We start from the raw sequence: 144,179 nt of genomic DNA, 5'->3' as shown, positions 1-144,179 counted from the left end.
GCAAAAGATGCGAAGTATTACAACTTGCAGTCAGTTCTCAAACCCTCTGGAATACTTTCTCTTTTCAGATGCTATGTGCATGCCACGTAGAGCCATTGTAATGCATTTGTTGATGTTTGCAAAGAGCGGAGGCCTACTATCAAAATGAATATATTGATGAATATTATTCAGGATCACAGTGGTGGAAAGGGGAAAAAGTAAAGCAATTTACGTGAAAAGCATATTTATAAGAACTGATATTTTTAACTATAGGAGAAAAATGACTGTGTTTTTAGTGCTCAAGCTAAAATTTACCTTCATATAGATCTGACTGCTTATAGATTATGCATGCTTTCCTCTTGCCATAACTTTAATGCCACATATAATCTGCAACAGTCATTATTGCAGCATCATTTACTTGTAGTGCAGAGATCCTCCCAGATCAAATATTAACTTTTTAAGTGCAATATGATTCAGCAGCAGAAAATGAAATGAAAATGTTCCCTTCTCGGTATCATCTGCTCCCCTGTCTCACTAGCTCAATCTAGTCTGTAGACTTTAAACCTTAGGAAAACAACCACGCTTGACTTTTTTTTTTTTCATTCCCAGGCCACTTCTTCAGCCCAGTGGATAGATATCATGCGGTCAAATAACCCTTGTGTAATTTGAACTTCACTACAAGATTAATAAGACTTTTTTTTTTTTTTAGAGGATAACCTGCTGGAAAGAGCTGCAGTTAGCAGGTGGGCTTGTGGGAAAGAAAAGAAAGAGCAAGGATCAAATATAGCCTTGAACATGACTGCTCAACTATGTATCAGATAACCAGCAATTCCCTTAAAATCTGTCACTACCCGGCAGTTGTTACGCAGGGGTGAGTGTGAGGCTGTTCAGTTCATGATCGTAATTAGGCCAGGTGGGCGATGCCTTTTAAGGAAAAGCGGGAAGAGGAATGCACTAGTACCCAATATTAACGCACAAGTCATTTGGACAGGGAATAATAGGTGGCTCATTTTGTCCAGAGTAATTTTCATAAGAGGCATCTGAAGGGTTGGGTGAACTGGGGCTAATCTGGCAGTACTTGTGTGGTTTTATGCAGTGTTAAAGTTTCCTTTGCAGACAGTCCTGTCTGACTCAAAATCTGGGCATGAATATATTTTCAAGGTCAGACTCTACACTCTGATCCATTATTTGCAGGTGGTGCTGGTCCCTCTCTTGGGATCAAACCCGACCCCTCCAAGTGGTGCCAGGGTCTTCTGCTGTTTCTTATGTTTGCATCTTGTATGAGGCTGAGGGGTTTAACTGATGGCACTGTCTCATCGCCGGGGTGCAGAGGACACGACGCGTAAGGCTTGTTTAATTAGAGTCAGCTGAGAATGTGACATCGAAGCATGGACAATTGCTGGTGCACCTGTGTGAGCACGTCAAGAACCATTTGGTCAGAGCCAAAACATGCTCCTTCCTCATCTCGCTAGGCTGCTGATGCACAGGACTCTTGCGGAGCCTACTTTGGGCTAAGAGAAACAGAGTAGGAACCCATGTAAGCATCAAACCTCCATTGCAGGCCATAACCTGGTCCTAAGTACAAAGATTCATAATGTATTAGACATCAATACTCAATCTACTGATCTCTCTGCTTCCTAAAAGGTAACAGCTACCATCTTTCTTCTTCCCTGCAGTAGGAAGGACAACCTGATTAAGCGGAAGAGTACTTTTTTTGTTCCACTGCAGTCCTATGGATACCACAGTATCTGAGATAATCATTGCTCAGCCCACACAACCAAGCCACTGAAAAGGGCTTTTGAAAAGACAAGATACAGATATAGTGATGCTAGCCATTATCTGTGTGTGGCACGAAAAACAAGACTTAGCACTTATTTCCAATGAGCCATGCTCCTTGGGCCATTTCAAGAGATCATCTGTGTCCGAGGTATTTCAGTCAGCCACGCCACTAGTAATTTGGAGAGAGAGAGAGGAGAAGGGGCTTTGATGAGACGAGGGAAGGATGGGTGATGGACAGGAGTGGCAGAGTGCAAGGGAAAGGAGGAGTCACCACCGGAGCCTGACTTCAGGCAGGAAGCAGACTTCCCATAAAGCTCAGGCCACGCCAGTTGAACGTTGAGTTCCAGATAGCTCATGAAACATTGACCGCGGCTTATTCATAGAAGATCTTCAGCAAGTAAGTTTGGAATCATTTCTGAAAGAAGATATCATGATACGCTCAGAGGTAATTTTGAAGAAATGACCAAACCAAAAAGTGAAGAACAGGGCATCAATTATTTGCCCAAAGATAAAACTTCAAAACCACTCAAGTGATTTAGGCAATTAAGTCTCCTTTTTAGCACAGACTTGGAGTTTTAAGTTAATGGGATCTAGGCTCCAAAGTGCTCAACTCACTTTTGAAAGGGAAACTTGGGCTCTTAAAGACCCTAGTCAAACCATTTATTCCAGATTAATTAAGAATCATAAACTGAATTATGGGACAGTGAATCATAATTACCCCTGTTCTCAATATTATGGTATTACTCAGTACTTTGTCTGTTCATAGGAACTGGCAAAGTAGGCTGTCACCTGCGAAAGCTCATGCCTCTCTAAACTATTTAGCATTTAAGGCCTTGTGTAGATGAAGCAAGAGGCATGTGTGCATGACACTTTAAGGCGGGCTAAATGCTTTTGCACCACTTTAATGGTGTTGGTGTTTGCACATCTCGGCAGCATATTGTGCATTAATTCCAGCTGCTGTAGGAAATTCAGTGGCGTAATGTGCCTTAAATGACTTGGGCACAGCAAACTAAAACTCCAAGGAAGAGTTTTACTTTGTTGCTCCTACAGCTGTGGAGTGAAGCACCAGGCTCCGTGCAGCTCCACAGCTTTGCAGGAAGCCCTGCAGGTAGCCTAGCAGCAGCCTGGGAAAACAGCTCTACCCAAGAAAAGCTGCGAGCCTCATCTTTTTTTTTTTTCCCCTGGAGCCTGCCTAAACTGTGCAGGGGCCCGGTGCTTCCTTCCGCGGCTGCAGTGTCCCCCAGGACCACCCAGGCCAGGTGCCTGCAGGTGGGTGCTGCCTGGAGGGGAGGCGCAGCTGCCACAGAGGGAAGCACCAGCCCCTACTCGCAGCCCAGGGACTGCTCTGCCTGCCGGCAGCTCACCCTCCCCTCCCCGCCACAGGAGAGGCAGGTAGGTCAGCGGGGCGTGTGCACAACATAGGGGTTTAATCAGCCCTAAATTGAAGCAGTGTTTTTTAAAACCCGCCACTTCAATTTAGGGCCCCCTTTCATCTTCACATGCCCTTAGATGCCACCCTGCTCCACCTTCTGCCTACCTTCTGCCTGACTTTAGATTAACACCTCCTCTCAGTACTACTGTTATATCCTAAAAGATTTTCCTGTTCTTCAGTACTTCTTCATGAGAATTATAATTTATATTAGCACAGCACTTCAAGGCCCAACCAGGGATTGTGACGTTCTCAGGCCTTCTCTGTGGAAGCATGCTTCAGGGCTAGGGACAGATGTTACACATAAACCAGGTTAAATAATCAGAAACTGGTTTAAACCTGTAACAGAACAGACATTCAGTGCACACAAACCAGTTTGAAAATGGCTGAAACTGGTTTGAGATAAACCTGGTTGAATGTAATAGCAGATTTAACTGATTTGGGTCAAACCAGTTCATGCAATGTCCGTCCCAGACCCCTTCCTGGTTTAAGTTTAACCAGAGTCCTCCAGCATCCCGGCATGCTCTCTGGGCTGGGTGGGACTCTCTGCTCCAGAGAACTGGGCTGGCCCCTCCCCTCTGCTCCTTAGCTGGAGCTCTGGCATAGACCTATAGGCTCAGCCTGGCTTCCTCTACCCCCCACTCCCTCCCTCCTGGCTGCTTGCTGCTTAAGCAGGGATTCCCCCCGTCCTATTTCCCACATCACAGACCATAGCCAGTATGTGGTATACTAGCTAATTGAGAGGTGTCTGTGTAAGGCAGACAGGACAGTGTCATCTTAGGGCTTTTGGGAGCTAATCAACAGGTAGCTGGTAATGTCCTTGGAAAAAACTGTTTAAGAAGAGCTTGAACTAGTGAGTGAGGCTTTGTTTTCTGATGGGGTGCTAAATGCTGATAACAAAGTTTATAAATGTTCTGTTATCGAGGGGGGGAACTGGTCCCCAATCACAGCATCCTGCCAGGGCCTGACCACGCCCCCCTAAGCTCAGCACTATGGAAGGGATGGGAGGGATGCTCTAGTGCTCCCTGGCTTCTAGACTGAGCTGCTACAGGCATGTGCCTGCATTTTTTCAGTCCAGAGAGGATGTCTGTTCAGTTACAAAAGGATTCAACTTAGCCAGGTTAAACTAACCTGCAATCAATTCAGGCTTTTTGAATGTCTGTCCCTAGCCTAGGAATTGGACCCTGGTTCAAAGAATCTGGCATCTAAACTGTCAAGTGTGTGAGAGGTAAACAGATGCACGGGGAAGTAACACAGCAGGTCACAAAACTGGCCCCAGACCACAGGTTTCTGTGCTCCCCATCTTGCATTTCATCCACCAGTTCATGCAGCATGGCAGATGCCACCTTTATCTGAGGAAATAATTACCTGAAAATGGTGGTAGCACATAACATTGCCAATAATATCATATAGATATTTACCTGTGGTATAGTAATAATTATTCCACAGAAATGAATCCAGAGGTGTCTCTACTCGTTGAACATATTTTAATTTTCTTTCACTGGATTTTATTTTCTGTCTCTCTCTTGGCAGAGATATTATCTTACCTGCATGAGATTAGAGATGCATTACAACAGCAACTATCTTAGATCTGATTTTGTTAGCATGTTTACTGATTTGAAAACTAGTCCATGATAAACAACAGAAGTCAACCCAAAGTTCAGCATAAACACAATTCATTTAAGCAGCTACTGTGTGAGGGTGATACGATCATGTTATTGGTGTGTGTACTAGTGGCTGAGGGGCAAAGTTGTTCAAGGAAGCAATCTTCCCTCTGCATCTCAGTATCATGACTTCAAATGAAAATTTTCTGAGCTTTAATGGGGAATATCTTCACTGTAGGTGTCAAATAGTTAATTAAACAACTTGGAAGCAGGACAGTAACTTAGAGTAGTTTTAACATGTTGTGTAATGTATGCAGCTGCTCATCCTTACATCTGGAGCAAATGGCAGAATTGTGGGTGCATTTACTTGTTGGACTGTGGGGCATGCAAGTCACTCGTAGTGAATTCAGTGGGTAGTCAGTATTTCGGAGGATCAGATCCTGATGCTTTTGTTTCTTCTGAGTGCTGGAAATAATGTTTTGCTCTCACACAGGTTTGCTCTGAGGGTAAATCAGTGAAGGCATATGAAGTACCCTGAGGTCAGAGGACAGAATTATTATTGCCACCTAAAAACCACATTGATGGATGCATTAGACACCCCATTGACTCTCAGCAAAATTCCTAGTTCCAAACTCCCAACTTTCTCTTTTTTCTGTAAATGGAATAAGTCCTCAAAACAGTAGGGTTGTGTGAAACTTTGACCTCTGATTTGAATCCAGATCAAATCAGAGGACACTTTAATCTCTCCGAATCAAATCGGAACCCTCTGAATCAATTCAGAGACATGTGGAAAGATTCAGAGATTTGGACATAAAGACAGCTTTAAATGTTTTGTCTACATACCTCTATTTAGCAGGGGCTCACGAGTGCTGCGATGTTGGGGTGCATGGAGCATCCTACAGGAACACAGAGGGGTCACCAGCGCACTTGGCAGCAAACCTGGAAGTGGACCAGAAGCACTTCCGATCCACTTCCAGGTCCACCACGGAGCAGGGCAGGGGGCCCCCCCTGTACTCTCCCAACTTGGTGATCAGTGCCTCCTGGGTCTAGGGATGGCACTCGAGGTCCCTCTAAGGCTGATCACTGAGCTAGAGGGGCTCGGGGGGGCGGCCCCCAGCATGCTCCCTGGCAGACCCAGGAGTGGACCAGAAGTAGTTTCTGTTCACCACTGAGCATGTGGAGGGCCCTCCCACACCCCTATGGGATGCTTCATGCACCCCAGCAACCCAGAGATCACAAGCCGCTCCTGCTACCTCGAGGTATGTAGAAAAAACGTCCAAAACTGTGTCTATGTCTGAATCACTGATTCTCCAAATCAGCCTTGAACTTCAGATTCAGATTCAGCCAAATCAAATCAGGGACAGTGATCCAAATCAATGAATCCAATCACTGTCCCTGATTCGGGCTGAATCCAAATCAAATATGGCCCGCTTCACACACCCCTACAAAATTAGCTGTGCTATTGAGAAGAAAGACCAGTGGAAATGTTGTAGTGCCTTGTAAATACCAGCCTGCAGCAGGACTGATGATTTAAGAAAGAAAATAACAATCTGCATCAGTGATATTTTAATGCCATGTAGACAAAAAATGGTGTAGTCGATTAATGTTGGAAAGATGGCAATGCTTTAGTTGGATGGGCAAAGAATTCAAATGCAGAACAGGTAACAACCAAAGGCTGTAGCATAGCAAATGCATTTTGGAAGTCCTAATTGATAACATGGTCTCATGTGTGCACAGGACTTCACAAATGAAAAGATGAAGCCTTGCCTTTGCAAAGTAAAATCCATAGTTGGGCATCATTAGAGGATGCAGCTAGACTGTTCTCAGTGGTGGCAGATGACAGTACAAGATGCAATGGTCTCAAGTTGCAGCAAGAAAAGTTTAGATTAGATATTAGGAAAAACTTTCTCACTAAGAGGATAGTAAAGCACTGGAACAGGTTACCCAAAGGGGTTATAGAATTTCCATCCCTGGAGGTTTTTAAGACCTGGGTAGACAAAGTCTTGGCTGGGATGATCTAGTTGGGGATGGTCCTGCTTTGAGCAGGGGGTTGGACTAGACGTGAGCTCCTGAGGTCCCTTCCAACCCTCATTTTCTATGTCTGTGATCAGGGGAAACGTTGGTTCAATTACATTAATGGGGAAACATTGGTTCAATGGTCATGTACCTCCAAGTTGCAGTAGCATTTGCTGTCTGTTGAGCCCTGAGACGTCTATGCACAAACACTGAGGTAGTAAAGGAAGGAGGCCAAGAGTAGGCAATAGGGCTTCTGTAGGATCATTTGTAGGTCACATACACATGCTTTTAGGCCCTTTGTTCTTGTTTTTCCAAACCTGCTAGCAAGGGAGTGGGAAAGCAGCAGTTTAAGCCTTGTGGTGGTGGTTATTGAAGTAGGAGGCAGAAGAGCTGTGAGCTTGGGGACTAGATTTCTCCAGCTGGTGGACTGTGTGTATGTGGTAGGGTGCACTCTGGCAGGACCAGGCCCCCTTCATTCATCAGCCAATTCCACCCCTGCTCCACGCATGAAGTTGAGTTCCCTGGCTTTATGGTAATGCCTCTCCAAGATAAGAAGCAAAACAAGCAAACAAAAACCCCACCAGTCATTGTCATCTTTGTGTGTGCCAATGGACTTGCCTGGCCTTGTATATTTTCTGTTGTTTTAATTAAGCTCTAAAAATCCAAAGGTGTTGTTACAGGATTCATGCCTTTGGTATTTGCTCTTGGCTTCTCAGCCAATATTCTTTCCCTATTTGTGCTCTTTGGTAAGGACGGGAAGACAAACATCTTGGCGTTACTTGTGGCACTGGCATGTGTCAATAGGGTCCTTACAATCCTCTTCCTGGGGGCCTGATTTGTACTTGGTAGTCTTGTGTGAGTCATTCTGCTGGATTCATACCCACTGTTCATCTGAGTAACGGTAGAAATATTGGTCCTTCAGGACTCAGATACCCTGAAGGGAGTCATGGCAATGGTATCACCTATTCCTCATGGTGCAATCTACTCCCTTACGAAATATGCACTTTAGGTAGGCCAGCAAGCAAGCACTACAGTGCTGTTCTTCAGTTCAAAATACAAACTCCTAAAATGTGCTGTCCCTTCTATCATTTATAATCATCATAGCTCTCCCAGCCCCAGAACTCGAGCTTGAGGTCTTATCTGAATCTATTTAACAGGGCATAAAATTAGACTTAGCTGGACTCAAGTCAACGGCTGCTTCCATTAACCCAAACTGAGATCCTGCCCTGTGGGAGAGCACACATCATAGCATGATATATCCAGTTCTTGAGATGGTGTTTCCAATGAAAGACTTTTAAATTAGGAATAAAAAAACCTGTGGATTGAAACTTACTGAGCAGTACAAAAAACAAAGGTGCTAGATTAAAAGCAAAGAACTAACTTTTTATTTATTTCAGTTTCAGTGCCTCTCTGTGCAGTTAAATATCTTTGCTTGGCCTTGCTATGAGTGGCGAGTAGTTTTTAAACATGGCCTTGCTTCTATCAGTCTTCTTCTTGGGATGTACAGGCAATGCCCAGATGGGTTAGATCAGTGGTTCTCAACCTTTTTAAACTTGAGGCACCCCTCAGAAAATGCCAGTGCTGAATTTTCACTCTTTTTTGACCACAGAAAAACAATAGAGAAATTCTTGTTGTAGAGGACTCAGAAAGACCAAAACTATGGATTTCGATTTTAAATTTTTGGCTTTATCTTGTGAATCATGTTTGCACACCCTTGAAAGGACCTCAAGACAGCCTGGGTGAGAATCACTGAGTTAGATAGTATAGGGCTACCAGCTTTGCTGAAGCGCAGCAGGTATGGCCCATTTTCTAGGCTGGAACTTCCCAAGGTATGTCTGACTGCAGAACGGGGCTCCTCACCTGCAGTGAGACTGTGGCTCCAGCAAAGCTGATGGCTAAGCTCTGATTCACTTCTTAGGGGCCGGGGTTTCACCCCAGGGATCCAACTGGTTTGTCTCGTGGATATCTGTCATATAACCACTTTGGGTTCCATAAAGACCATCAGCGAAAGTCCATTGGGGCTGAATTGAGTGAAAGGGAGGGTATACATTTTTTTCCCAATATGGTTTCTATTAGTGGGAATCTAAGAAAGACTTGGACCAGAATTTGCTGCCATTCTTGCACATGTAAAATGGAATAACACCTTTCATTTTAGAGAACTTGCCCCAGGATTGTGTGTGGGGTAACTCAAAGCAAACTCTGGCTGATTTTATGCTGCCTGAGGTTAACTAGTCAAGCATGTTTTGGTCTTTCAAAAAGAGAGACTTTTTTATTTGATTCTGTTTCTCTTTTAATGTAAAGATTTCAGTGTTATAGACGCTTTAGAGTTACTTGCTTGAATGAGTGTTAAATGAACTGATCTCTTGTGAATGAGATCATAAAAAACTATTAATATTTGTTACGCTTTTTTCTATTTATTCCTTGGTTCTTTAACTGCAGTATCATGACATTATTATGCAGAACGTGCTGCACAAAAAATGGTGCTATAGTTTTGTCCATGGGGCACATTCAGGGGGGTGAACCACCACCTGCCCCAGGGCCCCAGCTGCTGCACCTGCTTCTGCCCCACTCCCTCCCTCACTGTGGGGGCCTCAGTCTTCCCCCACCATACCCCTTCCCTCTCCCCCATGCTCCTTCTCTTTCAGAGACTTGCCTGCTGGGAGGTGTGTGTGTGGGGGGGGGGGGGGGTAAGGGGTGTGTATGGTAAGGGGTGTGTGTGGGGTGGGGGGAGGTATACACTTTGCCTCCCCAAATAAAATTTTCTCCCTTTGCCTATGCCACTGATGCCCACTAAAGTTTCAAAGGATTATTAAAGAAGAATGTGAATTCCTTTTATTTTTTTTTAACGTATGCCCTCTTCATATTCTCTGCTTTCTAGTACATTTAGCCTGTTTGGGATTTTGGGATATTTTGTTTAATTTTTAATAGTTGCTTTATTAGTGAGGGATCTATATTGTGGTGTGTATCATGTTTTGGGCCTTGTATTTGTTTTCTCTATAGCAAAAAAGAAATGCAAAATTCTAGAGCACTTGGTTCAGAGAAACCTTTTATCAGACCAGCTAAGAAATTGCAAAAAAATGGTCTTTTTCTGCAAGCTTTCAGGTACACACACCCTTCCTCAGGCTTAGGGTAAAAGATGGTAAAAAGTCCCTATAGTCAGAAAATAAACTTTGCTTTTGCACAAAGGAGGCTGAGGATGGAAGTCTGTCCCTCTGGGTCCAAGAAAGTGTCTTTTTTTGTGAGTTGTTCTTTGATGTGCAGATAAGGCAGCATTCCTTCCCCGGTGGTGTCAGGTGGCAGAAAGGCAGGGACGTGTAAAAATCTTTCTTGTTGTTCAGCAATGAAGTTTAATCCAAAAATTGGCGAAAATTCGGTATCTTCCATGTTTCAGAGATGTATTTGGTAGCCTTGTTGGTCTGAGACAAAAAAGAAGTGCAAAACTCTAGAACCCTTGGTTCAGAGAGGATGCCATTTATTAGACCAACTAAGAAATTGCAAAATCATTTCTCTTTTTCTGCTAGCTTTCAGGCACACATGCCCTTCCTCAGGCTCAGGGAAAATTAAAGATGGTAACAAGTCCCCATAGGTAGAGGAAGCTGAAGATGGAGGAGTGTGCGCGCCTGAAAACTTGCAGAAAAAGATAATTTGTTTGTGATTTCTTAGTTGGCCGAATAAAAGGTTTCATCTCGGCACCAAGAGTTCTAGAGTTTTGCATTTCTTTTCTGTCTCAGACCAACGCAGCTACCAAAAACACCCCTCCACAGCAAAACATTTTCCACCTGTCTTTTGCTGAAATATATGTGATAATGATTCTTCCCCTTAGGCATCTACCTTTCACCGACAGTGACAGGTTTTATAATATTAATTGTCTATTCTTCAGTCCCAAATTGTAAATCTTTTTGCTAGCCTGGCTCTGGTTTTTCAGAACTTCCATAATCTCTTTTAATGTAATCATGAGAAAACAAACATGTAAAAATTCAATAAATAAAAAATGGAGTTGTATAAATAAACAGTGAAAGGCTTAGAACAACCATTGTGTGAGATGGTAACATGAAGGGGTTGTATCATCCGTGAAATGGTGCCCTAAAGTAAGGCCTTAAGAACGCATGGGTACAACATTATAGTTCCTTTAATAGCATTAATAATATCCAGTTCTTAGATAGCATTTTCTATCAGTAGATTTCAAAGCTTCTCAAAAAGGAGATCAGTATGATTATTCCCATTTGACAGATGGGAAAATAAAGGTACATGGGTGCAGTGACTTGGATAATGTTACCCAGCAGGTTAGCACCAGGCGTGGGAATAGTGCTAACTGTTCTAAGCGTCAGTCCCGTGTTGTATCCAGTACATTACATTACCTCTCCTTTGGATCAACTCCACTTGCGGCTTAAGGATTAGGTCTATATAACATCCCATCTCAGGCATGTGGGAATCTAATACAAAAACAAATAACCTTTACATACTCCATGTTAAATAGTTTGCCTGTGCCTGAAACACAAGAATTCCATTTTTTGGGAGGAAATGCACCGTAAAGCATTTTCCAGTTCATCTCCAATCGCTTAGGTGTACTCGTTGCTCCCAGAAAAGAAACTTGGCTTGACAGTGACTTTGTGTGCGTAGTGGCTGGGGGCTGCGTTTGGCTGCGTGCGTTCCAAAACAGGCGGGTTCTGTTCAGACAGGTGGGCAAAACGTGATCTGACAATGGGTGATTTCTTGGTACAGGATTTGTTTGTAATTGAAAGCTATTTCTAGGAAGCAGCTCATTTTTCACGTGCCAACTGCATATTTGGAGGCATTCCTTACTCAGTGTGGAAAAAAAAAATGGTTTCATGAGGTATCTGAAGTCAACTCAGCAGGGAGTTTATTTTTCGTTATGTCCGAATTACAAACAAAGTTCCTGATGATGTTTGCTACTTGAAGTTGTTTAGAAAACACTCCAAGAGCTAATTATAGCCTGGCTAGGCTGCACACATATGGAGATTGGATTTCAGGCAAGAACTTAGGGTCTCCAGCAGAAGCTAAGCCCCCTGGTGACGAGGTTGTAATGCACTGTCAAGGGAACACTAAAGGGTTAAATTGCTCGCTCTGATAGTACAGAGAGGAAAGGCATTTGCTTTTACTTATAATGAGGAGGCAGGAGAACTTGGGGAAAATAACGTCTGTTTGGCTACTGGTGAACTAGATTCTCAACTGATCAATGCAGAAGTTCGTGGAGCTGTACCACCTGCCCCCAAGCTCCCACCCAATGAGCTGATTCACAGCATCTGAGGAGGTTATTTAGCTTAAATGTTGCCATTTCACTGGTACACATTCAGATACGTCCCTCTGCTCCATATGTGATGTGCTTCATCTTGAAATAAACCAAAAACTCATTAGGACACCTAAATGGCAAGGGGTGGGTACAAGGGCAGTGCAAAACAGCACCGTTTCACTTTGACTTCTGTTCGAACGTTTCAATGGAACAGTGTTTTGTTTCGAGTTTCATTTCATTTCGAAAGTACTACTCCGTTTCGTTTTGCCGATACAGCTTCACTGTTTTGATGCTGTTTCTTTTTTTGCCTACACCCCCAGAGGAGTCCGGCAGAGCCTCCTGGGGGTGCAGGAGGGAGGCTGCCACTGCCGCTGGGAGCTGGGCCCGGTGGAGGGAGGCAGAGCGCAGCCCCGGCACTGGGCTCCGTTGCACGGGGCTGGGAGCCACTAGGCACTGAGCTCAGTGGAGGAAGGTGGCGCACAGCCCTGGTGCTGTGCACCACCTCCCTCCACCGGGCAGCAAGTCAGTACGTGCTGAGCCTGGTGGAGGGAGGCGGAGCGCAGCTGTGGTACTGTGCACTGCCTTCCTCCACGGGGCAGCAAGCCACTAGGTGCTGAGCCCGGTGGAGGGGGGTGGCATGCAGTGCTAGCGGTGTGGGCTGTCTCCCTCCACTGCAGCTTGCTGTCTAGTGGAGGCAGGTGGTGCACACTGCCAGCTCTGCGTACCACCTCCCTCCACCGGGCTTGCTGCCTGGTGGAGGGAGGCCGTGCGCACTGCTGGCGCTGCATGCCACCTCCCTCCACTGGGCTCAGCGCATACTGGCTTGCTGCCTAGTGGAGGGAGGCAGCATGCAGCACCAGGGCTGCGCTTCTTGGGGCTGGTGGAGCTGATGGGAGCGCAGCCCAGTGTCGGGAGGTGGGCAGAGCCAGCGCTGCACTCCCCACCCAGCTGAGCCACGTGGGGCTGTGAAGCCACTGGGAGTGCAGCCCTGGCTCTCCCCTGCCTCCCACCACCTGGCTACCGCTTCAAAACTCAAAATGTTTCAAAACTTTTGAAACATTTCGACTGGCCTCATTTTGTTTTGAAACTGTTTCAAAGCCTTTCATTTCATTTCAATTTTGCTGTTTTGAGCTGGAAATGAGTCAAAACAGCATTGAAATTAAACAGCTGGCGAGATTTCACACAGCCCTAGTGGGTATCTTATGATGAGGAAGTATATATATGGATAGGTATAATAACAATGTTATAATCCTCACACAGACCGAAGCAGGTTATACTGTTTTATTGCATCACCAATAATGTCTTCACGTATGCCCATGTCTAACCACAGATTTGTCATCTCCTGCTCTGAGGCATCCTTTTACAGTGCACTTCCCAGGGAGCACTGTTGTAACCCATCTGGTGGTTACAGGGTTGAAAGGAATTGTCTTTGTCCCACTCCATAGTTGGTTTATCTACAATTAATGTATAAAAAGCAGCTTACCGGGAGCCAATAGGAGAGAATCCTGCAGGAACCCGTGAAGGGGACTGATCTGTAACTGAGGTCTTTAGGGATGGATATATCAAGTGCACTGGTTCTGTCTTGGAGTCTTTCAGTGTGGGGCTCTCCAGGAATGATCAGTTTTGGGGATCTCAAAATGGCAGAGCTGTGGCTAGGACAATGCCTTGAGGACTGCTGCATGGAAGAGATCTTGTCTGTGTGGATTTACCTTCTTCTCAGTCAGAAGGCTCCCCCAAATCTGGCCATGTGTAAGGAGGGAGAGAAGAAGTAAGGGGTGAATGGGTGAATTGTCTGGAATGTAGGGAAGGCAGGGTAAGGAAGGTGAATTTTATCCCATCTGCTATGCATCAGTAAGAGAGGTGGAAAGCTAATGCAGCTAGTGGTAGGGAACTGGCTTAGAGTGATGCTGTGTCAGCTTGCCAGTCCCTACCTGCCTGGCTCCAATGGAGATCAGCAGGGCTTTTAATGACCACGTTCAAAATGTATCCTGTGCTGCTGAAGTAGCCATCATGAGTGCACCGATGGGAAATAAAGAGACATATCTTCAAAGAGAAGTGTGTGTGAATGTGTGTACACGTGTGATGTGTGCCACAGCAGGTGATGGCAGAAGATGTTGCAGAAGACCAGAAGGTAGAAATCACTGTTTAAGTTTTCGCTGTTTAAGTTTTTGACCCTAGCGTTCATGGTGCCTGATTACCATAGTTGGGGCTTTCTAAATGGTGCACAAAGGAGATGTTCTCTGTGCATTGCTGTTGTCTCTGTCTTCTACAGAAGAAGCAGGCCATACTGTACTCAGTCCTGACCCCATAAGGGATCAGCAGGTGTCTAGGGGAAGGCACATTGCATCCTTTCCACAAGCATTAGAGCTCCCTCTGTGCTACACAGAACTCCATCTGCCTTCTTTACATTTTCAAACTGCTTTGCCTCATTGATGATAGGAGAGATTAAGCGCACAAGAATCCACTTTGCCTTAGATGAGGTTTTTCTCTATGCCCTCTAACTTAAGTATGACTGCAGCTGCCTGCTTCCTTCAGGCTCATTTACTTCCAGCTGGTTTCATCAGTTCGGTGTCTGAAGTCACTGCTGCTCTCGCAATTCCAAACTCCACTTCATGCAACTTGGGAGATATGCCCAAGTCACCCTGTTTGCAACTGGAATTGGATCCCAGTCTGAACCTTCACCAAATGTAGGGTTAACTGATCTGGCATGTTTCTAAAAGTGAAAGGAGCTGAAGTGCTCACTGGAAAAGCCTGCTTTTATTTAAAGCTTATGGTAATCACATGAACAGAACATGGTTTCAAGGCAAATATTTCACGGTATCCATAAATTGTGTGCTGTTGATGGTTTCTAGAAGGCATTGAAAAAAAACCCAACTGTGTGGCATATTTATTTTTAATGCAGACCCAATTAAGACCTTAGCCCATTAAAACATTTAAAAATAATAAGTGATGAAAATTAAGTTCCAGATCTGTTGAGATACTGATAACATTCATGCCTGCATTTTTAGTCCTTTTGAGGTGATCATTGCAAAAGACTTGATAAATGAGGCAGGGCCATACAAGTGTAACAATGTCACCCTTGAGAGAAATGAAGCTCTTTTTTATTATTAAAAAAAAATTTCTATGAGTTATATATAGATAGATGCAGATAACTATATTTACTATATTTACTTGAATACAAGATGGGAAAAGCCCCTCATCTTACATTCACATACACCTTTCTTTCCCATTTCCTATTATACCTGTTTCTTCACCAGCCTTAAATATCTTGCAAACATCATCAAATGGGGCCCCAAACAGCTCACCTAGAATCCCTCTGGTTACCTCCTTTCTCAGCCTGTCACATAGGATTAGTGTGGCCCTGCCCACCATGAGGTGAAGCTGGACCAAGTTACGCTACACCTTACCTACATATAAATTTTTGGAAGATCACAGGACTTGCAACAAGAACACCCATTTCCAGTCATGAGTGGTGGGCTAATTAGTACACAGATCCTTTGTCGGGAGTATCTGGAGTGTGGGTACAAATGTGCTGCTTATGTGTGTGTTTGTAGTTAAACTTGCAGTAGTTTCAAAAAAAGGTAAAATGCATCATTTCTAGATTAACTAAATTCATGGATACATGTACTAATTTGCCTATTCAACTCACTACAAGCATGTTTACTTCAAGGTCAGTGTTTAAGGAAGAATCGGGAATTTTATAAGGAACAAATGGCCATGAACTGTCCAGTTCCCACTGATTTTCAGTGGGAGTTGGGTGTCTAACAGCTGTCTCGGTCTTTGTAAATCTCCCCCTCGGTGAAATTACACTCTTCCACTCTCCTGCCAAAAAATAGTAGTCATGTTCTGTAGCGAAGAATATACAAATATTCTCATCCCTTTTGAGACGTTTAAAGAAACACAGGTGCAGAAGTTTGGCATCAAGCAGCATCCCTAAAGCAGTTTCTAGCACATAAATCTTGTTCCTGGTTCATCAAACTGTGTTTGAATGAGCCAGAGTGCCCCTGTGAATGCTCATGAGCTCGTGCTGCTTCTTTTCCATTTTCATAACACTCTTCTTGATTTGCAAGTGGACTTTCTGCTTTTATTTTTAATGGGAATTTCTAGTTGGTGAAAATTCATGGACTCGTAGGGCTGGAAGGGACTTCAAGGATCATCTGGTCCAACCTTCTACACAGATGGGTTCTGGGTTGACAGTACTGGAAACTGGGGACAGAGAGCAGGCAGAATATGATATGCTTCTTGGAGACCTCCCTGCTTTCAGACCTCCTCCCTGCTGCAACTCTTAACTGAACCTGTAGCCAGGGGACTTAACCAGGGGTTGTAGCTCCAATGTGGTTCAAGCTCCATGGTCAGGAGCAGCAATGCTGCTTCTCCGTGCTACATCCCTAGCCAGGTCCATGGCTGTCCTCCTGTTACTGAATCCCACTGCCGTACTTATCCAAGGTGATTGGTGTGTCCCAGTGACCAGTTTGCCTTGTCCTCCTTCCTCCTGACTCTGTGATAGGGCATCCCAGAGTATATTGCTGTCTACATGTTGCTGATGCTGAGCTCTGGCCTTGAGCACTTTTTCATCTCACAGAGAAACTCTGCTGTAGATGCCCATGTTCTTCCAGAATGCCTTGATAGGCATATAGTTAGCACAGTAGGGGCAAGTCCCAGCTACAATGGCAGACAGTGCTTTATGGACACAAAGTAAACCATAGAATTACTAACACGTTAAGATGACCATACCTTCAGCCAGTTACAAAGCCAGCATTAATAATGGTAGCAGGGATCAGGCTTTTGAGGTTCATTTAGTCTCCAGGGTTAGTGACACCCTTATTTTTTGGTTTAATAAGTCCTTCTCAGCTGTCATTCCTCAGCTCTGGACCTCCCTCTCTCTTGAGGGTCACCAGAGCCTGAGCCTGGACATCGTTGGAAACCACTGCAAGACCTTGGGGCAGGTGTTTAGCAACCGAAGCTAGGTCAAGGCACTGTTTAATGGATCTCTGCTTTATTTTGTTTTCATTTGTTATTTTGTTGTATTTCTGCTAGTTGCCCCTGTAAATTGTTCTGTTTCTCCTGTAGTAAGCTGCCTACAGCCTTTTTTGGGAAACATGGCATATAAACTTCATAAATACTTAAATTAGCTTCTTGCTGTGCAAAGAGATTCTCCCTGAAAGTGATGTTAAAAATGTGAATTTTCACTATTGCATCAAATCAATTATTTCTTTCTTGCCTTTCAAAATCAAATGAAGTGTAGTTTGTAACAGAAAACTCATTCCTTTAAAGAAACGGGATACATTAAATGTATGTTCCTGAACTAAAGTCTTCTAGCAAGCATCCCACTCACACTGAATTGCAGGGAGTGGAGGCTGGTTTTGAAACCGCAGATTTAAACTTGTCCAGTGTTTGTGGGTCTGGGTTTCATAATCTGTGTTTACCCCTTTACTGAGTTTCCCCATTAGCACATACTGTGCTATGCTCTCGTCTGTTCAATTTCTGGTCTAGTACAGATTTTTTGTGTAAGATATTGAAGCCACACCCAGCATATGCTGCTCCCAGACATTAATGGATTTGTGCTAAGTAAACACCCAAAGATACATCTGCATGTGACTATATTGGCAGAAAAAGGAGACATTATATGATTGGATATCTGATAAAGCACTGACAAATAAATCCTGGATTGCAAACTTTGGCAACTTCGCTTCATTGAAGAAAATCTGCTTCTATGCAAAGTATAAGGCTTCTCTTTAGTGTGGAATTCATCTCCAAAGCACTGGAAAACAACTGATTTGAAGAATGGACATTTGGCAATATTTCAATGCATGTAACTGTGATTACTATCCTCTAAACCTAGTTGAGCACCAAGTTTGGCTATTATTGTTCTCTGGTATGTATGCTCAGTCACTGATGTCCAGTAGGTATGCCTGGTCTGCCTTACCTTCTCTTAAGTGCTTTTGTCTCCCAATTAAAGCTAAAATTCTAATAGTTTGACTACAAGCATTTATGCAGACCTGTTTTCGTGTGCTAATGTTTAGTAAGGCAGGACAGGCTTGTGGAAAAGCTCCAGCTTGGGCCCTGACAATCTGCATTAAATTCTGTTCTCTGCCACAGACTTTGCGTGTGACCTTGGCATGTCACTTCATCTATGGATCTGCTTGCCATCATTCCAAAGGTAATAATAATAATAATAATTTTACCCTCTGTCTTGCCTGCTTACATGGATCATATAGGCAAGGCATGCTGTGAATTATGCATTTCTGTGCAGTGCCTGGAATAATGGGATCTGAGTCTTGCTGGGCTTTTAGGCGCTACTAAGATATGCTTTATGCTATTGTTAATCAAAAATATCCTTACAAAGAATCTCTCTCCTCCTTTCAGCACCTGATGCTATAACGTGGCATGGCACCCGCATGTTATATGTACACAAACACTCCTCAGCTTGCTCATGTGTAGCATGTACCACCAGAAGCATTCAAATGGTGCAAATTACAGTGAAAGCTGCACACCAAATGAGTGTGGGTTCAGAACTGTAGCTTAGGAAATGTAGCTGTTGTTGGGGAAAGAACCCTTTCTAGCACATGCAGGATGGATTTAATGGTTCAAACAGGAGAATGTTGCTAAAGACAAGGACTGTGACATTGCATCCTGGTTACTAGCTTCAGTGCTGTCCTCTGCAGTACAGGGGAATGAACTGTGGCTGGTGCCTTATTTAGAAATGTAGAAATGTACACCATTCCTTCACACTCATTGGCAGTCCTGCCAGTCCTATAATAGTACTGTGCAAGACCCATATCATCTTACTATCATATTATGTTTGTGATCTATTGTTTTAGTATTTCTTCCTCTACTGACCCTTTGGTTGTCACCTTAAAGGGACTTCAGCTAGAAGAATGATGTCGGCAGAAAACATTTAACAGGTGTGTGTGTGTGTGTGTGTGTGTGTGTGCGCGTGTGTGTGTACGTGTGCATGTAGTGCCCCAGTCTGAGGGTTAATAACCAGTCCCGCAAAGTAACAAGCAATTCCTGAGAGGTGCTAAGTGCTAGCAACATTCGTTGACTCCAGTGTGTGCTGAATCCCTTCCGCACCTTATAGGAGTGTAACACGGTAGTCTGGCCCTTTAAGAGGAGCGTGGCTATGGGCAGTTAGGTAATGAGGGAGTATCCTGCTAATAGTTTAAAACCCAAAGGAGAGAGCAGAGACTGGCAAAGTGGATTAAGGAGCAGTTCGCAGGCAGGAGGCGTGAACTGGAGCACAAATAAGTTTGCTACTGGCCATGCTACTGCCCAGAAAAATGGCTAAAGTCTTTTGTTTGCTCGTTTGTTGGGTGCAAGGAGTGTGGTTTTCCTATTTAAAGGACTGGATGAGTTGTTCCTTATGGAAGCAAAGCCAGCAGGCATGGCAGCAGACTCACCAGCCTGCTTACAAGGAGGCACTCAGTGACTTGCAGATTCAACAGTGGTTTTCAGTCTGTGGTCCATGAACCCCTGGGGGTCCACAGACTATGGCTAAGGGGTCTGTGAAAGATGACTATGATCAATCAAAAGTACGTGAATACCCACACCTAGAATTCAAAGCGGTCTGCACCTCCATCTGAATTTTATTTAGGGGTCTGCAAATGAAAGAAGGTTGAAAACCACTGATCTACAATACAGTTAACACAAACAGTGCCAGTAAGACTAACATCACATGCCTTGGTACCAACAACTGTATAGATCAGTTGTGCATGACCTTTCTACCCTGCAAGTCAGATAAGCAGTGCCAGATCCATCTATGGGCTGCATCCAGCTGGTGGGCTTGATCAGGTAGGCAGAGCCAGTGCAGGGCAAGTGCTGACTCAGCTTGCCCCAGTTGGTTCGCACAGGGTAGGGGCCGGAGAGCAGTAAGCAGCCATGCCCTGATCCAGATGTGTAAGGGGGGAGGGGCAGAGAGGTCCCAATCCTGATGTATGCAGGGACAGTGGGACAGGGAGCAACCTGGCCCAATACAGATGTGCAGTGGGTAGGCCCAGCCTTTATCCTGCTGCGCAGCAATGGCTCAATAAGGCTGGATCCGGCTGTGCAGATCTCCTACCCTCCTTTGCTGCCAAACTTTCCAACCCGTGAGGATCCCTGTTGGCTGGATGCCGTGGCTTTGCAGGCCAGATTTGGCCTGTGGGCTGGAGCTTGGAGCACCCCTGATGTAGATCGTTCATGTGTCACTCAAGAAAGACGCTATGGCAGGCTGCTCGGTCACATGGTCTTACCTGAGTCTAAATGCTGCTCCAAGTAAGTTTATGACATGCATAAACTGAAGAAGATGGTCTCAGCCAGAGGGTTTTGAAGCGAAAGGAAGTGAGATTGGTGTTAGGGAGGGTGGAACAGAGGAGGCTGTAGTACCCCATTGGGATATGATGAGGGCCTGGCAAATGTGTTAGCAATGCGAGCTGCATCTTAGCTACAAGTTACTGAAGCAGCAGTACGAGATGTTCATGGCTTGAATGGAAAGGGCTAGAAAAGGGCAGAGTCAAAGCTGATATTCAGATCACAGGCCTAAGGGACGGGAAAGGTGGTGGTTTTGTCAAAGGTGGCAGACAACAGAGGGTGTAGAACAGATTGGAAGGGAAAATGGCAAACTCATGCCTTCCTTTGGTCGTAATCAAGCTTATGTTGATGGAGACTTCAGGCATGGATTTACAAGAATGGCTGGGGTAATGAGAAATTGCTCTCAAATCATCAGTAACTGTATTTCCACTAACCCTGCCAGAGGCATAATATGGATTGAATTGACAATATTTGGCTCCATCTCTACTAAGGAAACAAAGTTTGCATAATTTACTTTCTAAAAGCTCTTCATATAAAACTCTTATCTTTGCCTGTCTCAAGAAATGCAAATAAAAGAGTTATGAGAAAGGCCTCCCATGCCATCTGTTTTCACAGAACATTTACTTTATTGAACAGCCAGAGAGGTCTCTAGTGTATTAACGGTAAAGAAATTCACTATGAAAATACTCAAATGAATAAACTACATACTCTATGTGTAAAGAGAGTTAATCACTTGTTCTGTAATGGCCTCGTGTGAAATCATATTGAAAAACCCCACAATGGATAATCTGTTTGTTTAAGCACGTGAAATTGCATTATTGCAGGTTTAACCATTCAAAACGCATGCATGTATGTGATACATTTGAGGAATGTGTTGTCTGTAGATTAAAGAGTCACAGAAGTGGTGTGGAAAAAGAATGTCTGCTGATAACATTGACACAAGCAAAGCTGTGAGTGCTTAACTGCTTATCTTTGCTTAAGTGTCCTCTTAGAAACACACATAGCAATATATGATTGTTAATTTACAGAACTGGGATATGAATACAATTTGCCTTCAGCTCTTTCCAGCTTTTAGTTACTGTACATATTGGACAAGGGTCTATTCTTAGCTATTTCTGTTGATTTAAAGTGCTTTGCATGGGTTTAATGGAGGCCAAATCTTGTCCTCTGGTGGGTAGTTGTTGCCAGCATGCTTTAATAGATTTTATTGTAGATCAGTATGTTTAATGTTTTATCTTGGTCAGGTTATTTAATTCGACCATTACACCATGATTTTATAATGTACCTTGGTTGGTATTTTGTGGTTAATAAATGGTTAAATGTGTGCTTAAATTGATCATGGATGACTAGATAACAGATGATGGAAACATCTTGTTTAATAAGATAATGCATGTCATTCCTACAGGTAGATCAAGTTTTTAGAAGAAAACTCTATCTCTAAACCACATATGCAATCTGTACTGCATTTACATATTCTGCATGCTTTGCACATGAAGAACTCTCATAGATAGCACCATGATTTTCATGAAGTGAAGTCATTTGGCCAAGGACACAGTGAGGCCTGTGGGAAAACCAGGAAAAGGGCACAGGTCTGCTTACTCCTAGACCTGTGCTTGGCTTTCTCTTAGAAAATACTCCCCATGCTTCACAAATAAAGCTGTATTAAGGCAATAGCTACCTAGTCCTCATTTAGATGGAGCAGCCAGGAGCCATGGTACTAGTATTTGAATAAAAGATGGTTATAAAATCATAGTAAATGATCAATAGCTTTATTGTATTTTTTCTGGCAGATGAAACTTGACCAGATCTATTAGTGTCACAGGAGACACCAGTAGAAGAAATTATTCCATGAGTCTCTGTCCGCACCACTTCTGACACAAAGAAAGACGAGACAAGCTCGCTCCTGGTCAAGCTCTGAAAACTACACAAACCATTCTCACCCACTCTACGGCCCTGACAAACCCAAAGATCTTTTCAACCAGAAACCGCCTACAGTTGTTTCCCTGGTTGTTGTCGGAGATCTTGACTCAACCCCAAGGACCATTCATTCACAGGACAATGGATATCATCCAGACCATGAACCTTAGTAACTCCAATATCAGGCTTATTTAGCTCAGCTAGGAATCAAAAGTGCAGTGAGTTGACCTGAACACCACTGCAGTTCCAATTCAAGCCGATTTTTGGATCCAGAAACTCACATGAGTCAAGTCTTTGAACGGGGGCAGGAAACGCGCTGTCGAACATCAGGTGGAGCCGTTGCAATAACTGCCCCTCCCCTGCCACCACCACATGAGACTGGATGGGGCACTAATGTTTTTGTCAGAGAAGGGCGCTGACAGCGGAGCGTGCCGTGAAGGAGGCTGGCAATGACTCTGTATGCATACCTTGTGTGCTGCTTAAACTTGCTCACCAGTGACTACCTGCACAATTACTGGAATTCTGACATCAAGTGAGGGGTGGCACAACTCCCGGTGCGTACACGGATAGATTACTGAAACAGTGCTCATCCCTATGAGCCAACGGCTCCAGGCCATGTATTGTCTTCCCCGCGTTTCCAGCTCATTTAAAGAGAAGGTGTTTATTCACTGTTTTCCGTTTATCTCATGTCTCTGTACCTTGGTTCTCTCGATGTTCCTAGCATGCAGAATGTGAATATTGATAATACAATCCTTTAGGATCTCCTGTTAAGGCTCTTTCCCCTCCACACATATCATGGCCAATATTTTCAAAGTGAGTCATGACTCTGGAGGCACCGGTTTTGGAGCACCCAACTTGGCCTGTTGTCACACATCTCCTTTTGCTGGACACTCATTGTGCTGCTGGCCTTCAACCTCACACCTTGGGATAATTGTACTCTTAGGGCTCCCAAGAGCTAATTAGCCTGTGGAACAGGTCTCTGAGGCCTTTCAGGAACACTTCCAGAGCACAGGGACTCTGTTTCCTGTAAAAGGAAATGGGCCCTCATAGTCCAACTGTCCCAAGGTCTAACACCAGTGCTTGGACCCTCACCTCCTCTGTGCACCACTAGTTTCACCACTTCCAGAGTTCCAGCTTGATGGGTGTAGAGTTCCCTTTTACAGGGACACATGACAGTGGAAGTAGATGGACACACAGACACTGCAAGGGCTTCTAGGCACACATTTGTCCAGCGCACAAAATATACAACCTTGTTAAACTGTAAATGGACTTACATATATTTCCCTTACATATATTTCAGTGCCCTTGCTGCTCTAGAGATCTCTGGGCTTAGGTTGGAGTCCTCCAAGGGGTCCAGGTCCTGCCCACCTATACAAATAACTTCTCCAGATCATGAAACCTCTTCCCCACCCCTCCAGCCTCCCATCTCTTGCGCATTCAGTTTCCATCTTTCTCAGCTGGTCATGGAATTAGACTGGACCCGTCTAAGAAAGGCCATCTGCCTCTCTTCTATCCAAAGTTCATGCGTCTCTGAGTCCTCTCAGTCCCCTGAAGTTCTCCCAGTTTCTGTACCCCTGAAGCCCCAGTGTTAAAACCTGGATTTTTCTCTTTGTGATTTCCCACTCTCCAAATGATGGTCCCTTGAGACGAACATTATCAGGTGGGTTTATGTAGGGTTCAGTCATCCCACTCTCTCACAATGCTTACACTTATTTGGCAGCCACCAAGATGTAATGACCTTGTATTTTTCCTGCTGTGGAAGATACATGACAGCCCTGACTCCAGATGGTGAGTTCCACATACAGGGATTCATCAAATAGGTACAGACTGCTGAATCAATTCAGTCTTTGCAGGTTAGTCTAAACTGCACAGATTAAATTGAAACACAAGTGAACAGACATTTATCTTTGATTCAGGAAATGCAGCCACATGCCTGCAGTGGCTCAGGCCAGAAGCTTGTGGGGGGAGGCGGCAGTAGAGCACGGCTCTCAGGCTGTATGTTTATTTCCTCTTCCTCCTGTCCCTGGAAGGTCTCTGGGATTTGCAGTCCAGAATTACAGCAGGAGGACTCTGCAGTGTTGCTCATCACTTCATTTTCTTGCTTTCAGGTGTCTCTGGGATTTGTAGTCCGCAGTTGCAGCCAGCAGTAAGCTTGAGCAAGAGAAGGAGTATTTAACTCCACTTCCTGGCCCCAGACACCAGTTGGGGTTTGCCTGGGGTGGGACAGTCCCCCCCTGCAGACTGTGCTGCATCCCTAGCCAAGCTTGCCCCTTGTCAGCCAGCCCTCACTGCTCCACCTAGGGAGTAGAGGGGTGGGACCAGCTCTGCTCTCTGGAGCAGACAGCAAAGCCCAACCCAGCCCAGGGCTGGAAAGCATGATGGGATGCTGGAGGACTGCAATTTAACTTAAATCAGGAAGGGGTCTGGGACAGATGTTTCATAAACTGGTTTGACCCAAATCAGTTAAGTCTGATAGTACATTCAATCAGGTTTGTCTTAAACCAGTTTCAGCCATTTTGAAACTGGTTTATGTGCACTGAGCTTCTGTTCTGTTACAGGTTTAAACCAGTTTCTGATCACTTAAACCTGTTTATGTGTAACTTCTGTCCCTAGCCCACGAGTTTCATAATGTCTCCTGGAATTCCGAGACTGGCATCTAGACTGATTCCCTAAATTGTCAAATCTAAATTGAATGAGCCTGAGTTTCAACAAATGCTCAGTACCTACCAATTTAAAACCAGGTCCCTGTCTTAGGTGGCACATGGAACCCAGTCATTTTTTCAAAGCTTGGCCTACATGTTATCATCATCATCATTCTTCAATACTCAAAAAAGCAGAGTGTACATGCTTGATCTACAATCACTTTTAAGTAGGGCTGTGTGAAATTTCACCCGGCATTTCATTTTGAAGCTGTTTCAATGCGTTTCAAGCTCAAAACAGCAAAATTGAAATGAAACAAAAGCCTTCAAAACAGCTTCAAAATGAAACAAGGGAACTCAAAACATTTTGGAAGTTTTGAACTGTTTCAAGTTTTGAAGCCAGGCTTACTGGCTTCAGCACCGTTCCCAACCGGCAGTACCCACCTCCTATCATCCGGCAGACATATTGCGGGCTCACCCACATCCCTGGGAGGGCTGCAGGGCTGTGCTGGTGTCTTCCTAGCGGTGCGGTTCCCTGATCTCCCTGCCAGATGACAGACCAGTCCTGGGCGCAGCCCACACCCAGTGATGGAAAGATCGGTGCTACCGCTAGCCCCAGGCAGCAGCACCTGGCTCCTGTCATCCGGCAGGCAGATTAGAAGCACACACCCCCAGGAGGACTCCAGCATAGCCCCCGCAACCATCCCAGCAGTGCCAGTGGGCCCCGATCTGCCTGCCAGCTGGCAGGAACTGAGTGCTGTCGCCTGGGGCCAGCGGCAGCACCGATCTTCCTAGTGCTGATCCCTGCCTCCTTTCATTTGGCAGGCAGATCGGGGGCATGCCTGCACCACCTGATCTGCCTGCTGGCTGACAGAAGTCGGGTGCTGCTGCTTGGGACTGGCAGCAGCAGCGCCTGGGGCCAGCGGCAGCCAGAGCCGTCCCCAAGGGGTGCGAATTGGCCAGACACAAAGCCGCCAGTGGCACAGAGTCACCACAGCCACTCCGCCCAGTTCCGCAGGCCAGTTGCCCCAATTCACCCCCCACCCCCCGGGATGGCCCTGGCTGCCGCTGGCCCCAGGCCGCAGCACCTGGCATCCCAGGGAGGGCTGTGGGGCCTGTGCCAGAGTCCTCCTGGTGGTTTATGCCCCCAATTTGCCTGTCCAGTGACAGGAGACGGGTGCCGCTGCCTGGAGCCAACGGCAGCACCAATATTCCCAGCGCTGGGTGTGGGCTGTGCCCAGCGCCAGTTTGTCATCTAGCAGGCAGATCGGGTGCCTGCACCCCTGGGAGGACTCTGGCACAGGCCCCACAGCCCTCCTGAGGGTGCGGGCAAGCCCCCAATCTGCCTGCCAGATGAGAGGAGCCAGGTGCTGCTGCCTGAGACCAGCAGCAGCACCGATCTTCCCCGCGCCAGTCCCAGGCAGCAGCACCTGGCTTCTCTCATCTGGCAGGCAGATTGGGGGCTTGCACCCCTCTGGAGGACTCTGGCACAGCCCCTGCAGCTGTCCCAGGGGTGCAGGCGAGCCCCCAATCTGCCTTTTTGCTGCATTTTATGTTTCCTCATAATAGCCTATGGTCGAAACATCGAAACAGCAAAACTGTTTCGACAAAGCCAAACCGAACAGTGCTTTCGAAATTAAACAAAACTCTAAACGAAACACTGTTGTGTTGAATCATTGAAACAGAAGTTGAAACAGAGCGGTGCTGTTCTGCACAGCCCTATTTTTAAGCATTGTGTCTGCACTGCAGGTACTTCAATATGGCTAGTATTTCAATACCTGTTTACATCCCTTTAGAGAGATAATTTGAACTTGAGATATATTTATGTGATAGGGCATACAGGGCTTCCACTATATGAAACTGTGAGGTTGTTTTTCTATTTGCTGCTGCTTCATTTCTTGTTGTATGTTGAGTTGTGCTTAGTAAGCGTCAGTATTTGTACCTCTTAACTCTTGTTGGCTGAACATTGTATTCTCTGGACATGAAGTTACATAGTAATTTCATAAATCACCTAAAGGACAAGATAAACTTTTCAGAACATAAAGAATGCTTTTCACACTATTCCTTTTTGGATGAAGATCTTTATTGGCTTAGTGGTTTGGGAACAACAGCTCTTTTCTGTAGAAAAAACAGCCACACGGTAAACATTATAATGGGGATAAAAGACTATGTGTACATGGGTAAGTAATTATTATATGTCATTACTCTGAGTTTCTCATAGTAAAAGGTGACTGTAATTCAGTGGAGGTGGTTGGATCAAGCACGGTGAGTGTAGAGATGACTATGCTGACCTAATGTGTGACAAGCACCCTTGGTTACAAAATCCTTAGTGTCATTCAATGTGTGAATTGGTCCGATGCTGATGATGCCCAGTTTTCCTGCCCAATGGACTACTGTTGCTCTTCAGAAAGGTTTATGCTTCCCTCATTGTGGCACTTCATTGCTGCCTACTTATAGCTAGGGATCCTGATTTTTCGCTGATAAAAAATATTCCAAAATTCTCTGATTTATCCCCCCCATCCACATTTCTCTGTGGTTAAAATGTCAGCGGTGTTTCATTTTAATCACAGAAAAATGTGGAGTTGGGTTTTGTTTTTTTAAATCAGAGAATTTTGGATTTTTTTATTAGAGAAAACCAGGATTGCTGCTTATAGCTATGAGCTCAACAGTATTAACCAATCCAACATGCCCTGAAGCCCCAGTACTTGCTTTCCACGCCCTAATTCACCAGAGAAGTTTTTTGTGCATTCACGTGTCATTCACCCATGCTATGCATCTTGCCCATCGTAACCAGCCCTTCTTAAATCATGTCTTGACTGACCTGCAGTTTGCATGCTGCAGGGCTCTGGCATTGGTCTGCTTCTCAAACCACCTCACTGGGAGAAGGCTGCAAAGGTGGCTTTGGTGGGACTTCTTCAATTGATGTATCTTAAGTCTTGGGGGAAGGGTCAATCAGGATGTCTTCATACAGACTATTTCCATAATGGGCTGTAAATAAAGTGGAGTAAGAAAGAAGTTCTGTTTCATGAACGATTTTAAAAAAATGTCTGAATTGGAATGAAAACTAAAAATTTCAATTTGTTCACGAAGAAAAATGCTGGAAAGGATTGTCTTTGATGATTGAGGCATTTAATTTTGATTTATTAAAGTTTTGTACTGCACTATGTACTTTCTTTAGATATATTATAGTACACAATTTAAAAGTTCATGAAAAGAAAGTTGTTTCAAAACAATAAATCAAAACATTTCATTCTGAAAATGTCATAATGGGGTGTGTCAATATTGCTTGGACGTCTCTGGTTTTTCCCCCAAAATGAAGTTCTGTTGAAATCAGCTCAACTTTGTGAAGCATTTTGATTTCATCAAAGTTCTGTGACCAGCACTTGCTGTCAAGCAATAAATACATAGACATGCCAGTATATGATAGCTGAAGCTAGAAACATTCGAACATCAAGTAAAGCAAACTTTTTCAGTAAAGGCAATAAACCGCTGGAAGAGCTTGCTAAGCTATTCCCCATTGTTTTGAAGTCTTTAAAACTAGAGAGGATGTCTTTCTAAAAGATATTCTTCAATTTAATCACAACTTATATTTGGTGAGGGAATTATTGAGTGAAAAAGGTGCAGAAGATCAGAGTAGATGTTCATAGTGGTCCTCTCTTGGTCTTAAAGTGTATCAATACATGGATTCCTCTCCGTTCTTGGTAAAGAACCGTTTCCAGTGGGCTGCCTGTCCATTATCCACTCACTGAGAGTGCTCAGCATTGGCTGCTTCAGAATAAGGCACAAGACCAATGCAATGGACAGTAATAGCCCAATCTGCCTCTGTGGAAAGCTTCTCCCTGTCCATTGAAGGCCAGTTTCTTTGCTAATACACCTAGAGTTATTACAATATTGATGTATTCATGGGCTTTATTTGTTTATAACCTTCTGCAGGATTAAGCTGAGTGTGGTGGCACTTGGTAAAGCTCATGAATTGAGGCCAAAAGGCATAGAACGAGCTCAGTTTATTTAGGTGAGTTCAGATAAAGGAAATGTTTGTTTGCCCATATTATACATGCAAACAGCCTTGGGGAAGCAGCATCCCTCTTGCTTTTCATTCAGAGCTGAGTTTGTTTGTGTAGTCGGTAAGCAGCTCCCTCCACCCCGTCTTTTGAATCTCAATCACAAAGAGGCTAAAGAGGTATTAAAATGGCCCTATTCCAAATAATAATGGCATAACAATACCCTCACTACTCTCACAAGCTATTTTGTGTTTAATTCCCTGTCCCTCGTGTGTTATGTTCTTCTTGTGGCACTCAGGCAGGACTGCCAGCTAGCTCAAGAGTTAGCAAAGGTTCGCACTCTCTTTGTCATATTGTCCCATAAAATGAATGCCAAACATAGTGTTGTTTGCTTGGGCTAAGATGATATACAACAGTCTGTTGTCTGGAACGCTTCACATATTGTGAAGCTGTATCTGAACATTATCGGTCTTATACCAAATTTAGGGCTACACGTTACACACCCAAAAACGACTGACACCTGACTATCATTCAGTCTTATCCCTCCACATGGGTGTACAGTCTAAGTCACATAATCTAACCTTTAAGCATAAACATGTGGCCTAGGGGAAAATGAAAAGAGCTCTTGGCCCTCAGAGGAGTCAGAAACAAGGATCCATTGTCCTTGGTGTATGGGTAGACAAGTCATCACTTACCATGAAGAGGTCTTATCTCACTGACTGGACTCTTTCATTGTCTCTTGCAAACTGACACATGTCCAAGGTGTGAATCTTCTGACTTGGTTGTTTCTTACCCAAAAAGTCTTTTCCAATATTATTATTTGACTGTACATTAACAATACAAAAAGGGCAAGCCAATTTTCGGTTTTGCTGATGTACCCCCAGCCTGTTCCAAAGGTATCTCAAAACTCTGGAGCAGGGCAAAACAAAATTGAAAAGTCTCTTCTGTTTCCCAACAAAAAAAGAATTAAAAATTAGATTTTTATAGCTCTGGGCAACATCATTTGTATTTCATTCTTCCCCCAGAGAGAGTTAACTGCTGGTTACATTCTGATCTTTTAAAACTGGATCTTGATGTAGCCTGCCTTCAGGCTGTTGAAGTTTAATATGCTAAATAATGCATGGTTTGGATCTGATTTACTAAAAATATGTGACCTACATGTAACAGGATTTTCATGATATTTTATAAGGGAATCATTATTTTACTGTGTAGGGTATTTTTCATACTCCTCCAATCATCTACATGGTGACTGGCTTGCAACTTAGACATGCAGCAACACATACTCAGAAATTTGGGAGAAGGGGGCAGGAATGGGAGTGGAAGGAGGAATTAAAAAATGTCCTTTAAAATAACCAACATGTGCAAATTAACATACTTCCTTCCTGATTCAGTAAACACACCTTGGCTCTTGCTTCTGGTGAGGGTTAAAGAAATCTTTTATTGTTCAGACATATATCATGTTAATCCATGCCTCTTGGAATCTTTCCAAGACTTGACATGTCATGACCCAGGTGCAGTTTCACTATCCTGTAATGTGTTGCAAGGATAAGGAAAATCCAAGAAATCAGATTGCAAAAGTGGTGTCTAATACAACACAACAGTGTCTGTATCTCGGCCAAACAACGATCATAGATATCACCTGGTGTTTGACAATGTCCTAAAATGCATCTCTGATGCCAATCAGAATTCCTCAACATGTTCCTCTTAACAGACTGCTTAGGGTTAGAGTGCAGCCTTGCATGAGGGCCAGCAGGAGCATCTGTGGGAGGATTTGGGGCTCTGGTAGTCTTCCTGCTTCTTCTCTTGCTCCTGTGCAGTCAATATTCTTTGGTCTGCATCAACAGCAAGCTACCAGCTGCTGGCTCAGTTATGTTGGCTGCTAAGTGGTGAGCAGAAGATAAGGCCCTGGATAGCCCCTTCCCCTTTCCACCTATTCAATACCTACCTGGTCCAAAGAGGGAGCAAAAAGGGTATGTTGTTCTTTTTGCATGTCCTGACACAAGACCCAGAGGGCCAACATCATGGTGGTAGGGAATTCTTGAGTCTCATGCATGAGTCTCTCAAGTTACTCTCTGACTTGTATGCACGGGCCCAGGGATATTAACAGGCAAAGCACAAAGAGAAAGAAGCAAGAATCAAAAGGAAGCAAGCAAGACTCACAAAAACCTGAGCAATGTCTAGGTATGCTGAACTGTAGCGGACCTAACATATGTGGCCAGAGTTTGTGCGTTAGACAATGTAAGTGCTCAAAGACCTTGGCAGGTGTGCAAGTGGGGGTGGGAGTAACAGTTGCACAAGGCTCTGCTGTTCTTGAACAACTTCTTTGCAGGTATAAACTTGATTTCCTGCGACATCAGTTGCATATATCTTCTCTCTCAACCAGGGCTTTCATCTTGAATAGACATGCTTATTGGGCTAACGCAAGGAAAAGTCCAACATATATTCATCTGTGAGTTCTCTGGCACTGCAACTTTTGTCTGTGTGTTAAATTCCTCTTCAAACCAGCAAACTCAGATATCAGGGAATGGCTGAAGAGTGTGTGCATGGGGGGGAAGGGATGTGCGTGCAACCCAAGCAAAAGAAAAACTTGCAAGTTGTGTGGCCCCTGGCTGTGTGAAGAGAAAGAAAAGCCACGTGAATCCTGATACCCTGTCAATGCATAGAGCCTGAAACCTTTTGACAGCATTTAGTTGCCTCTGGAAACTTCCTGAGATCAACCGTTCCAAAAGATAACGATGGGGGTGTCAAATTGAGAGGAGAGGAGGAGTCGTAAAGAGCTCCATTGTTCTGGAGAATTCATGGGGGAATTCTCATCGGACGTGGAGATCAGCTGTACAGGAAATGCAGAGATTGCCAATACGAAGAGTCAACAAGCACAAAAAGCAGGAATGAGTTGGATGCGGGGTTCTCACACTTGGGCTTGGAAAAATAGAGTTCTCTAGCTGTCAGTGGAAAAGCAACAAAAAAAAAAGGATGGATTATAGCCTGACAGCTTGCACTCCTCAGCATCCTACCCCAAGGTGACAGAGGCACAAAGACTGCCACTTTTTTTTAATTTGTGGGGTCAAATTTTACTGACTTCAGTGGAACTTCTCAAGGGACTATGGTGAGCAGGATTTGGCTGCGTGTTATAGGTGGGGCTGGTTGCATCGCCTATTTTTAAGTTTGCCAGGACACTTCTCATTATAAGATGTTCATAGTTGCTTATAACTTTGCCATGCTGTAACTGTTTGGGCTGAAATTTGCCAGCTAGGTGTCTGCCTCAGGCTGAATTATTTTTGGAAAGTTTTAGTCAAAGCAGTTTAGCTGAGGCTAGAGGAAAATGCATTTTTTTCCCATATTAAAAAACCCAGTGAACTTGCTTAGAGAAGTGCTAGCACCCCTTATTTTGGAGCAGGGACTTGTTGTTTGGTGGTGGTCGGCAGTAGGCCTGTGTGAAGTGGCTAGTATTCACTTTGGATTCGGATTCGGCCGATTCAGGGGACAAAGATTTGATTCGGTGATTCGAATCACTGTCCCGAAGGAGATTCAGCTGCTGCTGAATCAGCCGAATCTCTGAACCACCCAAGCCCAGCCCGGCAATGGCTGCCCTGCCTGCCTCAGCACCCGGCTCTTTGGAAAAAAAAAAGCCCCGACTCACTAAGTGCTGCCAAGCGGGGGGTGATTTCTGCTGCCCCCCATTGCCCCATGCCATGTGTGGGGCTCTGCACAAGCCCCCCAAAGCCCCAAGGCCACTGCAGAAGCTGGTGAATCCTGGGGTTTCTCTTGGTTTTTTTTTCTTAAAAGGCCAGAGTTGGGGTGTGCGAGGCAGCCATGGTGGGGGCTGGGGGAACGTGCAGGGTTTGGGAGGGCTGGGGGAGCAGGAAGGGGATGGGGCCTGACAGGGGTCCCCCCATGGTCCCCTTCCCCCTCTTCCAGCCCCCCTCCCCCCTCCTTGCCAGCATGGAGTCTGGCTCCAGCTCCCTGCTGCAGCTGGTGGGGGCTAGCCGAAACATCGAAGCTCTCCAAATCTTCTCCAAAACTTCGGAGAGCTTTGAATTGATTTGGACCTTCTTATTGGCCCCGATTCGATTCGGATTTGAAGATTCGGCCACCGAATTGGGCTGAATCTCCTCCGAATAGAATCAGCACCCAAAGTTTCACGCAGTCCTAGTCCACAGGGGTGTCCTTGGTGTTAGGGATGTGTTATTGGCCCCCCTTGTGAAAATCCATCCCAACTGGATCAAGTTTTAAACCTTTGGAAAATAGTAATTTGCCCATGATCAGTAGATACTTCTTAGATCATAGGAATTAAATTACAGAAAGAGTCCATCTTCCCTGGGTGTGCATCAGTCAAGGGATGAGGGAGACTTTCCTTGTAGCTCCAGTTTGGGGCTGCTACAGGCTGTGCCAGGTCCAAGCAGCTGACATGACAGTGGGGAACCTGTTTCTCCTCACTGATTCCCCTTGCTGGGCAGTAAGGAGGAACCTGCCTGATTTGAATTCAGAGGGATGCAAACTGGGACTGGACAAGGGCTGAAGGACATGGGGTGGCAGAGACTGGGAAGGCAGGCTGGCAGGGGAGAGCTGGGAGATGGTGGTGGAAATATATTGGATCTGGCTGGGCCAACAGCCTGGGACTGAGAGGGAAGAGAGTGGGACAGGCCAAGTAAGGCAACTGGGACATAGAAATAGTGAGATCAGGATAAGAAATGTTGGGGAAGAAGAGATTAATTGATAAGGAACTTGGGTATGAGGGGAAAATGAGATTGGCTGGGTGAAGCAACTGTGGCAACAAGTCAGGGAGGACACTGAGACTGGACAAAGAGACCAGGGAGGGAGTTTGGGGATGAGGAAGGACTGGGGTGAAAGAAAGACAGGGTGAAGAAAGAGAAACTGGATTAGGTACTGGGAAGGAAACAAAGCCGCCTAGCTAGGCCAGGAGACTGGGACAAGTAGCTGAGGGATAGCGTGGGTATGATTAAACCATGAGGAACTGGTACCTAGGTTGTCAAGTACTCAACACCAGGGGCTTTAAACCGTGGTCCGTGGACCACCACTGGTCCACGAGCTCCATGCAGGTGGTCCGCAGAAAGGTGACCTAAGGCTAAAGCTGACACACACTGCACCCGACTACTTTGCTCAAAAAAACAGGCACATCCATCACATTAGAAAGGTGAGACTACTGATACTCAAACATGAGTTGTGCGCATGAACAAAAAAAGGTTTATTAAGTGGTCCGCCGAGACCTTCAGCAATTTTCAGGTGGTCTGCAAAAAAAAAAGTTTGGAAGCCACTGCTCCAGCTATAGCACAGGCAGTTTTGTGATGATATTTTATAGTTAAGCAGATGGTCGGGTGCCTTTCCTCCGAAACTGAGTTTAACTAGGGGTCTGGGCAGAAGAGCGCAGGTTACTGTAGCGGTGTTTGCTTTTGCAGCAAACAAACTCGCCTGGTCCCAGTTTCCTTGGCGACATGCCTCATTTCTGAACAATAGTAAGGTCATAACTTACACTGCATTTGAGCTTTTCATTACATTTCACTTTGGCTGACAACCCAAGCCTCCCAAATTGGCTTAATGTGCACTTGAGAAGAAAAAATTACCTCCGATCCAAATCTGCTACCTACTTCAGCATTACAGCTAGGTGACTCTTTCTTTTTTTTCTTTTTTGAGATCCAGTATATTTAGCCAAGCAGTGGCATTTTGGGGTGTGGGAGGGGATAGAAAAGGGAAAGGGATTTTTGAAAATGTCAAAATATTTCATTGCAGTAGTTTCAAAATTGTGTCATTCCTTTATAAATCAACCCACATTTTACAAAAAGGTGTCAACTAATAAACCGTTCCCCCTCCCCTGCTCCCCACCCCAAATGCCAAATGAAGCCTGTCCTTTTCAGGAAAACTGACCCAAGAATTTAAAAATATTGGTTGTTTTGTCAAAAATTTGAAAACATTTCCATTTTCCCCCTAATTTTGACCATGAAACCAAAAATGTTCAGTATTCACCTAGTTCTGTTCTTCATCCTATAGTGCCACAGGAAGAGATGAAGCCTGGAGCATGGTAACCAGGGGGAGAACTGCACGCTGTTGAAATCATGTCGCTTTGGGTTGGCAGGTCATAAAAATGCTTCCGTGCTTCTGAAGCAGACACACAGGCCATGTCTAGACAAGCGCGGCTGTGCAGTATGCGGGGCTGCAGACCCACCTGTGATGCCACACACCACACATTCAGGTGTTCTTTGATCCCAAGACATCCTGGAAGAAAAAAAAAACACATAGAAGAAAAGTGGGGTGGTGCACGTGGCAGCTGTGCATGCCGCCCAAAACTGGAGCCTGGCCATCCAGAGCCACACTCCAGCCGCTAGCCAGGCTCCCAGTTGCAGGAGCACTGCAGCTGCAGCTTCCCTGGCCCCCAGGACCCCAAGTAATGCTGCTGGGGCGAACACAGTTGCTGGTCCCAGCGTCCCCTACCCCACCTGGGGTAATCTGCCATGAAACAGAGCATGTATGTCACAGGGATTCCCCAGGGACAAGTAGCAGCACAAGGTGTGCTGCTGCTACTTGTCCCTGGGGAACCAAATGTTTGCAGTTGTCTGGATGTGGCCCTACAGGGTATGGGCACTATCCCATTGGGGTATCTACACCCTAAAATGTAGTTCCTCCCTGGACTATGTGTGTGACCATTGCATTGTGATCAGTTTGTTTCTATTGGGCCTCCTCTGCTCGCTGCAGGCATCACAGTTAGGTGGTTCATTGCAGTTACCTTGAGAATGACTACATGTGCAAAGTAGCTATCAAGCCATAAAAAGCTCCAACCAGCTGTAAATTTAGACCTCAAAAATGTGTACTAACTTCATAGCCGGTTGCTATCAAGCTTTAATTTGTATGTATAGCAGGGTCTCCCCTGAGGCTGGGAAATTGTGGCAGCAGTGATCTCCCAGCTATAGCGCTTCCACACACCTTCATGGCTGGGGGATCTCACCAGCTGCATCTCCCAGCCACAGGGGTGCACGGAGCACCCCCGTGGCTGGGAGCCCTCCCAAATGAGGGGGCTCCCAGCCATGGGAGCTTGCTTCTTGCTGGTGCAGAGGGAGCTCAAATCAGGCTCCCCCTGTGCCAGTAATTAAGTGCAATGGGATCTAATGTGTGATTCCACAATCATGCCTCCTGCCATATCTCCTTGGTACCATATACCAGTGGGCCTGAACTTGTGGGGTACCAAAAGTACCAAATCCATCCTTGGATTCACTGACTTCCCTGGACAAATATCTGGGAAATTTGGCCAAGAAGTGCTGAGCGTGGCTGCTGACACCATTCCAAGAGCAGGTTACAATGACACTCAGACAGCAACGGTTGTAGCATCGACTTCCTGGCTGCAAAGATCTTTCTTATCCCAGCGACGAAAATTCCCTGTTTCATTTCCCCCTAAATCGTCCCAATCTCTGAGCCATCCTGTCCACCGAATTCAGGGCAGAATGCAGTCTGTCATATCCTGAATTTTATTTTGGGAAAACAATACCTGGAGAGCTGCCAGCCAGCAGGACAACTTCGGGCCTGCTCCATTGACTGTTGAGATGTGGGTCACGTCTTCTTTGTCTGAGGGGTGAAGAGGGGGAGTTGTTTGGGTCGCTCCCTGGCCAACAGCATCAGCTGTAAGAGAGTGGCCTGCGAGAAGCTGATGGCAGGGAACTTTGTGACACAAAATGTCTCTGGAGCTGAATGCACACTAAGCTTGGGCAAGCTTAGCATCCATGCCTACGTGGTAACTGAGCTGTATTTGAACCAGCTCTGTTTGCCCACGGAGTCTCAGCCACATGGATAAATAAGAGGCTTTTTTATCCCGTCTCTATCCTCATGTGCTGCAAGTTCTATCAACAGTCTGTATCCTGCAGGAATAACAGATGTGTCCTCTTCTGTGTAATATGCCACAGAAACAAGGAATCTAAAATGGTTCTCTTTTGACGGGATGATTGCTTAAGGCAAATGCAGACAGCTCCAGGAGTCTTTTGGCTCCATTTTTGCCTCTCTCTCTAGAGGGTATGTAAGCTATAGCTACAATCTGTGGGTTAGGTGTCGGAGGCGGAGGCTCCAGTAGCTGAATGGGGATCCTGCAGCTGTTCTCTAGGGGAGATGTGTAGTGAATGCACACATATGTTGTAATGCACACATATTATCTTTCATAGTGAATGCTAATTGCTGATCCTGCTTCGGCCATTCACTCACTGTTAGGCTGTACCCTTTGACAAGTCATAGGAAGCACACTAAGCTCATGCTTCTGTATCCTGTAATACAGATTTCCAGGTCTGAAGTGAAGTTCTCTCTCTTTCATTCTCCCTGTGTTCCTACATCCCACAACCCCCCAATGTGATGTGGAGGTGGCATGTAGCAGCAGCAACACCATACCAGCCCCCCTGGCATGGCTGGCACCCTTTGTACAAGGTGCCCTTTGCTAAGAGAACTGATATCCTCCCATGGCAGCTGCTGCATGGGGCCCAGGCCACCAGCATCTTTGACTGCCACTTAGATCCAGTAGCATCAGTGGTCTGATGTTTCTGCAAGGAGAAGGTGGAGGAAATGCTCTTCCACGCCTTCCTGGACAGCCTCAGACTGAAACCACTCTTTGCTGCCTTCAGTGACCTCTTTGGTGCATTGGATTTGGATCTCTCTGAGCCTGTACATATTCTCTCTATCCCACATCAAGTGGCTGAGAAAAATTTGATCTGCCTGGCCTATTTCCTGCTGGGCCAAGCCAAGATGTCAACCTTGAAGAGCCACAGAAACTGCCTTAAGGGACCAGCTCTGATGATGCCCAACACCTCTTTGATTTCCTGGTCTAGGTATTACAGCTGTGTGAAGCTGCGGGTGGTGATTCAATTCGGAAGAGATTCAGCCCAATTCAGTGACTGAATCTCCAAATCTGAATCGAATCAGGGGACCAGTTTAAAGGTCCAAATCATAGTTTCATAGTTTCTAGGGTCGGAAGGGACCTGAGCAGATCATCAAGTCCGGCCCCTGCCATGGCAGGAAAGAGTACTGGGGTCATTTGACCCCAGCAAGGTGATTGTCGAGCCTTGTCTTAAACACCCCCAGGGTAGGAGCCAGCACGTCTTTGCTTGGAAGTTGGTTCCAGACCCTAGCCGCCCTGACCGTGAAGTCGCGCCTCCTGATGTCTAATCTGAATCTCCCCTCTGCCAGCTTGTGACCGTTATTCCTGGTCACTCCTGGCGGTGCTCGGGGGAACAGGGACTCCCCCAATACCTGCTGGTCCCCCCTGACTAGTTTGTACCAGGCCACTAGAGCCCCCTCAGCCTTCTCTTGTGGAGGCTGAACAGGTTCGGGTCCTGTAGCCTCTCTTCATAGGGCCTGCCCTGCCCTGCCACCCCCGATCATGCGAGTGGCCTCCTCTGGACCCTCTTCAAATCGATTCAAAGCTCTCCAAATCTTCGGCAAAGATTCGGAGAGCTTTGATGGTTCGGGCAGTCCCTGGTGGCTGCAGCAGGGAGCTGCAGCTGACTCCAAGCTGGTAAGTACTAGGGGTGGGGGAGGGGGCCATGGGGGGGACCCCTGCCAGCCCCCCCATTCCTCCCTGCTCCCCCAGCCCCCGCATGGCTCCCCCCCTGCCCAGCTCCCAGTACTTTAAAGAAAAGCCCAGGTGCTTATCAGGTGCTGCCTGGTGTGTGTGGGGAGTGATCCCTGCTGTCCCCCGCTGCCCCACACTGCATGGTGGGGCTCTGCCACAAGCCCCCAGATTCTCCCCTCCCCCCGCTCCCCCAGACCCACCACAGGTGCCCCACCTGGGCCAGCTCTGGCCCTTTAAGAAAAAAAAACACCAAGAAAAGCCCCAGGACTCACCGCTCCTGGTGCAGCCTCGGGGCTTCAGGGGGATGGTGCAGAGCCCCCCCATGTGGTGCAGGGCAGTGGGGATGCCAGCTGAAGCGGTGAGTCCCAGGGTTTTTTTGGGTTTTTTTTCTTAAAAGGGCCAGAACTGAACCATGGGGGGGTTAGGGGAGTGGGGGGGGGGCATCGGGGGGCTTGTAGCAGAGCCCCCTGTGCAGCGTGAGGCAGTGGGGGGCAGCAGGGACTGCCCCCTGCCCGGCAGCACCTGGTGAACCAGGGCTTTTTTTTTCCCAAGTGCCAGGAGCTGGGGCAGGCAGGGCAGCCATTGCTGGGCTGGGAGAGGGGTGGGGCATGGGCCTGGCTGATTTGGAGATTCGGCTGCTGCCGCATCTCTGAATCAGGTTTGGCCGAATCCAACTGGGACACTGATTCCAACCACCAAATGAAATCACTGTCCCCCAAATCGGCTGAATCCGAAGCGAATACTAGCTGCTTCGCACAGGCCTACTAGGTATGCATCTCATTTGAGTTTGAACACTTCAGCTTGCAACAAAATGTAGATCAGGTTGAGTGGTGCTGAGCCAGGGATGCTCAACCCCTGGCCTGCAGGCCAGATCCAGCCTATTGTGCTGTGTCTTTCAGCTCATGGGGCTCCACACTGGTCTGGAAATTTTTGCAGCAGAGGAACAGTTACACTTGGGTCCTGCATGCCTGAACCCAGCATACAGGGCAGGGTGGGAGCGGTGTTGGGCCATACTGCCCAGTGGGGCTGGGAGAGGATGGTGCCAGGCCCCTGGGACTCAATCCTGGCACGGGGGGAGGGGCAGGAGGGTCTAGTGCCAGGGCCCAATCTCAGCATGCAGGGGCAAGAGATGGTAATGTCAGGCCCTAGGGCTCAATTCTAGCACACAGGGCTCCATCTGGCCTGCAGACCAGCCCCACTGCACTCCTCTGGCCCGCAGGACCAAAAGGTTAAGCACCACTGTGCTGGGCCATTGGGGCACTCTGCGAGGTGGAAGATGGACATGTAAACATTTGAAGGGCATTGTGGGGAGGGGGTTCAATCCCTGGCAATACAGGTTTTTTATTACTGATGAGTGTTTGGGTTAGGGTCATCACCTGAGAGTGAGACGTGCTAACCAGTCCCTGCTCCAAATCAGGTAAAAAGGAGAATTTGAACTCGGGTGACTGTGGCAGGGCACTGTTGGTGCCTGCCACTTCAAGGGCCTGAAGCCAGCAGTCGGCAGGTGCCTGATTAGGGCAGCCATTTTGGAGTCAGGGGCTGCCTATATAAACAGGACATCTGCTGCTGGAAGGCCAGGCAACAGCATTGCCTGGCTGCAGGAGGTAAGGGAGGAGCTGTAGGGGATGGTCAGGAGGCTCCCGGTCCTGGGCATGACCTAAAACTGCACCCTGCCAGGAGTGGGTGGCCTGGTGGGACTCTCAGTAGCACAGGAACCCCCAGGAAATGCCAGGCTAGTTACCACCCCAGTGAAAGGCAGGTCGAGGCGCCTTAACCCCACTCCCACAACTGGGTGGGTAACCCTGAGCAGGGGCCAGAAGGCAGACCCCAGGAGTGAGAGCGGGGCTAGAGGCTCGGAGGCCTGATGGAGAGTACCCTCAACTGGCCTGGGCTGAGGCCAGGACCAGAATGGTCAGAATGGCCCGGGGCCCATGGTGAGGGATGCCCAGAGCTTGGAGGGCCTAGGGTGCCCAGCTGGTCCTGGAGGTGGGTCCAGGGCCTGTATGGCCAAAGGTCTGGGGCAAGGGACCACACCCGAGGGGGGAAAATAGTTTCAGGGAGCTAGTTAGCCTGAATGAGGGCCACGCGAATGGAGGGATCTTGGAGGGGTCCTGATAGGAGGATTCTGGGGCCCAGTGTAGGACCGGTGATGTGGATAACAGCTGGATACCATCTGTGAGGCATGGGCTGCAGTGTAGGGAAGGTACGGAGCTGCAGATAGCACCCTCTGGCATCGGGGCAAGAAATGGGCAACCTCCTGCTTAATTAACAACAATTAATTAATTATCATCAAGGCATGGCGGGTAAGAAGGCGGGCAGCTAGCCCAGAAACAGGTGGGCCGGCCACAGGGAAATCGGCCCAGAGAAGGCCCCCCTGTTTCAGTGACCCACAACACAGGAGGATGCCTTCACGCTGGGCTGGGCTGGTCCCTTTCATTCAGTGAATGGTGCTGATGGCTCCTTGGAAATCTAGTCCTGTGTTTCCAAAATTGTCTAAAATGCCTAGAAATAAAATAAAATGGACAATAAATGCAATCAAATGCAAGATTTTGTTAGGCACCTCTGCACTTCTTTTTTTTTTTCTTCGCCCAGCATGACTGGCAAACCCAAAAAGGCCACTGCTCTACTTAAGCCTGTTTAAGGCCCATGGACTTTAATGGCACAGAACCATATCTTTGCACTCAAGCATGTGCCTGGACTCCTTGCCTTTAGAATGGAGTAGGCTATTAAAGCCACCTAGGTGTACTAGTGCCAAGACATACAAAAGACTGAGTCCCTGGGCTTCAGCCTCAGATCTTCCTCTGGAAACTGTTCTGACATGTTTTATAACAATAAATAAATAACCTTGTGGTATTTCATGACGTGATCTGAACTCCTTTTTTTTCCCCGTATGATACCAATAACTATGGACGAAGCCAATTCTGATGAAAGATTAGAGGTTTGATGCATGAAAAGAAACAAGGATTTACATTCAGTCATCTAGGAGGGGAGGGAATTGATGCTTTTACCTCTTTTTATCAAATAGCGTGCTAAGTTAAGATTGCACAAGTTTCAAGATCGAACAGGAACGCCACCTCACAGCTCCTTTGATACGGATTGCAGTCTGCTGCATCGGGTGTCACTCCGGAAATCCGGGGACTCCTGTGCTGTGAGGAGCAGCCCGTGTCTGGGACGTCGTTCAAGCACACGGGTGCTCTCCGTGGGCAAAGCAGTGCTAGAACACAGAACAATAATGCAGTTGCTTTCCCTGTGCCAGTCTCACCAGCGCTCTCCGCAGACACCTACTTACCGGTCGCATGTTTCTGCAACCTAGGATGGCATTACTCTTTTTGCCCCGTGGCCCTGGCAAAAGCATGTTCACATGCCTGCCCTGATGACTTGCAGACCTATTTCAGAGCCACTGCTTTCTAGAAAGCAGGCCCCTAGTCTGTAGTCTGCCCTGCATTCCTTCTTGTTCCTATCTTTTAGTAGTTTGCAGTCTGCCCTTCAGCTATGTCTGGAAGCCCAGCAAGGGCGGTGATTTACTGCAAAAGCTCTAATCCAAACAACAGTGGGGTTTGCAGCTTCCTGCTGAAGGTTAATTTATTGTATTAGCAACTTACGCAGCTCAGGACTGAAGTCAAGAGACTTGGGTTTCCATCTGGGCTCTAGCTGAAGCTTCTGGTGTCACCTTAAAGGCAAATCACTTAGGACAGACACCACCCTGACTCTCTCACCTGACTCCAGTGTGTTTGTACCAAACTAAAAGGAGTGGAGTTTTAGTGTATGGATGCAGGGCAAGATATGGAGGGGGGAAGGATGTGTGCACATCCAGTATGCTACACAGCACAGCCCCGTGGGGATTCCCTGCATGCATCTACAAAAGGAGAAATGGAGATGCACTGGGGAGAGGTGGGTGCACGTGCTGCCCCACAGAGAGTACCATGCAACAGATGGCAAAGCACAGGAGCTGCAAATGACTGCAGCAGTGAGGCCTGCCACTATAACAAGCCTGCTCCTTGTTACAGGGTTCACAGTGAGAGGCTAGAGGGAGTCTGTTCCCTTCCATCTACACCCACTAGGCCAAGCCTGTTTTTGTGATCTTGGTTGCAGGGCAGAGAGTTGAGCTCTTAATCCTTTTGTGCCTCTGCCTCTCCATCTGAAAATTGGGACTGATCTTTGGTAAAGCACCCTGAGATCCTCTACTGTGTTGAGCGGTGGAAAAGTAAGGCGTTAGCTATCAGCATCCTTGTTAATGTTCCACTTGACTGCCGTGAAGTCGCATAATCCTGTGGCTGTGCCATCACTGTGTATTGCTATGGAAATGTGTATCATCAGATGTTACAAATTCAGTGTCAAAGAACAGGCTAGAGAGGAGGAAAATCCTTCATTTCAATGAAAAGTTGAGAAGGGGGCATGAAAGTTTGATGACAAATGACAGTTTGCCTTGCTGTCTCTCCTTGTCTGAAAAAGTCTGCACTAGGAATTCAATCAGCTGAATTTCCCCTCTAATGCCAGTATCTCCTATGTGATGCACTGTTCCAAAGTGACTGCTGGGTGAATTTCCTACAGTCGAATGGGAATGCATCTGGTGGGATTATTATCACTGAAGCAGAAGACAAATGCATAGCATGCACTTGGCTATATGGATGATCATGAGCAGCCTAGCACTGTTCACTGTAATGTAAATGGAAACTTTTAGAGAGATGATTGGTATCTTCCCATCTTGTTGGAAAGGGATTAGGGCAGTTGGTCCTCCTGTTGGATTCATAGTTTAGGGCCCACTAGGGCACCTGGGCTGACCTCTTGTCTGACTTTGGCCATGAGCTTGTTCCTGTTATCCCTGTATTGAGACTGATAGCTTATGTTCTGGCTACAGTAAATCTTCCAAGAAAGCTGCTGGTCTCTATTTGAAGAGTTTGGTAGATGGAGAATTCACCATTTTTAGATAGTAAATCAGTCTTGCTGCTAAGGTGAAGTTTTATTTTATTTTAACTTGAACTGGTCTACCTTGAATTTCTAGCCAGTGGTTCTTTGCCTTTTCTTCTTACTAGGTTAATGACCCTTTCTCCCTCTGAAGATACTTCTGCATTCTAATCAAATCACCTCTTAGTCTTCTTTTGGATAAATAAAACAGATTGAACTCCCTGATTTCATACTCCCAAGGTATTTTCTTCACCCCCCCCCCAATCATTTTGTGGCCTTTTTCCCCCTGCAAACTCTCCAAATTCTTCAACTTTTAAAAAAAGGTACGGAAACCAGAATGCTTTCACCAATGCGGTACACAGAGGTAAAAAGTACTTCCCTCAGCTCCTCAACAATCCCCTCTTTTCACAGCTTAGGTTTGCATTAGCACTTCTGCCACCATATACCACTGAAGAGTGCATGTTGTGCCTTAGGACTCCCAAATCTGTTTCCCCACAAAGTTACTGCTTTCTGTAAGCATGTCTGGCCTTCCTTCTTCCTTCAGTCAACTGCAGGCTGACCCACAACTGCCCAGAAAGCCCAACAAGAACAGGAATTTTTTGCAAGAACTCTTGATCTGAATGACAATGGGGTGTCCAGTTTGTTTTCTGAAAATAACGTGGAGTGATGCATGAAGCACTAAACCTCAGAGCTCGTTATCCAGAAATGCATGTACTGTCTAATCGTAAGCACGTATTATATAGAGGCAGGTGTGTGCTAGCTAGCACAGTGCATATGTCTCATAGCAAAACTGGGTTATAGTACATCACATAGGCTGCCAAGAATTGCACGCTGAAAAGTTGTCACTCCTGGGATACATGGTTATACTTTCCAAATAGCTTTCTGGGGCAATGAGTTTGAGCTCAGTCTGCCCTGCAGCTGGCTTAGGGCATGTCTGCACCCCGTGTTCCCAGGGAAGGGTGCTCTCAAGCCATCATGCTCCCATGTCCGTGCATCAAACCCAAAATTATGTCAGTGAAGCTGTCCCAAGAGTGAGCTTGGAGTTGCACTGGATACAGAGCTCCTTGGAAACTCTGCATGGGGGGGGGCGGGGGGTTCAAAATGGCTTGACCATTGTATCCCTGGGAATGGCACATGCAAGTGGAAGTGGGTGGGGCCTGCTGAAGAGTGCCAGTGCCTGAGAAGCATACCCTTGGAGTTTAGCTCTTTGCACAGAAGCTGATGAAGGAGATTTTGGTGCTGAAATAAGGTTCAGTGGAACAATGTTCTTTTTTTCTCAAGGCTCTTTGTCAGGCCTAGCCACAGCCCTGCACTGGATTCTTCTTGTGCCTTCTTTGCAGTCGGGTTTTACAGTAAGCTGCTTACAGAATGGGTTGGTTTCCAGCTGGCAGATTGATGCTGTGACCTCCTCCCTTTTCCAGTCACCTCACCATCATCCCAGTATGCCTCTCTCCTGTCACCTGTGAGGTTGCAGCTGTTCTGCTGGATGATACCTGGCATTTGTATAGTGCTTTTCACAGGAAGGCCTCGGAGCCTGTTTCCTTGATTTACTCCAGTACACTGGTGTTGTTGAAATTCAGGACTTGTCTCCACTGGGAGAAAAGATGTTTTAACTCAAGGTAACTCTAGCTATTGGGTTTCACAGTAGACATGATGCATCTCCCGAAAGAACTGTGCCTTTGTGCCATCTCTCATTTGCTGTCTTCAGAAGTCCTGGGAGGTCAAACCCCTGAGAGCTGGCCCAGGACGCCCACAGGAAAGGATGGCAGCAGAACACAGCAGTGCCCCCTCCCCCATTTTTCCTTGATTGTAGCATGGCAACATCCAGGACCCAGCCATGATAGGTAAAAGCAGCCACTGCTTGCTTTTACCTACTGGGACCTGCAGACGCTCACCAATGTCCCTGTGACGGGGAGCAAGAGCTCCTGTTACTCTACGAGAAAAGGGCAGTAGGGCAAGGCCTGCTGCCAAATACAGGCAGAAGAGCAAAGGTGAACTCCACAAGAAGCAGCATGGGGGAGTCGAGCAGAGGCACTGCAAGGCTCTTGGCACTACAGGAGAGCTAGCTGCATGGCAGTAGGACAGAGCCTGGGCAAACAGTAGGGAAGCTAAGGCAGCCTAGCTAAGCAACTAGAAGTAAATGAAAGCAGACTGCTCTGGGAGCCAGAGGCACACCTGTGACCAATCAGGGAGACACCTGACCGGAAGGGGTGGGAGCCAGGGATATAAACCTTGCAACCCAGGGCAGAAGGGTCCAGACCTTGGGAAGGGATGAGCTCTTGCCAGCAGGGAGAAGAAGCTGAAGGCTAAAAAGGTACCTTAAAGGCTGGGAGCGTATCAGCAAGTTGGGACATTACCTATGTATCAACATAAAGACCTAGACTGGGGATTTGAACCTTTTTAGTTGACAGCAGTTTGCTGGGATCTGTTTTTAGTTTAACTGTGAGGTGCCTATGGGGTGGGTTGGAGGCCATGCAGCAGGGTGCCTGGGACACTGTTTTTTGAGACCAAGGCAAGCATGTGAGGGGCTGAGACTGAGGAGCTGAAGTCTGAATATTGGGCCAGAGCTGAGGGTCTCAGCTAGAGAGAAAGGGCCAAATTCAGGAAGGCTGAAGCCTGAAGAAGGAATTAACGCCTGAGGGGCTGAGTTCATTGGCTGGCCCAGGAGACCCCATGGAGATGTGACTGAGTGATACCTGAGGCATGGATGTGGCCACAGGGGAGGCCACAGTTAATGCCTACAGGCTGCTCTATAGGCCCGTAAGGCATGGACCCTCAGCAGCTGCGCTAGCCAGCGAGAAGGAAAGAGGCAGGGCTGGCTGGATGAGCTGACCTCAGAAGTGTGCTAGAGTCGAGTGGCACAAGAGTCTTGTCTCCCACCCGAGGATTTACAGGCAGCCCCCATGACATCCAGATTCTATCCAGGTGTGGCAGGCAAGTGAAAGGGGGAAACCTGTAAGGTCACTGCGAATGCACAGTCAGCCTGACACACGGGTTTGAGCCTGTTCCAGTCTGCAGGCTCATCTTCAAGATACCAAAGGGGAAGGGGATAAGGAAGCTGTAGAAGCCATCTTTCCCCATAGCATCAGTGTATAGGGAAGCTTCAGCTCCTTTTATGGGGAAAAATGTTACCATATCTTCCTGTGTATAAGATACATGAGCTGACTATGCTAGGACTTCACCTTCAGTGAGTTAAGGCAACTTGTAGTTTACACATGGGTTAGCAGGTCAAGTTAAAGGCTATATTGGGGATCACATGGAGGGCATAGCAAGGAGCACTGGTATTGTGTTCTCAGTATGCAGTGCTGTTTTGCAAGTGGACAGCTGCATTCTGCACTAGTAGAAGTACCCTGACATGAGAAATGTCTGGAGTACTACGTTGTGAGTCCTAACCCACTCTATTGTGAAAAGATGAGAGGTTTGTAATAAGGATTTAATAGAAACCTGTAGTGACATCCCTCTCACGCTTCTCAGGCCTGACCCGAAGGATAGGAGAGGCTCAGGGCCATATCCTAGTCTACATAGAAGGTGCTTATGTAGACTTAAGGTAGAATAGGATCATATTTGGGTGCTTAAGTGCCTGAAAACCCCTGGATACCCAAGGTAGGTGGGTCCTTCTCCTGCCCACTGCTTTCTTTGACACTCTTAAAGGGAAGATGATTCAGTACCACCTGCAAAAGTAGGCACATGAATGTTTCTTGAAGCCCTTGAGCAAGACAGGATAGGCTCACACTTGGGTATCTAAGGTCCCTGGCAGATATTAATATAATAGCATGATTGTGATCACAGGACTTTTATCCCTAAACCCCAAGATGGCATGCCCTGCCAGGCCAGACATGGATAGAAGAATGTACTCTTTTTGGGATTGGAGATAAAACTTCTCTGATCCCAATCGCATAACTGCCAGTGCAGAGAACTCAGCATCGGAGCTGGTCTGTGATGCTGGCCTCCCCACCCACCAGCAACTTGAAAGGTGAGCTGTGCAGCCCAGTGTGGGGAAACCTGGTCTCCCATGTTGGGCTACATGCGCTCCTCATTAAGCTTCTGGGGCGCTGTGAGTGAGACATCAGAAGCCTTTCTCTGATCTCGGACTCATACTACCCTGACCCCATGAACAAATAGGTGTGATAAATTGTACAATAAATGTAATGGTTTCCAGGGGCCTAAATCTAGCCAGAGGACTGGTTATGCATCATGTGCTATTATTAATTCTAGATTTCTTAGGAAAAATGCTGCAAAGTAGTATTTTTAACTTCTTTTTAAAGTCTCAAATGTACAGAATTTACCCACTATCTCTGTTCCTGAATCACAAAGCAGGGTTGGATCTATTAAAGTAAGGCACTGAGTGGTTTCAATTAATATTAATGTTCTCTGGTTGGAATATAGAAATTAAGACTCACTCTCCAAAATGTAGCCCATTAGGGGATGACATCTTGAATGTACTTACTCATACTCCTCAATAGCAGTTCTTAATTCCTACATCTTGAATATACTCAATTCCCTTTCTTCCCAGTTTAAAAGCTAGCGATATCTGTTTTCCTGGTAGCTAGATTAAACATCAACAAGTGGGTTAGTGCCAAAAATGCATAATGCAGACAGTCTCATAACATTGGTGTCCAAGTAATGGGGGGGATAATATTCCATTCAAAACAAACTGGTGAATTTGAGGCCATTTAACCTCAGGCAGCAAGGCTGGGGAACAGAGAACAAAATTAATTAAAACTCAGTTCGACGCCCTTTCTTTGTGCACCTCGGCTGCGTTCTTTGCTGAAGCACAGGCCAGAGTTCTGTCCTTCCAGGACTTTTCCAAAAAGCTTTTCACAGAGTTGAAGGTTGAAGCCCTCGACTGCACACACTGAAAAGCAGATGTTTAGTAACTGAAAAGCAGATGTTTAGTAACAGCTGCCAGGCAAGTGGAGGGTCTCAGATCGTTCTGTAAATATTTAAGGCACACAAGCATTGTAGCTGCTAGGTGGAATACTTACAACTTCTTAAACCCTCTGCTAGGTAGTAAATCTGCTCACGTGCTTTACACAGTCCTTCCTACTTGATGAATATTTTTTTTTTTTTTAAAAAGCAAGGTTTTAATGTAACCTTGGAGTTATTATATGCTAGTGCGCGCACCCCCCCCCCTCTGATCTTCTCTAATGAGTTCTCAGTTTATAACGTGACTGTAATTCAGGGCCACTAATCACTTCAGCAAATTAACTGGAGATCCTCAGAGCTAGCAGCATTCTAGTCCTTGACTTTATTCATTTTTCAGTTGTGGGTAAGAAAGGAATTTTGTAGCTTGTATCAGCTCCCATACCAGACATATCTCTTGGTCATATATTGGTCAGTCTTCAGCTTCTATAGTTAGAACCTCACCCCAAGTTCTGATCAGCTCAGCAGTTAGAAGCCAGGTACAGTACACTTGTACTGGTATAAGTGATTGGAAACTAGTCTATACTTAGAACAGAGGTTTGGCGCACACAGACTTGCTTAAAAATGATGGAACCCAGTCTAAGATTCCCAGCCCCCACTGTTCCCCGCAGTGTGTGTGCTGTTTCCTACTGATCTAAACTACGCCACCTAAAAAAAGCTGCGTAACTTGGATTGATTCTGCCTTGGGCTTTTTGAATGTCTGTACCTAGCAGAGGGTGATGCAGGGAAATTTCAAGACTCTACTCAATAAAACTTGGCACAGTTTCAGAGATAACTGCTGAGCCTGGTTAGAAACTGCCACACTACTTCTGAATGCTTCCAGGCCCTTCTAAGTGGCTGGACCCTGCTTTCTGCCTATAAGGAGGCACATGGAAGGGATTCAGCTAAAATCCATGTCTCTACCCCACTTTTTCCCTCCTTTTCTTTGGGCTTAAAAATGAAATGCTGCCTTTTTCCACTATGTTAATTGCCTAAAATATTGTTGCAGAAAGAAAGCCACAATTATGAGGATTAAGAACAGCTTTTCCACATGGGAACCCAATTTGCTTTGTAGTGAAAATAGATTGAAGGAGAGAAGTCACATTTCTTATCATGCTGCCTCCTCCACGAATTGCTCTTGCCTCACACCTGGCTTGGTTTCTGCCTAAGAAGTTCAGACAGCCAAAAACCCCAAGTCTGAATCAATTCAGTCTTCTCAGGTTAGTCTAAGATGCATAGATTGAACTGATAAGCAAGTGAACAGACATTCACTTTTTTTTCTGGAAATGTAGCCACATGCCTGCAGTGGCCAAGTCAGAAGCCAGGGGGTACTAGAGCATACCTCCCTGCTGGACTGGAGCAGACAGGCTAACCTTGGCCCAAGCTGTCTGCCCATCCCCCCGGGAGGGGTGTGTGTGGGGGGGAGGTGCAAAGCATCCTGGGATGCTGTGGGACTGAGTTATTGAGGAGTCTGAAGGGGATATGGGACAGAAGTTCAATAAACTGATTTATCCTAAATCAGTCTAGTCTGATATTGCATCCATCTAGGTTTATCTTAAACTTGTTTGGGACATTTTGAAAGTGGTTTATGTGCACTGAACTTCTGTTGTTACAGTTTTGAACCGATTTCTAATCACTTAAGCTGGTTTATGTGTAATTTCTGTCCTTAGTCAATGTCAGCAGTAATAGTGATATGATAGCTTAAGAGTAACAGGAATGATTTCTCAGACTTCACTAATACCTTGGTGTTTGCTGCCTTTACCTTAGGCCCTTGTTACCTGGGAATTTTGGTTCACTTCTGGAGTTCTTAACTCCTGGATTGTCCACACATTGACAACTTAAAGCAGCTCATTATGCAGCTCAAAGCTTTATGCAACTCCAGGGCAGGATTCTCTCTGATTTGCACTACCCAGCTCCTGTTCCATTAAGGTGTAGCCACTTCCCACAGATATGCTGCCCAAGTTGAAGTCCTCCAGCATCCCAGGATCTCTCATGTCTCTGGGATAGAAACCTGTCCTTGCTCACCAGCCCTCTAGTGGCAACTCACAGTTCCAGATCCTAGTTCTGCCCCTGCTCACCAGCCTTCTGGGCTAAAGACAGACATTCAAAAACCCTGAGCCTGAATTGATTCAGTCTTTGCAGGTTAGTATAACCTGGCTACGCTAAATCAGTTTTGTAACCAGACGAACATCCCAGAAATACAGGCACATGCCTGCAGTGGCTCAGGCAAAAAGCTGGGGAGGGCACTAGAGCAGCCCTCCCTTCCCTTGTAGAGTACTGAGCAGAAGGGGGTGTGGCCAGGCTCCACAGGATGCTCTAATTAGCCCATCAGGGACTTGATAACAGTGTTTATCACCTGTAACTCAGTGTTTATCACCCCATTGAGAAAACAACAGAGGGACATTACCAGCTACCTGGTGATTCAGAATGGACCATGACCAGCATGTGGTCTGCTAGCTAATGCACCTCTGGGCAAGGCAGAGGGGAGGGGGGGATTCCTACTTAGCAGGGAGTGGTGAAGGGGAGGGGAGCAGCAGCCAGGGAACAGAGGGGAGGGTCCAGCCCTGCTGTGGAGCAGAGCCCTGCTGGGATGCTGAGGGAGTCTGATTTATCTTAAACCAGCAAGAGGTGTGGAACAGAGATTGCATAAACCAGTTTGACCCAAATCAGTTAAGTCTGATACTGCATTAAACCAGGTTATCTCAAACTGGTTTCGCCCATTTGCAAACTGGTTTATGTGCACTGAACATCTGTTCTGTTACAGGTTTAAACCAGTTTCTGATCATTTAAACCAGTTTATATGTAATGTCTGTCCCTACTCCTAGTTACAGCTGTGCAGGTTGGGGACAGTCAGAGAAGGCTTCTAAGCTAAGGTGCGACTGCTCCAAACTCCAAGCTAGCACTAACACGGATAACACTTGTGTGGTTCACTGTGTAAGGTGTAACAAGGCCCTCGTAGTCCTGGGTGGTGCTCTCTGGCTCTCTTTATTACAGGAGTGCTTCTCCAGTCCCTAGTGATGACTTCCGTTTATGTCTCGTCTGGTCCTTCTTTATTCTTTCTGTTCCATTTAACACAAACCCCCAACACTACTTTTTTTTCCCCACTGCTCTCTCGCCTGAGCTCAACCCTCCACAGCTCTAGCAGAAAACTGTAGGAACGAAGTCCTTTCTCGGCCACCTCTGCTGTGATGACATCAGCGGCATGTTCTCCGAACCTCTTCCTTCCGTGTGCTTTTCTTAGGCTGCTCTCCCTTCTCCCCCTCCAGGAAAAATCACTGCCAACTCTGCCTCCAACCTTGGAATACAGACTTCCTCTCCAACAAGCAGCAGCAACAGCTTCCTCTGACTGCTGCTGTCCCAGACACTCTGGCTCCGAGGCACACCCTCCACGTGCACAAAAACACTCCACCAGGACTTTGCTTTTTTTCCTTCAAGAATTCAGCTCAGCTGGGGCAGCAGCAGCGTTAAGGAAACACCTGTAATGTCTGCGGTCATTCTGCTGCTGATAGCTTCTCAAGCAAGAATGACGCCCTCCGCTTGTTGCTATGATTTCAGCCGTGATTCTTGCCTCATGCAACTGTTTTTCTGCTCCCTTTTACAGAAGCCAGGAGTGACTGAAAGGCATAGGGTCAGTGTTATCCAGACTACTTTTTAAGCTGGCTTGCCGCCCATATTTTTGATTTGCCCCTCACTGAAGTGCAGCCATGTCGGGGTGGATGGCAGAACAGGACACAATATGAAGTGACTGGATGGAAATGACTTTATCCAGGTGGGATATTTTAGAGGAGAATGTAAATGCTCAGTAGGGATTGTTGCACATTGCACAAAAACCCTCCCCAAAAACTAGAAGTAATATAAAAATGGTCAGATTCAGGCTCTTGGTGAGATGTCTCAGAGACTGGAGTCCTGCTTGTTCATTCGTCTTCATAGGAAGACTCGTACACAGAAGCTGTCTGTCTGTCTCTCGTGGAGAGGAGAATCCCTTCTAGTTAGTAGCTCCTGTTTGAGCTTGCTGGCAGGTAGCATTCACTGTTCTCCCAAGGCATAGCATAAGAAAGTTTGAAGTCAGATGCGTGTATAAGAAAGGCCAAAGTAACTGCACAGTCTGGGAGGCAGTTGTGCATTAGTCCTTGCCAAAGCAATGGCACATCAGGTCCAGATACCATTCTCATGCATACCTGCTGTTGCTGACATGTAGCTCCCATTATTTTAAGTTCAAATGAGATTTCTTGAGGCAGCCAGTTCACATCCAGCTGCATTTTATAGGGTCTCATGAGCTAAGCAGGACTGGGGCTAGCTGATATTTGAATGAGACACTTGGAAAACACCCAGATGCTGTCAGAAGCACTGTCAGTCCGAGTCATTCTAGAGACCACTCTCCAGCCTGGTGCAGGGGGCCCAGTCTTGCTGAAATCTCAGTCTTTCAAATAAGAGTGTAATCGCCTGGTGACATGTAATCTTTACAAGTAGGTGCATGATCACTGGTGACCTGGCCTGTGGGAACTTAATTGTTTTTCTGTCATTTCAAATGTTTGGTTGTTTCCCCGTCTCCTGGCTCAGGACAATTGGTGCATTCCACCTCAAGCAGCTGTGTCTTACCCCTGGGCTAATGAACCATACACCTACGCATGCAGCTTGCAAGCTGCTGGGAGATCCCTGTAGTAGCAGGGAAGCTCTGGGATGCTAATGAGTTAAATGGGTTGACCTCTGAGGAAACTTGACTCATGCAGAATTTGGCTGAGGACAGGCACTAAAAGGAGCCAGCATGTTCTCCACATTCTTGTTTGCTTAAGCAAACACAGGTGAGCAGAGGAATGCAATGTGAAACACATGGCACAGTGGCAGCTTCCCAACCTCTGAGCACAACAGGCTCTACCAGGCTTACAGGATGGGAGAAGTGTTTTGGAAAGCACTACTAAAGGCCTCAGCGTGAGCTCTCAGAGTAATTCTATGGTGAAGACAGGCTAATTAGGCCCTTTTAGATGTGGAAATAGGAGCAGAGACTCCTCTGTGCACAATGTTTTGTCCAGTTCTAGGAGCCACGTGCCAAAAGGATGTGGAGATGCTGGAGAGAGTTCAAAGGGAGGTTACCAAAATGCTGCAGGAAAACAAGAATTTACAGCTTTAAGGAGCACAACCTACTTAGCTTCTCAGAGAAAATGGGGGAGTGCTGAACTGTTCTCTATAGCTACTGATACTGGGAAGGAGATCTGATTGTGGGGGCCGAGTCAGTCAAGGGCATAACTGCATTCAATGCTGGTCCAACCTAAGAATAGGAGCAATTAAACATCAAGGCAGCCTACCAGCACAGTGTATTTTGTAATATCTTTTACTGGGTCAACTCTGGAGTGAGAGAGATGGGAGATGAGCTTTGGGGCACAAAATGCACATTCTCAGGTCTGGGAAAGAAGTGGATCCAGCTTAAGATAAATGCCTGCTACATGGCATTTATCATTCCTGGGATTAAGATGAGATTAGCCAGCTTTCTACAAGGCATGGTTTAATTCAGATCCTGGGAGAAACACTATGCCTGTGAATTCAGGGGTCTGGGTTTGACTGCTGTGGTGGCCCCTCCTAGCCTTGGGATCTGTTCACCCCAGTGGGAGCTGCTTTGCCTCACTTTCCCTGGATACATGCTTCCTGCTGGCTGCTTCACATTAAGATTTTGACTGTAATTAAAGTTCATACTTCAGGACTTCAGATGGATCCTGCTGGGGTCGGGAAGGATAGAGTTTGTTCTCCAAAGCATAATACACCAGGCATATTCTGATAGGCAGTCACTTCATTAAAGGACAGATTTCTCCCAGCTGGAGGTGAAATACCAGCTGGGGTGCTTTGAAGTGATATAGAGTCCTCTTTCTTAGATGCCTGGATGCATATGACTTTCTTCCCCCCCCCCCGCCAAAGAAGCACTGGGGGAGAAGCTGGATTTTAGGTGCAATCCGTTGCCCCCTCGCCACTGCAAATAGCAGGGCAGCTTGGTTAGACAGGCCTAGAACCATCCTGAAATGAAGTGTGGCAATACCAGACTTTCCTAGGGGCTGTTTCTTTAGCTGTATAGGCAGTGTTAATTGAGAGCAATCCACTCCACTTGAGAGCAGGTCACACCCAATCGCCCTCCAAGAACTGAGCCGATCAAAAGATGGGGATGAGGGGAAGCTCATAGCCTCATGAACCCAGTGGCTGATCAATACAGGCTCAATATACCTATTTGCTGTAAGACCTGGTTCCCAAAACTTGTTCCACTTTTGATACTGATTTCTGTTTCTCTAGCAGCAAAGGACGCATCACTTATTAACCCAAGGGCTGAAAATATGTTGGCTAGGGAGAGCCCTTGCTCCTTGTTTGTTGGCTGGTATCTGAAGTGCTTGGAAAGTCCTGGGATGCTGCCATACTTCTTGAGCTTTTGAGAATCCAAGTCACATGCCATGTGTCATGATCACACTACAGAGCCTGAGAAATCATCCCTGACAGAGTGGTATGTATTTCTATGCATATGTGTGTGTATGTGTGTAACAGTAACTATTACATTGGATGTCATACATTAGAGCAAGAGAAGGAAGATCTGAAAAAGCACATTCAGTTGACTTGCTAATAGGTTTTGTTTGTTTTAATTTGTAATTATCAAGAAACTTTTTACACTATTTTCTGTGTATATTGAATATTTTACTAAGACGCTATATGGTGCTCTCATTGAAAACTGATTGGGAGATTTTAGTACCTATTTATCCAGATCTTGTATGCAATAGCCCAATACTTACCTTTTGTGAAATCCTTATTGAAAAGTCCTGCAAAGCCGTAATTCCAGCCTCAGCATCAGCAAAGAAGATAAGTACCCTAAGGGTCCACCAGTATTGTTGCTGTAGTCCCCCACCTTTCTTAGTGGCAAAAGTGATTGGCTGAAATTCTGGAAGGAAATTTCCCCGGGGTCACAGTATCAGGGACCTGAGGAGGCTTTGATCTTCCTCAGCAGCTTAGAACATGATGTAGCACTAAGAAGATTGGGCAGATCTTCCTTGACACATTCCCTGCTTGCTCTAGGGGATAGGAAGCTCAGTTTCTCCAGTTCTCTGGTTGTGGCACACGGCATACTAATCTTCAGAGGACTTTGGTCTAACCTAAGTCTTTAGGATCAATATAAGGTTATTTAAGTGAAATCTATGTTCTCTGATATGTAGGAGGATCTCATCGGCCCTGTTAACCCTTAATCTCCATAAAGCATTCACCCCATCTTAGCAAGCTTCTTGCTCTGCAGCTCCCATAGCACCTTCACTGGCATCTAGGCGCTTTCAGCACAGCTTGTTGTGTTCACCATCACTGAGAAGTGGGGAAGGAATCCCATCTTCTCTCTGTAAGACTGGTATAGCTCTCAATCAGTGACTGGGAAAGAGAGGGTTAACACTCTTTCTCTCCCTGAGCAAATACCCAGGCCTCTTATGGGGATTACCAGGAAGCCCAGCCATGATGGGAACATAGCAGGGCTCAGCTGGAGCTATTTGTGCCCTATCCCAGCACACTATTAGACCTTTGAGCTCTTGAGAGTTGCTCCCTGTGGACTGGAGTGATCTAGATGTCAGGCCTGCTCTGGGACTGGGGGCAGATGTGCCAGTGAAGTGTATATGAGTGATTTCATTTAGGGAAAACCCTGATTATATGAGAAGTCTTGTTGTATTTCATGTCTATGAGAAGCCCTTTATTTTGAAGCCCAGGCCATGGGAGAACCTCAATAAGCATTTAGGTAGACCCATGTCTGAAACATCAGAAAGGTGGGGGAAGGCCACGTGCCTCGCCTGTCAGCTCCTTGGAATTTCCTCTTGCTCCTGTCTTGCCGTCGTCTGGAATATGCCTCCAGACTAAGGTGGTATGTAATAGCTGTTACTCAAGGTTTTTCGACAGCTGTGGCTGTGCATATTTGCTTGTGCGTGACGTGGTTCTGTCTGAGTTCCTTATCTGCGTCTAGCTCTTAGACTCTGATTCTTTAAAACCCGCAACCAAGCCTTACTGCCGCAACACTTGTTCCTCTCCCTTGGGGCGGGTAGAAGTCTCTCCATGACCATCTTGACTCTCAGGACTTTCCCTAATAACTCGGGTTCCAGACAGTCCTCCAGGTGAAGCAGTCTTTGAAAGAAAATATGCACCTGGGAGCAACTATGAGCATTTGGCTATTACCCACACCATTGATCTGTGGGTCAGACTATCATTTTCACCTCATTGTCAAAATATGGTGGGTATCTGAGTCAGAAAGACAGATGGGCTGTCCCACCCTGCACTGTTTACTCTGGAGTTGCGTGGTTTTATTACCTTTGTCCTTGAACTCTGTGGCCTTGACATTTGAGTCACTGAATTGGGGATCTCTTCTGTACCAGGGAAAACATCACTTGTTGTAGGGCACAGAACCAGAAGCTGATGGGATTTTAGAAGCCTGTTGTGTAGCAATGAGCTGGAGGCACCAGGAGGGAGGCCTTGAAGAGCTAAGGAGATGTTGATAGGTACTGTCCTTTCAGGGGGGTTCTGGGAGAAGAAAGAAGCACCCCCTGCTAGTTCCAGCGTACTGCTTCTAGGTTAGAGTTGAGATTTAGGAACAAAAAGGCCCTTGACTTCCAGGTGGGACCTTAGGCATGCTTGTGAAGTCCATCTTTGAATTTTGGAGAGTTATTACCAACTTGTATCACTCAACAGGGCACTGGTTGTAAGCGAGGCCTCTCAGACATTTATTTATTTTTAAGTTTCTTTTTCTTCTCAGCTAATGGGAGCATTGTTAGTACTGACAGACCTGGATGCAACTTGAGGCAATTACATTGCTGTTTTTGAGCCTTTACTTAGCATACAGAGTCATGCAGAGCACCCGGAATGCCGTTCTATAGAAGGAGAAAGGAGTTTCCTCCGAACGAAGTGGTGGGGGGAAGAATCTGAATCGCTTCAAGATGAAGCTCAAGTGGGTGGAAGGATGATGAGAGAGTTCTTGGGTCCTTTTAATCGGCGTACATGATGCATGGAGATTCAGGTGTCTGCCATGCCCAGTTAGAGTTAAAGGAACTCAATCTCTGTGGGAGGCATCTTGTAATTTTGTTTTTCAGAGCATCTGTTGGGGTTTTTTTTTGTTTTCTGCCCTCTCCCCCCACCCTGCCCATCATGACTGCTGTATTGGCTTTTGGGTGGGTTGTTTTTTTCCCTTCCTCTGCAGCTTTGCAGATTGGCTACAGCTACAGGTGGGAGTCTTGGTTGGGATATTCTGGTTGTTCCTGCCAGCACTTCAGAACCTGTTCAATACCTGGCTAGAGGGTCTTGCTCTGCTGCATGGGGCCAAAACAATTTTTAGATGTGGGGCTCAGTTCTTTCCCTAGGTCAGATTGGCATGGTAGTATGGGTTTTGCCTTCCTCTAGCATTGAGGTATAGTTCTCTTTCTAGCGTTATCTGAGCCTATATCGCTGTTATAATGATTTCTCTACTGATGCAGTCACAGGCCCAGGGCCCTGATTTTTTTTTTTTTTTTTTTCCCCATGCTCTTTATTTATGGCAAGTTGTCTGGTGTTCTTGGCGTTGTTTTCATAAACAGCTATGTGGCTGCAAGGCAAGAAGAACTGGAGAAGACCATTTTGAGGACTTTTTGGATAATGATTGCATGTGAATGCTCAGAAGCATTTTTGACTCAATGGCCTCCTTCTGGTCATATATTCCTATTTTTCCTATGTTTTAATTTTCTCTTTCAGTTTGCTTGATACCTGGTAAGTGTCCTTTTGCATTAGGGGTTGTGAATCCTGCAGTATCTAAAGTCCTGAGATCCCTATGTCTTGGCCTGGTGGCATAAAAAAGGAGAAGGAAGGAACACGTTTGGAAGAACTTTGACGCGTGTGTGTCTTCTAACTCTGATCATAGCACAGTTAAGGTCCCCCCCCCCTCCCCCCCACAAATAACTGAGTAATTGGGACATGATTTCAGCTGCAGTGAAGAGTAATGAGAATAAAGAAGAGGACAGTGGATACTGTGTATGTTGGCCATTCTCTGTTGCATCACTTATCTTTAGTAAAGTTTTTCTCTGAAGTAGCCAGTATGTGGAATTTTTTTAATGTGACTGAACTTGGTATCTTGCCAAGTTCAGGCAACAACTGTAGTATTTTTTTGCTGAAATGTAGTAAGTAGGAATGTTCCCAAAAGTGCATGGTGAGCAGTATTGGATTGGGTGAAAGAGATGCAGGTAGATGCCTTAAAAGAAAGGGAATCTTCCATAGTAAAGCATAGCAAGGACAGCAGTGATTTAAGTCCATTGTAGATAAGACGTATGCTGTGCAGCATACAGTTAAAATTGTTACCTAGAGCACACTGAATAGTTTTCCCCCCGGGAACAGGCATTCAATCATTCATTGTAAAGCTGGTGGGCAAAAGGCTGAAACTCAGTAGCTCTTTGGAAATCCCGAGGTTCTCTGGACAATGACTACTTTTGCAGCCCTCTGCATGGCTTGCTTTAATAATGTATTATTGATGCATTCTCCTAGGAAACTCAGTGGGAAGAGTCTATTGGAGGACAAGGGAGACTTCCACTCCACAATCGCCCTGTGGCACGAATGTACACTAGTGAAATGATGTTGGAGAAAGGTCAAGTTTAACAGTGGCGGCAATAAGGATGCCATTTCCACGTGTCAGTTTGGCCTGGTACTTTGCATTTCCCACTAATGCATTTGTGCAACTCATGTGAATGATAATGAGGGCTTCATTATGAGGCTCCTATAGGTCTCTTTCATCTGCTGCTTATTAGGGGGAGGCTAAGTATCAAGCAGGAATTATGGTACAGTATGTTATAAACAGAATAAACACTTCCTTTGAGTCAGTTATGTCTGACCAAAGGCCCTTCTTAGTTGATGTCCAGACACTTCATTTGAGACTAGTCTCAACATGGCTCCTTTGATTTCTGAATTTAAACCAATATGCTACACATTCCCCTTACTTTAGATTATGATTAATTGTGGCCCTCAGAGTCCCATGTCAGCGTTTACCCTCTCAAACTCCAGTCTGTCTTCTCTTCTGATTTCACCTCAAAGCCCAAAAACCAAAGATGTTGCAAGAGACTGCACATTCAGACTAGCCAGTACTTTTTGCCACGGTCTGTGTAACCCAAGGGGCACGGGCTAAGATGATAAAGCGATGTGGCGGGAACCTGTTGTAGTTTCTCTGGCAAACAGTGGAGCTAAGGTGAAGGTGCACCGTAAAGAAGCAGAAAGAGGGAGGGGAGGACAATCGGAGGAATTTAGTTTCTGATTTATATACTGTAATTAGGAACTTCGTTTTCTTCTTTCTTTCTTTCTCACATGCCTCAACTCCCAACTGCTGTGCACAGCCACCCACTGCGTGTGTGCGGCACTTTTTTGTTATAAACATGCCCCGGGTATCGTGGAATTGGGGCCAAGCATACACTAATAAAATTAGAATATCATCCGACAGGTCTGGACTGCACCATGGGCAGAACATATTTGGCAGGCCTCTGCTTCCTTCTCAGTCTAGTCCAGGGACATTCCCTAATCCTATCTGAACAGAGATTGAACTTGCAAAACGAGTCCTAGCTTGCGAACTGAGAGTCAGGCACATCTTAAAAGCTTCCTCAGCATCCAGCTCCAGTAAGTCTTTTATGTCTTGTGCACCCTGCTAAGTACACGCAGCAGGCCATCCTGTTCTCGAGCTCCTGTGACCCAGGAAGATGTCTGTGCTTTTTTTCCCCATGCTGTGCTATACTTCTCAGCACAAGGCAGTTGTGTTAGGGCCATCTTTTCTGTCCTCTTTCTCTGTGGGCTCTGGCTCAAAACCAGAAATAATGGAGCTCTGATTTGTACTGTTAATGAGCATTGGTTTGAATCCCAAGTCCCTACTTGATATGGACATCTGCATCCCTCTGTTGGCTGCTGTTGAGGAATGTTTATGGGGATGGGTGGCTTTTATTTTTTTTCCCTAAGTACCTGGAAGATAGTGATTCGTATGTGAAACTGAAGAATCTCCAGCTTTTTCATTCAGAAGACCACTGTAAAGGTGATAACAGCTTTTGTGGTCTGACGACCTTGTGATTTGGCTCTCAAAAGGTTTTATTTTTTTCAGGTTCTGTGTACCACAGGGCCTCTGCAGCTTAGAATTAAGAACTACTACCTAGAAATTATTGCTATTGTTGAAGTACAAATCGGTTTGCAGAAGTAAACTGTTTTGCAGGTGACATCAAGTTGGGTGGAACTGTGGATGCTCCAGAGGGCAGGGCCGGGATCCAGGATGACCTGGGTAGACTGGAGAAACGGTCGGCCAGATGCAGTTCAGCAAGGACGAGTGCAAGAGTCCCACGCTTGGTGGCTGTGTGTGGGATCACCTCATGCACAAATACAAATTGGGAATGACTGGCTAGGCTGCAGTACTGCAGGGAAAGGCCTGCAGGTTAGAGTAGATCATAAACTAAATATGAGCCAGCACCACTCTAGTTGCCAAAAAAAAAAAAAAAAGGGCAACAGTATCCTGAGTGGTATTAATAGCAGTGTCGCTTGCAAATCAAGGGAAGTGATTCTTCTGTTTTATTCAGCACTGGTGAGGCCTCACCTGCAGTGCTGTGTCCAGTTTTGGGCACTACAGTTCAAGAAGCACGTGGACCATTTGGAAATATTCCAGTGCAGAGCAAGAAAAATGATCCAGGGCCTGGAAAGCGGGACTTGTGAGGAAAGGCTGAAAGAACTAAGGTTATATAGTCTGGAGAAGAGAGAATTGAGGGGGGATATGATGAGTATTCAGATACCTGAAGGGTGATTACAGAAGCGAGATGAGCTTTTCTGTGTGATTGTAAGGGACAGGACAAGGAGCGATGGCCTTAAGCTGCAGCAGGGGAAATATTGGCTGGAGTTGGAGGAAATTTCTGACCTCGAGGGTGGTCAGGAATCGGAACGGGCTGCTTAGAGAAGCTGCAGAATCTCCATCCTTGGAAACTTTCTGAAGCAGGCTAGACTGATATGTGGCTGGGATAGTTTAGTCAAGGATGATCCTGGCCTGGACTAGATGACCTTGTGAGGTCTCGTCTAGCTGTACTCTCCTATGATCCAAAATATTGAGCACAATGCTAAAAAAGTTGGAGTGGGATTTTCACTGGGAGTGGACTCTGGCCAGTAGTGAATGGTTTTGGAAAATTCCAGCTGAAATATTATGGCAAATAAATTGCTTATGACTAAGGCAGCTTTGTCTAGGACACTGGATACCAACTGAGGAGAAAAGTTGTAACCACAATGAGGAATCGGGAACGAATTATTCTGTTCATCTTGTTACTAGATGAGAAAGTGCTGTGTAGCTTGGCAGGTCAGTGAAATCAGATCCAGGAGTTTGCAGGCGGAGGGTGAGAAACCAGGTGTTTTTGTACAAGGCCCGGTTGGCAATGTGCAGCATTCCAGCACTGTCAAGGTTGCATCTTAGCTCCTCGTCCTCAGACGGAGCCCTCCTGATCACAACTTCATCTTGCGCTGTAGCCAAGATGGGCAAGTATCATTTAGAAAACCTTTGGATAGGTGGATAATGAGCTCTATTTCAAATGCACACAAAACACACTTTCAGGCTCTGCTCCAGGCCCTGCTACTCATGCCTCTAGCCCATATGTTACACTGAAAACCATAGTGAATTGTTTTCCAACCTTCGGCGAATGGAAGATCAGTGTAGGAGTTCTTTAAATCTGCATCTGGGAGAGAGAAGAAAAGCAGGGGCTGCCCCATTGCAGTTATGCTTATCATGAAGTTATTTCATTCCTCTTCCACAGTACAACTAAATGCAGCCCTCTTCTTGCACCTGAATCTTGCTTTCATTTTGTAACATCACTCATCGCTCTTTCGCGTGTCAGCGCTACCCGCTATCAGCCCAATGCACATTCTTTTTAACAAACAACACTCTGCTCCCCTCTCAAGGTCTTGGGATGAATTATTTCAGAGATACCATTCAAGGACCTTAAATATATTGGCTCTAGAGCTATTTTTCCTTGCTAGGACTCTCTCTAGCCCTTTGATTATGGGTCTGTGACAGGAGATGACTAGGGCTGTGCAAAGCTTCGGTCCCTGATTTGATTCAGTGGCCAAATCTCCAAATTCAAATTGAATCAGAGGACCCTTTAATTTCTCCTAATCAAATCGGAACCCTCCAAATCGATTTGGAGAAATTCAGAAAGATTCAGAGATTCGGACATAGACACAGCTTTAAATGATTTTTCTACATACCTCTAGGTAGTGGGCAGCTCGTGAAGGCTGCGATGGTGCGGTGCATGAAGTGTCCCAGAGAAGTGCAGGGGGCTCCCCAGAGTGCTCAGCAGCAGGCTGGAAGTGGACCAGAAGCACTCCCGGTCCACTTCCAGGTCCGCTGGGGAGTGCACTGGGGTGTGCCTCCCCCCCCGGCTTGGTGACTGGTGCCTCCTGGGTCTGGGGGGGGCACCCAGGGTCCCCCCATAGCCAATCAGGGTCCTCCAGTGCCCTCCCCAGCGGTACTTCCAATCCACTTCTGGGTTCACCACTAAGCACATGAGGGACCGCCCCCCCCGGCTCCTCTGGGACACTCCATCCGCCCCAGCATCGCAGCGATCACAAGCCCTGATACCTAGAGGTATGTAGAAAAAACATTTAAAGCTGTGTCTATGTCCAAATCAGCATTGAATCTTCAGATTCGGATTTGCCGGAATCAAATTGGGGACAGCGATCTGAATCAACGAATCAAATCGCTCCCTGATTCAGCCGGAATGCAAATCTGAACTTTGCACACCCTTAGAGATGACCTTCTTAAACGTGTAAGATCCAGTGGTGTTGCTTTCTGTCTGCCAGAATTTGAGAAGCTGGGTGAAAAAGGTAATGCCCACACTTGTGGAGGAAGAGACTAGATGGACTGGTAGGCATATGATGTCCCTTGTTTCCATAAGTTTTGCTATGTCCAGTTGTTTCCTTCCATCCCTGTCTAAAATTCTCCTTGAAACGTCTGCTGTGATGCCTGGTTCTTGGGTTGGGTGATTGGCCCCTTGTAGTCAGCTGCTACTAATACCTTATCATCCAACCCCCTCTTTTTCTACTTACTCACTTGTCACATCGTTCAAATCTTACACTTGTGTTTCTTTGGGGAAGAGAGCTGCCCCATGTAACCCATTTGTACAAATCATTGTACAGTAAGGCCTTAATCCTTGCTTGAATCTTGTATGGGCTATTTTGTTAAAAATAACACGCATCCCAACATTTCCATCTGCTTTGCAATACAGAAGTGGGCGATGAACAAAAGAACCTTCACTGAGTGAGGCCGAGATGGACTGGAGGATGGGAGCTGCAACGGTGCCAATGCTGCTCTCCAAAACGAACAGCAAACCTTCATCTGAACAATGAGAGTCTGGATAATTTTGAGGGAGTTTGATTTGATGAAGGAGATACTGTCTCAATACAGTATGCTCCTGCTTCATATCGGGCTCACTTAGAACGTTGTTTTAGAGCAGCAATAATTAGGACTTCTCCCAGAGAATGCGATGGGCTGGGCAGTTGATGGCAGGATAGCCCAGGATCTGGCCATGTGGGAAAGGGGAGTAGAAACGAAGATGATGTATAGAGTACATGGCATGCCTGGTGTTTTTTAACAAGGATTTTGTCTGCATCTTCATTGTGTAAGTGTCTTCTTCACAACTGTCCAGTCTTCATCCTCTCCAGCTAATAGAGTTTTAAATGTAACCACTTGTGTCTTTTCTGCGATTGCCTAGGAAAATAAAATGGTCAGTAGCTCCCTGCAGCTACAGCATACCTTACTATTCCCGACCCACAAGCCCATCATCTTCTGTGGTATTCTCAGTCATAAACCACTTTGGATGCAGCAAGTGCTTTGCTAGAAATTGGGAAGTACTAGGCAGGCTGGATGCTAGAAGCAGTTGCATGAGAATTCCTCATAGCTAATAATAAAATCTGGAGGTAAAGAGTAGGCCTTTGCAAAGCAGCTGGTGTTCACTAGAATTCGGATTTGGCCAATTCGGGGAACAGTGATTCAAATCACTGTCCTGAATCAATTCAGCCAAATCTGATTCGGAGATTTGGCTGCTGCTGAATCCCTGAATCTCACAGGCCTCATCCCCCCACTTGCTTTCAATGGCTACCCCGCCTGCTCTCCCAGCTGGTTTTAAAAAAAAAAAAAAAGCCCCCGCTCACCACCTGCTGCCAAGCAGGGGGGCGATCTCCACTGCCCTGCACTGCATGGGGGGGCTCTACCATGAGCCCCCTGACCCCTGCCCGCTCTCCCAGCCTCCTCCCACCCCCCATGGCTGTCCTGCCTGCCCTCCCAGCCCTTTTTTTAAAAAAAACCCTGACTCACTGGCTCCTGCCAGGTGGGCGGCGATCCCTGTGCCACGTGGGGGGCTCTGCCACAAGCCTCTGGAAGCTCTCATGCCACTGCAGCAGCCAGTGAGTCTGGGGGTTTGGGAGGGTTTTTTTTTGGGGGGGGGGTTGTTTGTTTGTTTTTAAAGGGCTGGAGCTGGGCTAAGTGAGGCAGCCATGGGGGGGGCTGAAAGAGCAGGTGGGGGTCAGGAGGGCTCATGACAGAACCCCTAATGCAGCATGGGGCAGTGGGGATCCCCCCTCAACTGGGCAGCAGGTGGCGAGTAGGGGCTTTTTTTAAACAACCGGGAGCTGTGGCCAGCCAGGGCAGCCATGGTGGGACTGGGAGAGTGGGCGGGGGCACTCAGGAGAGCTGGGGGAGCAGGCAAGGGATGGGGCCCGGCAGGGGTCCCCACATGGTCTCCTTGACCTTCTCCCAGCCTCCCTCCCCTGCCCCCTACTTGCCAGCATGAATTCTACATCCAGCTCCCTGCTGCAGCCAGTGGGGACTGCCTGAATCGCTGAAGCTCTCCGAATCTTCCAAATTGATTTGGAGAGCTTTGAATCGATTTGAACCTTTTAATAGGTCCCCTGATCAGTTCGGATTTGGAGTTTCGGCCACCGAATCATGCCGAATCTCCTCCCAATCAAATCAGCACCCAAAACTTTGCTTAGCCCTAGTAAAGAGAGTGATGGGAGAAATACAGTTCATGGACTTAGTCAGATTGCAGGAAGTTGGGGATAATTTCTTATTGGCTTCACCAGGGAAGAAACTGAAGAGTGCAAAACTAGGGCTGGCCTTTTCTTCATGAGCTGTACTTATACACCAGGTATATATACATGAACAGAAAGACAGCCACACTGACTGCTAACCAAATGGAAGTGTGCCATGTGAAGTGTGCTATGTATTCTTTCTTTCTCTCAAGCTTTTACCACAGCTCTGTTCCCAGGCCTTTCGGCTTGTTAATGAATACATGACTGGACCTGCTTCAAGGACATAATCTATTGTATGTGGCCCAGACTAAAACAATAGACATTATTTCTTTATGTTCCCCCTATGAAGACATGATATAAGAGGAGGAAAGGGAAGTCATATAGCAGATGAAAAAGGAAAAGGATACCCAACATGAGTGGGGTGAAAGAGGCAGAAAAAGTGGGAGGAAAGCAAAGAGAAGTTGCAAATTGTTAATGAAGCACAGGAAATATAAGCTATGTAGGGGTAGTAAATAGCTTGCTTACGAGGCTAAATTGGGAGGAATTTTTAAATTCCACTGAACAGAGAAATAACACAACAATGCCTACAAAGATTAAAAATATGGCTAGGAAATAATGTAAAGAAACTGGAATAATGTAGACTGCTCCATCTGAAGAAAAGTGTCTGAAATGCACTCAGTGGGTGCATGTACACATGAAATGAGCAAAGCACAATAAACTCCAGAGCAGTTTGAGCTGGAGTCAGCTGTTCTTGGGTGCAGCATTTACACGTGCACCTGTGACAGCAGCAGTTTGAGCTCTGGCAGAGCAGTCATGGGCTGGCTGCAGGCTCTGGGGGTCAGCTACAGGTGATAGTGTTGGTTGGTGGAGGGGCTGGCTGGGGCACAAGGGTGCTAAAGTGTGGAGCTGCCCCCCAAACTTTAGCACCCTTGGGCCACATCCAGCCGCTGTCATCATTTACAGATGCATTTTGTTGCACTTCATTTCTCTGCCGTGAGAGAGTACTACCTTACAGCGGAGTTAGTTAATTTACTGAGTCCTAATAATAGCACACATATAGATAGCGATGCTTTATGGCAGAGCTAATTAGCCAACTCCACAGTAAAGTATGTGTGTAGATGCACCCACTGGCAATAATGCTGAAAAAGAATGTGACTAGATAGATATGAGTCGGCCAATCTGACATGACTTTCTGCATCCAAACCGCATTGCAACAGGCCAGTGCAGTTCTCAACCCCACATCCATTGGCATCTCATGAAGAAGCATTCCTTGACTGCAGCTGAAATAGTATGAAACTTCTTGGCATTGCATTATCAAAAACACATTGACAAGGAACAGCAGCAACATGATCAAGGTGGTGGGAGTGGGTCTGATTAATGAAGATGAAGAGATGGTTAGATATAACTTGGATGAGGGATGCCAAAGTGGGCATGAGTCTACAGGTATCTGAAGGGTGCTCCAAACCGTGAGACTGAACTTGATTACACAGATGCAGATTTTATGAGATGGGCTGCCTCTACACACTACATCTACTGTGCACAATTACCTGTTTAATTGCGCAATTAATCTAGAGTAGCTACATGTGCCAGTGAACTATAGTGTAAAAAAGGGCAAACCAGCTCAAGTTTTTGCTGGAAAATGTGTAATAACTATATAGCTGGTTTCTATCCAGCTTTAATGTGCACATTTCACTTGTGCCCTGTGGCTGGGAAACCATAGCTGTGGGGTTGTACCATGCACCCTGGGGCTGGGAAACCACAGCTCCCAGGATCTCCCAGCTGCAGGGTGCCCCATAGCTGTTGGGGATGAGAGTCCTATTAGCTATGCGTGAGGTACAGCCAGGGCTGAGAATCCTGTTGGCTGCATGATAGGATCTTATGCTGGATTCTACAATCACGCCTGTGCATGTGTGGCATAGCAGGAGGCACGATTAGGATCTAATGCATGATCCAGTCATTGTGCCTTTACCTGCATGTGTAGAGGGGGCCATAGAGGGATAAAGTCCCTGCCAGTGCAGTGCACTAGAACGTACAGGCCTTAGAAGTTGGGAGAGTAGAACAAAGTGGTGATCTTCTTGCTTGGGACACTTATAGCAGTATAAAATGTACTATATGCACAGTCCTGCTGTGGTAGGGAAATAGAATCAATGACTCAAGTCAGGGATACCTATTCTTGTCTCTGATACAAAAAGGAATTTTAAAAGAGAGGTTTTTTTGGAGAAAGAAATGACTGAAGAATGCAATGCCTCTCCTTCACTTCTCTTAAGAAGAGCTTATTTAATTAATAACCAAATATAAGTAGAGCAGTTGAGTAGTCATATGAAAGAAGTAGCAAAATTATTTAAAGAACCAGTGAAGAAATATCAGGAGGAAAATGCATTTAAATCTTTGCACCGGGCCAGATGGTATACACCCAGGGGTATTAAAGGAATTAGCTGTGAAACTCTTGGAATCATTATCCATTATATCCAGTTGCTCTTGGAGAACTGAGAAGGCCCCTTAAGACTGGCAGAGGGAAAATAATGTCCTGATTTTCCAAAAGGGGAATTATAGACCAATTAGTTTAACGTCCTTTCCAGGTGAAAATTTCTGTCTAATAATCAGGGACTGCCAGTGAATGCTCTGAAGGAAAGAAAAGAAACTTCATTACACATGAAGCAAGGATGCATTAAAAAAATGGCATCGAAGTAATAGACTTTGCCTCTTCGATAAGCTATTAGGTTGAAAAGAGAGGCCATGCCATGGTTACTAAATAGCTTGATTTTTGGAAAGGAATTGAATTCAATTTCCTAAGACATAATCTTCCCGGAGCCTGATCCATCCCTAATGAATTCAACATGGTTCTTTCCATTTACTTTAACAGAGATTGGATTGGGCCCAGAGAGGAACAAGAAAGGTGCAGGGTGGATACAGAAGGACAACAATGAACTAGATTAAAATCTGCCCCGACAATGGAAAGCAGAGTGTGATCGTAAATATTGCAGTGTTCAGTTGGCCTCCACAGGGACTCATGCTGGGTCAGACATTATGTTCAACAGTATGGAGGAAGAGGTAGAAAATACATCAGTCACACTTCAAGTGAACACCCAGATGGGGTGAGGATGGCTACTCATTAAGCAGATGCAGCATTCCAAGGGGGGAAGTGGACAGAGAGAACAACATGGCTAGGGACAGACATTACATACAAACTGGTTTAAGTGATCAGAAACTGGCTTAAGCCTGAAACCGAACAGATGTTCAGTGCACATAAACCAGTTTGAAAATGGCTGAAACCAGTTTGAAATAAACCTGGCTGAATGTAGTATCAGACTTAACTGATTTGGTTTAAACCAGTTTGTGCAACGTCTGTCCCAGGCCCCTTGCTGGTTTAAGATAAACCAGACACCCCCCAGCATGCTCTCTGGGTTGGGTGGGGCTCTCTGCTCCAGAGCAGGGCTGGCCCCTCCCCTCTGCATTTGTCTGACTTCCTCTTGCGAAACAGGGATTTTCCCCCTGGTTTATGCAGACACTTTCGCTTTAGCTAGCAGACCACATGCTGGCTACAGTTGTGCTGTTGGGAGATGATGAAGGAAGACAGGCTTTTTGGAGTTAATCAACAGCTTCATTTCCTTCCTCAGAAAAGCTGTTTGCTCCCCTCCCCCACTCTAAGTACAAATTTCCCCCTCTCCTCTGCCTTGCAGAGAAGTGTCTACTGACTTGGATAAACTTGGAGAGCCAGCAGACTGGGTCTGCGCTGAATCAACAGGTAGCTGGTAATGTCTCTGTTTTCTTAATGGGGCAATAAACACAGATAGGGGTGATAACCACTATTATCAGTCCTCCCTTCCCCCCCACCTTGCTTGCCTGTCAGTTTGCTGCATACAGTATGCAGAAGCAGGCAGGGAGAGTGAAAAGCTCCATGCACAACACACCCACCCTTGCCTCAGAGTGCTGGCTGGGGGTGGGGGTCTGGCCTGTTGAACAGCAAGCAGGGAAAAGCCTGGGGTGGCGTAGGCAGGGTGGAGGTTTACACCCTTCCCTAATCAGACCCCTGCTGGGGCCTGGCCATGCCCCCACCCCCAGCTCAGCACTGGGGCTGCTCTAGTGCCCCCAGCTTTTAGCCTTAGTCACTGCAGGCATGTGCCTGAATTTCCTCAGTCTAGAGAGATTGTCTGTATGGTTGGAAACCGATTCAGCCTTTGCAGGTTAGACTAACCTGCGAAGGTTGAATCAATTCAGGCTCAGGCTTTTTGAATGTCTGTCCCTACCCTATGAAAGTAAGCAAAAGAGAAGTGCAGAGAAATCCACAGGGGTAGTAACCCTTGCAAATAGAGTGCAAAATGGGAAGGCAGAGGCTATGGGGAGTAGCATGTAGAGAGGGACTTTGGGTCCAAAAGCTGATGAAAACATTGACTGGTGCACAGTCCTTTACTGTGTAAACAGGCACAGTTCTGGGCAGGGATAGTGGGAAGGCTTCAAAGAAAGAGGAAATACCAGTTTTATCCAAATCCAAGGCGACTTTGAATTTAACACCCCCCCCCACCTCCCAGTAATTAGATTGAATACATGGAAAAATGTAATTTGTTATAATTATCCATGTATAGAATCTAATTAGTGGAAGGTCACCTTAAATTCATCCCCTCTACCAGTGTGGCAAGGAAAGTGGTGGCAGATGGGGAGGACCCAGACCCCACACCTTGCTTCCCTGCTCCTTTTCCTTGCTTTGCCTGTCCCCCCTGCTATGTGGCCCTCTGCTGCTTGCCGTTCTGTGCCTGGTCCCTGCTGCCACATTCCCTACAAACCCCCCACCATTACCCTCTGCAGCAGCTTTGCTCCTCTGGAGCAGTCAGCAGTGGCGTGACCCTGATCCACTCAGGAAGAGGCTTGGCTGGGAGTTGCCACTGCGAAATCAGGGCTGGAGGGACCAGAGCAAGAGGTAAGGGGAGATTACAGAGAGTGTGTGTGTGTGTGTGTATGGGGTAGGGGGTGTAGTCAGAGGCATAGTGGGGACAGGCTGCAGGTCTTCCCTGTGCTCCCCCCAGCCACGAGTCCCTCCCTTGCCAAATGAGCCATTGTGGCCTGGTGTAGGCAGCAGCTCAGCTCCAGCTTCAGCCCTGAGGCTGAGGCCAAAGCTGGAACTGAGCTGCTGCCTGCTTTGGGCCCTACTGAAATCCAAGATGAGGCTGCTTTATCCCTTGTGCTGATTTCGGGAAGAACTTTTGTCTTGGGGTCAGGTAAACGGGGATGCTGGATTTCTGTGGGGTAAAGGAGCGTGGATGGACTGACCTGTTCAAATCTAACCTGTACAGTCTGGCAAAAATGGAAGGCATGGGGAACATTGGCTGTGCAGACATACCTGCCCATAAAGAAGGATAAGGGAGGACGAAAATCTAGTTCGATTAGTTAGCAATGATGGGACTATGTACTTCAACCATGGCATAAAAAGATGCAGATCTACTGACTTGGATAAACTTGCTGTAGGAGTGGCTCGGTAAATCAAAGATGCGTCTTTTCCATCGGAGAGCAGCATTTGCCGCAAACAGAAGTGTCGCCCCATTTTGTCTGTGTCGCAGGGTAGCCACCTGGCAGCAGCTGTGTTTGGATCTTATCTAGACTCACTGTTGTTTGGCCCAGGGGCTGCTGCCAGCAGAAGGGGAAAATGGAAATGGACACATTCTTCTTATTCCTGTTCTAGTAGTGAGGCCAGCTTCACAAAGAGGTTGGAATTAAAACAGCTTGGAGCTAGATTACACCTCTCAAGGGAAGCCCTGAGTTGGGGGCAGGCCAAGGGAAAGAGCAGGAACAACGTGCATGGAAAGGCAGAATCCCTTCTGGAGCACCAGCAGGTACAGATGAGCTTGGTAAAGGGAGTAGCCTACTCCCGTGTAGCGAGCTGCCCAACATGTGAGAGTGGAGTGATGTGTCCCCACCTTCTCTCAGCCCTTCACTTGAGGGCACAGTGATTCCTCTGCAGTCGTAGAGGGCAAAAGTAGTTGGGCAGTGGATTCTGAGGGTTCATTGCACCAACGGTGCACTTCTGTGAGATTTAACCCTTTGTTCTTAGAAGCCAAATCATCAGTCATCTCTCTCACTTCTGTTACCTTGGTGGCCACTCACTTCATTGGAGACAAGCTGGGAAAAGGAAAGGCACTTTGGAAAATTCAGTTGGTTGCCATCTGATGAGTGGTGAGGACCAGTCTACTGCGCTGGTGCTTCTCGCACTCTGTCTGTCAACTGCTGGCTGGAACTGAAGGAGCTGGTTACTATCTACAAAGCCTTAAAAGATTAGAGACCCAGCAGACGCCTCTGCTTTCTCCTCTCTGACTTAGCTTACATCTTCCATTTTTATTCACTTATGCACTTATTCTATTTACACCCTGCTCTTCCCAGCAAAGACTCAGCATGGCTTACAGTAGGAGATTTAACAGGGACCCACTAAGCAATATCTAGGCCTAGTTTTGATTCCTGAGTGTTTGCCCAAAAAGGGAAGTCTTACAGTGCTTCTGAAGGTGCTCAGGCTCTGGCAGGCCTCGAGGGGAGGGATTTCCAGAGCTGGAGAGAAACTGATGAGACTGATTGCCCATGTGTTTGTAGCAAGCAGACTTGATGTACTGATGGTACTTGCAGGAGGTTGAAAATATCCAGCTGACCTTAAGGATTGTGTTGAGGCATAAGGGAAAAAGTGGTCCCTTAGATAGAGTCATAGAAAATGATTGGAAGGGACCTCAGGAGGTCAGCTAGACCACCCCCTGCTCAAAGCGGGGCCATCCCCAACTATTCATCCCAGCCAAGGCCTTGTTTAGCTGGGTTTTGAAAATCTCTAAATTCCACAACCTCTCTGGGTAACCTGTTCTAATGGCTTACTCCCTTCCTAGTGAGAGACTTTGTCCTAATATCTAACCTAAACCTCCCTTGCTGCAACTTGAGGCCATTGCTCCTCATTCTGCCACCACTGAGAACAGTCCAGCTCCATCCTCTTTGAAACCCCACTACAGGGAGTTGAAGGCTGCTATTAACCCCCCTCTCAATCTGGTCTTATCCAGACTAAATAAGCCCAGTTCCCCCAGCCTCTCCTCCATAAGTCATGTGCCCCAGCTCTTGAACCATTGTAGTTGCCCTCTGCTGGACTCTCTTCAGTATGTCTACATCCTTTCTGTAGTGGGAAGCCCAAAACTGAACACAGTCCTCCAAATGTGTCCTTACAGGTGCTGAATAGAGGGAAATAATCACTTCTCTCAATCTGCTGGCAGCATTCCTACTAATGTAGCCCAGTATGCTTTTAGCCGCCTTTGCAACGAGGCCATACTGGCCATATTCAGCTTATTGTCCACTGTAACCCCAGTGTCCTTTTCTGCAGAGCTGCTGTTTAGCCAGTCAGTCTCTAGCCTGTACTGGTGCATGGGATTTTTCTGTTCTAAGTGCAGGACTTGGCGCTTCTCCTTATTGAACCTCTCGAGAATTCTTCTTGTCCAGTCCTTTATTTAGTCTGTCTGAATCCTAGCCATACCCTCCAGTGTATCTACTGCTTCCCCCAGTCATCTGCAAACTTTCTGGTACCAGCTGCAAACTTCATGAGGGTGCTGTCCATCCCATCTTCCAGATCGTTAATGAAGATATTGAACAAAATTGTCCCAGGACTGACCCCTGAGGCACTCAACTTGACAGTGATTGCCAACTAAATATTAAGCCATTGACTTACTACCCTTTGAGCCTGATGATCCAGCCAGTTTTCCGTCCACCTTAGAGTCTATTCATCCAACCCATACTTCCTTAGCTTGCTGCAAGAATGTTGTGGGAGATAGCATCAAAAACCTTGCTAAGGTCAAGGTATAATGTCCACTGGTCTCCCTGCATCCATAGAGCCAGTCATCTAGTCATAGAAGGCTATCAAGCATGACTTGCCCCTGGTGAATACATGCTGACTGTTCTTAATTACCTTCTTCGCCAAGTACTTAAAAATGGATTCCTTGAGGACCCACTCCATGATTTTTTTCAGGGATTGAGGTGAGACTGACTGATCTGTAGTTCCCCAGACCCTCCTCCTTCCCTTTCTTAAAGATGGCCACTATATTTGCCTTTTTCCAGTCATCCAGGACCTCTCCTGATCACCACATGTTTTCTAAGATAATGGCCAGTGGCTCTGCAATCACATTGGCCAACTCCTTCAGCATCCTTGGGTATGTAGGGCCCAGCCTGTTTAAGGCCTTATAGGTCAAAACCAAAACCCTGAATTGTGTCCAGAAAGCTACTGGGGTTCAGGGCAGATGCTGGAGGATTGGAGCTATGTAGTCTTGGCAAACAAAACCCATCAGATGAGTCTCTCTAGTTTGGAGCCCAAGGCATGCTGGTTTTTTTTTTTTTATAGCAAGCCCTCTCCACTTGAATCCACATCCAACAGGAGCCCGTTTCAACCCTGTGCCTGGTCACATTCAGGAACTGGTGTTCTAGGCACTTTGTCATCCAAGTTCTTTTGAGAACTGTAGGCTTTGGAAATGCTGCCGTTTTGGCTTCAACCAGGTTTTCTTCATCTCTGTGTGATTTCAGTTTAATCTGAAATATTTAAATTATGTGCATCTGTGAGAGGGACGACGCATTACAGTGATCTGCTGTGGTAGGTGCATATTAGTAGTAATGGAAGCCTTGGGAGAGAAAAGAAGTGAATGAGAATTCCTGTGCATTGCTGGTTGGATTCAGATCAAGACAATTGCTGAGGTCAGATTTCTGGCTTTCCTGTCTTGATATAATAGTGAGCTGTGCCTATCAAAATATTTGGGACCCATTCATCTCTGCTTAGTAGCCTGGATTCAGACATGTGGCTGGGCCATACTGTAGCCAAAGCAAAGAGGCATGCATTTGAGACATTAACAGTCGATTGACACCCAATGGCTGCTTTCCAGACATTGATATTTCCCTTCTAACATGGTAACGGAGAGCAGGGATTTGTTGAGAATAACTTTTAAGGATCATTTTAAGGATCCGGGGTTCATAATCTTGCTATACAAAATGGTGCTTACATAAGTATTGTTTCAGTGAAACAATTGTTGGTATATTATGGACCAAATAGAATACTTCATATCTGAGCAGCTGTTGTATTTCTGAATAATTATCTGGGTCCCAAGTTAACTGTGTTATGTTTTATTTTTAAATGGAAATGTTGAAGTGCCTCATCTTAAAATTACACTCAAGTTGTTTGCCTTTGCACAGTCAAAGGAAGAATGACCTTCTTGTGGTTAAAGCAAGAGGCTGAAACTTTGAGAGCACTAGGTTCCCCTTCCGGTTCTGCACCAGGCTTCTGCTCTGACCTTGGGGAAATCACTGAAGCTTTCTGTACATTTGCTTTCTATCCATAAATTGGGGATAATACTTCCTTCCCCAGGGTGTCTTCTGCCTTACCTATTTGGAAGCTTGTTGTGATAGGGATTCCTCCATGATACTTATGTTCAGGATCTAACAGAGTGAGACACCTGAGTTTTAGTTGGGTGAAATACAAATAAAGACAGTTATGGTCTGGCACAAGTTACCTAGGGCGGTTGAGGAATCTGACCACTGGACGTCTGTAAATATGTCAGATAAATATGGAGGTCTGTCAGATAAATATGTCTCTTGGACAGTTTAGTAAGGGATGTTTCTGTCTTGAGGGGGGAAAAAGAACTAGTGATTCTTGATGTCCTTGCCCTATTTTTCCTCATTGAGACTGTCTGTCCCACTTTCTCCCCTCCTTGCTTCAAAGTGAAACCAGCCAGAGGTTCTTTGGGATTGGATATCTAGTCAAAGGAAGACTTCTCTATCGCTCTACACCATGTAAGTGAGGTGATGTTTTCACCTGTGGCCAGATCGCGGGATGAAGAGGAGTAATGGGAAGCTGAGGGCCAACTTTTCATTTTTATGGACACTTGAGTTTTTCCAGCATTCTGGGTAAGCAGAGCTACTCATACTACATCCAGTGCACATTGGATATGAATGGATATCGTGTGCATGTATAATGAATTGTGAATTTGGATGCAAATTACTATAAAAGTCCTTTTTTTAATTACCAGTTCAATATATGCTAAGCATTTTCTTTGTGGGATTGAAGATGTAGAGTACTCTGCCCCAGTTGCAGTGAATCAGTGACAAAGTATTTAGACACCCTGTTCAGGTGAGCTGTTATCCCCTTGTCTAATTTCAAATTATGATCTTCCTTCCTGGCATTAATCGTCTTGGCTTTCCAGAGGAAATCAAATTATAATGGTATGAAGTAGTCATCATGTGGTACCGAGAGCACGTGTTAACTTTAATCTTTTTGCCAGCCTGAGGCTGGCAGCTCAGAATCCCCTTTCTCTGCATTGATATTGCTATAGCATGAAACAACTATTCTGTGTTCAGAGTTGTATTTCTTTGTCGCACTTCTAGTGTTGTCCTGGAAGCATTGAGGACACCCAGTGTCACCTGACTTGATTCGACTCATGGGTCAAAAACACCTGGTGACCCCCAACAGCAAAGAGTCAGCTCTTCTCCTATAGGGAAGCTTTCACAGTGCAGTCCTCTGGCCAGGATTAAAGCAGCCCTCAATAGTGCTAAATGCCTCACAAACTCCCATTCACGCTTCCCTCTGTCGTACAAGAAAGCTAATTGTGCAGTTGGCAGAAAGCACCAGGGTCCAGTGCTGCCACCTGGGTTCTAGTTTCCTGCCTTGCTCCATCAGGCCAAGGCGTAGGTGTAACTTGCTGCCTTTACAGCTCAAGTTCTCCTGTCTGTTGACAAGTGTGGTGCACCCATGCCAGAAACCCATTCTTCCGGGTGTTATTTCAACCATGTCTTGTGTTCAGCTTCTCCACAATCCAACTCAAAGCACTCCTTGATATCAACACCCTTCCTTCTATAGCAGCTTAAGGGGGTAGGGTGTTAAATCTGTGGCACTGAAGTTCTGCGTGTGTTCAGTGGGTGTGGAGAACTGTTTCAGTCGAGGTTAAGGTTACAGCAGCGTAGTTCACTCATACCCTGATAGGATCGTGCAGATATAACAGCTGATGCATCTTCTGAAGTTGCAATGCTCCTTTCCCTTTTAAAGCAGTTGCAAGTTGTATGTATCCACAGCCTTAAACAAATGAGATGAGAGGGAAAGTCTCAGTCCTTTGTAATCCAGGCAGGCTCTCTTTCATAGTGACGGCCTGTCAGGGTAGATTTATAATTGTTATATGTGGCTTCCTCTTTCTACGGTTAGTGTTTGTAGAAAATCTGACCTAAAACCCACTGAATGGGTTAATGGATTTTGGATTGGATCCACAGAGAGAGAAACTGGTAGACTTGCTGGATATGCTGATAAAGACTGATGTGCCTGGAGAGATGAGGGGCAGGATTTTTTAAAGTATTCTGGTGCTTCACTTCCTCTGATTTAACGCCTTTAAAATTTTGGCCTAGGACAGGTGAATTCCTCAGTGGAAATTGCTCACCCCATTGTTTCAGACTCCTTTTGAAATTCTTACCCAGTGCCATGGCTGTGCCTCCATCATGCAGGAGCCTACACCAGGGCTGTTCAGCTCCTAAGTAGCTAAGTGCCACACATCCCAGAGGGCACATGTCATACAGGCCTCAGTAGTGGGGCCTACAAGCCACACACTGTGCAGATGTGCCCCCCACACCTTACTTCTGCTGTACCACGCCCCATCTGGCCTGGACCTCATCCTCAGTTCCCTGCGCTGTGCTGCATTATACTGTCCTACTCCCTGTGGCAAAATGGTGTTGGGAATATAGAAATGGTAGCTTCAGGGACTGGACTCCGCATTATGTTGTTCACTTTTCTGCAGGGCAGGGGTGGGGAAGCAAACATCGTCACCATCAGTGGCAATCCCTCGCAGTCAAGGATGATCACCTTCTGCGATTGTCTTATCCGTGGGTCCAAGAATGGCTGACGAGGCCAATCCAGGACCAACAGGTCCTATTGCAACTTGAGCACGTGTTTCTGTGCAGAGTGGATGGCTCTGGATTCCTGATTCGGTCTGTGACATGCTATTTCTGCCATTCCCACTTTTCCATCTCCTCTTGTCATTGTGAGGTTTCAGAGTACTGAGATTCTTGCAACAGACTCTTCCTCTATTTGGGGTGGTCCTGGGCAATAGCCTCCCATGAGTCAGTGTTGCACTTTTTTTCAAGCTGGCCTTGAAGATGTCCTTGAAGTGCACTTAGAGCAAACAGTTTCCCCACAGTTGCTGGTGCCTTCACTTTACCTCAAAAGCGTTCCACAAATAGCGGCAGTGCTGTATCAAGCAGAGAAGGCAGGGTAGATTTGCACCTTATAGACTAACTAAATCAGAGATGCATAAGCATTCATACGTAGTAGCTTATTTCACATACTAAGCCACTGCTTATGGAAGCTTATGCGTCTCTGATTTTGTTAGTCTATAAGGTGCGAATCTACCCTGCCTTTTGCCTGCCTTCAGACTAACATGACTTCATTGCCCTATCAGCCATCACTTCTGGAACTGCAGGATGAGCTCTCATAGAGTCCGCTCTGGTTTTTAAAAGGCAGCTCTAGATAAGCAAAGTTTATAAGCACATTTGTCCTATTGACTGCTATTTGCTAAATAAGGATGGATTTTTAAACTCCATTTTAAGTCCTTCACTGAATCAGGACTTTAACCTAATACTTCTACCTGCAGCATCCTTATAGGCTTGGCAGTGCTACGCTGGCTAGCACTACAGAAGAAAGAGACTTGGGGGTCATCATTGACCACAAGATGAACATGAGCCTGCAATGCGATGCTGCAGCTAGTAAAGCGACCAAAATGCTGGCTTGCATCCATAGATGCTTCTCGAGCAAATCCCGGGACGTCATTCTCCCCTTGTACTTGGCCTTGGTGAGGCCGCAGCTGGAGTACTGCATCCAATTTTGGGCTCCACAATTCAAAAAGGATGTGGAGAAGCTTGAGAGAGTGCAGAGGAGAGCCACATGCATGATCAGAGGGCAGGAAAACAGACCTTATGACAACAGGCTGAAAGCTATGGGGCTCTTTAGCCTGGAAAAGGACAGGCTCAGGAGTGATCTGATGGCCACCTATAAGTTTATCAGGGGTAACCACCAGGATCTGGGGGAACGTTTGTTCAGCAGAGTGCCCCAAGGGATGACAAGGTTGAACAGCCATAAACTCCTGCAAGACCGTTTCAGGCTGGACATAAGGAAGAATTTCTTTACCGTCCAAGCCCCCGAGGTCTGGAACAGCCTGCCATCGGAGGTGGTTCAAGCACCTACTCCAAACACCTTCAAGAGCAAATTGGATGCTTATCTTGCTGGGATCCTATGACCCCAGCTGACTTCCAGCCCTTTGGGCGGGGGGCTGGACTCGATCTTCCGAGGTCCCTTCCAGCTGGTATGTCTATGAAATCTATGAAATAATCAAAAGGCAGGGTAGAGATGTACCTTACAGAGTAACTAAATCAGAGATGCATAGGCTTCCCTGAGTATGAGCTGACATCAGTTGATGTTCCAAGGGTCATGAACAGAGCAGGCTATCCAACAGCGCGATTTTAATACAGAAGATAGGGAAGGGGAGAGAAAATGGGGAGTAGAGACAGTGCTAGGAGAGGCAACCAAGTGGTAAATCCCTAGGGAGAAAGGGGTCACAAAAGTTAATCCAAGTAATGGGATAAGAATCCATAGTCCCTGTTGAGTCCATACTAGAGTCTGCAAGTGATTTCATATTTCTGCAGTTTCACATTCCAGTTTATTTTAAAAGTTTTGTTGTCTAAGAACAGCTACTTGGAGGTCAGCAATGGGGTGTCTGTCACGGGGGCACTAGGGTGCCCCGTGCCTGGAGAGAAATTAAGGAGAGCTGCCAATCATCAGGGCAGCTCAGGTGCCAGTTGCTGAGGCAACCAGGCAGGTCATGTGGCCAGAAGGGGGCGGGGCGGGGCAGGGCCGGGCCTTTATAAACAGCCTAGGCCGGAGCCTAGCGAGCAGTTCCCTTCTGGCAGCCGCAGGAGTAGCAGCTCTGCGGGAGAGCTGAGCAGGCCGAGTCGAGGGTTGCAGCCTGAACACGCTGACCGGCTGCAATGATGCGGGAGAGTGCAAACCCTAAGGGAGGTATGGTTGGGAGCCAGGGTGGCTTGAAGTTTATGCTATGAGCCTGGAGGCTCCTTGTTGTTTATGTTGCAGCCGTTTGGCTCGTGGTTGAGTTATTGTTAAACCGGAGGACCAGGTGAGGCTGTAGGGGTGTGAGGAGGCCTCGCGGGATCTCCCCAGCTGCGTGGGGGTTCCCAGTGCCCTGTGTGGGCAACAGAGTGGTGCCTGAGCTGGCACAGTAGTTTGCACCGGTGGGGTGGTGTTGTGGGGGTGAACCCCAGCCTGGGGGGGTGGGGCAGGTGTACCAGGAGAAGCACCAGGAGTGTGAGGGTGCAACGAGGGAGCTCTGGGAGCGGGCGAGTACACTAGGAAGAACCCTAGGAGAGGGTGAGTGCACCAAGGGAAGCCCCAGGAGCAGGAGCGTGCGCTGAGAGGTGCTCCAGGAGCGGGCGCGGGTACCAAGAGAGGCCCCAGGAGTAGGCAGGGGTTCCTCAGTATTGGGGACCCCGAAGGGCCTGGAAGGCCAGGTAAGTCTTCGGTCACCTGAGCCTAAGCGGACACCAAGGATTGACAGGACCCGGAAGGGTCAGACAGGCCAGGTAAGCTCAGGTCGCCTGAGCCTAATCAGACTCATAATATTGGCAAGAACCCAGTAGGGTCAGAGAGGCCAGGTAAGGCTCCGGCCGCCTGAGCCTAATCTGGTATCCACCATTAATTGACTTCATAGGGGCCAGTTAAGGCTTGGGAAGCCGGTCCAGTTGGACAAGCCCGGAGGAGCCAGACAAGGGGCGCTGGGTGCGAGACAGGCCCAGGGGCGCCAGAGAGGGCGCAGAGAGAAAGAAGGACCAGATATCATCCAGGAAGAACTGCAAGGCTTGGGGCATGCTGAAGGGGAGGTAGGAGGCACGCATTGCCCATAAGGCTGGGAGTGTTGGAGCACCCCACTGGGAACGGAGGTAGCACCAGCGCGGTGTCTAAGGTGAGAGTAGGCAGCCTCCCATACTGAACTTTATAACAGCAAAGACGTGGCGGGCGAGTTGAGGGTGCTGGATCACCTTAATTGACACGGCCGGGGGCACTAGGGAGCTTCACGGCCGCTCCTAGGTCCCACTCCGTGACAGTGTCCAGGGAGGTTAAAGTATTTTGCCACAGGCTTGTGCGTCTTTCTAGAACTGCTGTTCAGACTGGAGTTTGTTCATTCTTATACATAAGGATCACTCTGTCTGTCCAATGTAGACACCAGAAGGGCGCTATAAGCAAGTGATGGAATATATGTCATCGGTGTAGATGAATGAACCTCGGATGTTATTTATAATCCATGTTATTTGGTCCAGTGACTATGGCCTGTATTGACAAGAGGCCACACCTAGCATCAGCATCCACTGCAAGGCCTGGTGCCCTGGTGAGAATTAGAGTTAGATTCATAGATGCTAGGGTGGGAAGGGACCTCAACAGATCATGGAGTCCGACCCCCTGCCTAGGCAGGAAAGAGCACTGCAGTTGCCTGTCCCCAGCCAGATGCCTATCCTATTCTTTTAAAGATCCCCAAGGTAGGGGAGAGCACAACCTCCCTTGGATGCCCATTCCAAATTTTTGCAACCCTTACCGTGCAGAAGTTTTTCCTGATATCTAGTTTAAATCTGCTCTATCAGTTTGTGAATAATTGTTCCTTCTTACCCCAAGAGGTGCCCTGGCAAACAGCGCATCTCCAGTACCTTGTTGTGTCCCCCTAATGCATTTGTAGGCAGCCACAAGATCACCTCTCAGCTGTCTCATGGAGGCTGAAGAGATCCGGGTTCCTTGGCCTCTTCTCCATAGGGCCTGTCCTATAAGCCCCTAACCATGCAAGTAGCCATCCTCTGGACCCTCTCAAGTCTATCAACATCCTTCTTGAAGTATGGCACCCAAAACTGGATGCACAGCTCCAACTGCGGTCTGACCAGTGCCGCATAGGGGGGGAAGTATCACCTCCTTGGATCTATTTGTCATGCGTCTGCTGATGATTTCATCACACTGACGACTCGTGTTCATCTTGGAGTCCACTATGACTCCGAGATCCCTTTCTGCTTCTGTGCTGCTGAGAGGGTCACTTCCCAGCCAGTAGGTGTGCTGGATATTTATGCGCCCTAGATGCAGCACGCTGCGCTTGTCCTTGTTGTACTGAATGCTATTGTGTTCTGTCCACTTTTCTAACCTGACCAGGTCTGCCTGAAATCATTCCCTACCCTCTGGAGTGTACACTTCACCCCACAATTTAATATCATCCACAAACTTTGGCAGAGTACATTTCACAGCCACATCCAAGTCACTGATAAAGGCATTGATGAGCACAGGTCCAAGGACCGACCCCTGCGGGACCCCACTGCCCACATCCTTCCAGGTTGATACAGCCCTGTCTACTACCACTCTCTGGATGCGACCCCACCCCCCCAAGCCAATTTGCCGCCCACCGGACCGTGTCCTTCCCTCCATGGCAGCAGCGTCCTGTGGGGCTGCCTGGGTGGGCTGCTAGCCGGCAGGGGGCTGCCCCAGCTCGGGGAACAGTTGGATTGGGCTAGGAGCTGCCTCCAAACTGGGGCAGCCCCTGGCCTGTTAGCAGCCTGCCCAGGTGGCCCCGGGGAGCGCCACCACTGCAGAGGGAAGGACAGGGACCCCTGCAGCTCAAGGGCTGCTCATCCCCTGGCAGCAGGAGACATGGCCAGGCTGTGTGGGGGGGGGGAATTGGGCCCCTTGCTGCTTCTGCCTTCAGCCTGCCTCTCTTGCAGCTGGGGAGGGGGCGATTAAGGGCAGATTAAAGTCTGCAATGTTACAAATAGCTGTTGCAAACTAAACTGCATGGAGATGCGATTTAGTTTTCAACGTATCAAATTAATTTAAATCACCAAAAAAACCCGTATGTGTAAAGTGTGATGCAAGTAAACTGCAAAAATGGGCAGTTTTCATCATGTGTATGAGGACCTTATGCCTATACAGCTGTGCATGTGTTTGAATTAATCTCTTGGTGCCCTGGGCAGATATTCCCTGGCATGTTGATCTGCAGCTCTGCTGTACATTCAGATTTTTATTGTGGAGTATTGTGGGTTGCCTAGCAGGAACGAGTCTGGAAATGGGGTTTTTAACAAACAGACTCTTACATGTCCTCTCTTCTCATCCACTGATTTTGCCAGCACTATTTCAGGCAGCCTGGAGGAGACTTTGTGAGCCCTCTGAGAACACAGCTGTTCTTTGACTCTTCCCTGCCTCCTCTGTACACAACAGCTTAAAGACTTTATCAGCATAAATGAGTATTTCATAATGGGCCTGCAGTCCCTATTAGATCATGGTGGAAGATTCTCCATTGGATGCTTATCTTGCTGGGATCCTATGACCCCAGCTGACTTCCTGCCCTTTGGGCAGGGGGCTGGACGCGATGATCTCCCGAGGTCCCTTCCAGCCCTAATGTCTATGAAATCTATGAAATCCACTATTAAAATAGTGTAGTCTGAAGAAGTCCACTCTGTCAGCTCATTTACATGCTCACGCCTGTTTGCTGTACTAAATGAAGGAACGTTTGCTTCTCGGACCAGTACAGGCTTTCCTGGAGCTAACACTCATCCTTTCACTCTAGGAATCCCAGCCTACTTTCTGCTTCCCAGCCTGGGATTCTTGGACACGAGGAAGGAGGTAGGTGTTCAACTTTGGGCACAGAGGGAGACGATTCCGAGAAGGGGGAAGTGGCCAGGAGGCTTCCTTGGCTGACCAGAGAAATCCAGAGCAGCCTAAGGGCAAAAAGGGTGGCATATTAAGCAGTGGAAACGGGGAGAAATTACTAAAGAGGAATATGCCTCCTTGGCTCTCAGTTGTAGGAAGCAGTTAGAAAGGCCAAAACTACCATGGAGCTGAGGATGGCATCCCAAGTTAAGGATAACAAAAAATTGTTTTTCAGATATATAGGGAGTAAAAGAAAGGCCCAGGATGGAATAGGACCACTACTGAATGGGCAAAAGCAATTGGTGACAGGTAGGGAGGACAAGGCTGAACTCCTCAATGAGTTCTTTGCCTCAGTCTTCCTAAATGAGGGGCAAGACAAGTCTCACATGGTAGAGAGGCAACAGCTGGGCACCAGACTACCAAGCATTGACTATGAGATGTTGCAGAGTCACTTGGACTGGATGCGTTTAAGTCGGCAGGCCCAGATGAGCTCCATCTGAGGGTACTGAAGGCAATAGCTGATGTCATTGCACAGCAACTGGCAAGAATATTTGAGCGCTCATGGCGCATGGGACGGGTTCCGGAGGACTGGAAAAGGGCCAGTGTGGTCCCTATTTTCAAGAAGGGGAGGAAGGAGGATCCGGGTAACTAAGCCAGTCAGTCTCGCCTCCATCCTTGGTAAAGTCTTTGAAAAGATTATTAAGGCTCAGCAGAAAAAATTATGCTGAGGGGAATCCAGCACAGATTCGTAGCAGGTAGATCGTGCCTGACTAACCTAGTCTCCTTTTATGACCAGGTTACAAAACACCTTGACACAGGAGTAGGGGTTGATATCGTTTACTTAGACTTCAGGAAGGCCTTCGATATAGTATCCCACCCCATACTGGTGAACAAGTTAAGAGGCTGTGACTTGGATGATTACACAGTCCGGTGGGTGGCCAGTTGGCTAGAGGGTCATACCCAGAAAGCGGTGGTGGATGGGTCGATATTGACCTGGAAGGGACTGAGTAGTGGGGTCCCGCAGGGCTCAGTCCTTGGACCAATACTCTTCAATGTCTTCATCGGTGACTTGGACGAGGGATTGAAGTGTACTTTATCCAAGTTTGCGGATGATACAAAACTGTGGGGAGAAGTGGACACACAAAATTCTCAGCATTCCTTTATGAGGGTCGTCATCAACGTTCATCCTATCAACGTTTCTGTTAGTTCAGAGGCATCCTCTGGAAAGGGATTTAAATCAAACTCATGGGTTGTATGGCTCCCAGAACTGCATCTTCTATGTTGGGCCACATGCTGTTTATTCTATAGTCTTAAGGGGTGGTTTTCTTTAATGGTGGTCACACAACACTGATGACCTGGTCCTAATCTTGAGCCACTTTTTCTCAGATTGATTGTTGCACTGAGTCCACCTTTTTGAATTTAGACAGAAGGCAGCATAGGGTGCATAACATGATGAATGAGGCTGTTGCCCATGAAATCTACCTCTCAGAACTAGTTAGTCTCTTGGGGCCACCCTGCCCTACCTTCTGCCCAACTTCAGACTAATATAGCTAACCACCTCTCTAGTTTTTGAAGTTGAAACAGTGATGACATAGCACAGTTTGCAGGGATATTTCTGGATTAAACCAGTTGCAAAAGGGGTGATGTTGAAAGGAGGATTGGGTCAAGAGTTATTTTACTATGGGATTCTGCTAACTTACTGCGAACAAACACATCTGTGTTTTTGTTTCACTTCCATCAGACACTATTGAAGGAGTTGGGTTGCTCTGGATTATGTGTTGGAGGTATTGAATATGTCTACTCAAGTTCCTAATAATTCACCATCTGTGTTGGTCTTGTCATACACCGTGGAAGCTGACATGGACTGTGAGAACCCATGGCTTGCTGTGGGTGATGTTAGGGGGATTAACAAAAATAAAACTGTTGCCTGGTAGTTTGTAGAATGTGACTGTGACTCTGCCTAAGTTGCCTAACAGGCTCTCTGATGATGGTGCTAGACTTAATACACATGGTACCTCCTTACTGTTTATGTTGGGGGGGCTTTCAATGCCTAGCTCCATTCCTGGTACGTGGGCTCAATAGTTGGTAGCTCCCCAATGTGTTTCTCATAGACATAGAACTTGGTAGTTGGGGTTAATGTAGAGATTTGGCTATTAGGTTACACTTTGCAGTTGAAATTCATTTGATATTCACAGGCATAGTGGCCAGTGATTGACCTAGAGAGGGCCTGTGTTTGTGACCCTGACCACTACTTTTTTTCTCCATACATTATCAATAGTATCCAAGTAGGCTGCAGTGGCAGTGGTGTTAGGAGAATGGCAGGTAGCAAGTAATATGGGAGGACTTATATGTCATGAGCACACTTCTTCCCAGGGTCCCACTGTCTTGCAGTGTGCACACCAAAATAGAGCAGTACCTGTATCAAATTCTCTCAACAGCTTCTGATCTGCAAACTTAGTCAAACTTTTTATAGCAGTTTTTCTAAAGCCTGATACCTTAAGATCTCTCTGCAATTTGAAATGTCTCTATAGCTTGATTTGGACCATTTATCCTAAAATCCCATTGCTAATATATAAGTGCATTAATGAACTGAAGGCAACCTACATACCTCTTCTAGTGACTGTTGTCTCTCTATATCTGCAGCTTCAATAAACATGCTTGACATAAAGTGCATCTGATAACCTTTTATAACCCTTTAATAACGTCTTGATTGTGTTTGGTCATGGGAGGGGATTTCGGGGTGGCTGAAAGGGGTTGGAGGAGCAGACAGAAAGCATTTCAGGAAGGTAATGGTAGGGAGGCAACAAGTGTAGCCTGTTGGGGATAGGATTTGGTACAGTGAGCAACTAAAATTTAAGACTTTAAAGTCTCGAAGGTGGAAGCCATTTTGAACATGCTAGAGGGAGTTAACCTGAGTAAGCAGACAAACTGTTGGCTTCACCCAAGATGGGACCAAAAATCTGATGCCTGGAAAAAGTAGTTGAAATCCCCATATGCAGCAGGTACTGTAATGCAATGAATAATACTGGTAAGCCTCATCAGGAGAAGTGTTCAAACAGATATGTGCACTCACTAATAGCCAGTGTCTCTTTGACACTAGGTATCTCCAGGATTTAAAAAGGTGTAATATCGAGTCACAACGGCCACTGAGCAGTGGAGGGCCACAAAGATGGATACAAAACCAGACCAACTTAGGTGTGAAGCAAAGTAGCATAAAGTAGTACCATATTTTCTCACATATACTACATCCCTAAATGAAGATATGCACCTTTGTTTTTGAAAGTCAGAATGAAAGCCAAAAGATCTTTCCTTGAAAATACAGTTAAGTAGCAATATGTAACTGAGTAGCAGCTTCTGAAGTAAGTGAGAAGACCTGGATGGTGGAAGAGCAAGCAGGTGGAGGCCACAGGGGAGGTGCTCTCATACTTCCTGAGAAATCAGGGCAAACAATTAGTTACCTTGGGTGCCTGTACACAAACGCACGGAGCCTGGAAAACAAGCAGGAAGAACTGGACATCCTCACACAATCACAGAAATATGACGCAATTGAAATAACAGAGACCTGGTGGCAGCTCACATGACTGGAGCACCATCATGGTTGGGTATAAACTGTTGAGGATGGACAGGCAGGGGAGAAGAGGAGTTGCTCTTTACATAAAAGAGCTGTATGATTGCTCAGAGCTCCAGTATGAAGCTGGAGATAGGCCTGTTGAGAGTCTCTGGGTTAGGGTCAGAGGGGAGAGCAACAAGGGTGATGTTGTGATGGGGGGGTCTGCTGTAGACCAGGAGGAAGTGGTGGATGAGGCTTTCCACAAGGAGCTAATGGAAGTTTCCTGATCACAGGCCCTGGTTCTCATGGGGAACATCAATCATCCTGACATCTGCTGGGAGGGCAATACAGCAGTGCTCAGGCAACCTAGGAAGATTTTGGAGAGTGTTGGGGACAACTTCCTGGTGCAAGTGCTGGATTGGTCAACTGGGGACCATGTTCTTCTTGACCTGCTGTTCACAAACGGGTGAATTGGTGGGGGGTATAGTAGTGGATGACAACTTTGGCAGCAGTGACCACAAGGTGATTGAGTTCAGGATCCTGAGGAAAGGAAGGATGGAAAGCAGCAGAGGAAGGACCCTGGACTTCAGAAAAGCAGACTTCGACTCGCTCACAGAACTAATGGGCAGGATCCCCTGGGAAGCCAGTCTGAGGGGGAGAGGAGTCCAGGAGAGCTGACTGTACTTTTAAGAAGCCTTACTGATCACTCAGGAACAAACCATCCCAATGCACAGGAAAACTAGCAAGTATGGCAGAAGACCAGATTGGCTTAACAGGGAACTCTTCAGTAAACTAACTCACAAAAAGGAAGCTTATAAGAAGTGGAAATTTGGACAAATAACTAGGGAAGAATACAAGAGGCATTGCTCAGGCATGCAGGGATGAAGTCAGGAAAGCCAAAATGCACTTGGAGTTGCAGCTAGTAAGGAATATGAAGGGTAACAAGAAGGGTTTCTACAAGTATGTTGGCAACAAGAGGAGGATCAAGGAACGTGTCAGTCCCTTACTGAATGGAGGAGGCAACCTTGATGCAAAAAAGGCTGAAGTGCTCAGACTTCTTTTGCCTCTGTCTTCACAGGCAAGGTCAGCTCCCAGACTACTGCACTGGGCAGCACAGTCTGGGGAGGAGGTGAGAAGCCAACAGCAGTGAAAGAACAGGTTTGGGACTATTTAGAAAAGCTGGACATGTACAAGTCCATGGGGCCAAATGGGATCCACCCAAGGGTGCTGAGGGAGTTGGCTGATGTGATTGCAGAGCCATTGGCCATCATCTTGGAATACTCATAGCGATCAGGAGAGGTCTTGGATGATTGGAAAAGGGTAAACATAGTGCCCATATTTAAGAAAGGGAAAAAGGAAGATCCAAGGAATTAAAGGCCAGTTAACTCCACCACGTGGAAAAATCATGGAGCAGATCCTCAAGGAATCCATTTCTAAGCACTTGGAGGAGAAGGAGGTGGTTAGGAACAGTCAGCATGGATTCACCAGGGGCAAGTCATGCCTGACCAACCTGATTGCCTTTTATGATGAGGTGACTGGCTCTGGATGTGGGGAGCAGCATTCCCTTTAAGACGAGCGGTGTGCATGGCCGCACAGGCGCACTTGGCAGCGTGGCATGTGTATGACTGCGCAGCCACGCAAGCCGCACAGCATAGAGGCAACATTGGTGGGGAGACCAGCAGATGTGGTTTACCTTGATTTTTAGCAAGGGTTTTGATATGGTCTCCCATAGCATTCTCACAGGCAATCTAAGGAAGCATGGGCTGGATGAACGGACTGTTAGGTGGATACAAAACTGGCTGGAACATCAGACTTGGAGAGCAGTGATCAATGGTTCAATGTCCAGATGGCAGCCGGCATCAAGTGGAGTGTGCCAGGGGTCAGTCCTGGGGCCATTTCTGTTCAATGTTTTCACAAGTGACCTGGAAGATGGCACAGAGTGCACCCTCAGCAAGTTTGCAGATGACACCAAGAGTAGTTGATACGCTGGAGGATAGGGCTAGGATTCAGAGTGGCCTAGATAAATTGGAGGATTGGGCTAAAGGGAATCTCCTGAGGTTCAACAAAGACAAGTGCAAAGTCCTGCACTTAGGCCAGAACAGTCCCATGCACTGACTGGCTGGGCAGCAGCTCTGCAGAGAAGGACCTGTGGGTTACAGTGGACAATAAGCTGAGTATAAGCCAGCAGTGTGTCCTTGTTGCCAAGAAGGCTAATGGCATACTGGGCTGCATTGTATGCGTGTTGCCAGTAGGTCAAGGGAAGTGATTAGTCCCCTCCTATTCAACACTGGTGAGACCACATCTGGAGTACTGTGGTCAGTTTTGGGCCACCCCACTACAGAAATGATGTGGACAAATTGGAGAGAGTCCAGCAGAGGGCAATAAAAAAGGTGAGGGGGCTGAGGACATGACTTATGAGGAAAGACTGAGGGAAGTGGGCTTATTTAGTCTAGAGAAGAGAAGACTATGGGGGGGGGGGGATGTAATAGTATCCTTCAACTATCTGCAGGGCGGTTCCAAAGAGGATGGAGCAAGACTGTTCTCAGTGGTGGCAGATGACAGAACAAAGAGCAATGCTCTCTAGTTGCAGCAAGGAAAGTTTAGGTTAGATATTAGGAAAAACTCTCTCACTAGGAAGGCAGTAAGCCATTAGAACTGGTTGCCCAGAGGGGGTGTGGAATTTAGAAATTTTCAAGTCCCAACTAAACAAAGCCTTGGCTTGAGTGAATAGTTGAGGATGGTCCTGCTTTGAGCGGGGGGGTGGTCTAGCTGACCTTCCAAGATCCCTTCCAGTCATTTTCTATAATTCTATCTAAGGGACCACTTTTTCCCTTATGCCCCATCATGATCCTTTGTTGCCCAGAGAGGTAGAATACCCGTACTTGGAGGTTTTCAAAACCCGGCTCAACAAAGTCTTGGCTGGGATGATGTAGTTGGGTCTGGTCCTGCTTTGAGCAGAGGTTTGGACTAGCTGTGACCTCCTGAGATCCCTTCCAACCCTAACTTCTATGATTCTGCAGCATCAGCATCTGCCGGGGAGAAAGAGGGTGTGCACAGCAAGCAGCTAGGAAGCCCCACATGTTCATTGTCCTGCTCCCTGTGCAGTAAATACAGCTTTACTTTTGCTTTGCCCCAGCAGAAGCGGAAGCTGCCATTACCATATTTCCCTGCTTATTTTGTGTCTCCAATTTGTAGCACCTGAATTTTGAAGAAAAAGGTATGTGTTGTACGCAAAAAAAATAAGGCAATTGGAGGACTGCCAAAAGTAGAAGAGTTAGAACAGGTCTTAAAGTAAATAACTTTGCCAAAAGTGGAGTTCCTCCTGTTTGAAGAAGGATTACTTACTGAAACATAAGCCTCCAAATAGTTCAGTTAAAAACAGCTTGTATGTGGACTTGTGGCACTTTAAGACAAGATAGCTAATGTCCTTGTGTATATAAGGCTTTAAGTTATTTCTTCACTTCCATTCACTGTTCATGGGATGTATTGGATCCTATAGGTCACACAGTGTTTCTCATCCTATGTTGGATAACTGTAACCTACAAAATGATGATTACAAATAATGGATAGATTTACTTTCTAGTACAGTTAGTCTGAGTTGTCCAACTGTAGAACATCTGATGGAAGTCGGTTTCTGATGAAAATTCAGACCGGGACTTTTTAGACCAATTTAAACACAATTTGCAAATTCAAAGCAGAAGTTAAAAATTTAAATGTCTAAAGTCACTAACTTGTTTGTGACTAAACCAGCAGACACTGGAATCTTTGCACATAATGATTAATGTGGACCCAAAATCGGGGCTAACATTGATAATACTTATAATCCTGTTCTCAAATCTGACACTCATTGCACAGAATCATTTACTTTTTACTACAGGTTGGCTCAAGGAGAGGAACTGTGAACCAGATTCTCAGCTGCTTTAAATCAACCATGCTCCATTGAAGCCAAGGGAGTTTATATCAGTTTACATCAACTCGGAAAATGCTCCTTTACAATTGTCAGCATGTAAAATAACACCTTCTTAATGCTTTCTGCACAATAATTGGCAATATTTCAGAGGGTTTTTTATGTGTTTTAAGGTCCTCACTTTCCAAGTAAACTAATTGTAATTCATATTCTAATGAGCTGCTCATTATGGGGTTGATCACCTAAATTATTTTGTGGCATTCTCACTATTAGCAGCTTGATGTTAAATGGTTTTAATTTGTTTTGATGCACTTCTGTTGACTTAGCTCTCAGGAAAGTAAATAGTTTTCTGCAGATTTGATGGGGGTTGAATTTGGGATATTACTTCAGAATTTTAAATGAAGGAAGCCACCCTCCCACAACTTGCTCTCTTTCAATTTGCCTTATTAAGACTTTCCTTAGATACTGGAGGGTGTATTTTTCCAATATGGTGCACCCACAAAGCTGGTGTGCTAGCGTGGTAATTGGTGTCATGCTGCGCTAATCTGGCCTCCTGTTTTCAAAGCGTCTCCCTAGGTGTTCAGTTCATGGAGTGAATTGATATGGGCACCTATAAAAGGAGAGAAATGTGAAAAGAAACCTGAATAAGGGAGGAGGAGGAGCTGTTCCCAGGGCTTCATACATAGCTTCTGTTGCTATGGAAATCACTTTGTCTGTACGTGTTCAGAGCAACAGCTTCACTGTGAGTTTTGCATTCAGGCAATTTAGGTCTTTTTGCTTTGGAGTCTGGAGGGGAAAATGAATTGGGAATTTTTCTCCCAAAGAAAAAAAAAGTGCGTGTGCACATGTGTGTGCATCTGGGAGAGCGAGTGAGCGATCATTTCCCTTTGATTAGGGGCCTGCTTCCTGGTCCAAGGAGCTCAGATGTCTTTGTACAGCACCCAGCACAATGATGCCTTCCTCTCGGGTGGCTCTGCGAGGTACAGAGTGATAATCAGACTGAGGTTCGGGGAAGCAAGAACAAAAGGCAGCTACCCAGACTCGGATATCTGGGGGGGTGTCAGGGAGTGTGTTTCACATCCCAAACTTGCTCGTTTGTACTCAAGTGCTGCAAGATTCGAAGTGTTCGTTTTGTTACTCGTAGGCTACATCCTTGGCAAAAGAGAGTCCCAGTCAGATTACTTATGGCAGGAAAATCACGGCAAATAGACATGAAACCAGATCCTATTCCACCCTGGTGGAGTCCCTGGGAAAACATTAATGGAAAAGGTCAATGTGTCCTTCTCATTGCTTTCAGTGACTTAAGGCTAAGATGGTAGCATGTCACAGGAATGGATGCTTTTGTAGATTTTCAGGGACTCAAATGGGGTGGCATAAGATCACACCGAGGCATCTAAAACTACTTTGATACCTAGTAAGTGGGGTAGGTTTGGGTCTTGGGAAAGCAGAAGATCAAATCGCCAGAAACTTTATATTCATCTGAGGCCTGATCCTGATGAATCAGGACAGTTTTGTCACTCCACAACGTGATCCAGTGAATCTTTTTATTGCTCTAGCACAGATTCAGCCAAGCCCTTAAGATGCTCAACAGTGACCATCTTGTGCCTTTGTGAAGACAGAATTTGGAAAAAAGCTTCCTTTCCAGCACAGAGGTGTATTGTGTACTGTTTGGGTTATTGCTATCTTATCTCCAGTGCCTCATGTATTTTATACGATAATAAAATACTTAGAGAGGTGCTGTACAAAGAGAGGATGTTATTAAACAGTCGGTGATGCCACAGAAGGTGCTGTTTCCAGTCCAGGATTTAAGAAAATGCTCTGTTTTTTTTCCTAAGACTCTTTCCTCCTTTTTATATGATATCAGGAACTTTATATTCCTTCTTAGCTTGCTGCAGTAAAAAAAACCAAACAAACCCTGAGGTGTTGATTTTTAAGCTCTTCCATCAAACAAGACATGTCCTGTTTAAAAAGTACACTTTCTGTTGTACTGTTTGCCAAGTGCTAGAATTTAAGCTCTGGATGGATTGATGCTATTGCTAAATTCAGCTGGATTAACTCTTCATAAGAAAAGTGGGTCTTGGCACAATTCAGAGCAAAAAACCACAGATGATCCCTGTTGTGTGTTTGCTTTGCGTGTGTTCTCTGAACTGGTTTTGGTAGGGAACAGATTTGATGCAACTGTCATTACAGGGATTTAAATTAGGCAATATGTATCTGAGCATAAATCACCCTTCAAATGTGGTCTTAACTAATTGGAAGTGCTTGGAGTTTCAGTCTACACTTCCTCTTCTATGTCACTGCCTCTTGCAGACCCTCTTTTTTTTTTTTTTCTTTTATAAAACTGAACAGCGTAAGCCATGTGCTTGATAAAGTTTTCAGCTTGTGGGACTGCAGACATTTGGCTTCCAACTACAGCTTTACTCCAAGTCAGCCTCATAGATGTCATTCAGAACAAGTAGCCTTTGGACACTCATTGGCATGTGTGTGTGGTCTGTAGTAGGAAACTGCTCCTTTTCCCTCTCCCTCTTCCTATCTGCCAGCATATTCTGTGATTTATGCTTGCATCTGAGCCCGGTTTTGTGGGGGAAAGATTAGTAGGTGTTGTGGGTCTCTCTGATCGCTGGATCCATCCAATATCTTCAGGACAGCAGGATACAGGCAGCTCACAGACATCAAGGGAAAAGGTAGAGGAGGAGTCAGTCCATAAAGCTCTTATGGGCAGTACATTTTCCCATTGTTTTTAATTATCCCAATTAAACAAATGTGCTGCTCCCCTATCTGCCTCCATACTACATGTGTGTGAAGTTGTATGCCCTCTTTGACTGGAGTGGCCTGCAATCAGAGTTTCCTTTTAAGAAAAATCTCATTTTTTCCAAAGGGCTCCCTTTCACTCTGGAAACGTGCAGATAAGGAAGTGCAGATTAGGTCTGTGCTGTGAGGCTGTTTGCATTGGAAAGGACAGTAAAATTGATAGTAAGGCCCAAGTGCATGAGACTGAAATGGCAGGATGGAAAATTACTATGTTGTCTTATCTTGGGAACTTTGCTGGTAAATGTGATTCCTAGCCCAACATGATATGATATTAGCAGGCTTCATCCTAATGCATGTGAGAGAATTGCTGGCATGCCATAGGTTACACCCTCATGCGTGTTCCTTTCCACACATGTAGTACAAGAGAGAGGGCGGCTCTGATGGCTGAGGCATGAATATGGGACTTGGAAAGGTAGGTTCGAGTCTCTGCTGTATATAATTGTGTGACGTTGGGCAGGGTACTAAGGTCCCACTCCTGAAAGGTATTTAGAGGAAACCTATCGGCGCATACCTTTTGAGGATGCAATTCTCAGTGGCTTCATCTCCTGTGTTTAAAAATTTAAGTTTTGAAAGAAAGGAATAACAGCGCTTCCCAGGCTACGGGGCAGTGGTATAGGAAAATAGCAAAGAATGAAGCAATTCCACTACAGTCATTTGTGGTGGTGTAACGAAGTAGAGAATCAAGTCTCTCCATCTCTCTCTGTCTGTTCCACCCTCTTCTTCCCCTACCCCCAGCACATACTTGTCCTTCCCTCTTTAAAAGAAAACACACCCCTTTCCCATCCTCTGAAATACTGAGGCATTGCCTGGTGCAGATGTGAACCTCTCAGTCTGACTGGGCTAAACAGCAAATTGCATATGCATTATTTAGGAAGCCTACTCTATGGCAGAAGGAATTCAGTTTTAAAGATCAATAGAAATGGAATAGTGCACGATATAACCAAGCTGGAATTAGGGTGGAGTGTTTCTCATCCCTCTATATTTTCCCCCTTTAGACAAGAATAGGCAAAGGCTGAAGGACAGAAGGAATGAGACCAGCTAGCATTGGAGTAAATAAGTTAGAAGCACGTATCCTTGAGCATTTCATCATGCATTCCTTTAGAGCTGCAGTCTGTGTGTATGTGGTACCCATTTTTTGCTCCTGATTACAATCCTCTTTCTCCGCTGCCCAGCTTCCGAAATTGTGCTGGGGGAACAGTCAGTGCTTCATTTCAACTCAGAACACTGCTTTTGTTTTTTCCAATACCCATTTTCCAATTGTTCATTTTGTTCACAACTACAACCTCTCCATGCTTTCTCACAGTGATTCATTGGAAATAATTTGATCTTAATGAGATAGCTGGTCTCTGAAAACTGGGTTGGTAGAGAGGAAAATTGTGGGTCATATTTATTCCTGACATAAATCTACTGTGATCATTAGAAATTGTCTTGAGCCACTGCCTTTGCTCAGTGCAGGGGCAGGCAGTTATTTCAGGCAGGAGGCCGCTTACTGAGTTTTGTCAAGCCATCAAGGGCCGCATGACAGGCAGCCAGGGCTGATGAATATTAATTTTCTAAATTTTTTAGGGACCCCACAGGCCAGACAGAATGGCCTGGCAGGCTGCATCTTGCCCACCCCTGGCTAAGTGGAATGACTGTCCTTTTACAGTACAAAAAAGTCTCCCTCTCATGTGCGCACATGTGTACACATGCCACATGCTCTACTCATGCACACAGAGCAGGTTTTTTGGAAGTGATCTGGGAGGGTTTATTATTTTGGTTCCAAACTCAAGGCCTTCCAGACTAAGGCCTGAGTTTCACTGAGTGCTAACCACCTTCTCTCTGAAACATCAGGGCACCTGAAGGGTGTGTGAGACATCTGAAAGTACTGGTTATTTAGCCAAGGTTTCTGCTGGTTATTTAGCCAGGGTTTCTTCCCCAGGTGCTCGCGCTTTAGCAGCCTGGAAGCTGGTAAGGCGGAAAAAGTGGAAAATCACATTCCAATATCTTGTTCCAATGTTAACTGGCAGGGCAAAATCCTAGTACAAACTTATATCCTTTGCAATCCTATGTACTTCAGTGAATCAGCCCAGATATGGATGTCCTGAGTCCGGTTCCTACAGATATGGTTACATTAGTCGAACACTTCTGCTTCTGTTCCCTGCTAACCTGCAAGCTTTAACCCTAGCTAGAGACTCACACAACTTTAACATAAGACATTGTTACCCATTTCCCAGGGGCATGTTCCTGGGCAGCTGTCTGAGTGTGTATCTGTTGTTGGTGTTAGTGCTGTCAACAGGAGGGTCAGCTTTAGACACCATCTCGAGGTCCCAGGAGCCCTCCTGGCAACAAATTGCCTGCTTGAATCAGCTGACTCAAGTTATTAGCCCATCTTCCCTATGTCTTGTGGTTTGCACTGGCTAGCATCAGGCTCCAAACTAGGCTAGAGGTTTCATGTACCCAGTGTTGCTGTGTTGCACGCCCAGACACTTCCTACAGATCTGCAACTTGAGAGGTACTGATCGTGATATGATAGCATTCCAGATCCCAAGGTTAGGATAGTATGAGGTCAGCAAAACTAGGACGCTAGATCTTCCAAAAGCAGATTTCACCCAACTCAGAGTTAATAGGCATGTTGCAGTGAGAAGATGGACTGAAGGATTAAGGGCCCTAGGAGGGCTGGAAGCTTCAAAAGAGCACAAGATTGGAAGCCCAACAAGAAACTTTTCTAATGCAGTGGAAGCACAAGAAGAATGACAAGAAACCATGAGACAAATCACACATCATTTCTGAAAATCCGCGCGCGCGTGTGTGTGTGTGTGTGGGTGTATATGAGAGAGAGGAAATACTTTTTTCTTACTGTAAAAGGACAGTCATTCCACTAAGCATCAAAGACAATGGCTCAGATCCATTCATGATGACTACGGTAGACTTATCAGGTATGAGTTTAATCTACACTTTTTTTTTCCCCCTTCCCTACTGCCCCAGTTTTCAGAGACCAGCCATCTCATTAAGATCAGGTTATTTCCAGTGAAGCACATGTGGCTGCACAAGGAGCTTCTAAGAGGCCTCATACAAAACGAAAGCATACAAGGCATGGAAGAATGGGCAGGTCACCAAGGAAGCATATCAGGAAATAGCAAGAACCTGCCAGACAATCAGGAAGGCAAAGATAAAGAATGAGCTGCAACTGTCAAGGGAAATTAAAGATGACAAGAAGAGGTTCTATACATATGTTGTCCAAAAAAGAAAGACCAAGGATGCTGTGGGTTCACTGTTAACTGGACAGGGAGACCTCTTAACAGAAGATGCAAAGAAGGTGGAACTGCTCAACACAAAAAATAATAAGCTGTATTCTGACACCTAATAAGGATTATTTGGATAAGGAATTTGAATTAGTAGGGTTTGATGGACTTCATCCCAGGGTACTAAAGCATCTGGCAGAGAAGATCTTGGAGCCCTTGGCGATGATCTTCACGAAGTCATGGGAAATGGGCAGGTGCCAGCAGACTAGAAAAGGGTCAGCATAGTGCCCCTCTTTAAAAAAAGGCAAAAAGGAGGACTTGGGGAATTACAGACTGGTTAGCCTCACCTCAATTCCCAGGAAGTTATTGGAGCATATCCTAACAAGCACCCACCATGGATTTTCTAAGAAAAAATCATGTCAAACAAACTTGGTCTCTTTCTTTGACAAAATAACTACTTGGGTGGATGAAGGGAATACTGCGGAGATAGTGTATTTGGACTTCAGCAAGGCTTTTGGCAGGGCCCTACATAAACAGATTGGAGAAATGTGGGCTGGACAAAATGACTATAAGGTGGATAGAAAACTAGCTAAATAGCCACAAGCAAGGGAAATTATATAAATGGATCCATGTCAGAACAACAGGAGGTTTCAAGTGGAGAGTCCCGCAGGGGTCTGTCCTGGGCCTGGTGCAGTTCAATGTGTATATTAATTATTTGGATGCTGGCATAGGAAGCTTCTTGAGCAAGTCTGCAGATGACACAAAACTGGAAAGGGTTGTGAACATGTTGGAATATGGGAGCACAATTAAGGAGGATCTTGACAGATTGGAAAACTGGGCTGGAACTAACAGGATGAAGTTCAGTGGTGACAAATGCCAGGTGCTACATCTGAGGAAGAAAAATCAAAAACACAAGACAAAAAGGGGGACCTGGGAGTCTTGGTAGATCACAGACTCGATATGAATCTTCATAGATTGTAAGGGGCTGGAAGGGACCTTGCAAGATCATTGGGCCCAGCCCCCTGCACCAGGCAGGAAAGATAACTGGGGTCAGGTGATTGCCCAGGCTCCTCTTGAAGATTTCCAGGGTAGGTGACTGCACCACCTCTGCAGGGAGTTTATTCCATAATCTGGACACCTGACTTTGAAGAAGTTTTTCCTAGTGTTAAGCCAGAAATGGTCTTCTAAGAGTTTGTGGCCATTACTCCTGGTTTTCTCCAAGGGTGCCCTGGTGAACAGTTGTTCGCTGAGACCCTAATGTATTCCCCTGATGTAGCAATAGGCTGCTACCAAGTCCCCCCTCAGTCTTCTCTCTTTTTTTAAGCTGAAAAGTCCCAGCTCCCTCAGCCTCCCCTCGTATAGCTTGCTTTGCAAGTCTCTGATCATACGGGTGGCTCTTCTCTGGACTCGCTCAAGCTTCTCCATGTCCTTGTTAAAGTGCAGCGCCCAGAACTGGATGCACTACTCACCAATGCTGAGTAAAACGGAAGAATCACTTCCTTGAGATGCATCAGTTGATGCATGCCAAAGTATTGTTTGCCCTACTGACTACAGCATTGCACTGACAGCTCGTGTTCATACTGCGGTCTATTATTACCCCCAGGTCGCTTTCAGTCATGGTGCTAGTCAGTTTGGTGCCACCAAGCCTGTAAGTATGTTAGGGATTGTTTGTCCCCTGATGGAGCACTTCTCAGTGCTGAACTTCATCTGATTCTGATCTGCCCAGCGTGCTAGCCTGTCTAGGTCTGCCTGTATCTGCAGCCTATCTTCAAGTGTGACTAGATATTCCCCCATAACTTGGTGTCATCCATGAACTTGGCCAGTGAGCTCTTCACCCCCACATCCAAATAATTGATAAAGACATTGAAAAGCACTGGCCTAAGCACCAACCCCCATGGGGCGCCACTGGCCACTTCTCACCAGGATGAGACAGATCTGTTCATAAGAACCCCACAACCAGCTTCCTACCCACCTAACTGTTGAGCAGTTAAGCCCACAATCTTCCAATTTTCCCATGAGAGCATCATGGGATACTAGATCAAAGGCCTTTTGGAAGTCTAGGTATTCAGTGTCGCCCTGCTCTCTCTTATCGAGGTGGCAAGTTACCTGATCATAGAAGGAGATGAAATTGGTAAGACAAAACCTGCCCATGATGAAGTCGTGCTGGCTGTCATTCAGAATCCTACCTTCTGTGAGTGTATTACACATAAGCTCCTTGATTTTTTTTGATTTTTTTTTTTTCCCCCAGGGTTTTCCCTGGGGTAGAAGTTAGCTTGTAGTTACCCAGATCCTCTCTCTTCCCCTTCTTGAAGATGGGCACAACCATGGCCCTCTTCCAGTCTTCAGGGGACTACCACGAGTTTTGGAAGAGTTTCACCAGAGGCCCCGCAATGACTTCAGCCAGTTCCTTCAGCACTTTTGGATGAAGTTCATCCGGTCCTGCTGACTTGCAAATGTCTGTTTCCTAACTGATCATACCTGGGCTCAATATCAGCAGTAGGAAGGCAGTCATTCCCACCATGCCCATTCTGAACCTTATCTAGTATGATTTTCCCCTTAGTTCAGTGAAATACCAAATCAAAGTAGTCATTCAGGAGTTCAGGTTTCTCCTGCGTGTTGGTATTCAGCTGTTCCAAGTAGTTAAGCAATGGCCCCACACTTCCATTTGTTTTCCTCCTGTTCCCTATATATCTAAAGAAGGATTTCTTATTGTCCTTGATTTCTGTAGCTAGTTTAAATTCAGTCTTTGCCTTAGGCTTTCAAATCTGCTCCCTACAGGTGCGGGCTGTTGTTGTATAGTCCTCCTTGGGGACTGTCCCAAGCTTGTATTGTTTGTATGGCTCTTCCTTCTTTCTCAAGAGGACCATGATATCTCTATTAAGCCAAGAGGGCTTACCAGCTCCTCTGCTACCTTTCCTCCACATGGGAATGGACTTTTTTGGGGCTCCTCCAAATGGACTTTTTTTGGGCTCTGAGGATCGTGTCCTTGAAGAACAGCACATCTTCGGTGTGATGATGCTGCACAAAAGGCAAATGCAGTTTTGGTTTGCATCAATTACACCAAGGCATTCAAAAGGCATTAATAAAGGACACTGACATTGATCAAGATAAGAAGCAAGATGGCAGGGGCTCTTAGCATTTGGTCCCACACCTCAAACGATCCTTCATCAAAAGCAAGTCTTTATGAAATAATGTGTTTAGAGGTACCACAGCTATTCTATCTACTCTCACCCAATCAGTCCGTAATGCCGTATCCTAATTTTGCTTCCTGTTTAATGCCCCATATTGTGACTTTTTGATCTGAAAGTCGGTTTGTTTTTAAATAAAATTGCGTGGGCCGGAGTCTCAGCTGGTACAAATATGCACAGCACAATCAGCTAGCATAAATGTGAAGTTGCAGCCCAGCATGTCTAATGATGAGAACCATTTTAGGAAAGCATTGTTGGTAGCCTGGGGTAGTGTTAAGCCACAGAGCAAACTGACAAATCGCAGAAAATACTCTACCCACTGAATGCAGTGGCATAAAGTTTGCACAGATTTCCAGTGCTTCAATCCATAATCATTTCTGCCCATAATTCCTGGTGCATTGCTTGCTCATGATCAGTCTGTAGTATTCAGCATTTGAAATTTGAAGAAAGGAACAAGTTTTTGATTGGATATGTAGGTCACATAGGGTTGCCTCTGTCTTCTAATTGGATGAGTATAATTAGAATGAGGGTTTTGGATCCAAATGCTCTCATTCAAGAATTCGGTGGTGATTGCTTTCTGCAAATATTCCTGCTGATGACTTAAAATTCACTGTTACCACAGACGTTCATGCTGGTGAACTTATGGACTGCAGTATTTGCAGAACAGGAAATAGGGATTTGAGCACACCTGATTCAAAACGTATTGTTCTGCTCTTGATAGGCTGAAAATCAAGTGAATATTCTCTGCAGTCATCAAGGATTTGATGAGTAGGAGTTGTAAAATTCATAGAAATGCCCTGGATTCAAGCAAAGGAGGTGGTAGAGGAAATCGTGTCCTTCCTTGTTTTGGTATTAGTGATGTCACTTTTACGGCCCTCCTGTCCCTTCTCTTGGGCAGGCTTCTAGAGGTAAAGTCATGACTGACAGCTTTGGTTAGGCAGCCAGACATGACGTGCAAGCAGGCGATTTATTCTCCGTTTGTCAGCAAGAAAGAGATTTATTTGCTGTAGGTACATCCGGCGTTGACTTCTTTGTGATGCTCTTTTGTTTGCACAAAATGCTGGCTGGGGACAGGAGGGTCAAGATCTACATTCAGAATAGGAAATCGGTGCTTGTAAGTAGCAGCTCTGTGAATTCAGCAGACAAAGGCTCCTCTGCAGCAAAGTTCTTCCTAGCAAAGAGGCACAGAAGTTACGTTTTTCACCACATGCAACTTCATGCGTCTACACTGCAAGGTCAAGCTACACAGCCATGCAATCAAGTAACTTTGGCACATACATGGGGAGGCAATCAGTTTCATGGGCGAGTACTGACAGCTCCATTTTGACAAAATAAATAAAAAGCCCAAGTGTCAGAAAACTTGTAAAACACTGCCAGGTTTTGACTGTAATGTCCAGAGCTTTGAGAAGTAGAGGTTTTACAGGCATCAGAGTAACATCTGGCAATCCCTACCAGGAGCCCATGTCCCCTTATTTGAAACTGTGTAACTCAGAACAAAATTGTGATGTCTACCAAAACCACGCATACAACCTAAGTATCATCTATTAAAGTGGCAGTCTTATCTTGATTTATCTCCTAACTGCTGCTAGATGATAGAGACCTACTATTTCTTTAACAAGAGCTCTTTGACAAGATTCCTGACTCTTGTGCTATGCTGACTGGCTGAGAGCTCAGTTGGTTTCATAACCATCATTTCTTTTCTTTCTTTTTTTTTTTTTTGTTTTTTTTTTTTTAAGTGAAAGTGATTGATGTCCTAGATGCAATAAACCTTTCAGGCAGCCCGGCAAACATCAACAGACCTGCATGCATGTTTTGCAGAGTTCAGTAACTCTGTTGGTTTCCCTGTGCTGCCACCTATACGCAAGCTATAGGTAATGCACCAGGCTTATACCCAACTCAAGAACCAGCGCTGGGGAAAAAAACGCTCCATGCTTTTGCCTTTAGGACGGGTGGGCAAAATGTGGCCTGCAGGCTGGATCCAGCTGACCAAGGTATTTTATCTGGCCCATGGCCGTGCTTGATTTAGGCACAGCGGCCAGCCTGAGCTAGGTTGTGAGGCTGGTCCTGCCACCCCTGGGTATGTAGCAGGGTAGGGACAGCATGGCAGCCAGACTCCTCTGCCTGGCAGCCCCTGCAGCAGCAGCTTCTCCTGATTACTGCCGCTAGCATCTCTGTTGCTGCTGGACCCAGCCCTGCAGCCTGTCCACCCCACGCCTACTGACGGATGAAGCAGGCAGCCAGGGGCTCCATGGAAAGTGGCCCAGGACCACCATGGGCAGGGTGCGCTTGGCCAGGCAGAGGGGATGGGGCTACGGGCAGGCAGGGAGTGGCACTTGAGAGTGAGATGGGCAGGCAGGGGCCTAGGCTGGGATCACTGGGCAGTGGCAGCTGCCAGATCCTGGCCACAGCCCTGGCCCCCCTTTTCCCACTTCCACCTACCCCTCCCCACCTGCTTGTGGCCCCATCCCATTTGCCTGGCCAAGTGCATCCTATCTGTGGGGGTCCCAGCCAGTCTCCATGGGCACTTGGTCCAGCACCCCCAGCGGTGGATGTAGGACAAGGTTGGACAGGCCTGGGCTGGATAGGATCTATTGCATCCCCCCTCTCCACCGTGCTGGGCCAGGTCAGTAGTACCCCTTTCCCCCTACGCCTTCCCTCTGGATTGCAGCAGCTCACCAACTCTCCTAAAGTGGCCCTCCAACCAAAATAGTTGCCTGCTCCTGCTTTAGGGCCATCTGTTCAGTGACTCCTCCAGCTCAACAGACAAGAACCATCTGTAGCTGGTTTCCTGCTCTCTCCCTACACCATTTGCATACTTATTACTCTAGATCATTCCAGCCAGGGCTTTGTTGAGCTGGGCCTTCAAAACCTCCAAGGATGGAGACTCCACCACCTCTCTAGGTAACCCAGTCTAGTCCTTTACTACCCTCCTAGTGAGGGAGTTTTTCCTAATATCCAACCTAACCCACCCCTCCCCCGCTGTAACCAGAGACCATTTGCTCCTTGTTCTGTCAATGATAGAGTCATTAGCAGAGACAGGGTACCAGAGCTTGTGGTTTCTACCACAGGGTTACTCAGACATACTCTCTAGAGAGTTATATGACACACTGCTATATTCTTGCTATTACCCCTGTCATTGCTATACTAGTGTAGCCATGAAATACTGGGGGACGCCCCAAAACGGGTCTGTAAAGGCAGCCGTAGTATTTCAGAGTCTGGTCTGATAAAAGGAGACCCCTGCAAAATGTTTTTCCTAGACTGAGTTTAGGAGCCACAAGGGCTGGTTGCAGTGTCTGTCTCCTGGATGATTTTTCCGTGATACTTGTGATAGTGTAAGCTATCAAATTGTCCATTTCTTCTTTAATAGTTCAGTTTTGGGGGGATTAGGATGAGGACCAAGGTCACTGAATACCTCTGAAAGACGGAAGAGGAAGCATGCAACCATTTGATGTCAAGAGTTCCTTAAAGAGTAAGCGCTAGGGAAATGCCAGGGATAAAAACATAACCGAAAGCTAAGTAATGCCATGAAAAAGGCTTGAACTGTGGAAAGGAAGCTGAGAAAGTACTTAGTTGGAGGGTCTATGGCTGTTGAATTATTTCTGGAGCCGTATGAGTGTGCCTGCATGCTGTAATGAGCTATAAAACCACTTACCCTGCCACTGAACGTCTTGTAGTCTAAGGTCCCAACCCTCAGGCTCTTATATGGGGACCTGTTGATGTCCAATGCATCAACCATTGAGGCTTGGGAAATCTGGGTTCTCTGCCCAACACCTGCAACTCATCTGCTGTGTAACCTCAGGCAAGTCTGTGCTTGTTTTCCTTACCCATAAAAAAGGGAAAAGCTATTACTTGTTTTTGTGCAGTGCTCTGAGAACTAGAGATGAAAAGTGCTGTGTGGGCTAAGCCACACTTTCTCTACTGGCTTCAGTAGGCTTCAGGTCAGGAGTGAAGAGCTAAGTGCTGCTGACTGTGATGAGCACAGGCATAAACATTGTCCTATAATTGTTTTGCAGGGCTGGGGCCCGTCCGTGTAAGGGGAAACGTTCTTAGGAGATCAGCCTGAAAATAGGCCTTCGAGGCTGCAGAAGATTTCATTGAGCTGTGTCTGGAACCTCTTGTAGGCAGACAGGAATTTTTTTTGACAGAACTGAAGAAATCAGACTGAGCATGCATTAATTTATAACATTACTAACATTTTGAGAAAATGTGATCTGGCCTGGCTGCTCCTTGGTTCTCTGTATGAAACTCTACCCTTGGTGACTCCCCTGAGGTTAAAAATAAATCCTGTCTTTCTATATGTGTCACAAGTGGCTGAAGATGGGAAAACCTGGATACGAACAAGATGACCAGGCCTGGAGAGGGCACAAATGGTGCAGAAATGCTAGGGTGGCTGTTCCTTATTTTGAAACGGGGACTAGTCTGCTGGAGGCCCTTTCTCCGAGGGGGTGAGACAGGAAGCACTCTAGTGTGATGGCCTTCTTCATTTAGTTTATTCACTGAGGATGGCAAGGAAGGCCAAGGACTTGTAGAAGGTGGGTGGTTAAGGGTGTAGGTAGGAAAGAGTAAGTTATAAACACAAAAAAACATTTTCAGAGGGGAAAAATAAATATGGGGAGACTGTAACCAGTACTACCCATGCTCACCAGTAGTTCTTCAGTCCTGTGGTAGGTGGGAGACCTACCAGAGTGATCATGTTGGGGTGCTCTTCTCAGGTCTAGGGGATTTTGGCCTGTTAGAACGGGGGTGCTCAACCCCTGGCCCACAGACCCATGTCATCCAGCCTACGGGTTCCCCATTTGTCTGGAAATTCAGGAGCTGGGGAGCGGTAGCAGATAATTGCTGTTCCCCTGCTGCCAAATTTCCAGATCTGTGGGGAGCCCGCAGGCTGGATAGCATGACCCTGTGCATCAGGCCAATTAGAGAAGTGCAGGGCTGAACCAGGAGCTCATGGGGGCCAATCTGGGTGGTACAGAGTGGCATGGGACTGACTTGGACAGCATGGGGGCCCAATCCTGCCATGCAGGGCCCAATCCGGTCTGTAGATTGTCCCCATGCCACTCATCCAGCCCACAGGGCTGCGTTAGACCAACCAGGGGATACACCGTATCTAGTAAATGCAGGTGGAACAGAGGGGGAGCAAAAATGCCACTGGGGGGAGAGAGAGTGTGTGTGTGCGTGTGTGTGTGTGTGTTCTGGCTTTCCGTTGTGGCATGGCTTTAAGCTGGTAAAAAGCAGGGAGCGGCTAGGAGTTATTGAGATTTATATGTTTGCGCTGCTGTTTACTTAAGAAAAGTAACCACACAACAGAACAGATGCTACCTGTCCTGACTCTAGATCCTGGGATCAGCTGTGGTGCATAGTTTTCACTCACTCTGGGGCTAATTTGAGCTTGCCAAGGCAGGCGTGGCAAAGAAATACCCCACAGCGCTCCCAGCATGTTTCTGCAGCTCTTTCTTGTGAGAGGGAGGTGGTCAGTGTACAGCAACTCACATACCTGCATCTGGACACGTGGCTCCAGCCATGTCACTCTATGTGCAGGAGTTTGCTTGCTCTTTCTTCCAGGTTGTACCTAACTCTGATACTCTCATTTTGATAGGGGTTTTTCCTCCCCTTTATTTCTCAAGGTCTTTGAGTGGTTTTGAAGAGGCTTTTGACATGGGTAACCTCCTCAGGAGGGGTCCTTTTTGCTTGTCTGCAAGCTTTGGAGGAGCCAATGCTGTTTTCTAAGCTTTTGGGGAAGAGCTCTTTGAGTCTTTGCTGTTAGGAAAGCAGGGTTTTATACCTGGGAAGAAGAGGTGTTTCCTTATGCTGCTGCTGGCAAAGTCCACGTGCCATGTAGTAGATCAAAATTTACCCCTGTGGTGTGGTTGAATTTTATTCTCGGGGTGTGAAGCAGACCTCTGTGCAAAGCCTGCACATGGGCCACCGAAACCCTCTGCCACCGTGGTTAAGTCTTGTACTGGTCCTTGGCACAGAGTTGTAATTCATTAAAAAAGAACCCGATTAAATACTATTTTGGCCCAAGCCTTCTCCTTACTTTTGACTGCCCCCGGGATCCTCTGTAATGACTGCTCGGTCCAGGCCCTAGGACTTCTTTCCTTGGACAGTCACTTCCACCTCCCTTTATTCCTAAAGGAGATTATAAACTCCCAGCAGCCGTGAGTCAGCACAATGCACTATCTCCGCAGTAGTATGATTGCCTGCGAACAGGATAGGGAGTTTAAGTAAGCACTGACAGCCTGTTACAGAGAGGTGCTTGGGTTTGTTTTAAGAATGTGGGATTGATGAGCTGTTAATATAACACACAACAATCCTGTGACTTCTTGTGCCTGCAGAAGCCTGTAGGAAGAAATGCTCCCAGGTGGAGAGAAGTTGCTGATCCCTTTCATTAGGGAAAGCATCCATGTTGAGCTGCTGCCCTCTGCTGATACGCAAAGCTAATTGAGTCAGATAATCAGGGTGTGTATCCATTTCCTGCAAAGCTGCTGTGACTTGAGAGAGTTTTGCAGGTTATTTAATTGCCGGAGTCTCCCAGTCTTCTTAGTCTAACAGGAAAGCTTAGCCTGGGTTTCTGCATGCTACTGAAGGAAACACATTTGTTCCCATTGTCGGGCATTTCTCTGGATGGGATATATGGCACATAAGGTGGCAACTGCAGTTCATTAAGGAAAAGGTCATTCTTTTAAGAACTAATTATCTCTTGTAATATTTTGTTGGCCTGACCTGAGCCAAAATGAGGCTCAGATTGGTGAGAAGCGCTTCCAATCATTGACAGATCAAGGAGCGCACTTCATTGGGAACTTGATCCTTGTCCTACAGCCCTCTGCGCAGGAGTGAACTCCATTGTTATGGGGGAAAATTTCATACACGAACATCTTGTAAACAAGATGCCACATTTGACACATCTCACCCCGAAGTTCCTCTGGCTCTGCTGACCAGCGACCAAAAAGCTGAACAAAGCCTGAAAATGCCAAGTTCTCCAGTAGGAGCAGTAGGCAAGTGTGAGTGGTAGAGTGGGCAAGGAAGTGAGCGATGGGCACCTAAAGGCACAGGCAGGAGTAACAATTTTTGCCCGATCTGGTCCCTGAAAGTGCATAACCTAACACAAATGCACAGTTGCTGAGTTCTTTAAAAGGGTCCAATCCTGCAGTCTTTACAGGAAGGTTCAGATGAAGGTGCTCCAAAGCAGAGTGCCTTAATTAACGTCTGAGAGCACATGGTGGGAACAGGGAGGTGTGGCTCCAATGCACCTGCCCCATCTTCCAATGCCAACCCCCAGAATGGGCTCCCACCACTCTCTGTCCCTTCTCCCGTTCTGAAAACAGCGCCCGAGCTGGGAGGGGGAACAGCCTGGGCTAGGGGAGAGTGGCTGCAGACTCACAGCCACTCTAAACTGCAGCCCAGTCCTCCAGTTCCTGGGACCCAACAGTGAATGTCTTCTGGGCCTGGGGGATCGCTGTAACTCATGGCACTGCCTGCAAAGAGCCATGAGTTACAGCAGGGAGCTGCACTTCTGCCTACGTCCTATAATAAATACTCCGCTTCTGTCAAGGGGTCTCTTTGGGGTCACTCTTTTTGGATGCATGGCTGTTTAGTTGCCACTAAGAAAGCCGTTTCAGGTAGAGGTGAGTGATGTCAAGGTCTCGACTGTGGTTTATTATTTTTTACTATAACATCTCCAAGTCAGCTCATAGTGGTGCTGCCCCCAAAGCATAACTCCTTTCCAGGCTCCCTCCCCCACACCTTGCAGTAGTATGAAGTAATTTGGGCTTCACTTATTTTTGATGGAGATTATTCAACCCTTTCCATGACACCTCTAGCTGTGCTGGCTGGCACACGAGAAGTGGGGCATGGATTTGAGAATCGGCACATTTATGGTCTGCCTCCCATCCATGTGTACTGTATGGGGAGTAGCACTTCCAAGGATGATCAGTATTCCTGCTGACCACAGTCTGCCATGTGAACAGCCCGTGCAAGGTAGTCTGTGGGTTCTTTACACTTCTCGTTTCCATGTGTGGTTAGGTAACCCAGGTCATATCTGTGTCTTAAGGTCAACAAAGTTACTGTAGTGTTTCACACCTATCAAAGCTTATTGAAAAAATTGAATGTTCATTCTGATCCTATGTTTTTGCTTGTATCCATCTGTATTGTCGAGGAGTTTCCATCCAGTGAAAACGTTGGCTGAAAAGTTTCACTTCACTAAAGTGGAAAGTTTCAGGAAATGTGTAGACTATATGGGTAAAAATTACGGCTATATGCTATATCAGTCCATCAGATTATGGGAAAATACAGGATAATAGCTATGGCAAAAACCATGTAAACACATATTTTAAAAATATAACATGATGTTTCTTAAAGTTAGATACAAATTCACAAACTTGAAAGCACCTTTATGTAAAATGGAGTTAAATGTCTATAATGCGCAATATCAGTGATTGCCCATAAGAAAGGTTACCAAATTGGTAGATTTCATGGATAGAATTAGGCTTTTTGTTCCTGAACCAGTGCGTCTCAGACATAAAATTATTAGAAAAAGTCAAAATGTCAATGTTGTTGTTAGAATGAAACTTATTCTATGGCACAGCTAGCGGCAACCATTTTAACTCGCCGTGTAGAACAAGAAATGTAACTTTTGTAGTGTGAAGTAGCAGCATCTTGATTTAAGGGCTCTAATTTGGCAGATTAATGCTACCACAGGTAATCTACACCTTCTGATGGCAAGTTGAGGGACAAGACATCTGCCTGTCAAGAGAACTGTGATATCATGCCCAATGGGGAACACTTTTTTTTTTTAATGTACAAGGAAAAGATGGAATGAATTTGCAAAGAGCACTTATTGATTTACTGTATCTTGGAATCAATACACAGTATAATTCAGAGAAGGTCATCGGAACAATGTGTTGTAGGACAAAAGATACATTAGTTCAGGGACTGTGGAGTGCAGGCTGAAGCCACACCAAATTGGGCATAAGCACAAAGGGCAGCAAGGTATACAGCCTAGACTTTGACTCCAGCTGAAAATGTCAGGCTATGGGAATCCAGGTTTAAACCCTGACTGAGCTGAGCAGACCCTAGGGGTGTGTGGGGCCCAGGGTATATCAGCCTGTGTGGGGAGGGCAGGGGGGTGGTGAGTGGCTGGAGCATGAAGCCAGTGGTGCATGGTGGCTGCACAGAGTGGTGGTGCCCTTGGCACGTGCCAATGGTGCTGTCTGTGGAGCCTGTACAGCACTGTCCTCGGGGCCCTGCAAAGCACGGGGTGGTCACCCCGATTCACGCCCCTCTCCCCCCACAAGGGACAGCTTTGCTGATGAGATGTCTCTGTGTGCAGGATCTTTGCAGCATGGTTTTGCTTCTAAACTGTGGTCAGTGGTTGCCTCAAGCCTGAGGCTAAGCTTATGTACTCCTTACCAGTTTTATACCACTCCTTAGTCCCAAATGATGTATTTGTTATCTGTGTTACTAACCCAGAAACACGTACTTGGCACCGTGCAGAGGAACCCTCATCTGCTATACTTTCCTGGAGCTGCTGGGTAAAGTAGAGAGGGCTGAGTACACAACTAATCCCCCAGTTTTGTATCATGGACCTGTGTTGCACTAAAATACCCCGTTGAAGCTGCTACTGAGACTCTTTCAGTTCAGCAGCTTGTAGTCTGCTCTGACAGCAGCCGCTCACCTGAAGAGTTCTCCCAACTGTAACGGTCCCGGGCGCGCTCTGCCGTCAGCCACTTGTTTATGCCTCCCTCTGCCACACAATCGAGCACCTTGAGGAGGTCAAGCTGCAAGCCCAGACTTGCCGAGGCTAACACCAGCTGCTATAAAACCTGAATCTTTGGCTCGTAAAGCCAAGGTTGAGACACTCTGTACCTGCACATTGACTGGCTTCAGTGATCAGGTCTCTAATCCACAATCCGGACTCTGTTTTTCGCTCGGGTTGCTCCTCAACCAGTTAGCAGGCTTCCCAACGGGATGTCACATTATGCTATCTCTATTTGTACAGCACCTATCTGTAGAGGTCAAAGTGCTGCCTCTGGGTTCAGGTGAAAACAGGAGCTGGTTTAAGGAGACAGCAGCCAACTAGCAGGCAAGTCCCTTAATTTCTGATGTCTTCAGAGGTAACCCACTGGCCGCCTCTCCAGGGATGTGTCCTTATGAGGCAGAAACAAGATAAGCCTGTTTCCTCCCATGTACATTGGACCAGACTCATCCCCAAAGCACAAGCGGAAGTGATTTGTGTGCCATTATAGCGAAAGGATCCGCCTTTTTGGAGTGGACAGGGCTGGACTTCTGCCAAGGAAAAGCAGTTTTTAGTACAGCAGAGGCTCCCTGCCGGGGACGAGTACACTGCTGAATTGGCACAAAATCCAGGCTGCTTGGCTCTGCCTACTTTTTGTGATGTCCCAGTGAAAGTGCTACCCTCTCTTGCTTCTATTTGTGAGAGATGGGCTGTTGATAGTAGTGCCCCTCCGACAAAGTACTCTTATGAAGGGGCAATTCTCCATCCTTCAACTGCGTGTAACAAAATTGGGCCGAGTAGATCAGAAAATCCACCCCTCTGAGTGTGTCTTATGTTGGGCACTTTGTCTATAAGTTACTGTAATATCAAACAGGTGCTTTCAATGGCTTATGAAATATTATACAAAACTCTTCTGGATATTGTACGCTAAGAGTTTACCATCTGTTGTCTTAAAGTGGTGTAGTATTGCATGTTGGCTGATATGCAGAAATCTAACAATGTGACCTTAGGCTCTATTGTACGACTCTCCAGAGCTGAATAGTAACGTTATGTGAAGCTAGTGAACTTATAAGAGATGATCCCAAATACTGATAGAGGCTGTACTGTAGTTGTCAGGACACAGAGGACTAGAATCCATTGGTACTCTAGCAAAGACGGCTTAATGGCATGAGAACAAATTTTAGACCCTGGGCTTATGACTTGGCATAACCCAGATAATATGTGCCAACATTGTATGTGGGAGCAATAGGGTTTGTGCTCAAGGAGCACCGTTTGCACATGTAAACTGTGTACAGACAAGTTCTGTAAATGCAGAATATGTGTACATATGGAAGTGATTGCACAAATAGGCCAGTATAAGGCTCCTTTGAAAAAGTGGCCCCAAGCTATTTGTTATTATCTACTGCTTTATGCATTGTACTGTACAGTAAATGGAAAAAGTGCAGTAGCCAGCTCCCAAAACGCACTAATCCGCTTTAAGCAACTTACAGCAAACTGGTAAAGTTTTACATTTCTTAGTCTGAACAAGAAACATGCCGATTTGGGGGTGGTGTGCGTCATGTTCTTTTGCTGTGGCAGGTCTGGCAGCACGACTAAGGATGAGAGTGGCAGAACAAAAGGGCACGGTCTCTTGAGGACCATTCTAGCCATTGTCAGTTGGCCTGAGCTCAGTGTGAAAACCAAGGAAGCAGAGAAGTGGCTTCCAAGCACTTCAGCTGCTACACTCAGCTGGACTTGGGGATTTGGCTTCAACATACTTATCTTAGAGAGAGGCCCTGGTCTAATGCCTGCAGTCCTGGAAGAAAGTGCATAAGCTTGGATGGAGCGGTCTTAAAATAAGGTCCAAAACAGGTAAGCATGCAAACCCCATGACTTTCAGTTCCTGGAAATGTCCCTACATGGTGAAACAACTGTCAAAAATTGTCTTCAAATCACAGTTGCTGGGATTTGCCATTTAGTGATGAAAGAGACATATGTAAAGAAATTTGGGTTGGGAACGAAATGTGAGTTGTTCTGAAAGATGCCTGAGAAAAGGGAAGTTGTTTTAAATAAATTGGCTGTGTGCATCTCTCTGCAAACCTTATTACTCTTCCGGATTAGGCAATTTAACAGTGAGGGGGAATTCTCTTGTTCCCTCTGATGCCTTATTGTCCTCCCTGTGTTAATGGATTCGTGGGATTCTCTGTTCCTAGATAATGACTTGATCAAGTAGCCTGGGGGACAAAGCCTTAATTTGTATGACAAGAACCCACCAGATTCATTATATTGCATATTAACAAGGCCAACCACAGGAATAAATTAAATAAGGTCTTGTCTTGTTACCTCCTTATTTTTAGTTGTATCCTAGACAGATCGTTTGAATGAAGATGGTTGTGTTAGCAGGTTCTGAATGTCCCAAACTGAAGACGTCCTGTTACTGTGACATTTTTAGGGTATTGATTTTGAGGCGGCTGCAACACGCATTCGTCCGTGAGTACTGCCCTTTACTTCTGGTGAACTTTTGAACAGTTTCTTATGTAAACCTGGCTTAGAAGACCTTGTTGGCAAATGCATAGCTGGCAACTTTGCCTTTTTACTTGCCCAACAGGAAGTTTGCCCTGGGGTCTGGAGGGAGGCATGTCTGGTCCAGGGCAGGCATAGCAAAATACAGAGGGCCGTGGTAATTGGATTCTGAGGAAATCAGTGCCCTCCTGCCCCCTGTAGCTCTGGGATACTGGAGGGCCAGAGTCAGTGCCAGACTCAGGACAGTGTGCACAGAGTAATCTAATCCTTTATATAAGAGAAAGCATGTGTTAAATGGAGAAATACTGTAGAATAGCTGTTGCTTCTTCTACAAGAATAGGTCCCTCCCTGCCATAGTACGTAGGAGACACTGTTTTGCTCCAAGTGCGCATAGTTTGTGTGGGTGTATAGTTCACTTTGCTTAACAAAATTTAACTGAGGGGACCAGTTCCAACTAGTCTGCAGTTTTATTATTTGCAAAAGTCCTTACCCTCATGTGATGTTTTACGTAACAGCCTTATGCATCTGCAAACTATTGAAAGCATTTCCAGCATCAAAGAGAGGCAAAATTTTGAGAAGTATGGTATATGCCAGGAGCTCGTTTATGATGACCTTTTAGCCTCCACTGTGCAGCATTATAGCCAGGCTCATAGATCTCGTTAGGGAAAGATTTCCCTTGATTTCTATGGAAGATTAAAAAAAAAAAAAATCAGCTGTTCCATAATTACAAACTCCCATGCTGAGAGTATGCCCAGCCAGGGGTGCAGTCCAGAAATTAAATTCTACAGTGAGATGCAGCAAGTAGGAGTACAAACAGCAGGACACTGGGAGAGCATCCTGGTCTTGGGAAGAAACAATGGCTCCAGAAGGAGCATAGCATTAAGAAATGGGTAGAGAGAGCATTGCAAATAGAAAAGCTGTTAAGGCTGGGTACAATGCACTGCTACTAAAAATGCAATGTAAAGCTTTCCCTATCTCCTGACTGACCTGCCAGAAAACCTGTTGAATGAGCATGGTTCTCATTTAATACTTTATTTCACTATCCTGTAGTGCAAATATATGAAAATACACATGTGTATATCTATGTACATGCAAGTGTACTTGTGTGTCGCTCTGTAGAGAGGCAGAAATCTGGCAGGTACCTCTAGAGTTACTGAACATGTCCAGAACTACTCAGGTGCAACATGTTATGAATTTGTGTGTCCAGTTTCTTGTCCAGTCTGCCCAAAGAGATCCACATCACAGTTGGGGGGGGAAAAAAGGAATTGTAGGAAGCATAAAAACAGGGTAACATCTTTCTGGAACTTGGCATTGCCTCACAGCCCACTCAGGATGAAGCAATTGGAAGGGACTAAAGGCGAATCACTGAAAGATGCCATGACAGTTAGAGTTGCGTAGGGCTGTAGCAAAGTGAGAGATGACCTGTCATTGTGCTGCTCTTCTTTTGTGGTATCTCTTGAGATGAGATCAAACCCCACTACAGAATCCAGCACAGTCTTCTTCAACCTATGGCTGCGTTTATCATTATGCTCGCTATGAAATGTTGTTACCACCTCTAGCATTATTCCCCATTTTAAAATGGATAATAGGTACCAACATGCAAGGAACTTGAGTGTAACCAATGTAGATGGGCCTTCTGAGTCTTTAAGCTCAGGACCTGATCAGCCAAGTGGTTAACTACCCAAAATCGGCCCATAATATTATTTATGTTGTTGACTTAATAGTTGGCCTTTGTATCATGAAGTCCTTCAGTGTATCTCTGTGCTCATTTCTGCTGCTTTATACTCTTAAATCAGGTCCAAAGTACCACACAGTAAGCCTTTTTCTCAATACTTTATCATTTGCTCTCTGAGCCCAGACAGGCCAAAAAGGTAAAGCAAGCAAATATGAAAACTCATGGAAAGGTGCCTTTATTTGTACCTCTGAACGCAGTGAGTTTCAGCTCAGATTTAGTTTCAGGCCATGGCTGAGGGCAGTCTAAACTTTACCCATACCAATTCAGTTAGTCCGATCTCTAACCCTTCTGTTAGGTATTTTTTGTCCCTGTTCCAAAGTCGGCAAAAAGAATCCATGATGTGCACCCGTGTAGCTCTGCTTCTGGTGCAGTCCTCTCCCTTTCCTGTGTCAGAAGGGCTCAATGTGCTGGCATAGCTGGGGGGGATCAGCAGTGGTAGCACAGCTCATCAGTAAACCACGCTGTCAAGGAAGCAGACCAGAAGGCATGCACTATGTAGAGATGCTTCATGCAGTAAGAAGTCATTCCTCCTGCCTCTGTCATAAAGTCCCTACCCCTCCTCCCCACCCTGAAGAGAGGCTCCACTGCATTTTCCACACAGCGGGAAGGGGAGGTGGGAGGAAAGTGGGCCATTGACATAATTTTTCCTTTCCTGTGGTTTCTTCCTCTGGGAGGCAGCCTTCAGCCACTGACCATGTTCAACAAGCCAGTGGACACTTGCATAGTTGCCACTGTGGCTTTGCTTTTGCTCTCCTTGTACCACCATTGTCATGTTCACCATTTGTGGCAGGAAAGAAGTATGGCCAGAATTCATTCCTTTTCCTAACTCTTGGGTGGCTTTGCTTCTCTTTACCTCTTTCATTCTCTCCTCCTTGGCTTTTCTGTCCCTTGCAGCCCTCCTGCTATATATTACAGTGTCCCTGGTCCACAACAAATGTCAGGTCCTGAATCTTAGAGACTCAGAAGGCCCGTCTACATTGGTTACACTCAAGTTCCTTGCATGTTGGTAGCTATTATCCATTTTAAAATGGGGAATAATGCTAGAGGCAGTAACAACATTTCATAGCGGGCACAATGATAAACGCAGCCATAGGTTGAAGAAGACTGTGTTGGATTCTGTAGTGGCGTTTGAGCTTGCCTTAAGAGATACCACAAAAGAAGAGCAGCACAATGACAGGTCATCTCTCACTTTGCTACAGCCCTATGCAACTCCAACTGTCATGGCATCATTCAGTGATTCACCTTTAGCCCCTTCCAATTGCTTCATCCTGAGTGGACTGTGAGGCAATGCCAAGTCATCTCACAGATGTTCCAGAAAGATGAGAAACTGCAATGCCAAGTTCCAGAAAGATGTGAGGTCTTAGTTTCTCACAGCACGCACTGCACATTTGTCCTCTGGAGGGACAACAATCTGTGAGCATTGCTGTCCTGGGACCCTTGTCCACAACCGTGATGTATGCTCACTTGTGTAGTATAGTCTGTTCTGTAGTAGTTCCAGTAAATTCTGATTTTTCTCATCTTCCAGCTGTGATGGCAGCCTGTATTTGTACTTCTAGGGAATGGCATTCATCAGCTTGTTGTTATGAGGCAATTTCTGCTGCCCCACCTTGACCATGGTAGGATGTCATTCAGAGCACTCCCAACTAGCCAGGGCCTAGAACCCGCCTGGGATGTACTGGGAAGTTTCACTGGTGAGGCCATGAAGTCTACCCATATTGGGCAGGGTGCCTTTCAAGATGCATATTCATTGCCAGAGTCTGGTTCTGAATGGCAATGGCACCGCCCCCTGCTTTATCATAGAGTTTTTGGTGTCTCTGCTGAACAGTTAAATGCTGGTCTATGGGGAGCCCACATGACACCTGGCTGAGCAGCCCCTTCTGCTGCCATTCCTCCCTCCATCCCTGACCTGATCCCTTCTGTTCTGTTTCTGGCACATTTCTTCCCAAAGGAATCCTGATCAGTACAGTAAAACAGTGAATCCTTACTTCTCCATTTCCTTGTGCCTCCGTGTGCCTTGCATCGCTTTTTTTCTGTTGGACAGTTGTTTTTATTCTGCTGCCCATCAGTATGGTATTTGAGCATCTGCTGCATAAAATCGGGGCAGTTACAAAGTGCCTGTCAGAAAGCATGGAGTCTCTGATGCCTCTTTTTGGTTTTTGTTCGTGTGATGTAAAAGGTCCCATCCAAAAACAGGCCCTCATTTTGCCAGGTAAAGTGCAAGTACCTAGTAAGAGGCTGCCCTTCCTTTGAAGGCTCTGCAGTCTAAATGCAGACAGATGGGGACTTTAGATGCAGAGGCACTGACATGCTCAGGCCACAAAGCCATCTTCCTGGCCTCTTTCTCTCCTCCCTCTGCAGCATGAGAGTAGAGTGAGAAATTAGACCTCCATCATACTCTCTAAACACCAAGAAAACAATTGGATTTCTTTCCTTTGTGCCCCAGCATTGCCTTTTCCTTCATGTCTGCAGTAGCCATGTCCCAACATGATCACACTGTAACTGATTAAGCTTCCAGAAATGTTTTGCATGGAGCAGAATTTACTGTTTGACCTTCAGGTCATGCCCTCCCCCGTTGTGCATACATTTTATGCTTCCATAAAGCAAATGGAAGCTGTTGTTGGTTGAAGCTCTAAAGGCAAAATCTTGCTCCCAAGGTGAGAGAAGATTTTTCCCCCCCTCTTCCTTTTTTTTTGCAAAGCTGGCAAAAAGCCAAACTGCTGATTTTTACTTTCTTTTTTCATGTGTGAAATTTTTTTGCACCGCCCTAGAGGAAAAGGATCCCTCCATCTTAACATCCTGTTCACTTCTGCATACTTTTGAAAGCTTGTTATTAAAAGCTATCTATTTATACATGGGAACAAAGCACATTCTGGTAACCCCTTGTGGCATAACTCTGGATACTGACCATTAAGCCATAGAAAGGTGAATCAAATATACGACAGAGCCCTTTTTATAGGGGTTGAATACCCACCATACATTGACATAGTAACACCCTTTTACAATTTTCTTTGCTACCGCATCTTTGGAAATAAGAAGGGAAATGCTTTCAACAGCCTCATTCCATCTGACTGTAATCTTGATTGTGTTGAGAGGGAGTGGGTGCCAGAGAGCTGTATCAGTGGAACTAGAGATAAGCAAACTGTGCATACCATAAACAATTATATCACCACGATGGTTTTCATGGCCAGATGCAGCGACAAGAGGAGGACAGCAATCCCAGTGTGACTAGTTCATTTACCTGCCTGGTATGCTTGCAAAAAGATCAAGTTGCATTTCATTACAGGAAAATGCACAGAAAAGATTCCTAAGGATGTGAACTGGAATGGAGAACAAACCCAGTTACCTAAACATGCACGATCTGGCAATGCAACACAGTGTACATCCGTTAAGGAGAGGTTAATTCAGGGGATGTCTTGGTGTGTCTCAGCGTGGACTGTGGTTGAAAACTAGATGTTAAAGCATCCTCTCTAAACTAAAGAACAAAAGTGTCCTGTAGGATGTTCCAGGTATATCTCCACTTGGCAAATCTTAGGCCAAAAGTTTGGTGTCCAATGTTAAATCATCAGTTTGCTTTAATATCCTCCCCTTTTGTGTTCTCATCAAAGGTTATAAGGATGGGCCCTTCGATCTTGGCTCGGCTCATCAGTTTCAGAGCTTAGTGGATCTCACCTTTTAACCTTGATGAGACCTTCCATGGGATGGTAGTGAAAGCTGCCAGCATGCTGCCGGCATGGCTAGTTTTTAGTCGCAACTTAATCTGCAGCTCAGTCTCAATTGGTGGTGCTTTCCCCTACCTTGGAGGTGTTTAAAAGGAGCTTAGATAAGCACCTGGCTGGGGTTACCTGACCTCACAACGCTTTCCTGCCCAGACCAGGGGGTCGGACTCGACGATCTAATAGGTCCCTTCTGACCCTAGACATCTATGAACCGTATGGTGACCTGAATGTTTGGTCTGCTTGTTTGGAAAGCAAATCTGTCTGTGTCAAAGGACAGCCTTGCATGTGGGTCACTCGGTATCCCACTCAGTATCCTTTGCGCTTTGTAGCGTTGTAAAGACTTCATACACTTGAGCTCTCAATGCAGTGCCAAACCCTGTAATGCTATAAAATGATTGTTTGTTTGTGGGGGAGCAACGTATTTTTCATATTTAACTGAAGAAATTCATCATTCAGAGGATGTGTAAACATCCTCTTTGCCAGTTCATCAGTACATCTGATGAAGTAGGCTGTAGCTTGTGAGAGTCTTTGCCTCTCTCAGTGAGGTAGTCTGCAACGTGCCACATCACCCTGCCTTTATTCTGTAGCCTGTTAATGCTGAGGAAGATGAGATTATTTAGCAAGATACAGGGTGACAGAGCAAGAAGTATAACTGGGGATGTCTACACTATACATGTTCAAGCTGCCAGTTAGCTATACTGAATAATGACAACAGTCCAGCTGTATTGCACGGAGGTCAGAAAGGGACTACTGCCTTAATAGTTGCCTAGTTTCTCAGGAGAGTCCAGCAGCTGCCAAAGACTTCCATGCGGCTGTGACTACACTGCTAAATGCACCCCGGCGAGCTGATTCAAGCTAGCTCAAGTATCTCTGCACAAGCTTCAGTTACAGCAGTGACGGTGGTGTCAACATACACTACGCTGCCGTGAATACTCGGTGCTGCACTCTCCTCATTGCTGTCATTCAGCACAACTCTAGAATTAGACACTTGGAAAGTTTCTCTGCCACACTTCATTTCACCACCCCATCCTAGCATGCTCTTGGACTGCAGAGACCCCTCACCGCCTCACCCTTCCTACCTCGGGTGATTTGGGTTTGCCTTACGAGCCCAGAATCGCTGCAGCACACCTTTGACACCCACCAGACACCACCTCTCTCCAATGTGCTCCCCAGGCTGGGGGTGGCAAAGGGATATGGAAGACAGCGTCATCGCTTCCTTCTACAGTGTCTGAATGGAGGGAACCAACCCCTAGGAAGAGCATCTAGGGATCTTGTGTGTAGCTCTGTCTCTTTGCAGGGACCAAAGCAGTGAGTGGTAGTGGGTAAGGAAACATCCCAAGGTGACCATGAAAGCAATTCTCTCTTCTATCCCTACATGACTTCTGCAGATTGTTATCCCTACACATTTCATCTTGCTGTTAGCAGCACTCTTTTCCTAGCCATCCCCCCCCCACCCGCTTTACATCCTTTTTAACCAGGATATGCTGCTGCAAGCTGTTTCAGAAAGCTCTGGTGAGAGAGGAAAAAGTAGCCCCCTTCTTAACCCAGTTTACTTGGCAGTTTCCATAACAACTTGACACAGCTATTTATATAGTTAGAGAATATCGTTTGCTTTTCATCATTTTTAGAACTTTTGTTGCCATATCAACCTAAATCCTTTATAACAGAGCACTTTTCCCCTCCATTCAGTCGTTGTTGTTCTTCAGGGGAATGGGGGGAGAAAGAAAAAACACCTTTTCTCTCAATGAAATGCAACTCTGAGCCAACACCCACATGAGGCCTTTGCTAAAATCTTGCCTGAGTTCTGATTTTGAATGAGCCTAAAATGGCAGGTATATAGCTTTTGTGCTGGCTGTCCACAGAGGGGTGAAGTTCACTGACTGTGCTGGACAGAAGGAGCTGAAAGGAGAGGTGAATAACCAAAGGGATTTGGCAGTTATGGACTATTTCGGTCTGCATAGTGGAGATGTCAAAACTCATTTCAGAACATCACTGTTCAAGCTCTGACCTGGATATTAGTTGGTCGGCACTTTTCTTAGACTAGAGGTTTGGCCGGGGGAATTTTAGGAAAGAGCAGAGTTGGGGCAAAGTGAGAAACAGAGATATGAAGAAATGGGGAAAAAACCTCCTAATAGAGAAATGGCTACATTATTTGCACTAGGAAGGGGGCAGCCGGTGTCTGATATGGTCATCTTGGTGCTTGTAAGTTTTCCTTTAAGACGATCTACATGCCTTCTGGTTGTGTTAACTTCTCTCTCAAGTTTCTGTGTTTTTCTTCATGCAGAATTTGTTTGTGCTTGTTCAGTTCTGGCCTTGGCTCCACCACTATCCGCTGGCTGGGAAATTGGCTTCGTGGTCGGACCCAGAGGGTTGTGATTGATGGCAGTCACTCATCGTGGTGCCCTGTGACCAGTGGGGTCCCTCAAGGCTCTGTCCTGGGACCCATACTGTTCAACATCTTCATTAACGATGTGGACATTGGAGTCAGGAGTAGACTGGCCAAGTTCGCCGATGACACCAAACTTTGGGGCAAAGCATCCACACCAGAAGATAGGCGGGTGATCCAGGCTGAACTGGACAAGCTCAGCAAATGGGCAGACGAGAACCTGGTGGTGTTTAACACCGATAAATGCAAGGTTCTCCACCTTGGGAGGAAAAACCTGCAGCACCCTTATAGGCTCGGCAGTGCTACGTTGGTTAGCACTACAGAAGAAAAAAAACTTGGGGGTCATCATTGACCACAAGATGAACATGAGCCTCCAATGCAATGCTGCGGCTAGTAAAGTGACCAAAATGCTGGCGTGCATCCATAGATGCTTCTCGAGCAAATCCCAGGACGTCATTCTCCCCTTGTACTCGGCCTTGGTGAGGCCGCAGCTGGAGTACTGCGTCCAGTTTTGGGCTCCACAATTCAAAAAGGCTGTGGAGAAGCTTGAGAGAGTCCAGAAGAGAGCCACGCGCATGATCAGAGGTCAGGAAAACAGATCTTACGATGGCAGGCTGAGAGCCACGGGACTCTTTAGCCTGGAAAAGTGCAGGCTCAGGGGTGATCTGATGGCCACCTATAAGTTTATCGGGGTGACCACCCGTATCTGGGGGAACGTCTGTTCACCAGAGCGCCCCAAGGGATGACGAGGTCGAACGGTCACAAGCTCCTGCAAGACCGTTTCAGGCTGGACATAAGGAAGAATTTCTTTACTGTCCGAGCCCCCAAGGTCTGGAACAGTCTGCCATTGGAGGTGGTTCAAGCACCTACATTGAACACCTTCAAGAGTAAATTGAATGCTTATCTTGCTGGGATCCTATGACCCCAGCTGACTTCCTGCCCTTTGGGCAGGGGGCTGGACTCGATGATCTCCTGAGGTCCCTTCCAGCCCTGATGTCTATGAAATCTATGAAGCACTAACTCAGTGGCTCTGATTCCCTTGCAAGCTGCTTGGGGGTTCAAGTCATGCTCTTGTACTGGCTTTCCCCAGATCAGATCACCTTCTATGTAGACCTTAGTACCTTCACCATCAGAAAATGGTTTTATTTGCCACTGAATCACCTCTGCCTCTGAACTTAACCCAAATGGCTATCAGGGGAAACTGTGTCCCCCAAGGGTGGTGATTGAATGTACATAATATGTGCCTGGTTTTTACTAAGGACATCTACCAGACCCTTGGTGATCAAGCATGGAAATGACTTTGGAGCCATTGTTCAAAAAATTTCTTTTATAGGTAGTGGGAAATATTTCCTTTTACATATTGATTTCTTTCTTTTGGATCTATACATAAGCAAATGGTTCTGTCCCCCTGTGGCCACCCCCATGCCATTCAATGACCAGTGACCCACTGTTTTGGTGTCCCGCCCCTCCTGGAGGGACTTGCTCTAGTCCTACTCTCCGGTTCCTAAGCATGGGATGCGGGGAGTAGCAGGACTCCTTTGGCTCTTTTCTGTACTCTGCGAGGGGCCCCTCTTTCACGGAAAACCTTCTTGAACTCATCCTCCGGTTTGGTTCTTTGCCTCTCCGAAGCAGGCACCTTCTTGGTGAAAGCCAAGGCTTGATATAGCTTTATCCACAGAATGGATGCCCATTTCCCTGGCACCGTTGCAATGTGTACTTTTTCCATCGTGCTACACGGACTGAAGCAGGGATCGTGATAGTTATGCCCACACTGTGGAAGCTGCTGCTGCTTCAACGGTGGTGGCACGCAGCAGCACCTGCTGAGTTTTGGTGGCAGGGGCCACCTTCTGCCAGTAAAGCTCCATCCACGGCAGGGGTCTCGCTGGCAGATTTACATCCACAACCAGGCGTGATGCTTCACACCCCGAGCTGATGTAGCCCTGTCAGTGAGTGTGGAGGTATAGATCGGGACTGAAGCTGCGGCAGTAAAGCTTTTCTGTGCAACCAGGAAAATTTCTGTATTACTACCCAAAGGTGAAAGTCAGATGCCATTTCAGGAGTCCAGGATTCGGCCTTCTAGGGACAGCTTTATAATCCCAGTGCCTTCATTCAGCCATGGCAGTTGTGGGGGATTTTGATGGGTAGTCAGCTTGGTGGGAGTTTGGAGAGAAATTTTGTGCAAACAAAGTAGTTTGGGATCTCCCCCCCCCACCCCGCCCTCCAAAGAGGTTTGCAAATATTTTTACCTGTTTACCTGATACCTGTTTGCCAAATAACCTGCCTGAATGTTATTGGATTTTACTTGTCCTCCACTCTGCCCCACCACAGCCGCTGCAGCAAAGGGACATTTTCCTGTTTGGTAAACAGCTGCATGAGGTCAGTAGCACTTTCATCAAATAAATAGGTGCCCTGCTGAGCTCAGAGCCCTTCTGGAGCCTTGCTGATTGGTCCCCTGGCCTCCACAGTGACACGGGGGCTGGGTACTCTCCTGCTTCCACCTGACCTGTTGTCACTGTACATACCGCCCCTTGAACAGACATGGTCACAAACAGCATGCAGGCCAAACCCCCGTGCCTCTTTCTGCCAAGACCAACCCAATCCTAAAAAATGACATTTAGCAGGATTAAGGTAGGACACAAACAAAAGTATCGGCAATCCTTCAAAGACCGAGCAGTGTTTGCAAGCTAAGAAAAAGAACGGATGACGTTATAATGGCACCGTCTGGGGACTCTCACTGAGACCCTCTCCCCCCGCCCCCCACCTTACTACCCAAGTTACTCCCTTCTCCGCCAGTTGTTATGCAACTTTGCAGGCAGTATCTGTCCCCCTACCTGCCTGCAGGAAAGAGCTCTCCTTTTACTGTCATGTAAAAATGATAGTTTTCATCTTAAAGTGAGGTGCTTTCTTTATCTCTTATAAAGCTGAGCCAGGATCTCTGGCTCCCTTCCCAGGTCTTCAAAGCTCAGTTTCCTTGGTGGAGTAGAGCACTTTCCCTATAAGAGAGTCCTCTTCCATCTCCATCCCTGTTTGAAGCCCGGGTCTGAGCCTGGCTTGCCTTTCACCCTGCCTCCTGCCTCCCTCCTCTCTGCTGCCCTGCCTCCTCCTGTGTCTTGCTGCAGCAACTGTGACAGTACATAGCCCCAGACATCCCCTCCACCTCAGGAGCTCCCAGACCTCTTTGTTCTGCTTCTCCCTAACTGGGAATCCTCTCCAGCCTTGTGCAGCTCATGTGACATCCCTCATCCTCCTCTTCATCGTCCCCTCCTGCAATTCTTAGTGGAAGCCGTGCCTGAAACCACCCTGCCGAACGTCATCTCCAGTGCAGCTGTGCCTTTCCAGATGAGCCAGGCTGATTTCCTACAGTAATATCTGGGCAGAAATGTGAGCACTTCTCATCCCCGCGAGATCTGCACATTTTTTTTTTTTTTTCCCTCGCATTCACCGCCTGTGACCTCAGAAAAACAAAGACTCCTGGCCATGCTTTGCCTTTGATCACAAACCAATACCTTCTGAAACTATAGTGGCTGCCTCTGCACCTTATTATTATTTTTTTTTTTTCCCCCCCCTCCAAAAAAAACGGGAGGGGGAACAGACTCAGATGTTGAGCTGGGCCTCGGTGCAGTCGAACGTGCTCCGTTCCATTTATTTTATAGCACTTTAATGCCTTCCTCGGTTGTTTCACAATTCAGACTTCAGGCGGCGTGGAGCCATGTTACTTAGCAACTTGCAATACGCATGATAAAATTAACCCAAATGGGTTGGTTTATTAACTCTTCATAGGGCACAAACAAAACAGCAATGGGAGAGGTTCAGGGCAAGAATGTCTTCCATTTTTGCCCTGTTACTGATGTTGTAAAGAACAATGTTCGCTTGGGCAACCTTCGGGGATTTTTTTAGTTACTGGTGAGATCCTGTTGGAAACTCTCAGATCTTTCACCCTCTCCCTGATTTTTTTTAAAAATGTTTTATAAGAGAAAAAGATGTATAGTAATGGGAAATTAAAAGGGGTTGGGTTGCTTGTACCTGACTGTCCTTTCTAGAAGCAATGGCCTTTGGTTGTGGAGATTGGGATTTCATGCCTGCCTTGAGCAAAGACTTTTTGTGTGATGCTGGGCAAAGTGAATATGACCAGACACTCGGGTGCTCACTGCCTGCTATTCAGACTGCGCTCTTTTGAAAGTCTGGCCCCTTGGTACCGTGTTTGGATTCCCTACCCTGAAATACATCCCTGCCTTATAAGAATTTTGTGGGGGTACATTTATTAATGGTTGCAAGACCATCAGGGGCCAGATTTTGTACAAGTCTTGAGGCCCCTAGCTTACTCCCATTCATTTCGGTGGGCAATGAGCACAGAAATACCTTTAGAAATCCAGTTCTAAACTCCAGTGGTGATGTGAGCCGTGCAAGGTCCCAGAGAGAAGAGCCAAGGTGCCTCGTGTTGAGCACACTGCGTGGTTTACACCAGTCATAACACAGGTCAGGCATCCTATTTCTGGAATTTTTGTCTTTGGAGTTTAAAGGGTTGTTGTTTGGTTTTGGGGTTTTTTGTGGCGGGGGGAGTTGGTAAAAGTGCAGCAGGTCCCCAAAGGATGAGAACACTCTGCCTGGTGCTCTGAGGGGACTTTGCTGGAACCCCTTTGCCAAGAAATCCAGTCTTGAGAGACTCCTGCAAGATTATTTCCAGATATGAAATCCTTTTCCTGCCATGACGCTGAGCCCTCCCCATCCCGCACTTCATGGTTACTCCTGATAATGAAAGAGCAAAGGCTTCCCTCCCCAGCATTAACTATAACAGCTGAGTGAGGCAGGCTTTTCCAGCTTTTATGGAGAAGAATGAGTGACTTGTGTGTTCTTATGAGAAACTATTTAGACATAAGATATGGTATCTATAGGGTTTTATGGGAGAAGAATGCAGATCCTTATCAGAGTTCATTCTTTTACATGAAATGACAAATCAGGTCCTTGGAAGAGTACTCTTTGTGAGCCCATTGAGTGCATGGCATCCCGACTGAGCTGAGGTGGGGCAGCAACAGGCACATACTCCATCCAGGGGTTGACTTTCATTCAGTGCTGAATTGGAAAAAGGGGGTAGGAGTAAAGAGAAGAAAAGGGAAATTGCTGTGAGTTTGAGGAAAGGAAGAATAACCACTAAGGCTCAGCTCCCAGCGGAGGTCCCTGGCAGGCAGAGCCCATCTGATGGGGCTCTGTACAGCTCCACTCACCTGATTGCAACTGAGGACTGTCCAGGGGTGCCCAAGGTGGGTGCTACCTGTCTTCCTTACTGAAAATCCCTGGGCTAAGTCAATAGACTCCTACCACCCAAAGTTGCATGAGTGTGGTTATCTCATCCATCCCATCTTCCTGCTTGGTTTTCCTGACTGTACATTTTCTAGTGCTTTGACCCAGGCTCTGGGGCTTATCATTTCCCGTAGGAGGTAGTTTCACAAGCAACTTGATCTCCCTGCCAGGAAGTTTTATTTATTATGCAATCGCAACCCTTTGGCCAGGCATTGTCAGCAGCAAAAAGGGCCATGTTCAAATATCTAGGGCATTCGTCTTGATCTTAATGAATGCCTTGGCACATTCCCTCCACCCGGAAAACTGGGAAATACTAAGTAGCTTCTCAAGAGGCCCTGAGCCGGCACTGGTTTCCCTCTGAAGAGCACTCGGTAGAAAGCAAAGAAAAATTTCTTGAAGGGTAAACCATCATTTTGGGAGTACACAACCAGATCACATGTGCATGAATGGGTACCTGGACAGTAAATAAAATGCCCACTTGTCACAGTGTCTTTGTCATTGGTCCTTTGCCTCAGTTGGCCACCTGCTTGTACAAATGTTCAATTGGCTGATGTGCCTTTGACTTTCCACTAACCTCATGTCTCTTCTGATGCCCCCCCTCCTCCTGGCAGCTGGTGCACCTCCAGAGCCTAAAATGCACTAGGCAAGTGCACTGATAGTGTCAAGAGTTGTAACATTCAGCCACGCTACCAAGAGACATCATCTCTCCACCACTAGCTGTCATGCTGCCTCTCCCAGTGGGCCATTGTCTCCGCATCATTCCTCATCAAGCTGTTGCTTCTCACCTTCATCAGAGATCCATATCTTCCTCATCCTAACCTAGCTAGAGCAGTTGCAGCTCATGAAATGCTGGGGTAGGTGCCATGCCTGGATTAATCCAACTCCATCGTTATGCCGTGGAGATGGGGATGGTAATTAGTCACACGTAGGAGCTTTAGACAGAGTCTCTGCCATTTGCGCTTTGCTCCTACACTCCAAATATGACTCCCCTCTCTCTGTCTCGTTTCTGTCCAAGCTAAACTGCCCTGTGACACCTGATTAAAGTTTTGATGAGGTGAGCCCCTCTTTGTGTTGAGTTCAGGGCTATTGCCCTTTAGTCACATAAGGAAAATAATTTATTACTCGCACTGCCAAAACGCAAGTGAACTTCAACCACGGGGACCAAAATGGGCACGATGGCATAGTGCCGGCCATTCCACATTGGCATGTGCATGCAGTCACTCACTTGGCAGGGGCATTGACTCTCATTCCTGTTGACTGCAGCAAGAAATGTGAACCCTCCACCCCCACCCTTCCCTAGGCCGCGGATCTCTGGTTCCAGCTGGACAGCTTGCTCGTGTAGTAGCCCTGCACAGAGTAGGCACAGCAGCCACATGACATGGATATGTCACGTTCTAGAGTGCATGTACCAAAGTCAGAAGGCGTAACTTATACCTCTGCAGCATATAAATCACATTAACTTAGACTCCTGTGTGCTTGCTGAAACAATTTATACAACTTTGCACAGCTCCTTTGAACTCAGCCCTTCCATAAGTGACAACAGTTTTATTAAAATGCAGGTTTCTTTTCCTTTTGGTGATTAGTTTTCCCCCTACACACGCATGCACACACACTTCCATTAGTGATTAATTTCCCACTACATGTGCACACACACATCCCATCCATTCTCCAAAATGAAATCATCATAAAGTTTGCTTTGTGTCCCCCAGCCCCTGCTATGTTACTTTTTTTCCTTTCATTGTCCCCTCAGTCTCATTCATTCATCTCCATGCCCTGCAATGAGGCTGCATGGAGGTAAACGAGGGCAAGCTTGACCTATGCTTGACAACTGTGGTGTCTCCTTGGGCAAACGTGACTCGCTGTGAAACCAGCCAGGTTGCTCTTAGCTTAAGACCAGCCGTGACCATTCCCCTCCGTCCTGTACAAAGTGCCATTTAACAGCGTGACACATGCCGTGTTGTCAGGCTTTTCTTGCATGGCAATGAAAGAGAAGCTGTATGTCCACACCATGATGCCCCCCACCTCGCACTCTGTTTCACTCTATCTTTTGGGGTTCTTTTATTTTAAAAGTGCTCTGCTGGGGTTGAGTCAGCAGACTTCCCCATCCCACCTCTGTCCTGTCTCTTCCTCTCTTTGTTTCAGTGGCCTACTCGCACCTCCGGCTCACCAGCCTCATGCACGCATGCACACGCGCATGCAAGCCAAAGGAGGAAATGAATCATGTGTTGGGGGAGACCATGAATTCTGGACTCCTGTCCTGAAAACTAATGACCAGCACAGTTCCATTGATTCTCACGCCTAGCAGTCTTGAAAAATCTCTTTTAACCCAATGACGACATTTCCTGGGAGTAGGGGAAAAAGCAAAAAAGCTGTCTTCCATCTGTATTATAAATGTAAATTGGGCATAGGCATGTGGGTTAGGATTGTAATACTTACATTGGGGAAAATCTACATGAGAACCCTCCCAGCAGAAGACCCCGCTATGGTGGATTCTGTTATCCTCAAAAAAGATGACTGGTTGTAGCTGTTGCAACAACATGCGTTATGGATGACATCCATTTGCAGCAATGCGCTTCCCAACAATGCACACCCAGAGACATTTTTCATGTTGTGTATTTAGATTACGCTTCTTGTAACAGCAACAGCCGTTTAGGAGCAGCATAGCACCTATATGTTGCTGCTAACAGGTGTCAACTGTACGTGGGTAAGAATTGCTGACCCCACTGTCTCTCCATTGACCGGGCTTTGGATCAGGCTGTTGTTCACAAAATAAAAATGTATAGACAAGCTTTTGAAACTCCAACAGGTCCACTGAGAACTTGCAGCTTTGCAAGGCAAAATTAATTAAGAAGTAATGAGCTAAGCTTTTGATGCCACCATGGAAAGAATGCTGCAGGCACAAACACTGGAAAGAGGGGCTTTTGACTGATTTTTAATTAGAATTTAATAGCACCCTGAGGTCATATATTCCATTTAAAAATGGCTCAATGGGATTAATAACTAAAATTAGATTTTACCATATGCAAATAGCTGGTTCAAAGAACCTGAACATGATCAGGAGAACTAGGATAGGTTAGACACTTGACGTTTCAAGGTTGATTTTTTTTTTCTTTTCCCCTTAACTGATACATTGTCCACTCATTTGTTTTGCAATTGGAGTTTATAACCAGTGCAGCTAAAAAAAAAAAAAAAAAAAAGCATTGAATAACCCAGCAAGGTGTGGATGTGAACAGCTAGGTCTGTATTTGGTGTAAATTGGCACAGCTCCACTGACTTCAGCAGGGGAGACTAAATCACTGCGGTACCATAGATCTGCTGTGTATATAATGTATCCTAACTCAGGGCACGATTCTGGCAGTGAATAGTGCTGTATTTCTCAAGAAGTGCAGCTGGCTTCAGCAAAGCTTCATGTGAAGTGAAACCTCTAGTTCTGTAGGCTACTGTAGCGTGTAGGACAGTGAGCTTTATTGTGTCTGGGGCACATTTGCAGTGATGGCATCTGGAGATGCCACCAAACAAGACAAGGGATTCCAGTGGCACCCAAGGGTGAGAATCTCCCAGGCTGCTTGTCAAGAAGCCAAGTGAAATGTTTTAGCTCATCCCAAACGAGCAAAAGTGGGCTGTGTACTTCGCTGTGTAGCATGTAGTGCAATATGTGCATCATGGAAATGAGATTGTCAGCGGTTCATTTTCTTCAAGGTACATTCGCTGCAGCGCTGTGTTTTGCGCCACCTTCCTAGAGTGCTTCTGTGTTGAGGCTGACAACCTAAAACACTCTTAAAGACCGTAGCTTAACTAAGGCTGGGCAAGAGGGGCACCAGCCCCAGGCGGGTGAGTGCCCCCTTCCTGGAGTGTCTGCCGCACAGTAGGTGCTGCCCTGGGCCCAACAGCACATCTGTGAGGACGGGGAGGCGAATAGGGCACGAGGGGCAGTTTCCAGGGACCCCATGTCACAGGGCTGCTACAGCGGCAGCTGTAGTAGTAGCATCTGCCTCCCACGTGCAGAGATCTGGAGCAAGAAACTGAGGTAAGACATCCACCCCCCCAGTCTCCTATGCTTAAACGACTCACATTCAGTAATAAATCAGAGTCTCCCTAAATGGGCCCCAGTGACAGACATCATCACTTCACCTCTCATGGAAATGTGTCTGGCTCAGCAGTCTCAGAGGCAAGACCAGAGCTATTGCCAATGCCTGATAATTGTCTGTCATCGCAGGACTTTTTACAGAGAAGTTCAGTGGGAAACAACCTGCCCCAGTCGAAGGGCTAGATCTGAGCCTGCTAGCCCTCCCTGAGACGGAGCCTGAGAATACGCTCTCTAAAACGCTACTGGTCTTCATCCCTCTTGCATTTATCCAGGACTAAGCTCTTGCATCTGTTAGGACTGGTCCATCGGGGAGCTGGCAGGCCTGCGTTCTGGTTCTGGGGCAGGGAGTACAAACTCAAATAAAAGTAAAACAACAATTGTATTTCAGAGGGAAATGGGTAGCGAAACACCATGGAGAGACTCTGTATCTCTAACCATTTGACACCGTCGGTTCAACCCTGAGGCCACAAAAGAAACAAGGCTCCTGACTGTTTTTTTTCTGGGCCCGGGGGCTTGCTTAATCAGCATGTCTATGTCTGGTATGGAGTGTTTTCTGTGCAGCGTGCCCATGCAACGCAGCACAGGAAGGCTTATTAACACAGTTTACAAGGTTTAAACCTTGAATAGCCTTTCATATGACTTGTGACTAGGTTAATGATTTATTGGTGGAATTCCCAAAGGGTAAGAAGCTGGGTAGAGGTGGGGGGAGCCAGGGGGTAGCAGGCCAGGTGAGAGTAAGGGGCCTGTTTCAGGTCACAGGAAAACAAGGTACAAGAGGCAAAGGTTGGCGGGGGGAGGTTGTGATACCCATACCCTGTGAAACAAATCTACTTATAAACAGGCCGTTGGCATCCTCATTGGAAGCTTAGCAAGATGAGGAGGGGTGCATAAGCTCTTATTTCCTCTTATGGAAATGTCCTATAGAGTTTCGTAGGGACAAAACAAAAACCGGTACTGCCTGAGTCATCCTGAAAATCTGTAGCTTGAAATCCTGGCTCTGTTGAAGCCAGCGGGAGGCATAGCAGTTTCTGAGTCACCAGAAGTGCTTAGGAGAGGGCAAGGTGCACAAAATCAGGAGGCGGTCAGTCGGGAAAGGGCTATATGCAGGGGAACTGTTTCGTGTGTCTGCTCTCTCTCATTCTGAATGGAAACTAAACTGTAGCGCCCTAGCCCTGAATGAACAGCTGCTAAAACACCCTGGGCTTGCTTCTAACTGCTGGAAGCCCCATTTTTCACTCCATTGAATATGTCTGTCTACAACCAGAGAGAGATCCTTTTAGCCGTATATCCATAGCAAAGAGATCCTCTTGTCTGACTCTGGCCTAATTTTTTCTGGAACTGATTCTGTTGTCCATAGTTGAGGTCCTTTCATGTCAACTACTTTTTGCCCTGGGCTACCAAATTACCTCCTCTGCCCCCCCCCCCCCCCATTCTCCATATATTGTTCATATGCAACGTGCCCTCTTGACAAGTCAGAGAAGTACTGCACATCCTAACAAGACAGCACTGACGGGAGCAGTGTCAGTGAGCGGAGAGACAGCTTTTGGGGCAACTCAGTTCCTGTAGGTCATTGATCCTCAACCAGAATGCCTTGAGATCCTTTCCAGGGTGCCACGGGGTGCCAAGTAATGTTAGCACGATTAAGTATGCTAATGTGATTCACAAGATACCCAGAGATTTCAACAAGGAGTTCATAGTGTTAAAAACATTCTGACCTGTGCAGTCTTTGCAACATGAGAATTGCTGTGTTCATTTTTCTAGAGTCAAAAAATAAGTAAGATCAAAGACCTGGCATTTTCCAAGGGGTGCTTTGCGTCTAAAAAAGCTAAGAACTACTATGGTAGATGCAGAAGGAAGCAACACTGCTCTGGAAGAGGTGCAAAGGGCAGTTGAGGTTTGTATTCAAATCTTCTGCTATTTATTGATGTGTCTAGCTTGTGCTTTGTTCCTAGTTTACACCTTTTGATAGTCATGCAAATAAGCTGGAAACACTGTATGTGGTGTTTGCTGGTGAATAACGACAGTAATTCTTTTGTAACTATTCCTGTGTCTTACTAACATAAGTACATATTTGGACAGTGTCTAAAGGGGGTGCCATTTCCCGATAGATAAAGCGACTCCTTCTGTGGCACTGTGTTTTGTAACTTACTTTCCCAGGAAAGCTCTGATCATCATGGTGTCTCTCCCTTTTCTTGACCAAGGTGCTGTATTTTTGCATTTTCTGGAGGGGCTGACTGAGATGCAAGGAGATCAAATACCTGCTGCCTAAAGTTTCAAGAGTTTTCCAAAGGCACCTTCAAGACAAACTCATTCAGAAATGCATAAGCTTTCACAGGCTACAGTCTCCTTCATCAGATACTGCGTTTAAAATAGGATGACCATAGAGACTGAATAGTCTATGGACTGAAATCTGTAGAACTGCTAATACACTTAAAATTAGGCCTGTACTTACGTACCTTCTTGGAGAGCCTGTCTGGGGTCTTGGCCTTCGCTGCATTGCAGCAGCACAGCTCGACTAGCTTGGCTGAGCCGTACAACAGTACACCTGGACTGAGGAACTGGGCCAACTTAAAGGTTCTTTAGATAAAGCCAGGAACCAGTTTTGAAGTGTTTTTTGTCTTCCCTTTTCTCCCTTTCCCTGTATGAAATAACACAAACCTGAGCTCTTTTGGGTTTGTTTTTTTTTCTTTTTTAATAACCCCCATGACTAGAACCAGCAAATTAAAGTCAACCCAGAGCCTATTTTCCAGTAATGTACTAAAAACAACAAACCCACTGAAAAACAACGGGGGCTTGATTCTGATGTCCCTTACACTGGTGCAGTCTCATCTTTGTCAACCTCCTCCTCATTATTATATTTGTGACCTTGCAGTGCAGTGGGGGTCCTGACAACCTGAGCGTTCCTGACATGAGTCCACCATGCTAGATGCTCTATGGAGAATCGGACAAGAGGCCCAATTCACAAAGAGACTTAAGAGCTTGTCACTGCAACACCTAACTCTTAGGTGCTGGGTCCCTGATGTGCACAGGCTCTTTATACAAAGGAAAGATCCAGTTGCCTAAGGGATTTAACGAATCCCATAGGCTGAGCAGAGGGCTGAGTGTCAGAAATGCAAAAGAGGCAGGTGCCCAGCTCCCTTCACTCGGGATGCTCAGCTATGATCCCTCTCCTGGGGTTATGTGCCTCCGCCAAGTCAGCCCTTTCTCCTCAAAATGCACTGAGAAAACTCTCACCCCGTTACTCCCAGTAGTAAGGGGCACTCAGCTGAGCACTCATCTCCATACAGTCTGATTTGGAGCAGGGGCTTGCATATCCCAGGGGAAAGCTCTAACCACCAGGCTGTTGGGTATTCTGGGTGAGCCTCTTGAAGCTTTTTCCACTTGCATCAATAGTATTCACTGGAGCCAAGAACTTGCCACCTGCCTCCCCCACATCAGTGCCCTAACCACTGGTATGCAGGCTCAGCCTGTTGGAGGTTTTTTTTGTCTGTCTCAATGTACATTCAATCTTGTGGCCCTACTTCTCTATGATTTCTATTATATGATTATTTATGCAGAGTGGAGCAGCATCTCACCGCTGAATATCCGCTAGCCCGGTGGTCTTGGCACCCTTGGTAGACAATGAGCATAGATGACGTGTAAGTGTTGGCAATGAGGAGGCACAACTCTGTGCTGCTGCCCCATGGCTCCAGCCAGGCTGCAACCTGTGTACCACCAGCAGCGTAGAAATCTTGGTGGAGGCACGTGACAACCCTCCCCACCCCCCAACCGCACATTGCCTATGAAGGGAAATCTGGGTTTAAGTCCCTCCTCCTCATTGAGCGGAGTGGGGATGCAGACTTTGGCCTACTGCCTCGCAGAAGAGCACAGGGACTACTGGATGTCTGGGGTACACCCCTGTTTGCCCATCTTCTTCCTAGCAGCGGTTTGTGCAGAGCAAACATATTTTGAGAACACCTCCCAGATCAGGCCCTGCAGGGGTGGGGAAATACAAGGTTTGCAAATCCCACTGAGTTTTGGCTCAGTAGCATCAGTACTTAGCCACTTGTGGATACACCAACTATAGCATCTTGGAAGCCAGCGTAGTTAGGGGGTTGAGGATCCTAGGGGTGTCAAGGTTAGACTTAGTGTCTGTCTATGCAACTGCGACTGCAGCATAGCGTAGATGTACAGCAAGCTAGCTTTAAATAGTCTGGCAGCTGCCTACCTATGACAGCACACGGTTCAGCAGGGACTACCTGCCCCAGTATTGACCAACTTCTCGTCAGCATTAGACAGCTACTAATACCCAGTATCCAGCGAATGTCATGGCATGGGGATGTTCACCCAATGCTATGGTTATACAGAGTAGTCTAGGTATACCCTTAGGTGCCTAAAGTGACACCCTTTCTGAACTAGTTAGTCTTGAAGGTGCCACCCTGTCCTGCCTATTGAATTCAGCCCAGAATAACTGGAGTTTTCCCAAGGCCGATTGTCTCGGGCTTTGACTCGCATCAAAACAGGTCCCAGGACAGTTGTTTATACACATGCAGCTTGAATGGCAATTAACTGGAATTAGCTGTGATTGTCCCTGGGAAAAGTGTGATCTCGGTACTTCATAGGCTCTTGCACGGCACAATGGGCTTGTGCATGTGTATTCCAGGATAAAAGGCCTCCTCTGAGAGAAATCTGACATCTGTTTTTAGCCTCCCAAGCTTACAGCTGGAGTAATGTGGTATTAGAGGATGATGTGACATGACTCTGATGGAAATGATAAAAGAACCAGGCCCGAGGATGGGTCCATTTTCATTTTGCCTCTAAAATTTTATTGCAAGTGTAAAACAAAATATGTAGCCCAACGCAAAAGGTAAGGTACGATGTCAAGACTGAGAGGCAAGCATTGTCCCATGGCCTTGACTGTGCTGCAGCACCTTGTCTACTTGAAGAGTGCATTGCAGAGAGGGGCTTTACTGCAGCACATTACATTTTAAAGTGCCCACCAAGGTCTTTCCACAGGAAGAAAAGTAGCAGCCTGGAGCAGAGCCAGGTGAAAGGTGCCCAGCAGCGCAGTGCAATGCAATGCTTGTAGGCTGAAGAGATAAGCTGCAAGAAAAACCACAGGGTTAGCCTGCCACTGTCTGGCGAAACATGGTATAGACAGAGCCTTCCCTCACCATCCGTCTCTTGAAACCGTCCCTGTGCTGGCAGGAGTGGATTAGGGAGGTGGAAAAGTGGGCAAGCCAGTGGTTATTGGTTCCTTACAGCAGAGCATGGGAGTGGGGGCAAAAAGGAGGATTGGAGGAACAGAAGCAGTGTCCATTAGCAGCCACACAACCACCAGTCTCAAACAGAGAGCTTTCTGCAACATGCATTGCATGATGGGTCACATCCTCTGCTGGTGTCTGGCTGACTCTGGAGACTGACCCCAGCTGAAAACAGGCTTGCTGCCTCTGTCAGCTCTTTCCTTCCTTCCTTCTTTCCCTTTCCTCTTCCCATGCTCAGCTTGTATTGCATCTTAGTCCTTTCCAGCAGCTGTCTTCATTTCTTCTTTTTCCTTTCTCCTAGTCATTTCTCTCCCATCGTTCCCTCTCCCATTGTAATATCTGGCCAGTTCAAGTGAAAGGCATTGAAAAAGCTCACTGCCTCCTGGAGGCTGATGTTACCTCGGTCCACTGGCTCTAGCAGACACCACAACTCCCATCACTCTTGGTACCTGTTTGCTGCACTGTCCACAGCCAAGGAGCTGCTATTTTGTAGCTAAACTGAGTCCCAGGATGAGGTTGAGGCAGCGCAGGTAAACTTGTTCTCAGAGAGCGAGTAAATAAGAAAGTTGGTCTTGGAGATGATTTTTTTTGCAAGCACCAGGACTGTGATTTTCAAAGAGGCACAGTAAGACAGTCTCCTTGGAAAATCTCCTCCTCCACAGAACGCTTTGGTCAATACCTTAGAACGACAACCCGCCAACAAGAGTCTGGGGCAGCACACATTTGCATCAAGGTCAGGGAAACGGCAAATAGCCTGCTTGCCTGACTCACTGCCCTCCTTGCCAAGCAAGAATGAATTTTTCATGAGGCTGCAAAGTAACTGTACCACATCTTCCTAAACGTCACTGCTCTGAAGGTTTTTTGCAGAAGGAGCATTTTAAATAATTGATGGCCATCTGGGAGGCCAGGGGGTTGCTATTTTCATATGGTGGTTTGCAGGTACAGCAGGAGACGTTTAAAAAACCTTGAGGTCCCCCCCCCCCCAAAAAAGAAGGAAGTGGGAAGAAGTCTAAGATGGCCCATGGTGCCTTATCTGTGTTGTGGAACATATCAGAAGGCCACGCTCACTCTTTGGTCATAAGAGCTGTTCCTGAGAGGGGAAGAGAGCAGTCTGCAGCAGGGATACTGGGCTCTCTTGACCCTAGCCAAAATTTTCAAAATGGCGAGTGTGGATGATCATCTGGAGAAACCTGGAAAGGGGCCTGATTTCCAGAGAGTCATGAGCACTGGCCCATCTCAGTTTGGGCTCCCAAGATCATTAGTTACCAACTCCAAAGATATTGGCCAAGGGTCCCTGTAAATCCTAAATTGTTCTCTAAGTGGCATAATGATCTGAATTATGATGCTCGTCTTCAAGCACCAGGTAGGAGGAAAAATGATGTGTCAGTGTGTTATATCCCCACATGCTGTTAGCAGCCCTTGCCAAGCCGATTTAATAGTTGGGCTCTAGCATGATATGGTATTGGAGATCAGTGGTTCTCAGCTCTGATGCTATGACCACACGCGATGAGAGCAGAGTTGTGGGACTTCCCCACCGCCATGCACAGACATATGCGTTCTTCGGATGCGTGCCACAAACCAGTGCAGGGTGTTTGTGATCCCTCCCCCCTGGCTTAAATGCTGTTCTATGGGGATGTGAGTGGGAGGGGAGAGTTTGCCTTGTTGCATGCTGAGCCAGTAGGTGACAGAAGAGGCACTTCAGCTCCCTGATCCTGGCTGCACAGTGGCCTCTAATCTGCATCAGGGACTGGGAGAACGTCTGTTCACCAGGGCACCCCAAGGGAAGACAAGATCTAACGGTCACAAACTGGTGGAAGACCGTTTTAGACTGGACATAAAGAAAAACTTTACCAGCTAAGTCTCCAGAGTCTGGAATAGACTGTCTATGAACATGATGTGGTTGGCAGATGGGTCAAGGGACATATGGGACATGCAGACTGGGCTCAGATGAGGGGTAACTTGGCTCAACCAGGGAGACAGTTTTCCCTGGACTTGAAAGCAAACGGTAACAGGCTCAGATTTGTACTTGGTGCCCTCGGTGAGAACAGCACTGGGCCTTGCATGAGCCCAAATGTTCTGGGCTGCTGTTTTCTTCTTTTAATACAGGCACTGCCAGCTACCTCCTACCAGCAAAAGAGCTGGATGTGCATCTTGCCTAGTCTGAGCGTGTCTGAATCTGCCTTTTTTTGGAAACTCTTTGATAATTTTCTATACCCCTGAGTAACTTGAATAGTTTTCTGATGAGTGACCCAGAAAAGCTATTCCTGCTTGCGTAAGGTTTTGAAAGGCTCTCGCCCCTCTCTCCCCCCTGCAGCTCCACTTTCAGATGAGTAAATTGCTGCTGCCTTTCTCAATCACCTACAGTTCCTCTGTGTGTGAAAAGGTGTGGGCTGCTTTCAATCATGTAAGAACAAGACAAGCCCTGCATGGGGAGCAGTCATTTGAAGATATTTATCAAGGCAGCCAGCCTAGCATAACGCATACAAAATGTAAATGAATGCCACTTAAATGCTCAGAGAGAGAGCGAGGGGGAGCAAGTCTCCTTGCCGCAGCTGCAGGGTCTCTTTAATAAATAACCAAGTAAGAAATTAAAAACAGATTGTATTCAGGCGTGGGTGCCTCTGTCACAACTTCTGGCTGTGCGGGCTTCCCTGTGGCTTTGGGTCTCAGGTTCCATCTCCTGGAAATTTAACAAGAGAGGCAGGATTTAATGAAGGAGAAGGGAAAACTTCCTGAGATGAGCGAGAAAGAAGTGCAGATCTGCTCAAAGAGCCTCGCATTGACCAAAGAATCCCTTCTCTTTCCCCATCGAGGAAAAAAACAGGACTTTTGGGGGGGATAGGCAGCCCACCCACAAGCCTCGAAATGCATCAGTCAGGAATGTATTATGCCAGTGCACCCACATTTTGTTCATTCCTGCGAAATAGCAGAAGGTGCTTTTCCTTAAGCACGACTGCCAAAAAAGGGGGCTAGGGAGATTGGGTAGTATAGGGTATATCTGAGGGAACTTGAAGAGCAAATACTAATGAGAGAAAGACAGCCACTTCACCCATGAAGCTGTAAAAACTGGGGCAAGAGGCTTCCACAAGTGTTTCCCTAAGACAGGACTGTCCAACTTAGCAGCAGGGAAGGTACCAGTGGGTGGCCATGGCCCCCCTCACCTCCCTGGCCATGAGCTCCCCTGGTACTGCAGGGGTAGGCAGTCCCTCCCCCCACTGCACCACCTGTGCAGGTAGGCAGGTGCCCCCCACCCCACTGTGATCCATATGGGTGGCTGGCTGGCTGGCTGGCTGCTGTGGGCTCCCCCAGGCATTGTAAACTGCACGATGCCGTGGCCCACCGTACCACCCTTGGAGAGGAAGAGCCGGAGACGGTGGCTGCAGCAGCAGCTGGATTAATGAGGGGAATTGTAGCCAGGGAGGGCCTGAGGTCTGTATACAGCCCGTGGGCCATCAGTTGGACAACCCTACCCTCAGGGATGTTTTCTGAGAAGCTGCTAATACATTGCTCATGCTCAGTGCAGAATCACCTTCCAGTGACCGATGGCTGTTCCAGTTTATCTGACCCGTTTCTCCGGGGTCGGCTGTGTTTGCAGAGCAGCTGCTCGCATTAATCACCGAAAACAAAATCGTAAAACAAGTGAGACCAAACCAGCTGGCCCTGTGCTAAACCAAACAGCTGGCTCGTGCACTGTGCCCTGAAGGTCACTAGACAGTGACTTTCCAAACCGTGAGCAGACTCTGTAGCCACAGAGGGGCACACGAGGAGTTCTCCTGCCCTCTGCCTCTGTACAGAGGTTGCTCGCAGCAGTTGTCCTCCTCATTATCTCTTTGCTGAAGATATTCAGCATCAACTGAGCTGCTGCATTTGCTTGCGACCCAGTGCTCTGCTTGGAACAGCAGTGTTAAACTTCCCTGATACAAAGCTTAAAAGCCCCAGGCAGGCCTGGTGTGTCTATTGCTCAACTCCAACAAGAAGTCGTTCCCAAGCGCCTCTCTGTTTTCAGAGTATAGAATAAGCAGTGGCCTCCTAAGTGACTGGGACTCAGATCACCAGGGCTTTCAACCTTCACTTAGGGCAGGTATTCTCAAGCCGTGGTCCGCGGACCACCAGTGGTCTGCGAGCTCCATTCAGGTGGTCCGCAAAAAGAGAAGATCTGTGCTTGTAAGATAAGACTACTGATATTAAAATATGAGTTGTGTGCTTTGATTTGTAGAACAAAAAAAAGTGTAAGTGGTCCGCCGAGACCCTCAGCAATTCTCAAGCGGTCTGCGAAGAAAAGAGTTCGAGAACCACTGACTTAGGGCACCTGCTTCACAGAAGCTAATTCAAAAACTTCAGTAGAGTTACAGGCCTCTTGAAACGGCCCATCTCTGTTCCATGTTTAGGGCGTTAGGTGTGAAACTCCCATGCTTACATTGCTCTGATTACAAGGTAGTGTAGATCTACCCCAAATAGCTTGAAATTGCTTTTGGGTGGTGACCGCAGTCCAGCTGCAGTGGCCTGGAGCACGGGCTGCCGAGGAGCAGGAACTGCTGAGGGGCCGAGCGAGTTAGCCCGTGCTGAGTTCTGTAGTGCTGTGATTGCTGGTATGATGACTGCTCCCTATTGTATTCACTCGAATACAAGATGACCCTGAATGTAAGATGATCCCTGTATAATTCGATTCTACATACAGAAAATTTATCTTTTTAGAATTTTCCAGGTGCGGATTCTAGTTATTGGAGAATCACCTTAAATTCATGCCCCGCCCCCACTACTACAGGTTGTGTGGAGAGAGGTGATGGGGGGGGTGGTAATGGTACAGGTCATGGGGGGCAGACAGTGGGGGTCAGGTGATGGGGAAGGCAGTGAGAGGCAGACAGCTTGCCCCTTGCTGCCTGTGTGTCATTCCCCCCTGTTACTCCCACACACATACACACTTATTCCCGTGTGTGTGTGTCCCACAGCCTCAGGTGGCCATGATTCCCCCCTTCCCTTCTTCTCCCTTCCTCTCTTCTCCATACCACTTCTGCCACCCGCAGCCTCAGGTTCCCATCCCCTTTCCTCCCATCTCCCCCTCTGAAGTCTATGCTTTCCTCCCACGTCCCCCCTCCATCCACCTTTGCTCTGTGCTGGCAGGCTCCGTCCCTCCCACAGGTCGGGGCACAGAGCATGGCTTCAGCCTGGCCCCATAACATCGGCGCTGGGTCCCCACTGCTGTTGCTGTGGGACTGGGCTGAAACTGCAGTGCCGGCTCCATACCCCAGACTGCAGCAGGGAAGGAGCCCGCCGCCGTGGAGCAAAGGTAAGGAGGAGCATGTGGGAGCTGGGGTTGGGGCTGGAGCTGGCGTATGCCTGCCCCCTCCCATCCCTCTGCTGCCACATGCTTGATTGTAAGGTAAGGGGTATTGTCCCCTTTGTTAAATGGGGGGAGGGAGGAAACCTCATCTTCTAATCGAACAAATATGGTATAACATTACCTGAGGTATGTCTGCAGTCACTGCTGTAACGGTATGTTAGATGTACCCTTATGGCCCCTAAAGGGGGTTGGCTTTGCTCACGCTCGTGATCAGACCAGAAATCTGGTCTTTCATGTCTGTCTGTTGTCCTGCTTGCACGCAGATGTAAGTATCCCAGGCCTCCATGAATCGTAACAGTAGCAATCACGTCACAAACCGAGCTGTAGCTAGTGAACAGGCCACCATCCCTTTGTTCTTGGGCTAAAGTTTCTTCACGCAGGCCCACGCTGACTGAGGCAACCCTGGCCAATGTAAAAGACAGAATTAGATTAGCATGCCTGGTATAATGCATAATGTTATTCCTACACCTTACTAGTCAAGTGGCTCTAAATTACCATGCAAGGCTTCTGGCTCTTTACACAAAGAGGCTTCCTACCTTCAGTGTCTCTAGAGAAACCATGACATTCAGATGTAGCTGGCTTTTTATTGGGTGCTTTCTGGAGTGTGCAGACTTCAACATTGGTTTCTGTACTGCTGTCTTCACCAGCATTTCCAGCTCTCTTCCTGTCTACAGGCAGGATGCGTCTACCCCACCACAGCAACAACAGCGTGTCCCAGCACGTGAGTGTACACTGCTCCTGCTCATATGCTCCAAACCTAAGAACAGGCTGGTGAAGTTGCTCCAGGATCATCCCTGTAGCCACTTTCAAACACACTCAACACCCGGGTTTTGAGAGGAACCACAGGGGCAGCGTCCCCCCCATATTCTCAGCTCAGCTTGAGCAGGAGTTCTTAGGGAGTATCCCTTCCAGGACATGTTGCCTGTGGGCACATCTACCCATTCATTAATGTGCTTTTGCTAGTGCACATTAAATTTAGTACCTCCATTGTGAGGTACTAGAAAAAGGCTCATTAGCCTATTTTAATGAGCATTAGTGAAAGCACATGGGGTTTTTTGTGATGCTTTAATACGCATTAAAATAAGGTAATGCACATTAAAGCACATGTGTAGATGTGCCCAACTGGGGCATAAATATACCCTAAGTCAAGCGTGTCAAACATCTGACTCATGGATGTGGGGGCTTCTCAGAGGGTGAGTGCAGCTGGCAGGAATTGTTACCATAGCTGCCATAGCTACCACTGTTACCATCAGTGCAAGTCTGGGACATAGGGGTTGACGCCTTCACTACTTGCTCCTTACCTGCCATTAAATCAGGCAGGTTTTGGTTGTCCTTGGTGACTAAAATCAGTGACGGTGGGGAAAAGTGGCGGGGAGCGAGGGAGGCATGCCGTAGTGGTAAAACCTCCCTGGGGTTCTGGAGCCACACTGACACAGCAGCTTCAAAACCTATGGGGTTAACACCATTGCTGCTCGCCCAAGCACCAGAGGTGAGTCATCCAACCTGTGAGACTCCCCGCAGCCTGCATCTGGCTCAACTGAGAAGCTCAAATGAGTTTGATAACCCCATGTTAGGACTCTTAAGTGGAGTGCTAGCATGTCATATCTAGTGGCTAGTCCTTCTCACCTGCGAACGGATGCAGAAGCCGCATCCGATGGGTAGTCCTCATAGCCTACCAACAGATGCAGAAGCCACATCCGGTGGCTAGTCCTCCTAACCTGTGCACTGACACAGAAGCTCAGTCGTCACATATGCAGGGCAGTGTTTGCTTTGGTTGATATATGTTGTCTCGAGACCTTACATCACTTTACAGTTCAAAAGATTCTCTTCTCCATCAAGGAGTAAAGCAGATCTTTTGCTGTCCACATGGACATAGAGATAAATCCATTCAAGCCAAACAGTGCAAAAAGGATCAGTAGATTCTGGATACTTCCTTTTCTTAAATGCTCGGTTTGAAACACTAGAGCTCTCCATTTTTAGAGGGTAACAAGCACCAGCTGCAAAAATTGACTTCATCATGGACTGGGAGCGCTCATGCTTTCTGCAAATAAGGCCCCAAACATATAAAGTAGGGCTGTGCGAAGCTTCAGATTCAATTCAGAGGAGACTCGGCCCGATTCAGTGGCCAAATCTCCAAATCCAAATTAAATCACGGGACCAGTAAAAAGATCTGAACTGATTCAAAGATTTCCGAATCACTTCATAAAAGAATCCAAGAGCTTCAAAAATTCGGGCAGTCCCTGCCCACTGTAGCAGGGAGCTGGACCTGGACTCCATGCTGGTAAGTAGGGGCAGGGGACGGGGGGCAGGAGGAGTGGGGAGGGGACCATAGGGGGATCCCTGCCTGCTCCCCCAGCTCCCCCCTATGGCTGCCCCGCCTGCCCCAACTCCCAGTGCTTTAAAAAAAAGCCAGGTGCTGCCTGGCGTGGGGGTGATCCCAGCTTCCCAACCACTGCCCCACTCTGCTTGGCGGGCTCTGTCACAACCTCCCCACCAGCCCTCTCTGCTGTCCCAGTCTGCACAGTCTAGAGGTTTGGGGGCTTTTTTTTCTTAAAGGACCGGAGGTGGGGTGGGTGGGGGCAGCTATGGGGGGGGCTGGGGCAGCGGGGGTGGGTCACAGGGCTCATGCAGAGCCCCCCACTCAGCGTGGGGCAGTGGGGATCACCCTACCCGCTGGGCAGAAACTGATGAGTGGCAGCTTTTTTTATCCATGTGCTGGGAGCTGAGGCAGGCAGGGCAGCCATTGCTGGGGCTGGGAGAGCGGGCAGGGGCTGGGCCTATGTGATTCAGAGATTTGGCAGCAGCTGAATCTCCAAATCGTATTCGGCTGAATCAATTCAGGACAGTGATTCAAATCACTGAATTGAATCAGTGCCCCCAAATCGGTCGAATTTGAATCCAAAGCGAATAGTAGCCACTTCGCACAGGCCTAATATCCAGGCATCCCAAGTCACTGATTGCCTTTCCAAATTCTGGACCAAATATTTTGCCTCTTGTGACACCCTCCAGAATTGTAACTGGCAGTAAGAACCTTCTGGCCATCTCTTTTAACAACACTGTCTCCAAAATGAGTTTGGGGGATGCGGGGGGCCATTTTGAGTCTCATGTCTCTAATGAACATTTTTACACTTAGTCTTTCATTTACATCAGGGCTGTTCAATTTCCAAGCGGCCAGGGACCTCCAACCCCTCAGACCACACTAGAAGGGGCCATGGACTCCAGGATCCTTATGTACCCCTGCTATACCCTATGCCCCCTCGCTGCACCCAATGCCTCTGCTGCACTATGACTCACCCTTAGTTCCCTGACTGCAAGCTACCCCACTGCAGGCTGCCCCCCACTGCCCTGCAGCAGCCACCCCCTGGGGTAGGAGGGGGAAGCCAAGCAGAGAAGGAGCCTGGAGCCCTTCACTGGTGCTGCAGCCAGAACAACGGTGGGAGCACAGCTGGGTGGGAGCCTGGGGCCCACAATTTAATCCCTTGTGGGCCATAAGCTGTGTTTTGGGCAGCCCTGATTTATAACAATCCTCTGTAATATTGGGCTTATTGTGACATATCTCTTGCCTAATTGTTCCTGAAGCACTTACAAGGAGGGATGCAACCTGAATGTTTGAGTAATGAGACAGATCTTTTCAGAGCACTCAGAAAGCAAAGACTTTCAAACCTTCAGAGAAAGGGAGGTGACAAAAACTAAATGTATCACCATTTCATCAGAAAGAAACCAAGGAAAATAAGTTGTGCTCATTTTGAATCTGCACTGAGGTGGTTTGCGTTACTTCCCTATATGGGTAGGGTCGAAAAACTCCAGTTCTGTATCTTGCAGCAAGTTGACTGTCCTTGGGGTTTTACAAAGTTTTACTGATTGTAAAAGAAATCTTGTGCTTTGGTGAATGCAGAAAATAAATGTTTGTTTAAAAAGTCACAGTGCCCTGAATTGGTACCAGGGCTAGGGCTAGACATTACAAACAAACTGGTTTAAGTGATCAGAAACTGGTTTAAACCTGTAACAGAACAGATGTTCAGTGCACATAACCCAGTTTGAAAATGGCTGAAATCAGTTTGAGATAAACCTGGCTGAATGTAGTATCAGACTTAACTGATTTGGCTCAAACCAGTTTATGCAGCATCTGTCCCAGACCCCTTGCTGGTTTAAGATAAATCAGACTCCCCCAGCATCCCAGCATGCTCTCTGGGCAGAACTCTGTTCGACTCGGGAGCTGGGCTGGCTTCACCCCTCTCTTCTCTAGCCAGAGCAGGGTCGGGACATGGTGAGACACTGGGCAGCATGGCCCTGTTAAGGCAAAGTGGGCAGGGAGGGGATTAATTCTTCCCTCCTGCCGTACTGCAACTGGGGTCTGCCTGTCAGCCAGGGAGCAGAGGGGAGGGGGCTGCAGCATTGACCCCTGGGGCTGAAGGTCCCCAGCTGCAGGGCAGAAGAGACAGAGGGAGGA

The sequence above is a fragment of the Crocodylus siamensis genome, chromosome 2, assembly GCF_052110815.1.
Source record: "Crocodylus siamensis isolate JL-2025a chromosome 2, ASM5211081v1, whole genome shotgun sequence".
In the NCBI taxonomy this organism is placed as follows: Eukaryota; Metazoa; Chordata; order Crocodylia; family Crocodylidae; genus Crocodylus; species Crocodylus siamensis.
This window is presented reverse-complemented; position numbering follows the sequence as displayed.